Source organism: Mobula birostris, chromosome X, assembly GCF_030028105.1.
Source record: "Mobula birostris isolate sMobBir1 chromosome X, sMobBir1.hap1, whole genome shotgun sequence".
Taxonomy (NCBI): domain Eukaryota; kingdom Metazoa; phylum Chordata; class Chondrichthyes; order Myliobatiformes; family Myliobatidae; genus Mobula; species Mobula birostris.
In genome coordinates, this window is record NC_092402.1 from 36907730 (window position 1) to 37051908 (window position 144179).

Below are 144179 nucleotides of genomic sequence, written 5' to 3' on the forward strand. Positions count from 1 at the left end.
TGTTCTCCACTTCCCAGGGCATCACATGAATTGAATGGGTGAAAGGAATAATTGCAGTCTATTGTAGAATTTAAGAATTTCTAGTATGTTTTTCACTGAAATTGAATTAGATCACACCCAAAAACAGTGTCATGTTTCAACTTCTCAATTCTTTGTTCCTCTCCACAGATGCTATCCTATTTGTCGAATTATTTCTACCACTTTCTACATGCCTGGATGATAATTAAACTGTCTCATTTTGGGAATCTACTTCAGTCTGCAGTTGTAATATCATCAGCAAGAACAGTACAAGTTTACCGGGCTTTATAAACATTAAGAAGAGAAATTCAGCAATAGAAATGCAGAAATGAGTGCAACCAATGGTTACTACTTGTGCAAAAAAAAAGACGATCTGTTGTAGGAATTCAATGGGTCAAGTATCATCTGCAGGAGGGAGGGGGAGGAGAAAATATCAATATTTTGGATCAGGGTCAGGCCCTTATGTAGGACATCAACAGAACATCAACAGTTCCTTTTCCTCACGGATGCTGCTCAACCTGCTGAGTTTCTCCAGCAGATTTTTTTAATGCTCCGGATTCCAGCATCAGCAGTCTGAGTTTTCCTTAATAAATTATGAAGGTGGGATTGAAAGGATCAATAAAAGTATCCAACCAGAGAAAAATATGCAAATTTTATATTTCTATATAGATCTACAGTTTAGAAACATAGAAAACCTACAGCACAATACAGGCCCTTCGGCCCACAATGCTGTGCCGAACATGTACTTACTTAGAAATTACCTAGGGTTATCCATAGCCCTCTATTTTTCTAAGCTCCATGTAGCCATCCAGGAATCTCTTAAAAGACCCTATTGTATCTGCCTCCACCACTGTTGCCGGCAGTCCATTCCACGCACTCACCACTCTTTGCGTAAAAAACTTACCCCTGACATCTCCTCTGTACCTACTTCCAAGCACCTTAAAACTGCCCTCTTGTGTTAGTCATTTCAGCGCTGGGAAAAAGCCTCTGATTATCCACAGGATCAATGCCTCTCATCACCTTATACACCTCTTTCAGGTCACCTCCTATCATCTGCTGTTCCAAGGAGAAAAGGCCAAGTTTACTCAATCTTTTCTCATAAGGCATGCTCCCCAATCCAGGCAACATCCTTGTAAATCTCCTCTGCACCCTTTCTATAGTTTCCACATCCTTCTTGTACTGACATGACCAGACCTCAGCACAGTACTCCAAGTGGGCTCTGACCAGGGTCCTATATAGCTGTAACATTACCTCTTGGCTCTTAAACTCAATCCCACAGTTGATGAAGGCCAATGCACCATATGCCTTCTTAACCACAGAGTCAACCTGTGCAGCAGCTTTGAATGTCTGATGGACTCGGACCCCAAGATCCCTCGGATCCTCCACATTGTTATCATTAATACTATATTCTGCCATCATATTTGACCTACAAAATGAACCACCTCTCACTTATCTGGGTTGAACTCCATGTGCCACTTCTCAACCCAGTTTTGCACCCTTTCGATGTCTGGCTGTAACCCCTGACAGCCCGCCACACTATCCACAACACCCCCAACCTTTGTGTCATCAGCAAACTTACTAACCCATCCCTCCACTTCCTCATCCAGGTCATTTATAAAAATCATGAAGCAAAGGGGTCCCAGAACAGATCCCTGAGGCACACCACTGGTGACCGACCTCCATGCAGAATATGACCAGTCTACAACCACTCTTTGCCTTCTGTGAGCAAGCCAATTCTTGATCCACAAAGCAAAGTCCCCTTGGATCCCATGCCTCCTTGCTTTCTCAGTGAGCATTGCACGGGGTACCTTATCAAATGCCTTGCTGAAATCCATAAACACTACATCTACTGATCTACCTTCATCAATGTGTTTAGTCACATCCTCAAAAAATTCAATCAGGCTCGTAAGGCATGACCTGCCTTTCACAACTCCATGCTGACTATTCCTAATCATATTATGCCTCTCCAAATGTTCATAAATTCTGCCTCTCAGGATCTTCTCCATCAACTTACCAACCACTGTAGTAAGACTCATTGGTCTACAATTTCCTGGGCTATTTCTACGCTCTTTCTTGAATAAGGGAACAACATCCGCAACCCTCCAGTCCCCCAGAACCTCTCCCGTCCTCATTGATGATGCAAAGATCATTGCCAGAGGCTCAGCAATCTCCTCCCTCGCTTCCCACAGTAGCCTAGGGTAAAACTCATCTGGTCCCGGAGACTTAACCAACTTGATGCTTTCCAAAAGCTCCAGCACATCCTCTTTCTTAGCGTCTATATGCTGAAACTTTTCAATCCACTGTAAGTCATCCCTACAATCGCCAAGATCCTTTTCCGTAATGAATACTGAAGCAAAGTATTCATTAAGTACCTCTGCTATCTCCTCTGGTTCCATACACACTTTTCCACTGTCACACTTGATTGGTCCTATTCTCTCACATCTTATCCTCTTGCTCTTCACATACTTGTAGAATGCCCTGGGGTTTTCCTTAATCTTGCTTGCCAAGGCCTTCTTATGGCCCCTTCTGGCTGTCCTAATTTCATTCTTAAACTCCTTCTTGCTAGCCTTATAATCTTCTGGATCTCTATCATTATATAGTTTTTTGAACCTTTTGTAAGCTTTTATTTTCTTCTTGACTAGATTTCCAAAAGCCTTTGTACACCACGGTTCCAGTGCCCTACCATCCTTTCCCTGTCTCATTGGAATGTACCTATGCAGAATGCCACACAAATATCCCCTGAACATTTGCCACATTTCTTCTGTATGTTTCCCTGAGAACATCTGTTCCCAATTTATGCTTCCAAGTTCCTGCCTGATAGCTTCATATTTCCCCTTACTCCAATTAAACGCTTTCCTAACTTATCTGTTCCTATCCCTCTCCAATGCTATGGTAAAGGAGACAGAATTGTGATCACGAGCTCCAAAATGCTCTCCCACTGAGAGATCTGACACTTGACCAGGTAAATTTCCCAATACCAGATCAAGTACAGCCTCTCCTCTGATAGGTTTACCTACATATTGTTTCAAGATACCTTCCTGAACACACCTAACAAACTCTACCCCATCTAAACCCCTCAGTCTAGAGAGATGCCAATCAATATTTGGGAAATTAAAAGCTTCCACCATGACAACCCTGTTATTATTACACCTTTTAGGGTGTTGCAAATGTGATAAAAGGATTGAGTTATAGTTTGTGAATTTGAATGCTTTATCTTACATGCTATTTGCATTACAAAACTCCCTTCCTTAATTTCCCATCATTCACCTGAGGGTGACAATCAAAAACCAAAGGGGAAGTTGTTGCACCTGGACAGGATTGAAAAACAACTGGTGCTTTCTTTCCTAAAATGTTTATGTGTTTTTATTTGGATTCAAGTGAATGGTTCAGATGCAGGATGAATATTGAATGGGCAGAAGAATATGGAAAAGTATATTTCCATTATAAAGTAGTATAAAAAAGCATTTTTAAAACGCTATGATAAATATCAATTGCAATAACATGGAAAGATACACAACGTGGTAATTATTCAGAAAGAAAAACACACAGAATTCAAGCTCATTTCTAATTGTGAGTGCGAGGAAAAGTCCAGAGAAGTTTTCAGAAAGGAAATCATTCCTTCCCTGCTATGTGATGCAAGCAGCAATTTAGCAACTAATTAACATGTAATTTGTGATCAGAAGCAAAAGAGAGATCTACCACCCACCGTGTGACTGAATTGGTGTGCTGATGGTTGCCAGGGGATGGAAGAAGAAGAAGTCCTTCTTCCTACACAGTTAAAGTCAGCAGGCCACCCTATTCATATAATCAATCTGACAAACATATTGGGATTTATTTTTAATCAACGTATGCTTGCTCCCTACTGTGTTTGTACTCAGCATTTTTTCACTTTCAGTATCAATGCAATAGTAGGAGCCATTAGATAATTTGCAAAATGTTCATAGTTTATTCTGCATCAGTTCTCTTTTACAATTCATTTCTTTTCCTGTTTGAGATAAGGAGGTCTCTTGCTGCTTGTACTATTATTGTCATTTTTATTGCACTGTATAAATGAAACCACTCTCCACATATTTTTAACTCCCTAATGTATTTCCCCCAGAACATTTGATCTCTGTCCCAGGACCTTGAATATCTGCTAAGCGGAACTCATATCCCTCTGACAATACAGATGAAAGGGTTTGACTCAGGACATTGACTGCTCCTTTCCCTCCCCAGATGCTGCCTGACTCGCTGAGTTCCTCCAGCATTTTGTTTTTTTGCTCCAGATTCCAGCCATCTGCAGTCTCTTGTGATCTCCCACTGTGTATCTTAGCCAATCGTGATCTCGTAGACCTCCATCAAATACCCAGTCAGCTTTTTTTCCATCAAGAAGATTAACCCCAATTTCTGCATTTATAACCTGCAGCTCATTCCTGGAATCATTCTAGTAAATCTTTCCTGCACCTTCTCCACTGATTCTAATGTTCAATGACTAGAAGTATGCACAATAAACTAATTATGACCTGAAGATTCAACATAATGTCTGCTGCACCCTTCGCCCTGACTATCCCCAACACCTGAATGAATTTATGAATATCAGAAGTAAGAGCACAGTAGGGCCATTTAGCCTGCCCATGAGTAAGAGTCCTAGAGCAGTGCAGCATGGAAACAAACCCCTCAGCCCAACTCATCCATGCCAAACAAGATCCCTATCTAAGCTAGTCTCATTTGTCTGTATCCATCACTGATCTATTTTCCTGCACTAGCCCCTATTTCCATTTATATCCAAACAGCTTGAATGTATAACCTGTCAATCTTTTCCCTGAATACATGTTAGTTTCACTCTCTCAATATGTCCTACTAAAGATCTGTGTGCATTTACACACAAGTCACTCTCTTCCTGTGGTCACTTCAGAACTCAAGATGTGTGATGTCTCTGCACATAGTACAATATTTTCTGAGGTACATCGTATCTCATACAATGTATTTCAGATACATCTCTCCTTGAACTATCTTGTATTTGACAGCCATTTCTTCCTCCTTACACCTTATTTCCACTATTCTCACTACTATCCACCTAGTTTTGCTTCCTGCCTTACTGCTAGCTTATCTTGTTTCTTTGTCACTGCCCCTGCTTCGCTTTCATATTCGCTCTCACCATTTCTCTTCTGTAAAATTCCCATCTCACCACACCCCATTCAAAACCCTTGCAAGCTGCTGCTCCATTTCTTTTCGCTCATGTTCTTGAATATGTTGCCTTCAAAGTTCGTGCACATACTTAGAACACCACGACTAATCCCCTGTGGCCATATCTATACTATTGACATAGTACCATTATCAAGGTTTCCAGTATGATCATATGTAATTGTGAATTAATCGATCCATCCCTCTATCTTCTTCTCAACTGCTAGAAGCCTGGGTCATACATGTCCACACCATCCTCATACAACCACTATCATCTAGTTGAATGAAATTACATTCTTAATTATCACGAAGAATGTCACTGTACTCTTTAAGAGAGGAAGGCAAAAGAAAGGAAATTACAGACCAGTTTGCCTAACTTCAGTGGTTGGGAAAGTGTTAAAGTTTATTATTAAGGATGAGGTTTCGGGGTACTTGGAGACAAGTCAAAGTCAGCAAGGTTTCTGTAAAGGGAAATCTTGCCTGACAAATCTGTTAGTTCTTCGAGGAAGTAACAAGCAGGGTGGACAAAGGAGAGGCAGTGGATATCATTTACTTGGATTTTCAGAAGGCATTTGATAAGGTGCCACACATGAGGCTGCTTAACAAGATAAAATCCTATAGCGTTACAGGAAAGACACTGGCATGGATAGAGGAATGACTGACAGGCAGGAGGCAGCAAGTGAGAATAAAAGGGGCCCTTTCTGGTTGGTTGCCAGTGATTATTGTCAATGATTTGGATAATGGAATTGATGGCTTTGTGGCAAAGTTTCTGGATGATACGAAGATAGGTGAAGGGGTAGGTAGTGCTGAGGAAACAATGTGATTGCTGCAAGACTTAGACAAATTGGAAGAATGGGCAAAAAGGTGGCAGATAGAATACAGTGTTGGGAAATGTATGTTAATGCATTTTGGTAAAAGGAACAATAGTGAAAACTATTATCTAAATGGAGAGAAGGTTCAAATATCAGAGCTGCAGAGGGACTCAGTAGTCCTTGTGCAAGACTCCCAGAAGGTTAATTTACAGGTTGAGTCTGTGGTAAAGAAGGCAAATGCAATGTTGGCATTTATTTCAAAGGGGATAGAATATAAAAGCAAGGAGATAATGCTGAGCCTTTATAAGACACTAGTTAGGTGGCACTTGGAGTGTTATCAACAGTTTTGGACTCCATATCTCAGAAAGGATGTGTTGTCATTGGAGAGAGTCCAGAGAAGGTTCACGAGGATGATTCTGGGAATGAAGGGGTTAACATATGAGGAGCGTTTGGCAAGTTTGGGCCTGTACTCACTGGAATTTAGAAGAATGTGGGGGAATCTCATTGAACCTTACGGAATGTTGAAAGGACTAGATTGGATGGATGTGAAGAGGATGTTTCCTATGGTGGGGGTATCCAGAACTAGGGGGCACAGCCTTGAAATTGAGAGGTGACCTTTAAGAACAGAGGTAAGGAGGAGTTGTTTTAGCCAGAGAGTAGTGAATCTGTGGAATGCTCTACCATGGACCGCGGTGGAGGCCAATTCCGTCCGTATATTTAACGCAGAAGTTGTTTGTTTCCTGATCGGTCAGGGCATCAAAGGATATGGCGAGAAGACAGGTGTATGGGGTTGAGTGGGATCTGGGACCAACCATGATAGAATGGCCTAATTCTGCTCCTATATCTTATGGTCTTATGGTCTCTTCTCATAGACAAATATCAGCAATATCATGGTTCCCTGTATTTATACCATTACCACCATCTTTCCAAAGATCTACTCTAGGCTCCCTCTGCTGAGTGTTTCCCTGTAGTGATGTAATTGAAAATAAGACATCACTTCACAGGTGTGTAGATGGCACCCAGCTCCCACACACCATCACCTCCAGTGACCACTCTGCCATCCTTGAATGGTCTGATTACTCGTCACATGCTGTAAGTGCAGAAGTTTCACCGAACTGAACTTTGGGAAAACCATGTTTTTACATTCAGTACCCATCACAAACTCCGTTGGATGATAAAATCCTTGAATAAACACTGCATTAATTCTGTTGTTCTTCCTGAGAGCTGTCTGAAAAATTCATCTCACATTCAACTCCACGTGAACTTTAGACCTCATTCTTGTATTATTAAGATGGCTTATTTCTTTTCCATAAGATTGCACAGGTCTACCTTGCCTCAGCTTATCTGATGCACTCTTGAATGCATTAGTTATTTTTATATTATACAATTCCAACACAGTTTTGTAGGCCTCAATTGTACAGCATGCTGTAAACTTAAGAACTTCCAAAACTTTGGCACTTAAGTCGACTCAGTGTTTCAATCTGCACCAGCTCCAGAATAGGCAACAACACTGTTGAAATCTTCATTCTTGTTTTTAAGATTCATCATGGTCCCAATTCACTCATCTTATAAATGTTGGGAACTTCTGATTTTAGACAGTGATCTTTCTGAATGACTCCGCCATTGGCAGTCATGCTAGAAGCTCTGGCATTCCTTCATTAAACTTGTCATTCTACCTCTCTCACATTTCTTAAAAGCTTCCTTCCTTGACAAACCTTTTGATCAATTGCTCTGAGAAGTCCTGCAGTTTGGCAAAATGTCTCAGGTTCTTCAAAAATGCTATGATAAGAGTAGAATATAAATAATTGTTGAAGCTGTGAGGTAGTCGGTAATGCTGCTGACACACAGCTTCAGCGGCCACAGTTCAATCCTGACCGCCAGTGCCGAGTGCAGTCTGCACATTTCCCTCTGACTATTCCAGTTTCTGCCCACATCCCAAAACATGCTAGATGAAGGTTACTGTAAGCTACCTGTAATATAGGTGGGTGCTGGGAGGTTTGGGGGAGGGGACAATTGATGGATATGTGAGAGAGAATGGTTTACAGGAAAATGGGGGAATGGAATTGGTGAGATTTCTCTGAGAGATGGCATTAACTTGATGGGCTGAATAGTCTGTCAAAAGTCAAAGTCAAAAAAGAAAATTATTACCTAAGTACATATATGTCACCATATACTACCTTGAAGTTCATTTTCTTGCAGCTACTTACAGGAAAATAAAGAAATACAATCGAATTTATGGGAAAAAAACAAAAATATCAAAGCCTGACAAACAAGCATCAAATATGCCATTCAACCCACTGCATCCATGACAACCATCAATTACCCATTTTACTCTCCTTACATTTCCATCAACTCACCCCAGATTCATCACCCTACACACTAAGAGCAATGTACAGTGGCCAATTAACACACCAACCTGCACATTTTTTGGGAGATAAGGAAATGAGAAATTACATCTTGATTTGAATGCTCTAAAATTCATTTGATCATCATTCCAATTATACATGCAATAATGAGTATGTGTCTTTTTAAAGATTGTAGCCTGTGAACAACTGCTGTCCATAGATTGTGACAATTTTTAGGGAAATGGTTCCAGGATGTCTGTCTGTCTGTAGAGAAGCTGCCAGCTTGTCAGTGTACAGTCACATCTAATGAAGAAATAGGGCATATTTCTGTTCCAGCTTTCTTTTGATCAATAAAGCATTTTATTAGTTTAACTTAGCACCTCTTCTGCAACATCTGAGAGAGTAATAATAATTAAAATACTGATTACTTTCCACTGCAAATGCATTCACAGTATCAAAGATCAGAACAATTTCAGAAAAGTCTTGGGTATAAGTAGTTGGAATCAGAATCAGGTTTATTATCATTAACATATGCAGTGAAATTTGTTGTTTTGCAATGGCAGTTCAGTGCAATACATAAAGTATACTATACACACACACACACACACGGGGTGATTGATAAGTTTGTGGCCTAAGGTAGGAGGAGATGAGTTATACAGCTCTCGTTACATGCACATGTAGTTCAACTCTTTGAGTGATTATGCAGAAAGTTTGAAGTTAATAACTCATCTCCTTCTACCTCGGCCACAAACTTATCAATCACCCTGTGTGTGTGTGTGTGTGTGTGTGTGTGTGTGTGTAGATATATATATGGTGCAAAAAGAGAACAGAAATAGAGGTAGTGTTTATAGGTTCATTAACAATTCAGATATCTGATGGCAGAGGGGAATGCCCCTAAAACTGAGTGTGTGTCTTCAGGCTCTTGTACCTCATCCCTGATGGTAGTAATGGGAAGGGAGCACATCCTGGGTGGTGGGCATCCTTGATGACGGACACCACCTTTCTGAGATTGAATTGATACCAAAAAAGCCCTCAAAAATGCTAGAAGAGTTCAGCAGGTGAAAAAGCATCAAGGAAAGAGTCAACATTTCAGGTAAGTCTTTCATCAGAGGCTAAAAATCAACCACGACTGTTACTGAAAGGGATAAGTGAATGGGGTAGAAATTAAGATCCTGAATTATGCAAAATATTTGTGGAACTGATGGAGAGAGGGTGGTGAGGGCTCGTTAGCTACCATAATGAGGAAAGAGGAGAGAACAAACAAAATTGCAGTACTGTAGGTTAGAAAGTGTAGCAGTTATGAGATATTTGAAGTAATAGAGAATGCTGGAAATACTCAGCAGTGCACTTGGCATTAAAGGAAAAACTAATCACATGTTTCACGTTGATGACTTTTCTTCAGAAGTGGCCAGTTCTACCAAAAACTAGCAACACATCTCACCTGAAATGTTGAATTCAACACAAGTCCCAAGGACTGTGACGTATTTAGTTGGAAGATGTGCCTCAAGCTTCATTGAAAATGTATAAGAGGCCAAAGATATAAATCAGTGTGCGAGTGAAACAGAGAATTAAATGAGTCCAGATGAAATGTTGACTGTCCACTTCCCTCCATAGATATTTCCTGGAGGGTTTTTGTGTGTTGCTGGAGAATTCGTCGTCGTGGCTATCCCTCGAGGTCGAGGATGATGGTCTTCATTCTGAAGAACTGGCCCACAGAGCGAAGACACCTGTGCGTGTATTTATTTAATGTGTACTTGATGTTGCACTCCAAGAAGCACACGATACTTCACAAATCAACCAACTGATTCCAATGGCATGGAAACCATGACGATTGGAGCTGATGGATTTGTTGCAGCCTTCATCCGCCTTCACAGCCATTGAGTTCGAAGTAACTTCATTTGCCTGTTCCACTGTTGAGGTCTTGGTTGGATTGTTCTTTGTCAGGGACCTCATCCTTGACCTTACCACCATGGGTGACCCTACCAGGAGCATAGCTCCAGACGGCATTGCTCTCAGGATCACAGGACCACACAAGCTTCTCCACCACGACAAGGTGACAATCCACGGAGAAGGCTGGAGAATTAATTTGACAGGAAACTGAAACCCAGGACCGCTTTTGTAGCATGAATAGGTGTGTTCTGTAAGGTGGCTACTTGATCTGTACTTGATTTCTCCGGAGAAGGGGAGACTGCATTGTGACCACTGAATGCAGTGAACGAAATATGAAGAAGTGCAAGTGGATCACTGCTTTACCTGGAAGGAGCGTTTTGGTTTCTGAATGGTAGGAAGGGAAGACATACAAGGTGTTGCAGCTCCTGAAATTCCACAAAGAAGGTGTGGTGAGAAATGTATTACATCCTTTTGTTCTCTTGCACCCTCTCTGTTGCATCAAAATTGTCAAAGGTGATTTCCCTTTCTTAAAACCATGTGGACTGGCTTATTATTCTCTAGATGTTTTGCCATTATCGCAAATGTTAACCTAATCATAGCTTCCTGCTTTCACTCCTCTGCCCCATCTTTATAGAATAAAGTATTATATTTGTGTTTTCCAGTCTTCTAGTTTCCTTCAATAATTCAGATAATTTTCAAAGTTCAAAAAGTTCAAATTAAATTTATTATTGAAGTCTATACAGTATATGCTCTCTCCTTGTTGCTGCCATCGAGAAGGTGGTACCGGAGCCTTAGGTCCCACAGCATCAGGTTTGGGAACAGTTATTATTACTTTTCAACTATGAGGTTCCTACACCATTGTGGATAACTTTTCTCACCTCAACGCAGCACTGATTCCAGTCTATGGATACACTTCCAAGGACTCGACAGCTTATGTTTCTGGTATTATGTATTCACTAGTACGATTTGTGGTTTCTTTGTATTTACACAGTTTGTCTTCTTTTGTACGTTGGTTGTTTGTCATCTTTGTATGCAGATTTTTATTGATTCTATTGTATTTCTTTGTTCTACTGTGAATGCCTGCAAGAAAATGAATCTCAGGGTAATATATGGTGACATAAACATATTTTGACAATAAATTTACTTTTAAGTATATATGTCATTGAAATTTGTTTTCTTACAGGCATTTACAGGATAATGTCTGTGATGGACTGAAGTGTATCCATCATTTTTTTGGTCTTTTCTGTTCTTGGGCATTGGTGTTTCATTATTTCCTTGAAAGGGCAGAGGATGCAGACCAACAGCTCCAGAGGACTGGCTAGCCTTTGGTTCCATTACTTTGGCAAGCATTATGTTTTCTCTAGTGACTGAGGTTATTTTAAGTTCCTCCTTCTCTATAGCCCATTGTTTATTGATCTAACATTTAGAACATTGAATGCCATTTCTTTTTTAAATATGACAGTAAAGTAAAAGCAGATAATGAACTTTATACAAACTGTAGGAGACAAGATTATTGTGGCTGTCTTCATAGTAGAAAACATTATGCTCTAACGTTTCCTGCTGTGAAGACAGCCACAATAATCATGTCTCTTAGGGTATGTATGAAGTTTATCATCTGTTTTTACTTTACTGTCATATTTAAAAAAATATAAAGTGGGAGAACCTTAAGTAGTTCCAAAAATCTTTCATTCTTTGATGTATCACTAATCTTTGGAACATTAAATGCCTTTGCTTTCAATCTGATAACATCCTTTACTTAGTTGACCCTTGGTAGATCTACATGGATGGTGGTCCTTCAAGTAGAGCCTTTCTTAGAGGAAAGCAGAGAATGCAATGTGTCAGAGAAATTTACTATTGCTGATTAGATGTAAACAAAGACAGACCCTAGTATTCAGTTTAATTACTTTATTACGTGACCACTAAGATGCCCTGCTAAAGCGAGCACAAGCATGGTCTTTTATACCTTAAAATACATTCAGTTCACTGGTTTTCAGGGGTCAAGAGTTCCTGCTTAGACCTTATCAACAATGTTCAGGATGCTTCCATACCTTACACAAAATTAGACATGGGGTCCCACATACACAATCAGTTCCCCATTAATGAGAAGAAACTAAGCTGTTCGTTACATAGACTTGAAGGCTAGAGGTTCCTCCTTACACACAACATCTGTATGTTACCAGTTCTTCATTAACAACAGGGCATACTACATCTGTGCACTTCCAACAGGACTTATTGCTAATTAGTACAAGTAGGCTGACCCCATTTGCTTCTCACCCTGCTATTCTCATGATTTTGTTCACCCTTAATTCTCAGACTTAATTTTTTTCCCACAAAATGCAAATATAAAAATTGAGGAAGTTCCAAAAGACTATTTAATGTGCAAACTGGAAATTGAGAGAATCCGGATGACAACTGCTCACTCAGGTTCAAGGTTGGCAGCCATTGCGAAGAGTCACCAGGAGCTCAGTCTCAAGCCTTGAAGCAATCTACAAAGTACACACAGGTGCCACTTTATTAGGTACACCTGCTCATTACTGCAGATAACTAATCAGCCAGTCATATGTAGCAACCCAATGCAAAAAAAAAGCATGCAAATATGGTCAAGAGGTTCCCTTTTGGCTCTTCCCGCTTTCTTCAGACTAAGGGTGTAGCTATGGGAACTCGCATGGGCGCTAGCTATGCCTGCCTCTTCGTTGGTTATGTTGGACAGTCTGTGCTCCAAACCTATTCTGGTACTGCTCCCCAACTTTTCCTTCGGTACATTGACGACTACATTGGTGCTGCTTCCTGCACCCATGCTGAGCTCGTCAATTTCATCAACTTTACTTCTAACTTCTACCCAGCCCTCAAATTCACTTACTCTATCTCGGACACTTCCCTCCCCTTTCTCGATCTCTCAGTCTCCATCTCTAGAGACAGACTGTCCACTGACATCTTCTACAAGCCCACTGACTCTCATAACTACCTCAACTATACCTCTTCCCACCCCGCCACATGCAAAAATGCCATTCCCTATTCCCAGTTCCTCCGTCTCTGCCGCATCTTCTCCCAGGATGAGGTTTTCCGTTCCAGGACATCTCAAATGTCCTCTCTCTTTAAGGATCGTGGTTTCCCTTCTGCCGTCATCAATGATGCCCTCACCCGCATCTCCTCCATTTCCCGCACTTCAGCCCTCATCCCACCCTCCCGACACCACAACAGGGACAGAGTTCCCCTTGTCCTCACCTACCACCCCACCAGCTTCCGGATCCAGCACTTTATCCTCCGCAACTTCCGCCACCTTCAACAGGACCCCACCACTAAGCACATCTTTCCATCTCCACCCCTCTCCGCTTTCCGCAGGGATCGGTCCCTCCGCGACTCCCTGATCCACACGTCCCTCCCCATGGATCTCCCACCCGGCACTTATCCCTGTAAGCATAAGTGCTACACCTGTCCCTACACCTCCTCTCTTGCCACCATTCAGGGCCCCAAACAGTCCTTCCAGGTGAGGCAACACTTCACTTGTGAGTCTGTTGGGGTCATCTATTGCATCAGGTGCTCCCGGTGCAGCCTCCTCTACATCAGTGAAACCCGACGCAGATTGGGGGACCGCTTCGGCGAGCACCTCCACTCCGTCCGCCACAACAGACAGGATCTCCCGGTTGCCATCCACTTCAACTCTGCTTCACATTCCCATTCAGATAGACAGATAGGTAGATATACTTTATTAATCCCGAGGGAAATTGGGTTTCATTACAGCCGCACCAACCAAGAATAGAGCATAAATATAGCAATACAAAAAACCACAAACAATCAAACACCAAAATGCAAACTATGCCAGATGGAAAATAAGTCCAGGACCAGTCTATTGGCTCAGGGTGTCTGACCCTCCACGGGAGGAGCTGCAAGTTGGATGGCCACAGGCAGGAACAACCTCCCGTGACGCCCAGTGTTGTATCTCGGTGGAATGTGGCCGAAGTCCAACAGCAAAAAGTTCAATATCCGGTCTACAAACACGTTCCTTGATCGTAATATGACCCGAATTGCACCATCCGTTGTTAACCAGAACAGTAAGCATCCAACTCCTTTACGCTTACCGCTCTCAGTGCACTTCCGGTCAGCCCAAACGATCTGGAAGCCGTCCATGGAAAAGTTTTGGTCGGGTATGTCCTCGTGCAGCCCCGTTCCGGTAAAGCACATAACACTGCACTCTCGAAATGTTCTCTGATGCCTGGCTAGCACCGTGAACTTGTCCATTTTATTACCCACCGAACTCCTCTTCTCCATAAGTCTCTGTTGTCTCGATATGTCCATACACGGCCTCCTCTACTGCCATGATGAGGCTAAACTCAGGTTGGAGGAGCAACACCTCATATACCGTCTAGGTAGTCTCCAGCCCCTTGGAATGAACATAGAATTCTCCGACTTCCGGTAATTCCCTTCCCCTCCCTTCCCCTATCCCTATGTCACTCTGCCCCTCCCCCAGCTGCCTATCACCTCCCTCATGGTTCTGCCTCCTTCTACTACCCATTGTGTTTTCCCCTATTCCTTCTTCACCTTTCCTGCCTATCACTCCCCGCTTCCCTCCCCCACCCCTTTATCTTTCCCCTTACTGGTTTTTCACCTGGAACCTACCAGCCTTCTCCTTCCCACCCTCCCCCCACCTTCTTTATAGGGCCTCTGCCTCTTCCCTCTACAGTCCTGACTAAGGGTTCTGGCCCGAAACATTGATTGATCACTTCCACGGATGCTGCCCGACCTGCTGAGTTCCTCCAGCGTGTTGTGAGTGTTGGTCAAGAGGTTCAGTTGTTGGTCAGACCAAACACGAGAATTGGGAAGAAATGTGATCTAAGTGACTTTGGCCATGGAATGATTGTTGGTGCCAGATGGGTGGTTTGAGTATCTCAAAAACTGCTGATCTCCTGGGATTTTCACACACAACAGTCTAGAGTTTGCAAAGAATCGTGTGAAAAACAAAAAAAAAGTGAGCAGCAGTTCTGTGAGTGAAAATGCCTTGTTCATGAGGAGAATGGCCAGACTGATTCAAGCTGACAGGAAGGAGACAGTAACTCAAACGACCACACGTTACAACAGTGGTGCGCAGAAACGCATCTTTGAACACACATGTCGAACGTTAAAGTGGATGGGCTACAGCAGAAGACCACAAAATACACTCAGTGACCACTTCATTAGGTAGAGGAGGTATCTGATAAAGTGGTCACTGAGGGTATATCTGGCCAGGCTTTGTAGAAGGCACACCTAGTTGCACATAAAATACATTAACATAAAAGCAAAACTTAAGAGGTAGATGCAACTTTAAGTCAGATAAATAAGAAAATCTCATTTACTTTACAGTAACTGCAATTTTCAATGGCAGAAAAGTCTCAAGGGTCAAAATGACCAAATGCTGCTTCTATTGCTTCAAAGTTCACAACTTCTGTGGAGAAGACTAAGGAAATGGTTGTAGACTTTAGGAAGGTACAGATGAACTATCCCACTCTGCACATACATGGCTCCTCCATAGAAAGGGTTGGGCACCAAGTTCCTTGGGAGTTCGCCTCACAGATGACCTCACCTGGTCCCTCAGTATCACCTCCCTGAATAAGGCAGCACAGCAGCGCTTCCACTTTCTGAGGAGACTGATGTAAGTGAATCGACCTCCCCCCACCCCCATCTTAACTGAGTTTTACAGGAGCACCATCAAGAGCATGCTGACAAGCTGCATCTCCATCTGGTATGGGAGCAGCAGAGCATCAGACCAGAAGTCCTTACAAAGGACTGTAAGCGAGGCCAAGAGGACCACAGGGGTCTCCCTACCATCCATCAGGACATTTATCAGGAGCACTACGTACACAGACCTTAGCATTATTAAGGATCCCACCCATCCATCCAGCATCCTCTTTGACTTTCTACCATCAGGCAGGAGACTGATGCATAAAGACAAGAACGGTCAGGATGGGAAACAGCTTCTTCCCTCAGGCCTTCAGGCTTCTGAACCCCTTGCCACTTCACATTAAAAGTGTCATCAGATAATTTGTACTGTACCTTACTTTATTTAATTTCTGCACTTTACTTTGTTTATCTATGTGTAATTTATTTGGAGATTTCATTCTTACTTTCCTAAGTTATTGTGTGTTATTCAGTACGTGTGTTATGTGTATTACTGTGCTTTACACCCTGGTCCAGAGAAATGTCTCGTTTGATGGTATACATGTATATAGTTCAATGACAGTGCTTCTACTTCCTTGGGAGTCTGTGGAGATTCAGCATGTCATCAAAAACCTTGGCAAGCTTCTATACACGTGTGGTGGAAAGTGTGCTGACTGGCTTCATTACGGCCTGGTATGGGAACACCATTGCCTTTGCGTGGAAAATCCTACAAAAGGTAGTGGATTCAGCCCAGCACGTCAGGGGTAAAACCCTGCCAATCATTGAGCACATCTACATGAAACATTGCCATAGAAAAGCAGCATCCATTGTCAAAGATCCTCACCACCCAGGCAATGCTCTTTTCTTGCTGCTGATATCAGGTAGAAGGTACAAGTGCCTCAGGACTCGCACCACCAGGTTCAAGAATGGTTTCTACCCCTTAATCATCAGGCTCTTGAACAAAAGAGGATAACTATACTCATTTAAGGACTCTTTTATCTTGTTATTTATTTATATCTGCATTTGCATAGTTTGATGTCCATTGATCCTGTTTACAGTTACTGTTCTATAGATTTGCTAAGTACGCCCTCAGGAAAATAATCTCAGGGTTGTATGTGGTGACATGTATGGACTCTGATAATAAATTTTACTTTGAACATTGAACAATAAACTTCTGCATTTCAACAACTTACATAAACATTTTGTTAACTTTCTGTAGTACCATCTGGTGCCTTCTGGTGGCAGCAAAGACTTACTCAAAGAAGTCACTGCTCCCACCTGCTGGAAGCTACTTTTCTCCTGTTGAAGCCCATTATGAATTTTCAGTCAGGAGTTAATGCCTTTTAGAAAGTTCAACAAAATGATTCAAGACCCATGGACATTTGACCATCTGCTGACTAATAGTTGATTGAATATAGAGAAACACAAATTACACAGTGAAATTACCAACTCTTGCACAATATTGCTGAGCCATTGAGTGATAATTAAAGCTTGAAATCAAGTCCCAAAGTTTACCAACAGACATCAAAGTTGCTGGTGAACGCAGCAGACCAGGCAGCATCTCTAGGAAGAGGTACAGTCGACGTTTCAGGCCGAGACCCTTCATCAGGACTAACTGAAGGAAGAGTTAGTAAGAGATTTGAAAGTGGGAGGGGAGGGGGAGATCCAAAATGATAGGAGAAGACAGGAGGGGGAGGGATAGAGCCAAGAGCTGGAAGGCGATTGGCAAAGGGGATATGAGAGGATCATGGGACAGGAGGTCCGGGGAGAAAGGCAAGGGGAGGGGGGGAAAGCCCAGAGGATGGGCAAGGGGTATAGTCAGAGGGACAGAGGGAGAAAAAGGAGAGTGAGAGAAAGAATGTGTGTATAAAAATAAATAACGGATGGGGTACGAGGGGGAGGTGGGGCATTAGCGGAAGTTAGAGAAGTCAATGTTCATGCCATCAGGTTGGAGGCTACCCAGACGGAATATAAGGTGTTGTTCCTCCAACCTGAGTGTGGCTTCATCTTTACAGTAGAGGCCGGCTGGGGTGATATACTGCGTCCAGTGCTCCCAATGTGGCCTTCTATATATTGGTGAGACCCAACGCAGACTGGGAGACCGCTTTGCTGAACACCTATGTTCTGTCCGCCAGAGAAAGCAGGATCTCCCAGTGGCCACACATTTTAATTCCACATCCCATTCACATTCTGACATGTCAACCCATGGCCTCCTCTACTGTAAAGATGAAGCCACACTCAGGTTGGAGGAATAACGCCTTATATTCCATCTGGGTAGCCTCCAACCTGATGGCACGAACATTGACTTCTCAAACTTCCGCAAATGCCCTCACCTCCTCCTCGTACCCCATCCGTTATTTATTTATATACACACATTCTTTTCCTCTCTCCTTTTTCTCCCTCTGACTATCCCCCTTGCCCATCCTTGTGTTCCCCACCTCCCCCTTTGCCTCCTGTCCCATGATCCTCTCATATCCCTTTTGCCAATCACCTATCCAGCTCTTGGCTCCATCCCTCCCCCTCCCAATTTCAAATCTTTTACTAGCTCTTCTTTCAGTTAGTCCTGACGAAGGGTCTCGGCCCGAAACGTCGACTGTACCTCTTCCTAGAGATGCTGCGTTCACCAGCAACTTTTATGTGTGTTGCTCGGGATAGATTGGCTGGTTGAGCGGTACTGCAACAACAACTTTGCGCTCAACGTCAGTAAGATCAAGGAATTAATTGTGGACTTTAGGAAGGGGAAGTCAGGAGAACACACACCAATTTTCAATGAAAGGTTAGTGGTGGAAAGAGTGAACAGCTTTAAGTTCATGGGCGTCAACTTCAAGGATCTGTCCTGGGCCCAATGCATTGATGCAATCACCAGAAAAGGCACATCAGTGGCTCTACTTCGTTGGGAGTTTGAGGAGATTTGGTATGTAACCAAACACTCTTACGATTTTCCATAGATGTGTGGTGGGGAGCATTCTAACTGGTTGCATCACTGCCTGGTATGATAGTTCTAATGCACTGGATCACAGAGGCACCAGACCGTTGCAGACTCAGTCATCTCCATCACAGGCACAAGTCTCCCCATCATCAAAGACACCTTCAAAAGGGGCTGCCTCAAGTAGGTGGTATCCATCATTAAGGACCCTCACCATCTGGGACATGCTCTTTTTTTATTACTACCATCGGGGAGGGAGACCCTCACTTTTCAGTAACAGCTTCTTTCCTTCTGCCATCAGACTTTTGCATGGTGCATGGACACTACCTTGTTATTCCTTTTATTTTTGCACTATGTGCTTATTTTTGTGATTTATTGCAGTTGTATGTCTTTGCACTGTACAGCTGTTTCAAAAAAAAACTTCATGTCATATAAGGCAACGTTAATAAATCTGTTTCTGAGCCATACAACCAGCAACTAGGAACTTAGAAAACAACATACTCCTGTTATCTTCTATTTTATATCATCCTTTTATTCTAACATTTTAATTTAATGGAATATAATTACTTCCAAATGTACACATATTGTAAATGGCAACCTCTTATCTCATTTAACATCAGTATATCTGCAGATGAATCATTTAATCTGAAGGCCTAAGAGCTTAGTTTCGAAAGATGCGTGCCAGACTTTGGGATAACAAAGATAATCATTCCTTCCATAGAAATGTTCTTCACAAGCCTCCGGGGAGCTCAATTACCAAGCTAGTCTTGCACTGGTTTTCTAACTAGGCAAATTGAAAGGTAGTTCTGAGCTGCTATGTGATTCCCGACCTCACCATAGTGAAATTTTCCACTAAGGCATGGCATTGATTAGAAAACAGCAACGTTTAAATACATTAATATAGCTTTGTAATACAAGCTCATGCCAATATTATTTGGACCCCAGTACTTGCTATAGATTGAGATAAGAGGAACTGGAAAGTAATTCTTTATTTCAATTTAAACATTTTAAAATTTTGTAATCAATATCAATAGAAAAACATCTTTCAATATTACAATACCAGTGATTCTTTTATAACAGCTTTTTTGAAATTCTCTTGATTTTACTCCTATTTGGCATTAAATCGCTTTACAAGTATCACAATTGCAATGTACAAAAAGGTACAAGCAAAACAGTCAGTCTGAATCAAGAAAGCAACTTTGGTTATTTTTATTACATGCAAGAGCAGCAAATAAATTTTTTTGAGCAAAGAAAAATGCTTAAGCTCCCAAAAATACACACTTTCCATTACATTTTTTTTGCTGAAACAGAATAGGAAGCAAACACACAAGACATCTGTAAAATAGACTCAATATAGAATGGAAGTGTCTCCCTTATGTATGTTTTTGGGATCACTGTGGAAATTATGTCATCTCCAAAGGATCACTGATGCTTCTTTTGTGCAGGGTGATAAAATTGAAACCCAGATTACAAAACTAATTCCAGCCTCCTGTTAAGAGCATTACATCAGTTAGTCTCTTTCCCTTTGCACCTTCCACCATGAAAAAAGACATTGTACCCAACTCAGTCAGAAATTTTCAAAAATGACAAAAATCTGGGCAGGTCTTCACAATATTCCAAATTAAAATTATTTTTTTTTTTATGCAGTCCTTCACCTAGAAATTTGGTTTCACCTATTTAATGCTGTAAAATGCAGTTCAGTACAACCACCAAACCATGGCCCTTGCAAAAATAAATGCTGTGAACTGACTTTAAAGCACTGAAGTGGGACCCTGTGCATTTTCCAACAGGATCTCACTAAGTCTCATTGCAGACAATCTGCAGAGAGAGTCAGAGAAAGGCATCACCCACAAATAATGGCACATTCCCCATATCAGTGAGATTGCAGGGAAACATATTATGACTGTAGGTTTGAGGGACAGCTCTTACAATCACTCAAGAGAGGACATGCAAGTAATGGTTAACAAGCTACAAGCTATGAGAAAGGTCTTGACTACTGGAAGGCACGGAGACTCACCGAGCTCAGCAGAAGAGAAGCCTGGCAGGAGATGAAAAGCATGGAAATGAAATGATGGAAATGCTCTACAGCAGATTTTGTAGAGAGACAGAGTTAGCATTTCAGCCCCGCCATCTTTATTGGAATTGACAGGAGATGCTACCGTAATCTCCCCCCAAGGAGTGTGAATCTCCAAATAAAGAAAGGGAAAATAAATTTCATGACCTCACAAAGTTACATTCTGTTGATTTGCACATTGTTTATGCCTGCAGATGGGAGGGAGTTCTTTAGGCCAGGCTTCAGTAATCAGAACAAGACTGGAAGGAGGCATTGATGTACTCATTGTGTTAATTTCAGAGCAGTTGGAACTGCAAAGAAAGTTGCAAGAGGACTTTTGGGTATATCTAAGCTTCCCATCCGATTATTGGGGCACTATGTCAATGGTTTTGACTGACATTTGGAGAGGATGACTTTGCTTCCACCGGGGTCTTGGACTTTGCAAGTTAAGTACAAACGTCACATCAACAACTCTTCCCTTGTCTGGGTAAGTAAGGTTGTGCAGGCAGACTAAGCTCATCTCCCTGGTAGCTGCCTTCCTACACCAGCTCTGCTGCTCCATGCCAAGAACCATCAAGTTCTAGGTCTAATTGCTGTTCCTCCGACACATACTACTGACTGGAATTTTATAAAATGTACTACGTTTAACACATGAAGTCTCCATGTTTACTTAACCAGCACTGAAATGTGGCCCTAAACTGATGCAGGCAAAGACATCTCATCCTGAGAAGAGCAATGGCAATCACTATCATGATGCTGTTTGCATGGTTCTCATTGTAGCAACACCAGTGTGAATGGCCATGGAAGTAAAGGGTATCCCTTACACCCAACCATCTGTCCCTCCAGGCAGTATTGTTATTTAATTTTGACTTGTGGTCCTCCAAGGAGGTCATACCTGCTTCTCAGAAACATGGCATTCAGTATCAGGAATGAAAATCTGCTTATTAATGGAGTGGAAACCACTTCTGTCAATGTAAAGAACTAGGATCTGCTGGGTGGGGGGGGGGGCAATATGTTTAAGTGCAACCAATGGCCACCAACTCCTTTGGGAGGCTACAATGCCAGCAAATCCTAAGAGATGCCACCTAATCCTCAGTGAAATCAACAGGAAGGTAGATTAATTCATGTATGTGCGGCCTAGAGACCGAGACACAGTAGAGATCTGCTATGGTCACTTGGAAAGAGCCTATGGCTAGGAAGTTAAGAATCAACATGATTTAACTTCCATGATGAACAGTCCGGGCATAAAAGGGTCCGGGTCTTCTTGCAGAATGCCACACAACTCCGTGATGGCAGATTCAGAAAGACAGAGCCTGTGCTTAGCAAAATGATACAGAAAGGGTGTTGGTGTCTCTGCAGACGGTGGTGGTGGGGGGGGGGGGGAATGTGCTCTGTTTGCCCCTCCTCTGAAGCTCATTGACCCACCCAGTGACCAGTCATAGATATAGCTCTGCCTTCAGTAATGGACTGCAGTCAGTTGTGTTACCACAAAGCCACCCATGGAATGAACATCTCAGGAACTACATATTGGTGTAAATATCATCTTAATTAAGTGCACCGTACTTATACTGGAAGGTGTTTGAGCAACTAGAATCAGTCCTGGAACTGCCAAATCAGATCTCCCAATAAGAGAAGAGCATCTCTTTTAAAAGCAGAGGGAAAGTTGGACAATATGCTTTCACTTACGCTAAGAGTATTCCATGTCTATCACAGTGTGAAGTTTGAGCTCCAATTGCTGTTGGCATGTGGAGAGGGGTGGTAAATACACAACATCATCCTTTGGTGCATGACTGATCTTAGGAAGAGTTCAGGCCATGCAAATGCCTGGTCCAATTCTGGTCCAAATCCAAAAAATAAATTCTGAAATAGTAGTACTTGAGAAAACGTTACACAATCTATTTACTAGGCTAAAACACTTATTTTCAAAGCCTACAGCAACTAATTTATCCCAAATGCAATGAATACTTGTAATGATCTCTTGCAAAACACATCCACCCACCTACCCATCCACCAACAACATCAGGCCCTTCTTGAGAAGCATCAGCAATTATACTTCGCTCTTATTGAGAATACTGGGTAAAGTTGGCAGCAAAAAAGCAGAATGAGGTGGAGAACCAAAAGCAGGTCATGTTCAACTGTTCTATGCTAATGGATAAACAATTTTACCAATGTAAAATATGCATACATTCCAGAGAAACTATGAAAGCTATAATCCATTTCTTAAGCAAATGAACCTTGGATTTCTGATAGACATTTGTAGGATTGCAAAAATATATCCTTTGTAAAAGAGAAAAAAAATAGGCACATCTTTGCTATTAATAGACAGTTCCATTTTGAATTAGAAATAAAAAGTTTTCTTTTACATGCACAAGCTATCAATGTTTTCATTAATGTGCTTCAAAGTTTAAGCTATGCAATTAAATAAGATACCTCAAATTGTCCACCAGACCACCATTATGAATTAGCTTCTGAAGAAACTTTGTCTACATATAAAAATAAGAAATGCAAATGTTTGAAATAAAAAGATTGCTAGGACTAGTTACCATTTGCATGGTTCAATCTTTGGAGCCATTTCCCATATGGCTAAATTGGGGAAATTAATGGGCTTTGCTATTTGATAATGCATTGTCACTACATTTTAAATCACTAACAGTCAAGTGCTACTAATGCTCATCTTTGTTTAAAGTATTCTTTAAGAATAATCAGAGAAGGAAAAACTAAACCTGGAATTCCAACTATTTAATCTGTAGATATTTTTATTTTGTGTGGTTACTATACCAATATGCTGTATCTTGATTTGCACTGGTAGTTCCTCTAGTTAACTTAATAAAACTAATTTAAGGCTGGCAGTCAGACCTTTTCCACTAGTTCTATATGGCCTCAGCCAGTCTCACTGGGGCAGTAAAAATGCTGTCCCTACAGTAACTATGCACCATGGTGTCAACATCACATGTGTATGACTATACTTGGTCACAGGGTCTCCTCACTCAAGCTCATGTGTTAGCCACAATGCTATGGTCAGTTTGTAAATATTTCCACAGTGCAGCTAGCTCACAGAAAGAACTAGAGGTTACAAAAGTATTGGAGAGTTAGGTTAGATATCCAAGACACAGAACTGAAATGTAGCGCTGAGAATGAGACAAAGCAAATTTTACTGAGAAATAAAAAAGGGTGAATTTTTCTTACAGTGTTAGCCATCATATTAAAATTTTCAACATGTTAAGAAACCAGCTAACAAAGTCATGATAAACAATCAAAATCTACTTTAATGCACATTTGACAAGTATAATACCACCCCTTTATGCCAGGTAAAAATTAATTAGATTTTGTGTCTTCACTGCAGAAAATAAATTAATGAATCAATAATCAAAAGACTGAAGGTTTTAAACCAACTGCAGATTCAAACCAGAAGTTTGTCTACAGTAGTCAATAAACTAAATATACATCTTGGAGCTAAAGTATGCACCAGAGTATTTACAAGATATCTACATAATCCATTAGTAAAATGTGCAACTTTTGAAACAATTTAAGCTATTTTTTGGTGAAAATGCGCCCTCCTTTAGCTTGCTGGTGATGCAATAAATGAATGTCGTTTATCATGTTAGAAGGTGAACAATTTCCATCTAGTATTTTAAGTGGCAAATTTCTAATTTACTATTTTCTACAAACCAATCTCTCAATACAAGTTCAAAGATTAATTTTCTCATTATTTGTTACAGTAAATATAGTTATGCGAAAAGTTATCTCATCACATTGCTTATTATAGCCTACTAAGGAAAGCAGAGCAATACTACAGAGCTGGTGATAGAATATCCATTAAAAGTAGACAAATTATTTTTACCCCTGATTTTACTAAAGGAGGAACAGTTAGTGGTGTGGCTAGGCAAATGCATCCAACCCCAACAACTTAAGTACATTCAAACAAACATGAAAATGTTACAACTTTCCTTGTCATTATAAAAAAAGGTTGATATTTTAAGGATAACTTATTAAAATCTTAAAAGTAAAAGGGCAATTTAATTTATTCTTTCATCTGGGAAGTTCAGGTGAAGATTCCTGAATCATTTCAAAGGAGGCTTTTCTACTGCAGTTATGTGCAGTATGACACTGAACTCTGAATGAACTATTTCCCTGACACAGCAGAGACCTGTATGTTTAGGGTTTGAAAATAAATGTAATGAGTCAGTATTTAATTAAAACAATAAAATGCCTCAAATGGGGGATACTCTTCATATCAGGGATTCACTCCTCCCACAAAAATCCCAACAGTGGTGTCAAAGAAATTGAGTGGCCAGTTATTCTAAGTTTCTTTCCTCTCCCCTGTTTCGTGTGGTTATACCTGGAGTAAGGATTTGATTTGCTTTTGGAGGAGGAGAGGCAAATAACATGTTCTAAAAAGCTGACATTGGAAATTTGACTTCCCATCTGATAGTTTAGTAGCCAATGAGCTTGAATTCTATTTTCCAATAACATGGGGTTTAGAAATTTGTAAAATTCATCTTTTCCTCCCCTCCCTCATACTTGCTGTGCAACATGCACACAAGTACAAAGGGTTCCATCCTCTTTATTCCAGTGTGAGTGCATTTACACCATCTTCTCATTTTTACAAGTATTCTGGCTTCTTTTCATCACTGACATAATATGGATTCTCTTGCCCTTGACAGAGATAGGTGTAACGAGACTGCTGTTTTCCTTTAAAAGTCTTCAGGTCATCATTCTTCTCAGGCTAGAATAACAAAAGAATGCAAAACAAAGTTATAATCAAAAGACAAGATTTGATTTTATAAAAGACAAACAATGTACCCCTCAAAGACTTCAGAACTGATCATATTCAATGCAATTGCACAAAATGAATACAGCAAATCATTAACGTTCGTGAGGGAGCCATTCCAGAACTACCAGGAATCCCAAAAACAGAAAGTCATTCATATATAGGTATGAAAGTCAAAAAACCAGTATGTAAAATGCAACAGATAATTTAACACCATTAATAAACTCACCTTAATCTAGATTGATGGTATAACAATCACATATTGTGCTGGTAACTTTACAGTTTTCTACCTCAGTGTTGGTTGTGAGCTATCAGCTGCTCTGGATAGTGATGGAGCTAGTCATCCCCCCATTTTAAACAATAAGTTTGTTTAGTTTGTTTGGGGAAAAGGAAGCAGAGGAGACCAACAGTGATTAGCTGAAATATGGCAAATTGCTCCCTCTAGTAACTTCCTTGTATTACATTCCCCTGTTAGATTTCTCAAACTTGTTTTATCTATGGAGAGGCTTGTCCACAATATGTGGAACTGTGCAAGCCAGATAAAGCAAATGTGAACTGCTTTCTCTAGTGGCATTTTCTGCCTGAAATTTAAAAGTTTGAAGTTCAAAGTAAATTTATTATCAAGTTATTATACATTACCACGTACTACCTTGATAATAAATTTACTTTGAACTTCAAACTTTTAATCTGAAATATAAAATATGCATTCTTCAAAAGGGATAAGCTTTGGGAGCAGAGGTATATTACATTACCTAAGTCTTGCACAGGAATTACATTTAAAGTTCAAAGTAAATTTATTACATGTTACCATTTTCAGACAGATATTTACCGGAAAATGAAGAAATGCAAAAGAATTTTTCAAATAAACTATACATAAACAAAGACTGACAAACAACTAATGTGCAAAAGGCGGCAAACTGTGCAAATAAAAATAATACTGAGAACATGAGTTGTAAAGAGTCCTTGAAAGTGAGTCTGTGGGTCGTAGAATCAGTTCAGAGTAGTGGTGAGTGAAGTTATCCACATCAGATCATGGCTGATCCAAATCTTAACTCCAATTACTACCAGGTTTTATAAATGACCTTATACCCTTTATTAGCAATAATTCACCGTTCTCAGATTCAATATTTTAAATTGACCTCACCACATCAGTGTTTTGGGGGAGAGCGAGTCTATTGCCCAGTGTATGAAGACATGTCATAAACACGAGAGATTCTGCAGATGCTGGAAATCTTGAGCAATGCACACAAATGCTGGAGGAACTCAGCAAGTCAGGTAGCATCTATGGAAGAAAATAAACAGTCCACATTTCAGACTGAGCTGAAATGTCGACTCTTTTTTCCCCTCCATAGATACTGCTTGACTCGCTGAGTTCTTCCAACATTTTGTGCATGTTGGTGTGAAGGTATGTGCTTTGATATACAATCGCACGTTTCTTTCAGTGATAAGTGCTGAAAACAGACTACACCCAAGTGAAGTATGCTAATAATCACTTTCAGGCCATTCCCCTCACTCAAAATTCAACCATGTGCTTACTAGAGCGATTCACTTTAGTGATTTCTACATTAGTCATACATGAACGGATACTATTCCCCATTCCGAGCTTCCTTTTATATCACTGAGGGAATGTACGTTAAATTGTTCTGGAGAATCTGTCATCGGGCATCCCTGATACAACTGGATTTACCACTGTGCTGCTTTGCAACTTCTTAAAGTAGGCATTCTGGCCAAAAAGGAGAATAACCTTCCCCCTTCCACATTCTCAAATGGAGAAAACATTAGAATCTTTCTGGATTGAAGCTACATGGCTCTCCATCTTCAATTATCATTGGTCATATACTGAAATCTCCATTTTGGTTTCAAAGCATAATCACTTTAGGAAAATTGGGCAACAATTCCTGAGAAATGTGAAATTTGTACTTTACAAGAAATAACCGTAGTGCGGGAAGGGCTTGATCTCAGTGCCAACATTTTAAGTTGGTTTGGCTAATGAAGTAATAATATGAAGCTGATTCAAGGAGTCAGCAACGGAGAGCTGAAGCCCATTACTGTCTCCCTGGAGCACATATATCCTTTTAAGAAGAATGTACTTAAATGTACTTCACAAGAAACAAGAAACAAATGTACTTCACAAGAAACAACTTATTCAGAGTGCACGAGAAGAGGGAACCAAGGGACACTGGAGAAACATCTACCAAAAGTGCCATTCCAAGTCTGTTGGTGGGTTAATTCCAGGTTCTTGTGTGGAAACCTAGACAAGAATATTTTGCCATTTTGAGAGTCAGAGAAGAAAGTAAGTGTACAAAATGAAAAAGGGCAAAATTACTGTTGTTATTTTTCACCCTCAGCTTCCAATATATATTTTTAACTCCTCTCACCATTCTCCCTCCTTCCCGATGGATATCATTTAAACTGCTGGTGCTTCCGTTCTCCTGCATTTCAAGTTGATTGCCATCCCAGTGCATGGTGGCGCGAGGGATCTTCGGCATCTCGGATTTGGGCCACATTATATAATCATGTGAGCTGGATGAGGAGCTATAGGCGCCACTCCTTAACCTGCAAAAAAAGTTTTTAAAAAAATCGAAGTGCTGCTTAGTTGCAATTCAGTCCCACCATCCATTGGACCTTGAGTAATATAAATAATACACTTTGCAAGGACGCGTGAAGCTCCTTGAATATACAAGTATTAGTTCAAAATCTTTTGTACCTTAACATTTATCCACCAATGTGAACTGTCTATTTAAATTTTAGAAACAGCTTCATCCTTCTGCCATCAGATTTCTGAACGGTCCATGAATCCATGAATACTGCCTCACTATCTTACTTTTTTGTACTGCTTATTTATTTTATATATATTCTTATTGTAATTTATAGCAATTTTTATGTATTGCACTGTACTGCTGCCACAAGACAACAGATTTCACAACATATGTCAGTGATAATAAACCTGATTCTGATTCTGAAATTACTTCCTCTTGAATATCCCACCTTTCAAGGACCTTTCCAGAGCAGGTTCATGAGAATGATCCCAGGAATGACAGGGCTAACATGTGATGAGCATTTGATGGCTTTGGGCCTATGTTCACTGAAGATTACGGGGGGAGGCGGGGTGGAGAGAGTCACATTGAAACCTATCGAATATTCACAAACACGAGGAAATCTGCGGATACTGGAATTTCAAGCAATACACATAAAAGTTGCTGGTGAATGCAGCAGGCCAGGCAGCATCTCTAGGAAGAGGTACAGTCGAGGTCTCGGGCCGGGACCCTTCGTCAGGACTAACTGAAAGAAGAGATAGTAAGAGATTTAAAAGTGGGAGGAGGAAGGGGAGATCCAAAATGATAGGAGAAGACAGGAGGGGGAGGGATGGAGCCAAGAGGTGGACGGGTGATTGGCAAAAGGGACATGAGAGGATCATAGGACGGGAAGCCTAAGGAGAAAGAAAAGGGGAGGGGGGAAGCCCAGAGGATGGGCAAGGAGTATAGTGAGAGGGACAGAGGGAGAAAAAGGGAAGAGAGAAAAAAATTAATAATAATAATAAATCAATAACTGATGGGGTACAAAGGGGAGGTGGGGCATTAACATAAGTTAGAGAAGTCAATGTTCATGCCATCAGGTTGGAGGCTACCCAGACAGAATATAAGGTGTTGTTCCTCCAACCTGAGTGTGGCTTCATCTTGACAGTAGAGGAGGCCGTGGATAGACATATCAGAATGGGAATATTGAAAAGCTTAGATCGAGTGGATGTGGAGAAAATGTTCCCTATAGTGGGGGCAGGGAGGAGTCTAGGACAGGAGGGCACAGCCTTAAAAGAGGGATGTCTCTTTGGAACAGAGATGAGGAGGAATTTCTCTAGCCAGAGGGTGGTAAATCTGTGGAATTCATTGCCACAGACAGCTGTGGAGGCCAAGTCATTGTGTATTGTGATAAGTTCTTAAGTAGCGAGAGAGTCAAAGGTTATGGGGAGAAGGCAGGAGAATGGAGTTGAGTGGGAAATAGACCAATCATAATGGAATGGCAGAGCAGACTCAAATAAGGTCAAATAGCCTAAATCTACTCCTATGTCTTATGGTCTTTCCAATGTGCCTTGACTATCCAATGTAGACTTTACAAATACCCGCTATTTGTTCCTCCTTTCATCTTCCATGGATGAGTCACTTCAAACCAAGTTAGGCTCAATGCTTCTGTTTTGAGTCACCATTAACTTTAAGCACTTGTACTGAGGAAGGATTAACCAAAATAGCACCATATACCAAGGCAGTGAGGATAGTATCTGTTATATGGTGCAAATTACTTAGTGACAGATGGAAGGACAAGCGTCAACTGGACTTGTACGCTTCCAGCTCTGACAGAAAGCAGCAAGAGAAAGGGGGTTGGCCAGACAGTGCTACAAGTCTGATCCATTAAATTCACTAAATCACATTGGATTTTTCCGCATTATCTCCAGTCCGAGCAGCTATCTTACCTCTATATCACTAATTCCTTCCGCAAAAAGCACTTTGGTGGGTGGTTGGCAGGAAAGTAAACGCTGTGCAAAGTTGCTAAATGTGTTAAGGATAAGTACGTCTATCATATGCAGCAGTGATTTGAAATGGGGTGGTTCTCATACAGTATCAGGTGCACGTCTATATCTAAATTTTACTCTGCTAAGCCGGCAGTCAAGGAAAGATAGGCCAACAATATTCATATACTCAGGACCCAGCAATGTTGAGCTGTTATTTAAGTGTATGCCAAGGCTTTGAACACAACGGTGACATCAGTATAGGATGCTGGTCCCTGAGCAACCACTTGTGTACTGGCATTGTACCGTAGCAGGATCAATTGTGAGAACGTGGCAAGTACACATGCAGCCGATTGATCATACAGTCAATCAGCTGGGCCTCCTACACACAGAGGGCTCTCCTTTGGCACGGGGTTTCAAGTGCGTATGTTTTTCATCTTGGTGGGCCTGGCTCGTCACTCCCACATTTTAAGTTGCCCAATGTGCTCTGTTACTAACATGACTCAGTAAAAATGTTTGATGATATTACTCCATTGCCTTGCTTGCTTCGCGCATACAGTACATAACAGGTACGGGTGTCCCCCGCTTTTCAAACGCTCGCTTTACAAAACTTCGCTGTTACAAAAGACCTACATTAGTTACCTGTTTTTGCTAACAGAAGGTGTTTTCACTGTTACGAAAAAAAAGACAGCGCGCGATAAAAAGGCAGCGCGCGCCCTGAGCAGCCAAGCTCCTCCCCCGGAACTACATTCTAGCCGGCATTGCTTAAACACGTGCCTGTGAGCAACCGTTAGCAAGATGAGTTCTAAGGTATCAGAAAAGCCTAAAAGAGCTTGTAAGGGTGTTACACTTAGTGTAAAACTAGGCATAATTAAGCGTTTCGATCATGGTGAACGAAGTAAGGACAAAGTGAGTTTGGCTTGTGGAAGTTGACGAAGATGATGTTGAAGAGGTTTTGGCATCCCATGACCAAGAACTGATAGATGAAGAGCTGATGCAATTGGAAGAGGAAAGGATAACAATCGAAACTGAATGCCCTAGCGAACGGACCGAAAGTGAAGTCGTTCAGGAACTGAACGTGAAGCAACTGCATGAGATGATAGAAAAATGCGCGAGGCTAGCAGACAAGCATACTGTCGTTTTTCAAGCCTTCCACATCAGCCACAGCAGATGATGAACCTCGACCTTCGACATCGAGGCAGGCAGACATAGAGGAAGATTATCTGCCTGCCCTAATGGAAACAGACGACGATGAGATGACACCCCAGTGTCCCACCACCCCAATGCCGTGGACCGATACATTGCTGCGGAGAATGCAGCTGTAGCTGGGATGCACCCAGCACATCTTTAAGAAAAAAAGCTGAAATAAACAAGCTAATTAATTAGGTGCCGCCTGGCACATAAATGTCAGCCCAGATCAGAGGCGATTGCTGATTCTTCGTGGATCGGTATCAGTTCACTGCCCGGAGGGTGGGGCCACTGCACCACCCCAACCTCCGATGACTCAGCCTAACACACCATCATCAGTGTGTACTTCAGTGTGTTCACCATCATCGCTGTCTTCCAGATTCCCATAAGTGATACTACACTGTATATACATTATCTCTACTTTATATAGGCTGTGTATTTTTACGTGTTATTTGGTATGATTTGGCCGCTTCATAGTTTAAAGGTTACTGGAGAGTGTTTCTGCCGAGAGCGCTTGTGTGAGATTTTCGCTACGGAGAACAGTACGGCAATGATTGTAGAAAAGTATTTCTACTTTATATAGGCTGTGTATTTATCATATCATTCCTGCTTTTACTATATGTTACTGTTATTTTAGGTTTTATGTGTTATTTGGTATGATTTGGTAGGGTTATTTTTTGGGTCTGCGAACACTCACAATTTTTTCCTGTATAAATAAATGGTAATTGCTTCTTCACTTTACGACATTCCAGCTTACGAGCATTCATAGGAATGCTCTACCTTCGGATGGCGGGGGAAACCTGTATTGCTTCTTGCTATGCAAGGGAAGCTAAATCCTGCATGATTTAGTGATACGTTGGGTTGAAGTTAAAGGAAGAAGATATTTGATAAAATGTATAATTTTGTCTTTGGATTTTATTGCACAAGAAAAATAGTCAAGGTGAAGAATTCGTCCTTTGCCTCTGACGTTTAGCAACTCATTTGATAAACAATTAAGGCAATAAAGTGAAAACTTGACTACTGAACATTGCTATGTTAAGTAAAGATAGGCCAAGCTGGTAACCTTGTCCTCTCGCAGCATCTGACAGAAAGAACTCAATTAGTTTGTTCAGGTCACATCCTTACCTGAGACATATTCCCATTAAAGCCAACAGCAAGAGTAGGAGGATACCACCCAGGACACAGGACACCACAACAAGAGCCAATAAATATGCTGGGAACAGAAAGATGGAAAACATGTTAATATTCATCTGAATTAATGTAGATGGAAATGTATCACATGTCCCTTCAATAGGAATCTGAACACATTTAAGTACTGTACTCGATCATAAAGTAAACAAGTATTAAACATTAAAGGATTTTAAAAACGCGCAAATTATTAATTCAGAGAATAAAAAGAGATAAGATTCTTTTTTGTTCTGAGTCAAACTATAATGAACTAAATGCTGAAGACACACGCTCAACATTTTTTCCCCTCTGCCATCAAATTTCTGAATGGTCCATTAACACTATCCACTTACACAAAGTAAACTTGTTGTAATTTTCTTTTATGTTTTGCATTATACTGTTGCCACAAAACAACAAGTTTTATGATGTGTCAGTGATAATAAACCGGATTCTAATACGAAAGTAATGGGAGTAGGAACACGATGAAGGCAAGTACAGTGGATTCCGGTTAATTGGGACACCGCTCATCTGGGACAACTCAAAGAACAAAAATTATTTGAGAAAATAGACATTTTCTTATGTGAGACACTCTGTCACTTAATTGGAACAGGAGACTGTTGCCAAACAGTTTCTAACTAGCGTCAAACGCATGCGCTTGTGTGGCCATTAGACACGATATTTTACTTAGAGAGAACAGTTTATAATTAGCGTCAATTATGTTCAAAAAGCAGTGATTTTTGTCACTGATAGTTGGCGCGAAATAAGCAGCAAGACAATTTAGAACTGTTTTGCTCACTGCAGTTTCAAACATTCAGACTTGGAGATGCCAGCAACAGCCAGGAGTGAACATGAAATTATTTCACTACTTTAACAAGTTAGGAACTACGAAGAATTTGAAGGTATCGATAATTATTTTGAACTTTACAATAAAAATTAAGATTTGGAAGATGCAATCGTCGATAGCATTGTATAAAGGAGTTTATAACTGTTAGCTGTAAACGCCCCAACCAAGAGTAACATCGATCAGCTCCGTCAACCCCAGTAAGAACTTTGTGTTTTGATAAGATCACCTCTCATTTTTGTGAACTCACTTAAGGTTTCTAAAAAAAAAAAGACAAGCCCCTGCCTCCACCCCGATTCCAAGAATAACCTGGCAAAACAAATGTAGAAAATGCGCAGTAGATCATGCAGTATCTGGAAAGAGAAAGAGAGTTAACTTCTTAATCTTAAATGCAAGAGATTCTACAGATGCTGGAAACACAGAGTAAACACATACAAAATGCTTGAAGAACTCAGCAGGTCGGGCAACACCTTTGGAAAGGAATAAAGAGTTGATGTTTTGGGCCAAGTCCCTTCATCAGGACTGATGAATAATCTCAGCCCAAAATATTGACTGTTTATTCCTTTCCATAGATGCTGCCTGACCTGCTGAGTTCCTCCAGCATTTTGTGTGTGTTTACTTCTTAATGTGTTGATTTTTTGCTGCATTTCTTCTGTTGTTTGTGTGTTTGGTAGAGAGAAATGAGACCTGTACAAAATATTCCAGCTGCCTGTATGATTACAATAAAAAGTCTTATTTCTGGGTACAAATCCTTTTGCAAAAAGGGCCAACGTGCTACTTGTTTTTCTGAGGGTTGCCGTACCTGTGCGTTAATTTTCAGAGATTTGTTGCACACTTAAATAGAGCACCAGCAGAGAACACTGAACACTCTAGATTCGCAACTACATTGGCCCCTGTCATCATTCACTCCACCACTTGAATGGCTGCCTCTACCACAAAGGGAGAAAGCAGAGTTCAGATTTTCAGGAAGCACGTTTGGCAGAACACAAGTGGGCAAATCTCACAGTTGTGGATGCAGCTCAACTGCTGGGTGAGTTTGTCGGTTTTGTAGTTGCTCTTGGTGTTCTGAATCGTTCTGCTCAGAGGTTGAACGCTCTCCCATTGTCAAAAGGAGTGACAAATTAGAAGCTTAAAACAGAAAAGGTGGGAAAAGAATCAACGGAGAGCTGGCAGGCATGTGAGAGAATAACGCACACGGGTAATGAGAAGACGGGGACTGCACTGCCAGGACAGTGGTGGTGAACCTGAGAGATTAAATTATGACACAGTACACAGCCACAAACATTTACCCAAATGTCACGCCTAGAACTTAGATTCAGTGATAGTCTCTCCTCTCGGCCAAGGGCTTAAAATATCACTCAAGTTTAGCATTTAAGCACACATCTTTTAGCTGCAATAAAGCACTCACATTGCTAAAATAAATAGTGCAAAGCCAAAAATTGTTCTTGAAACAACCTGCACAATCCTAATCATTACCTCAGCGTAGGAACACTATGACCACCTTGCACTGCAATGGGCTTCGTTGTTTTGTTCTCATCATGTTTGTCCTTATGATTAATTTATGACTTTTCTTGTGAATATTGTGCATCTGATGCTATGGCCTGTGGTGCCGCCATTAGTCAGCCTTTCACTGCACCTGTGCATACGCTTGTATATATGACAATACACTCAATCTTGACTTTTGAAATGTGCATGAGGGCAACACAGTGCAGTTTCTGTTACCACTTTGCTCATGTTTTAAATACTTCTTGAAAACAACGAGCCTTCAAGTGGTTAGCTACAATTTACTTGCGATAGGCTGCAATCCTTGAGATGTCAATGGTCCTCAATCACGTTATCCACTGAAAGTCCATTCAGAGTGGTGCCCAGATCCTTATGCCAATGCATTAAAGAACACAGCAGCCCCAGAGCAAACAGCAGAAGGAATGCATCGTCTCCCAGTTTACCCCCTTGTATAGCAATTCCTACCCCACCGCAGCAAAATCCGCTTCGTCAGCTCACAAACTAGAGAGGTGTGAGACAATATGTCCTCCTTGTACGGAATGCACAGTAGTGCATCAATATGTATAAAGTATGTTTAATATTATAGCTCTCTATTTATTCCCACAATTTATAACACTATCTTCGGCTGATAGTATGCATGATTTGCACACAGTTTGAACTTTTTTTGGACCAGTTTGCAAGGGATCAGATGACAGCTACTTACATTTATCACAGTCAAATCCACTATAACCAAATGGACACCTGAAAGTAACAAACAAATGGTTTTTGCACCGATGGAAATACCACTGCAAGACAATGTTTAAAATTCAACCTCCATCATTCTCCCATCTACAAAAAACCTTTGGGTTAATGCTTTGGAAGTTTCATAGCTCTGATAGAAATACTTTTGATACCCATCTCCAATATTATGCTAAGCATGGCATTCGAACTGTAATTTTTCCAGATTAGATTTTGACAAAGTTTTAAATTTAATCTAATTTCATGGTTGGAGAAGCAATAAAGGTCGGGGCAGATTTCAGGTTCACAAGCATATAGTTTTCTATGTGAGAAGTCGGATTTCAGTAAAATTCATCTCAGCAAAAGGAGGAAAATGGATTACTCCTGCACTTAACCCATTCAAACCCACACACCTGGAGAAATGCAGAGGACTTCAAGTATGGGATATCATTCCTCACTTGGAGGCTGTAACCTCTTGGTAGAATAGAGAAAATTACACTGTGTACTATGATGTAAATAAATTATTATATTTGTAATAAGGACTCCAAAAAGCAGGATTAGAATAATTCTCCATTTCTACTCATGAGGGCAATTAGATTTAATTACATGATTGGTGATTGCAGAGCACTGACTCCAAATATTACCCTTTTATCCAATTATCAAGTCTCTTTTCTTGCTAAAAGTACAGTTCAGCGCACATGCTACGATTGGCTCCCAACTCAAGGAAAGGAAAGCATGATAATCACTTAACAAAATAAACAGAAGTTAAGGATAATGTTGAAGTCTCTTGGATCACAAAACTATCCAGAATTAAATATCAGATTGCCTCATCCTTGTGACTGGTGCGGATACTGTCAGAAAGGACTTCCTAAATAAGCATGAATCGTGCTCAACTTACTTTACACATGATCCATTCTGAAGTTTAAGTCCACTTGGACAAGCTGTTTTAAAAAGAAAAGTAAATACACTTATTGTGTCTTGAATTGATCTTCATCATTTCAACTGGTGACATGTTTATGCCAGCAGACAGCAATATTAAGTCCATAAAGACACCTGTATAAGCTGTGTGTACTTTTTTAAACCACCATTATGAAAATATTATCAACAATCCAGAAGGACAGGTTTATATCAACATTGTACAAAAGTACACACAGTAATCTACTTACGTTTGCTGAACATGTGCCCTTTGATGGTGACTTGAATGATTTCTTGCTCCACAAGGTAAAAGAGAAGTATTACTCAAAAGCTTAACAGAGCCTGGTGCTGTACCAATGGAGCTCAGGGACTTCTGGAGACAAGGCAATTAGTTCTCAATAGGCTCAAAGATGTTCAAAACTCTTTATGGGATCAAGCAGGTATAACACTGTACTGGAAGCCTGGCTGAAACAGTAGATCAATTACCTTAACCATCTCAAAATTCTTCATAACAGACCAAATGTAAAGACGTTAAAAATCAGAGTATTTGTTGAAAAGTTTTGGCCCCATGTCCAATCTAAATGTTTTCACAACTGGTGTCACATAGTTTCAGCTGCCAGGACATAAGAACTAGAATTTCTCCTTGCCATTCCCTTAATCTTTTCCTCTCTCACCTTCTGACATTGGTCCCAAAAGCTAGATCTTAGCAGAATGGCAAGAGATGCCTAAAATTAGGAAGGCCGATGGAAAGAATCTGCTTTAACAGCAGTTGAAGAATCTAGAACAAATATTAAACACAAGGTATTTAAAAGAGAAATGAGGAAGCTCATTTACAGAGTGAGACTGCAGGCATCATTCATGTTGAACTTGCAGCAAAAGCAAATTCAAAACTAAAGATTAGATTGGAGAGACAGATGGAAGGGGAGGGATTAAAAAGACAGAAAAGTAGCAGGCAGCTAACAGTTTCAGCATGACACTGATGGAAATAGGTCATCATTTTAGGAAACACAGGTGTGCAATCATTACTTAAAATTAAGGGAATAACAGCAACTGATCTGAAATAAGATATTCTGTGGTTAAAAGTATAATCTCATACTACAAAGTTCACAAAGCATGCCAAGCAGTTCACTCAGTCTGGCAATGTAAGTTATTTTCCCCCACAAGATCAAGAAGTCACTTCAAATATATTTGGTTCTCAATATATTTCAATGACATTTACTGGGTAGGGTCTGGTTGTTTTGTCTCAGTTAATGATCTGTGTCTAACACTGTTCTCCTGTGCTGCCTCTGAAGTCAGTGTTTATACCTTTACACTCAAGTGACATTGCTTCATACATGGCAAGTTGCAACAGGATCTAACAAAACAATTGTCAGATCTGGACTCAAAAGTAGGTGGATCATATTACGTAACTACGAAGAAGATTAGTAATTCATGCAACATACATTGTTTGCCTCTCTGCTACCAATCTACAATAGTGTGACAGTTTACAGGATTTCTGCTTCAGTTTTGGCCCCATATAAATCTAAATTTCTTCACAACTGCTGCCACATGGTTTCAGCTGTCTGGATCACAAGAAATGGAATTTCACCCTACCACTCCCTTAATCCTTTTGTCTCTCACCTTCACTGAGACTCTTACCAAAAACTGGATTTTAGATCAAGTTTTTGGTCACCTGGCCTAATCTCTGTCTTGGCTGAGTGTCAAATTTCCTTCACTAAAAGGTCTTGTGAAATTCAAGAGGCTTTACCATATTAAAGAGGCCCGCCATCGGTTAGGGTCAACCATGGATATTGCATCCTAGTTGTCTATGTTGCATACGCAAGCCAGGGCAGTGTGATATGGAGAGCAAGATGTTGCCCATGTAGCAAGCTCCCCCTCTCCATGCAGCTGATGATTCCAAAAGGAACGGCAGAGACTGATACAGTTTGGCACTAATGGCTTTTCAGGAGTTGCCAGTGTTGAATTCAATGTAGGACTGCCTTAGTAACTCCAGTTCTGAATTTTTCCTTGGGGGTTACTCCTAAAGCCTTCTCCATGGGTGGGTATAGCCACAAGGCAGTAATGGTTTGAGATCAGTTTTCCTTCTCCACCATATTAAAGCTGATATATGAAAACAAATTGTTTTGTGTTACAACATTGTCCTATCCAGACAGCTCCTTGTACAGCAATCTGGATGTTTCCCATCCTTCCCTGCCTATCACCTCCTTGCCTCCCCTCCCCCACCCCTTTATCTTTCCCCTTACAGGTTTTTCACCTGGAACCTACCAGCCTTCTCCTTCCCACCCTCCCCCCACCTTCTTTACAGGGCCTCTGCCCTTCCCTCTACAGTCCTGACGAAGGGTTCCGGCCCGAAACTTCGACCGATCTTTTCCACGGATGCTGCCCGACCTGCCGAGTTCCTCCAGCGTGTTGTGAGTGTTGGATGTTTCCCATTCCCCATAGGACAGCAGATTATTTGCTCCGAGGAGCCTACGCACATATTTTGAGAGCTATGTCCACTAGCCCAACAGGTAGCAAGCTCCAGATCATACCCACTCATTGTTAAAAAGAAGTCATGTCTCTTACTTAAGCACAGCAATACAATCATAACTTGCTTCAGCAAGAATATATCACATACCTTTGCAACTTCGATCGGAATCTGCAAACTTGTAGTAACCAGGCAGGCAGTTACACACAACAATCCCATTACTTGCTTTGCACTCAGAAGTGTTCGCATCACAAACATTTTGTTTGCAAATACTTTCAGCTTTAGTTTGTTAAAAAGAGGGGAGGTAGGGAAACAAGAAAACAAATAGGAAAAGTTACACCAGTTAAACTTACTTGCTTTCATTTTGTTTTAATTTCTTTAGAATTTGGAATTGTGCTTACTGTAGTAGTTTTCCCACTTTGCTTCAACTATTCCTTAGATACTAAGGCAAAACAGAAACCTCAGAACATGATCCCAATATTGACTCATCTGATTCACACACAGTTCTTCTTAACAGGCTGGATATAAGTTTGTGATGAGTGAATTGTGGTTAACATTGCATTGCTTCACCAAAGCAAAATTGCCCAATAACCAGCACTGAAAATGGTTTAAAAAGGCATTTCCTCCTCAAAAAAGCAGCAAGAGGGCTAATCAAGCTGCCAAATGGCATTTCCATACATCTTGGTTTGTTCTAAAACTGAAATGAAGTGGAAAACATTAGCACACTGGTGTTACAATTGTTTTAATGCTAATTCCAGTGTTGGTTTAGTGTAGAGGCAGTTTAATTTGTAATGGATACTTTCTGGTTTGGATAATCTATTCATGCAAGACTACATTAGCAAAAAAATAATTCATTCGTGTGTACCCCACCCACCCACCATAAAACTCAAATCAAATCCATGTGCTATAATAATGTTTGGAGTACAAAACAAGAACATTACATGGTTGTGTAGAGGTTTTTTCTTAGATCTTGACTTAATCTTAAAATAATTAAATCATCATCTTATTTTTTCAAATTAAATCCCAAATATCTGCTCAGGAAGTACCCATTTACCAGTCGTTATGTTTATTTTATTTGTCAAACAAGTTATGTATAATTTATGTTAATTTAAGTCTATGTTTGTAATCTACTATGCTGCAAAAAACTAACTTTCAATGCATTAATACCCTGGCCATATATGCCCATGACAATAAATTTTAACTTGACCTTGAAACTTGAGAGGGCAAAGTTCATTCTTCTGGTGAAAAATGACAGAATAGTTCATTCCCTGCCTTGTGTATCAACTGGCCGGGCAGCATCTGTGGAAAAGATCGGTTGACGTTTCCACGGGTGCTGCCCAGCCTGCTGAGTTCCTTCAGCGTGTTGTGAGTGTTGCTTTGACCCCAGCATCTGCAGATTATTTTGTGTTGTGTATCAACTGATTGAAATTGCAGTCCAGTGTTAAGAGCATTGTACACAGCAAGTCAAGCAACATGTTTCACTGCGAACATTACACATGTAGTTGAGCAAATTTTGTCCTTCAAAGACTCATCTCAATAATTATCTGACCTTAAAATAAGTGCTTGCTAACAAGGGCTACATGATGTTCTAGATTCTAATACCTGGCAGTATTCACAGCGTACATTGCAACTTCCATAATCTTTTAAGATGGCTGGGAAAGATGCATAATAAAACCTTATTTAAATGGTTCTAAGCTTGTGCCATAGGGGAATCATGCGTAAAATGCCAGTGTACCAGAGAGGCGAGTAACACAAAAATATTAGTAGGGATATGTTTCAAAAGTGCAATCAGTCACCCATCAAAAGATTTAATGCTCAACACAATGACACAGGAATTCCAGTATAGTATCCCTGCTGCCGCACTGTAACCTGACACCTCTAAGCAGCAGTTTGAAAGCTCTTAATACCTCTTTGTGCACCTGTGGTTCTGTCAATCTCTTCTCAGCATTGTTTATCAGAATCGTGTTCCTTATAGCACAGTCCATTTGTTGATCTTTGTCGTACAATAAAGAGTTAATGAGCTCAACGCACCCCAATGCTCTTATTGCATTCATAGATGGCATACATTTTGCATCTTATATGGTTGAAATGAAGACCAGTTTCAACTATACTCAAAGTTACATGTATATTGCATCAACCAGGACTAGTAAATCATCCACCCATTACATTTATCCCACAAGATCTCCGTAAAATGATAGATGTGCAAAAGCTGAAATTGTTTAGCATCTGTGGAAAAAGAAACAGTTAAAAATGTCAAATTCACGATCCCACATCAGAACTGGGCCCTGTAATGCTGAGCGCTTTCAGCATTTTCTATTTTCATTCCAGATATCTAGCATCTTTTTAAAAAAATTTAGGTATCCATCATTTTGCCTGCAATTCAGTGTAATGGTAAACTTTGAAGTTAAATTCCAAGCAGTTGTGAATATAAAAGAATACATTATTGGCACAGGACATGAATGTATCACCAGATTCAAAAGCTCTCAGGTTGTCACAACCAATTTCCCCAAAACAATGGAGCCTACTACCCAAGCACCTCTGCTCTATACATGATTTACCACATTGAAAGGCCTCTCTGCCAGTCTACACTGCAGAGGCAGCACTGCAGGAGTATCAGCCTGGCTCCTGTATAACATTTCTGTTTTATGAATGAATGAGAGTGGAAGCAACAAAAAGGACAAACAATTGACCACAGCACAGTGGCACAATGGCCTAGTCAAGTTAAAGAAAGTGAAATCAAATGTGGTAACAGCACATTCCTAGGGGAATTTGAGGTCATGAGCACGAGTTCTTAAGGCACGATTGCCTGTACGGTACCAGAGAGAAGGACAATTCTTTGGAACTAGAGAGGAAATTTAACAGGAAATATAAAAGGACTCCAAAGCTATAAGCTGTGCTAAAAGGAAAAGATTAAAAAGCTAAAGAAAGTCCCTCATGGACTGAGACAGGAAAGATTATATTGAGGTGTAAGAAAGTGGGAGAGGTATTAAATATCTTGCATCTGTCTAGGAAATGGAACACTATACATCTAGCAAGAATGAAGAGCTGAAAGAAATCAGTACTGGGGAAAATAATTGGTTAAAAAACTAATGAATCCTCATAATGTCATGACCAATATCTCAAAGTTTTGAAAGAAGGTGCTGTGGGGATAATAACTGGAGCATCCAACCTAAAATTCCAGATTCTAGTATGGCTACTTTTCAATTTGCAGAAGTAATATCCTGCCACTGTTTAAGGAAAGGGGGAAAACATAGGGAACAACCAATCAGCCCAACATCAGAAAGAAGGAATTGCTGGATTTCTTTTTTATATAGTAAGCTTCTGTCTCATTAAAAACTGATGCCATGGCATTACAAGGGGAAGCACTGTTCCCGAAACCTCACAGCTAAAGATACCAATCTTTAGGGGACTTTCCTAAAGCACTCTACGAACTTAATGCAATTGAAGAGGCAGTAAACATATTTAAGAGGCAATAACCACATTTTAGGCTAACTCAAAAGAACCAATGGACACTCAACTTACACGTATAATTGTCTGAATCTTTTATCACTGTGCAGTTTGAACAATTTTTGATGCCATCTTTGATATATTGGTTGACAGATTCCTCAGTTACATTGGAAGAAAGTGAAAAAATGTTGTCAACAGAGGCCAAAACACTCCCCTTTCTGAAAAGAGAGAAAAATAACGCAATTGAAAGTATGTGTAAAAACATACTACAGGTTCACTTACACAGGCAACACAATGCATATTATTTTCTACAGGTCAAGGATTCCACTTGCCAGCTATCTCAAACTTACATGCAAGTTCACCAGAGGTTTTAATTTGTTTTATATCAAAATTTCCAAATATTCTAGTTCCAAAATACAACTCACATTAATGTTAATTTTAATTCAAGATGATACAACTTTGGACAACTGGACAACCTCAGCCTCTCATTGTCAGAATGCATTAGAAAGATACATCTGATGTTACTCCAGGAATCAGCAATAGTGAAGCTTGGAAAATATACGAGTGGTACAGAAGGTCAAAAAACAGCTGAACTTAAACACTTAAAATGTAACTTCCTGTCTAGTGGGTCTTTTGTCAGTGGTGGGAAAACTATTGGTGAGGAAAATAAACAGGACTATTCAGCTGCTCAGGGGTGGGTGACACAACCACATCTCAAGGAGACTTGCTTGACCAAGTAATTTATCAGATTAATCCTTTTTGTTAGCCTACAACAGGAGTCCCCAACCTTTTTTGCACTGCAGACCAGTTTAATATTGACAATATTCTTGCGGACCGGCCGACCCCGGGGGCGGGGGGGGTTGGGTGTAGGGTTGCCAACGGACAAGAGTAGCAGTCAAATACGTTGTGTTAACCCCAAGAAAGACTACAATGACCATGAAGCCTTGCGCAGACACCAGTGTGTGCATGCGTGTACGTGCCGATTTCTTTCTCTACAAATCGCTTTTGGCGATTCTGTTCAGGTTGGGGGGGTTTAATCACGACCGGAATATTGGTGATAAGTGGCTAATACACTCAATTTCGTTTCTAAAAGTGTTTATCTAACGAATTTAATATTAAACACACAGCGCATATTTTCCTCGCATGAATATAGCGATAAGTCAATTATCAGGGGAGGACAGGGGAGCTTGAAGTAAGTGCTGAAGGAATTTCCAGTAGAAGTGGTAGAGGCAGGTTTGATTTTATCATTTAAAGAAAAATTGGATAGGTATATGGACAGGAAAGGAATGGAGGGTTATGGGCTGAGTGCAGGTCGGTGGGACTAGGTGAGAGTAAGCGCTCGGCACGGACTAGAAGGGCCGAGATCGCCTGTTTCCGTGCTGTAATTGTTATATGGTTATATAAGTCACTTATAAGTCAATAGCATCATAACATTTTAAGTAATGTTTGGATATTAAACACACAGCATATATTTTCCCCATATGAACGTTTAAAATCATTGCAATACACCAATATCGCTGAATCAGTGGGAGCCCTGGGCTTGTTTTCCTGCAACAAGACGGTGCCATCGAGGGGTGATGGGAGACAATGATACTCGAAGGGGGTTCCTTATGTCCAGTCTATTCTGCAATTTAGTTTTCGTTGCATTCATTGCAGAGATAAGTTGGAAATGGAAGCAACGTTTTCAGTACTTTCGTGGCTATCTCAGGATATTTAGCCTTGACTTTGATCCAGAATACCAGCAGAGATGTTACGTCAAACATATTTTTCAGCCCGCTGTCATTTGCAAGCTCGAGGAGTCGATCTCCTTCCCGCGCTGACGTGGATGACGCGTGCGTAATGACCACGCGTGCGTTCAAGCTCAACAGTGGGTGTGACAGGGAATGAGGAAATGTGCAGCTGACTCATATCACCAAATCATATTGTTTCCTCGCGGCCCGGTAGCACATGCTTTGCGGCCCGGTGGTTGGGGACCGCTGGCCTACAAGATTTGAAGCACTGGGGAAAAACATTCCATTAAGAGGCCTCGGATTTTCCAAAAAACCTTTGCAGTACAAAAAGGGACAAACAATGGGTCAATTCCCACAGTTGAATGCCCAGTGCATATAATGTCAAGTGGACAATTCTTCCAGTGGTAGGAAGTGAGCTCTTTAAACTGCTGAGTTCTCCAAGCAGCGCAGCCTTCTGTGGGCCAGTCTACCAGTTGGCAGTCTAAAATGTTGCCAACACTGAGCCCGAGGAGAGCAGCTGATGCAACCTGCAACCTGGTCATCTCTGAGGCTGAAGTACGCAGGTGTTTCCAATGAGTGGACAGTCGCAAGGCTGCAGGACTGGACGGCATCCCAGTGTGCGCGGCACAACTGGCAGGTGTGTTTACAGACATTTTTAATCTCTCCCTCTCCCACTGTAGAGTACCCACCACTGTTCCTGTACCTAAAGAGACCAAGGTAACATATCTGAACAACTGGCGTCCTGTCACACTCACTTCAATAATAAGCAAATGCTTGGAGAGGCTGGTCAAGGACTACATCTGCAGCATGCGACCACTCACATTGGACCCTCTGCAATTTGCCTACCAACACAACCGATCGACAAGTGACGCAATAGCCACAGCTCTACACACCGTCCTTACACATCTGGAGAAGAAGGATGCTTATGTGAAAATGCTGTTCTTAGACTACAGTTCAGCATTCAACACCATAATTCCCTCCAGGCTCGACAGGAAGCTCAGAGACCTCGGCCTTCACCCTGCCTTGTGTAGCTGGATCCTGGACTTCCTGTCAGATCACCGGCAGGTGGTAAGGGTGGGCTCCCTCATCTCTGCCCCTCTGACCCTCAACACAGGTGTCCCTCAGGGCTGTGTCCTAAGCCCCCTCCTTTACTCTCTGTGTACTCATGACTGTGTCACCACCCACAGATCCAATCTGCTAATTAAATTTGCTGATGACACTACACTGATTGGCCTAATCTCAAATAATAATGAGGCAGCCACAGAGAAGAAGTCATCACCCCAGCACAGTGGTATCAAGAAAACAACCTCTCCCTCAATGTCACAAAAACAAAGGAGCTGGTTGTGGACTACAGGAGGAATGGAGACAGGCTAACCCCTATTGACATCAATGGATCTGGGATTGAGAGGGTAAACAGCTTTAAGTTCCTCAGCATCCACATCACCGAGGATCTCACGTGGTCCGTACACACCAGCTGTGTGGTGAAAAAGGCATAACAGCATCTCTTTCACCTCAGACAGTTGAAGAAGTTTGGTATGGGTCCCCAAATCCTAAGAACTTTTTGCAGGGGCACAATTGAGAGCATCCTGACGGACTGCATCACTGCCTGGTATGGGAACCGTACCTCCCTCAATTGCAGGACTCTGCAGAGAGTGGTGCGGACAGCCCAGTGCGTCTGTAGATGTGAACTTCCCACTATTCAGGACATTTACAAAGACTGGTGTGTAAAAAGGGCCCGAAGGATCATTGGGGACCTGAGCCACCCCAACCACAAACTGTTCCAGCTGCTACCATCCGGAAAACGGTATCGCAGCATAAAAGCCAGGACCAACAGGCTCCAGGACAGCTTCTTCCACCAGGCCAACAGGCTGACTGATTAATTCACTCAGTACAATTGTATTTCTATGTTATATTGACTGTCCTGTTGTACATACCATTTATTATAAATTGCTATAAACTGCACATTGCACATTTAGATGGAGACGTAACGTAAAGATTTTTACTCCTCATGTATATGAAGGAGGTAAGAAATAAAGTCAATTCAATTCCATACAGGGTGGAGACCTTCATGTAGAGACAAGACAAATGCTTGGCAAACAGATGCAAATTTATATGCTGACTATGAGAGAGCTGGGTGAAACACAGCTGATCTGTCCATACAAGTCAAACTGTACAGTAGGTGGTGCCTGGGCCAAATTGCATTACAACATTGCACCATTCTTGTCCTATGAATTGAGAGGAAGAATCAGTTCAGAGTTACACAACATGTTATGGTTCTGGTTTAATACTGGGTACTTACTCAAGTTTCCAAACAATAGATCGGTAGTAGGAAGGGTCATTTTTGAAGAATTTTTTCATCTAACCACAATAAAATGGGGAGAAAAGAAAAGTTTCAGGAATCATCACAGCTTTTTTATTCTCTGCAATAGTATTTTCATATCCTAAGAAAATATCTTAAAATATTTGTTGTAAAGCAACACATGATTTGAATAATACAATGCTGCACACATGCAATTACAACTGGAATTGGTGGTGGGACAGGGATAAAGGGCCAGAAGCTTTACAATAATAAGGTGTGGTTGGGGATTTTTAATTTGGTTTTGCGAGGGGTGGTGAAGAATGATTAAAGTTAGTGAACTTTCCAGGATATCTTTGTGTTTTAAAAAATCTGCTTGTGCTTCAGCTGTGCACAGATCATATAAAACCGTGAAGATTTCAGGCATCAGTTCGCAGTCCTTCTGCTCCCATTCAGTTCAGTCACGTCAAGTAAGCTTCCACTTGATTAGATTCACTTGCATCACTAAGCAAATGTCACAGGATATCTGTATATCCCTTGGTGAAGTTTCACTGGCCTAGGGTGAAAAGCAGCAGCCTGAAGTACCAGATGTCATTTACGTGCTTTTCAAGTTCCTCATACTATCTGCAGTTATGGGGAAGATTTATGCCATTATGTATATTTAATCAGAGAAGAGCTCAAGGAGTATAGGGCAATCAGAGGGGCCAAAGATCCGATCATCCAATAACTTGGCTCAGTAAGCTCAAGGGGCTGTACTGCTGTTCCTCCTCATGTTTATCAGAATAATTATCATCTCATAAGCAAACTGCCAATAAAACCTGTGTTCAGGGATCTTCCTCGCTCCAAGTAAACTTAAAAATTTCTTCTTAGTAGATAAAAGGCAATCCTCAACTAAATTCCAGGAAAATTGGCTAAATGGGTGAACTGGTGGAACAGATACAGTATAGATAGAGTGGGCATGGAGAGGATGTTTTCTATAGTGGGAGAGTCTAGGGCCAAATGGCGCAGCCTCAGAATGCAAGGATGTCCCTTTAGAACAGAGATGAGGAGGGATTTCATTAGCCAGAGGATGGTGAATCTGTGGAATTCATTGCCACGGACGGCTATGGAGGCCAAGTCATTAAGTATACTTAAAGTGGAGGTTGACAAGTTCTTAATTAGTAAGGGTGTCAAAGGTTATGGGGAGAAGACAAGAGAATGGGGTTGAGGGGGATAATAAATCAGCCATGATTAGACATGGCCTAATCCTGTTCCAATGTCTTATGGTCTAGTGTGATGAAATACTGACTAGGTATGAAGAAACAGGATAAAAACAAGATGGTACCTTACCTCCTCCTCTATTCTTCTTGAAGTCTCTAAGAATACCTTTGATTGAACTTCATTCATGCCGGGAAGAAAATTTATTTTTAAATGCAAGGTTCCCGGGAAGGTTTTCACTGAAAGAGGAAAATGGAAATAACATGGGCTTTCTCATTTGAACAAGCAATTCGTAAAAAGATTTAATACAGAACAAATAAAAACCAAGGGCAAACAGATTGCCTTCCTGCACACTGGTTTGCATGCACAAGGGAAAATATATGGGCGACAAATTCCTGTTATTGTCATTTTCAAAGTTGCCAAGGAAAATAAGCCAAAAAATACACTGATAGAATGGAAAAAGATAATGTTCCACAAATAATGTTGATAGTTAAAAATACCTGCAACAAAAAAAATGTCAGCTCCAGCACTTTTAGCTCTGGTGTTTATGACTGAATATAAAAAGGCTATCGGCCACAATGTTTAAAGGGAATAGGCAAAATGTGTGCAGTTTAAGTGAAGATGGTAGAAATGGGTATCGGTTGCTTGCACTAGATATGCAACAGTGACTGTACATTGTTCTCTCCTTTGTAAAATCAGTTTGATTGAAGTCAAAAGAATTTGATTCCTGAAGTGGAATACAACGTACAGCTACAACCATAGTTTGGCACGAATGAGGAGTTTATAGCCTAGGGAATTATTTTAATAGTGTAGAGAGCTCTCTGATAAAATCAATACCTTAACTAGCACAGGAATATGCTTAAATTTTTTAAAGAAATTCTTTCTCTAGGCAGTTAATCAGAACAGAGGATAATTTACTTCAACATACGTTTGACAAGTTCTGAGGATGCCAGCGAGGTCAATGTGGGGACCATAGACTCTTCCACAGATGAGATACGTGGGGGCTGATTGATAAGTCTGTTAGGTGGTCTGCTCCTCTTGGTGATTACGCAAGGACTAGACTGCACCTGATGCATAGCCTTGAGGATCTCAATGCCAAGTGCTCCTTCTCCACTTTAAGCAGTCAGGAGCAAGAAGAGTCCCAGGAATTTATTTTATTTTTAGAGATACAGGCCCTTCGAGCCCAATGAGCCTGCACCGCCCAAGTACACCAATGTGACCCATATGTGTTTGGAATGTGGGAGAAAACCAGAGCACCAAGGAGAAACCACATGGTCATGGGGAAGACGCAAAACTCCTTATAGACAGCAGCGGAATTGACCCCAGGTCATTGGCACTGTAATAGTGTCATGCCAACCATGCCACCCCCATCAGTGACACGTCCCCAAGGAAAATTCTTCAATATATAATTTCTGCAGCGTGCTGATCTCTTTCCACTACAAAACTCAGAACAGTGTATTTCTACTTCCGAAGTCTGATGTTGGGCATGAGGCTGACATAACAATCTGCCGGAGGAAGTCAGTGGATGAGCAGCATACGTGTGAGGAAAGGATTTGTCAGCGTTTTGGATCAAAGCCTGATCCTGATGCAGGGTTTTAATCTGAAATGTCATTAAATCCTTTCCTTCCACATATGCTGCTTGAACTGCAGACTTGCTCCTGCCGATTCTTTCTTGCTCCAGATTCCAGCATCTTCGGCCTCTTGTGTCTCCCATGTGATCCACAATCAACTGAGAACCTACATGTCCCACTGTTTTGAGGTGCCTGCTATTGATCGTACTGCTTTCAGAAACACAAGAGGTCAGGCATCACTGCTGCCTGGTAGATCATGAGTGCCACGCCCAGGGTCAGGATTTTCAAATATCTTTTCACTAAATTGACCAAAGGCATGGTGGTGTATTAATGATGAAACTCACCACCATGCTCAGTGTTTGTTTCTGCGAATAGACGGCTTGCGATATATGTTAAGGATATCCAATTTTTCCATGGTCTCATCAAGAACCTTTATCAAGAGAAAGCAGTGTGATGGAACTGAAGCACATCAATGGAGTACCTCCATCTTCAGAAGTTCCATCCTTTTATAATCTAAAGCAGGGGTTCCTGACCCTTTATATGCCATAGAGCCTTACCATTAACTGGGGGGTCTGTGGACCCCAGAGTGGGAACTCCTGATCTAAACTGAAAGTGTCAATGATTTTATGTTTGTCCTTCACTCAGACGCAAGAATCATCTGTGTACAGCTGCTTGGCCACAGATATTTGGTTAAGTTTTGCTTTGTACTATAGCCAATGAAGGTTAGACAGCTCATCCTTCATTCTAGCACCATTCTCACAGGAGGTTGGTTGAAGGCGAGGGGCAAGATTACAGCAAGAAAAGTCTAAGAAAAATATTGGGGCAATAAGCACAGCCTGGTTTGATCGAGAGTAGGCTTTGTTGTGGGCCTGATGGTTAATATCATGGCTTGCATGATTTGGTGGACCGAGTGCAAGAAAGAGATTAATTTCTGTGAGCAGCCAAATTTGAGAACGGCGTCCCTCAATCCCTGAATGACAAGTGCCAAGAGAAGGTCAATTAAATCATGGAAAATGGATTCAGAATGACCTCCTTGTCAATCTGCTACATTTTATTTGTATTTAATATCTTCCTCTATCCACTTTGTCAACCATTGCTTACATGGGACAAGCTTGAGGAAAAAGTACTATTTGAAAGGCATTGGCCTGTTTAAAAAAAAAGGGACCAGATATGATGCACCCTACATTTTTCCTGCAGTGTGCTGAACAACACATCCTTTATGTGGATCAGGGCCATCGAATGACCTCCTCTGTTGTATGAGTATATGGCACAGGTGATCTGGGCAGCAGTTCTTCAGTCACTGTGAGGTTGTGATTGAGAAGCTTCCTGATTAAGACCTTCCCAAAGGAAGGCAGCAGGCTGACCCCCATGTGATAGCAAATGTTGGACTTGTCTCCCTTCTAAAAGGTGGTCATGACTATGACATCTGGAGGTCTCTGAAATATCCTTCACTTCCAAGTGGAAGACGAAGCTGTGGACATTTGACGGAAGCTTGTCACCAGTGAGCATTAGATTTCAGCGGGTATCTTGTCTACTATGAAGTTCTTGAGTCATGATATGGTTTTCTTGACTTCCTGTGGATCAGGAGTGACAGCAAGGTTGATACAGGCTGAATTCAAGATCAAGGAGGAGGTCCGTGATCATCTGAGAGACAATGGTTTGATTTTTGGTGGTGGGGCCATGATCCAGTGCGAGATACAAGGATGCATCTGAGAGCCTAAGTTTGGCTTCTGTGAGATGGGGTCAGTTACCAGGCAACAACAACGTTAACCTCATCTGCACGTTTGAAGATGACATTAGGGCTCATTCTTGCTGAGCACAGAGTCACAAAACCGATTGCCAACTAAGACACTCTGAATCCCATTTCCCTTCTTAGTACTCCTTCTCTTGCTGCTTGTCATTCTATCCCTAGCCAAGAGGCAGAGAATGACTAATTTTGGAATCTCTTCAATACCCACCAGTACAGACACGACCTACATACCATCACAGGATAGTCAGAAAACATAGGAATATGTAGCAGTGTATCAATCAACACCAATGATTCAAAATGTGCTATGCTGAGTACATCATAATATGAAGGACCAAACTTCATGTTGAGATTGAAGGTTTTTAAAAAAAAAAGCAGGAAATGAACACAGGATCTAATTACCAAAAAGCTCATTAAAGACCCTCACCATCTGGACATGCCCTCTACTCGTTACTACCGTCAGGGAGGAGGTACAGGAGCCTGAAGGCACACACTTGACATTTTAGGAACTGCTTCTTCCCGTCACAATCAGATTTCTGAACTGTCTGTGAACCCACGACCACTATGTCACTATATTGCTCTCTTTTTGCACAATTTACTTTTTATATATTTCTTACTGCAACTTTTTATTTATGTTTTGCACTGTACTGCTGCCGCAAAACAAAAAAAAAATTATGACATGTCAGTGATAATAAGCCTGATTCTGATCTGAACTCAGCAATTCTGCAAAGTTACTGGAAGATTAAGTCTACTCCTAAAGAGGTGAAATTTTAAGCTCTTTGCATCTTAAAGCTTTCTAGCTTACCTGCATCAAATCCTGGTAAGTTTGCGCATATTTGTAATGAATTGCTAGGAATGGCTTTCCATGCAATATTAGACTATAGAGCAAGACATTTGTGCTTGTTGTATTATAAATCGATAGCAATGAGTTTCAGTTTACCTGGTACACACTTATCTTCTTGCATAGATTGCCCAATGGTACAGCGGCAGGTATGTGACAGATAAAGATCCACACATTTACTGCCTGGAGGACAAGGCGAAGATTGGCATGCAACTGGAAACAAAGTAAATAGAATATCAACACATTACTTAGAACATATATTGCACAATGAACTACAGTCACAGACAAGGTATGTTTGAAATTCATGGGAGAGAGATAATCAAAAGCTTTGGATTAGAAAAAGTAACAGTTTATATTCTTGTATTAAAGGATTTGTTGGATGTAATTATAGAGTAGTTCAATATCTTTTGTGGGATTTTAACAATGGGTTTACCCATTTTCCAAACAAATTGTCAACTGTAGTTTAGAGCTGATTGCAAAATGAACAACGAAGTGGCCAGTAATCTTGTTCAAGGTTGCAGAAATTAGATGAATTGCAACTCTCTCATGATCTCACAAATTTAAAAAACGCTTTGTGCATTGCAGGATGATGACCCCAGCTCAACAAATACTGTTTTCTTGCTCAGGTCAAGCACTGCTGATTATAGAGGAGAGAGGTGGCTTATTTTCATAAAAAAATTAATAACACTTTTATTGTGAACCTATGTGAAGCTTTGACCATGTCCAGAACAAAATGGTCAGACCGCACTTGAAATACGGTGAGCAGTTTTGAGCCCCTTATCTAAGAAAGGATGTGCTGGCATTGAAGAGAGTCCAGAGAAGGTTCAAGAGAATGATTCCAGGAATGACAGGAGTTAATGTATGAGGAGTGTTTGGTTGCTCTGGGCCTGCACTCGCTGGAGTTCATAGGAGAATCCCATTGAAACTTATCGAATATCGACGAGCCTAGAGAGTGAATGTGGAGAGGACATTTCCTTTGGGTGGGGGGGGGGGAACCTAGGACCAGAGGGCACAGCCTCAGAATAGATTGATATCCCTTTAGAAGAAATGAGGAGGAATTTCCTTTGCCAGAAGGTGGTGAATCGCTGGAATTCATTGCCACAGATGGCTGTGGAGGCCAAGTCATTGAGTAAATTTAAAGTGGTGACTGATAGGTTCTTGATTAGTAAGGGTGTCAAAGGTTATGGGGAGAAGATGGGAGAATGGGGTTGAAGGTAATAGTAAATCAGCCATAACAGAATGTCAGAACAGACTCAATGGGCCAAATAGCCTAATTCTGTTCCTATGTTTTATGGTCTTACAAAAACTTTGGCTACAAAAATATGACTTTTGTATGCAATATTAGGCATACCTGATTGACTATTTGTCAACTGCAAAGAATGCCAAAAAGGATCAGAAGTTTATTATCAGTGGTCCCCCTTTACCCAATGGAAAGAGAAATTACTCAGCAGAACAAAATAAAATTGCATCAGTGAGTAATACGGAAAAGTGATGTGAATAAATCAGGTACCTACTTACCCAACAAGGGATTACACAACAGTAACCAATTTCCCATTTTCCACTGAGTCTCAAGAAAGATCACTTTGCAAATCAAAAATATTCATCGTTCTTCTCATTCATACATTGAATTTCTTAATATAGGCAGGGCATTCCAAAGATTAAATGTTAACAAGAAATCTTAACTACTCTTTTTCTTGTACTCGCTATTAAAATAGTTGCCTGCCATTCCTCATTTCTGTCAACGATACTGGAGTCATTCACGATTACTGCTGCTCCCACTCCATTCATATAACGCCTTTAACGTGCCTCATCTGAGACATCTTAAAGAAAAATTGATGCCAAGTCAAATGGGCTGAATGAATTGATGAGAGGCAAGTTTTAAAAGAGGCTCAAAAGAAGAAATTTAATAAAAAGCAGGGAAATGAAAAGGTTCAGGTAGGGAATTCCAGAGTTTAAATTTTTGATTTTGAAGGCATAAGCAACACAGTTTAGGCTCAGGGATAATAGAAATATAAGTGACAGGTATATAGGATGGAAAGAGGTGAGACTAGAAGTATTTGAAAATAAGGAGTTTTAAAATTATTGCTCATTAGAACGGGTCTACACATGATGTGTTGACGAGTGAACAGAACCTTGTGGGAGTTGAAATATGGGCAATACATCTTGAGAATAGACTTGTTGGAATCTACGGAAACGAAGTTGGAAAAGCATTATAGTTTTTTTTAAAAGCATTCCAGGTTGTTCTCTCTCTAATTTAGACCATTTCAAAACAGAATAACTTGAATCTGTGTTGAGATGATCATGAAATCTATCAAAGAAATGCATGGGTGAGGCAAGGGACATCTTAGAGGTGGAAAGAATCTTAGTGATGGCAGGATTATTTGTTTGTTGTTGAAAAAGGATCAAATATGACAACAGTACTGTAAACAACTTGATTCAGTTTCAATTTCCAGGAAGGGTGATGCATCTAAAGGTTGAGGGATCAAATATAATTAAGTGTTCCAATACTGAGCCAATTAGAGATGGGTCAAGAGTATGATGGGAGGGAGTATCATCAACATGAATGTGCAAACCAGCACCTTCATTCTAAATGACCCTGCCTGAACTGCTGAGTTCCTCCAGCATTTTGTATGTTGCTCTGCATTCCAAAGTGTTCTATGTGTTGGTTTCACCTGGTAAAATGCTAGTAATCACAGTAGTTATCAGTGAAGCCTGCACCATATAATTTCCACTCTGCATATAGTAAACAAAGTCATTACCGTCAAGAATGAAGGTCATGGGATGGTAAACATTTAACTTTGAGGGCACCAGCACCTGGTGCTGGTAAGTTATATTAACAATCAACTAAGGCCACGGAGAAATTTCTGTTCCTCTTCCTGAGGTTTATTTGCTAGGTACAGTCTTCAACCTTGTGATTCTCAATGTGGTTATAGAAATACAAGGCAAACATTTTGTAATGTTTAACAAAATAAAGAATACACATTAGATGGTAGGAGGATGAAAAAAAAATAGCAGAACAGAGAGATCTTTGAATGTAAGTACACAGATCTCCAGAAGGCAGAAGGCTGTTTGGAAGGTGCACTTGCCTTTGTTGGCTTTGGGAGAAAAATTACAAGGTAGAGAGGCCATGCTGGAACTGCAGAAATGCTCATTATAGCATACCTACTTTGAAACAGAGGTCTGGCTATCAGGAGAAAAGATAAAGAAGAGATTCAGAAAGATGTTGCCAGGGCTAGAGAATTTTACTTCAATTTTTAAAAAAATGGCTGGGTTTGATTTCTTTGGAACAAAAGGGACTCTAGGGGGACTTTATTAATGTTTACTTTCGAGATCTGGGCATCACGGGTAAATCCAGAATTTATTGGCCATCCTAATTACCCTCCGAAAGGTGGTGGCTTGCCAATCTATAGCAGATGCATTTAATAGTCACCCACATGTGGTGTGTCTGGAGTCAGGCATAGACCAGACCAGGTAAGTCTTGCAGATATCCTCCTCTGAGGTACATTATAAAATCACATGAATTTTTAGTACAGTCCAGTAGGTTGTTATGGTTATTGTTAGCAAGGTTAGTTATTGTGTTTCAAAGTTTCCAATTATAAATTAACTTTGAATACCACAGGCGGAATTTGAACTCGTGCCTCTGGATTATTACTCCAGCAATTTAATTTAATTAATGTCCTTTGACAGACCACAGCAAAAACTAGGCATACATTTAAGGTAGAAGGGTAGAGGACCGATGAGAATAAAAACAAAAAATAACTCAAACAGCCAAAGACCTTTCTACATTCCAAAATGGAAAACAGGATCAGCCTAAACAGTCCATTTTTCGTTGGGATGGTAACAAATTAGCTTGTGCTTTTATGAACAGTTTCACAAATTTTATAATACTTGTTGTTAGCTAACATTTACTAAAAATCAACCAGCCTGTTACACAGCCAACTGGGCAAAAATGACCAGAAGAATCTTACCCGTAGAGCTTGTTGTTGAAGTTTTTTGAGACTGTGTACTCCAGCTAGAATGGGGAACATCTGTACTGAGACCTGTTGTGTTCACCGGTACTGTTACGTTGACTGTCGCTGTCGTGGTTGGTCTGCTGCTTATTGTGGTGTTAGATGCATCTACTACAGTTGTCCCATTTGTTGTTGGCACAGTATATTCACTTGCAGTTGTCAAGTTGCTTGAGGCATTAAGTGTGGTAGCAATGGTTGTGGGTATGATCGTTGAACTCTGGGTGACATCATCTGTCACACTTGTAGGCAGAGTTGTGTTTATCGTTGAACTTCCCCCATTTACCAGCGTGGTTGTTTGGTTGACACTGAAGTTTGTAGTCCCAAATGTTGATTGCAAAGTAGAGGCCATTGCTTCAACTGTGCTTGAATTTGAAGCAGATGCTTCAGAGGTTAAAATAGTTGAGAGACTTGCATTGGATGCTGACATGGATGGCGTTAAAACCGTAGTGCCTGAACTGACGGCTGAGGTTGAGCTACCGCTTTCTGTGCTTGAACGGGAGTCTGGGGTTGTATTGCCAATTGTCATGCTTGATTGGTTAGTTGTCATAAAGGTTGATTCTCCTGGTGAAGTGGAATCCGATGATGATAACAAGGTTGAGCTGGTAAAAGATGATGTATTTGAAGAGGAACTCACAGTGGATATTACTGTGCTTTCTGAAAGAAGAAGAATTTCCATTTAAATACTACTTCAAAAAAAATGCATCCCAAGCACTTAACTGGAACATTGGTGAGGAGATTATTTAGAGTTCGTTCCCAAATAACTAATCAATGTGTTAGGTTTTCCGAAGTACTTTAAAGTAGTAAAGAGAGGTAGAGCCATCTTTTGCTTTGGGCAAGAAATACTAGCCCTTTGGAAGTAGATTACAGATCACTGTGCAATAATGTAACCAGAGCTTCATTAAACCCCATCAGAAAAAGATGTCAATACCATTAATCATCTATTTTCAATGTCCAGGTTGGTTAATCCCCACTAATGCCATTATTCTTTCAAATTAACATTTCTGCTCTTATAAAATAAATAATTGTATATTTACAGAGTGTCCTTATGGCAGCTATGGTTTTACACCGAACCATAATGCACTCGGAACAACTTGGCTAAAACCAGATCATTTGTTCCCAAGCCTCTTATTGATGGAGTATTGCAATGTTTGTCATTTGCAGGTTTTTGATGCGTAATTCAAGCTTAGACTGTGCTGGGTGATTGACTGTATACTTAGGATTGTGAATATCTTGACAATACTTCAGGAGATAAGAGAGAGAAAAAAAAGAATTATTAGGTAAAAATAGATTAGAGATAAATTTGAAATGAAAGGCTGAAGGTAGAAGTGGAACAATGAGAGAACAACTAGCAGAAACACCATCAAAAGTTTAGTTTGCAGCAAGGACATCTTTCTAAAACTATTATGACTTGGGATCTACTCAAAGAGTACCACAAGCTGTAAGAGCCAAATAATATAATCAGCATCGAAACAGTCTGAACAATAAATCTATTTAAGTTTCTAGAATAAATTTACAGCCTGTACAAGAATACTAAACATAGAAATTTTATGATTTTACTTTTTTAATACCTTTGAAAATTACACATGTTAAGTGAGCTCTTACAGAGAGGGGAATGGAGAACAATGCTAATCGATGGGAAGAAGCTAAGATGGAGCATGAGTGCCAGCGTGAAATTGTCTGGCTCTGTGCTTAATATCCTGCATAGAACATAGAACAGTACAGCACAGGAACAGACACTTCAGCTCACCTTGTCTGTGTCAACAATGATGCCACATTAAGTATGTGCACAAAACCCATATCTCTTCACTCCACTGTAAAACTTGCCCCACACATCTCCTTTAAACTTTTCCCCTCTCATCAGAAATGTATGCTACTATTCAACATTTCTACCCTGGAGAAAAGAGTCTGCCTCTCTCCTATGTGTACCTCTCACAGTTTTATAAACTTCTATCAGGTTCTCCCTTAGCCTGCTACCAATAATGCCGTGTATCAGTAAAACACAACATAGCTTAAATCTATAAAGGAAACACAATGCAAAATACCAAGCACTTCCCTCATCCTGTTATTTTTGTGATATTAATTACACCTCTATCATTAGATGGTTACAATGATCTCGTTAGCATTAGCTTTTCCCAACCTGCAATTAGTTCTTTTGTGCAGGGGAAAAAAAACACAATATGTCAGTATTTTAAAAAGTCTTGTCGTGAAAACTACAATTAAAATTTCAGCAGAGGTCTATATTTGTCATCTTTCTTCTCTGAACTCAGGGGCAGTATATAGAGGGGCACACTGATCTTAGCATGTACCCTTAATTAGCCAGAGAACTCAACATAACCTCTGAAAGCACAGAGGGATTATCCAGCATTCCTGAAATATTTCACAGCTGGTATCCTACAGCACACCAGTCAGAAGAATTGAGTAAGCTCTCCCTCTGAAGTAGAAAATGTTTTCTGACACTAGAGCTTCCGTTCCTCCTTTTCTGACTCAGTGATAAACACCAGCACCCAGCTTACAGCCAGAACGAACAATGTCACAGGTAAAAACTAAACACAGAACGCAACACAGTTGCAATGCCGGCAAATCTGCAATGATGTGGCTGTCAGTGTTTCGTGTAGCCTACACTACTTCAGCTCCTACAGAATCTATTACACCATACAAGCATTATTCTACAGAAACCCATCTCTCTCCATTTGTAATGGTGAAGAGACCAGTGCAAATGGCATGGAGCTCCCTCAATCCATTCTGCACGTTAGCACAAGCTAAACCAGGCAGTTTTTCACTTGAGAGGAGCTCGAGAAGTTGAAATAGCCTTTTATCATGCAAAATTCTGGGGTAGACGTCCTTTGCAAAATTAGCCACGGCTTTGAAATGCCAAGCTTTGCATTCTGAAAAAGGACTCGAAGCATGGAGTTGATTCGAACTGGTTTCAGCTGGCCGCACTCAAGCAGGCAGGCAGTTAAATGAGCTGCCCCGGCAGGTGTCTGGCATGGCCTGGCCAGGCTTCAGCAGTGAGTGGGCCTCAGAGAGTCAACTGGAGGCCCACCCTCAGATCAGGAAGCAACATTTGATAGGCTGGGGAGCCTCAAGTTTATCACAACACTGCAAAAGTAATATTCAATGATATTTGAAATCCATAACAGTTGCTAAAAGGAAATGAAAATAGCATTAAAAATAAAAGCTCATTTTAAAAAATCAAACCATTAAATAAAAAAAAAGATTACTTTCTTGGATAGGAATTGTACGAGTGAGGACACTGGAACTAGATATAACTGGCACCTCAGAGGCAAGATCACCAGTGTAATATTGATAATACAAGACAAGAGTGTCTCTCTGATCTAGAATGCTCAAACTCTGTAGCTGGACGTTCCACAGAGTCCACTGATGGACTGAAGTGACAAATGCAACTCCATCTATCAGCGAGCTAACCTGGATTTGAGCAAATCTGGGCAAATCTAGATTTTACCTGGAAGTCATTTCATTTGAAACCATCGGTCACAATGAGGCCAACAATATTTTGGCCATAACTCCAGATTTAATTTTACTTGGCTGTTGTGAATTGCCCTGCTGAGACTGAACATCAGATCAGTCCGCAGAGCTGCACAGGATTTGAAGGAGAAAAGCCAATTTCAGTCATTGTGACAACCCCTCTGGCTCACTTCATCCTTTAGGAAAGAAATTTGTTGTCCTTATTTGGTCTGCAATCATTTGCAACGTTGTTGACTCCTAAGTGCCCCACACACCCACACAGTTGAAGCCAATTAATGACCAAAGCAGTGACACCAATATCCTGAACACTAAAAAGAAACCAGACAGCCACTGCGCACAGTTGAAGGAGCACGTTGTCACAGTAATGGCTAGACCTGCAAGTTGTTCTCCATAAATGACCACTCTATCCAAAATCATTGGTTATATTTGTGATTCACAGGAGAGAAGTGGAGGTGGTGGAGGGAAAGAGACCCGGACAGATAGATGGATACCTGAATACCACAGAAAGTACTCAAGATAGCTGGCAATTCAGGTATTGTCTGTGGAGAAAGAAACAAGTTACCGTTCCAACGTTCAAAGTAGTTATTATCAAAGTACGTTTATGTCACCCTGAGATTCATTTTCTTGCAGGTATTCACAGCAAAACAAATAAAATACAATAGAGTCAATGAAGAACAACACACAAAGATAGAAAAACAAAATTTAAGATCAATGACTTTTCATCAGATAGTTAACTTTACTTCTCTCTCCATTGAGGTTGACTGACTTGTTGGGAAAGTGATTCCCAACTCCCTGTTCTGTGCTGTTAAGATCATCTTGACTATAGTCTCCTGTGTAAAATGACAGACGGTAGTGATTCCTACAGAATGTGTGCTATCCTGCATCATCAGGTGGAGAGAGAATCTGGCAGAAATACAAAATAAAAAGTACATTCTGTTGATGCGCTATAGTCACAAGACCATGACACCAATTTAAGTAAACAGAACGTGCCCTGCCTAAAATACTCCACAGGCCAGGTAGGATCAACCATCTTCAGGTCAAAAGCTCTTCAAGGTGAAATATTAAACTTTACTTTTCTCTCCAGAGCTGCTGCCTGACTTGCTGAGCATTATAAGCAAGGTGTGTTTTGTTGCAAAGATTCCAGCATCTGCAGAATTTTACTTTTGAAGGAGATTCAGGTGTGATCATGTACTCAGAAATACAAAAAAAAACACTTATGGAATGTATATGTTTTACCAAAGTGCAGTTCTCATTGTGGTGTCTGTGTGCTACTTGAGGAATTGAATACAACTTTGATACAATATTATACAGGACTCTGCAGTTGAGCTGATTATATAGCCTCTGATTATTTACTTATACAAACAGAAACATAAAGGATCCCGCAGACATTGCACTCAATATTAATTGGGCGGCCAACAATGTCACTAACTAAGCCTCTATGATATTAGAACCACAGTATTCCAGATTATCATGAGGATTGTATTGCTTGATTAGTTAAGTTAAATGTAAGGCAGCAGATGTATATGGAAACTATTAATATTCCAAAGGAGATTACATAACCAATGGGACCAAATAGGCCGGTTAAAGGGTGGATCTGCAAGTTGCAAGAGCTGAAGTGACATTATAAAACTTTACCCGTCAAAACTGAAGATGCCCAAAGATCCAGGTGATCCCTATTCATGTTCAGTTATGTTGGGGCATTCGCGGGCAGAACACAGCCAGTGGGACAGGATTATCACAAGACCAAAAGCTCAACTCACATACAAACATCAGACGCTACATCAAACCAAAACTCCCATTTAGGATAATTAAACAGCCTTAGATTTCAAATTTGATTATCACTTGTACATTAAAACATACAGGGAAATGCAACATTTACATTAACTACCAACACAACTTGTTGCCAACACAGCATACTCACTGTGCTCAGTAGGACAGAACACAACAAGTAACAAAGCAACAGCAAAGCTCAGCTGGAGTGATGCAGCTGGATATATTGTATCCAATTCTGGTTCCTAATTTCAAGAAAGTGGAAATACTGAAAAGGTGTGCGAAGGACTGGCCAAAATGGTTTCCAGAATGATGGACTCCAGCCACTGAGGAGAAACTGAGGCTGTTCTCAGTTGCGCAGAGATGGCTGAAAGGCCGTTTGACAAGTGTGTGACATCGGGACTAGCTTTGACAGGGTAAATAAAGGAAGGCTGTTCAAATTGAACTGCTATATAGTTGTTCTCAGTCTCAAAAAATGGGTGGGGAGTGGTTTGGAGAGTTGAACTGAAAGGTGGCCAGGATTTGGAACAAACTGCCTGCAAAGATGGGGCAAAGTGTGTACTGAAGCTTTCAAGAGGACAATGGATAGGAACTTGATGGAAACAACTTTCTGACTGACCAGATCACTCTGCTACAAACTGGCAGACAACTAATGTCCAAATGTCCACTTCCTGAGCCTTAACATTTCATTTGAAGTTCTGCACACTAAACAGATAAACCATGGATCTTCAATTAATGTTAAAGTATTCCATTGGCTCTGAGCTTCAAATATATGGTCCCCTCCAAAAGCAACATTTCGGATTCTCTCCAACTAGAACTGTATTAAAAGTGGTATCAACTGAGAAGAATTTTTTAATCTCCATTTCGCCTCTTTCTGTAACGTGAATGAAAGCACTCACAGTAGTTTACATTCCAATGAAACAATTATCACCACATTTAGGGATAGATTCACTTCTCCTCAAGTTTCAGCACTTCACTGCCAATATACAGAAATGCATTATAGCATTCTGGTTAACATTCCACCTGCAATTGCGCTAAATTCCTGTTGTCATGACCTTTACAATTAAGAGACGAATTTATAGCAGCTGACATTGTCCAAGCTCAACTACATTCACATTGGCAACTGACAGCGGTGAAAGCACAGCACTATTCTGTTACCAACCAGAGGATACATCAAGAAAGATTATTCCATTGGTAATACTCATTCCTCACTCACTTACCTCTGAATCGAAAGCTATAGGTGCATGGAACCGAGGACAAGGTCTCGGTTTGACACTTCAGCATAGTTCTAAGAGAAAACTGAAGTGCCAACTGTGCTTTTTAAAAAATGTGACATTAAAACAAGGCTCTCAAATGGACACAATAGATTTTGGGCCCTATTTGAAAGGGGGTGGGGAGGGGTATTGTGTTCTTGCCCATTATTCATTGCTCAATGAATATCACCTCACATTGTTTGTGAGAGTTTACAGGGAGCAATTGGCTACACAGTTTCTACGAACTGTTAATGCAGATCTCCATTACTTTTCACCAACTTCAAAATTTTTGCGAGAAAACTATTGCAGTCAGGACATGAAAGGTTACAGGGAGAAGGCAGGAGAATGGGATTGAGGGGAAAGTAGATCAGCCATGATCAAATGGTGGAGCAAACTCGATGGGCTGAATGGCCTAATTCTGCTTCAATGTCTCATGGTACATTGATTTTATAAGGCAGTAGTGAGAAAATAACCGATACATTTTGTGCAAAGACTATCTATTCTTCACTTCATCTTATTCTATCAGCACACTTACACCTCAAATATATTTGGATATTATGACTGGACCCATTAACTCAGCTGGCTTGAAACACACAAGCGCTGTATATTAGCAGAAAAAAGGCAGTGTTACTGTGACCATCTTCCTGGAGCATGAAAGTACACCAAGTACTGTGGCTATCTTGGAGCAGATGCAAAGTTTACAATGACTGATCATTCCCAGAAACTAAAACTATTACAGCATGTAACTATTCATGAAGATTAGACATTATGCCCAGAGCATTTTCTCAAAGCTTTTCTGTTTACATTGTTCCTTATGTAATGTTGCATAGTTTCCTGTCATGGGTACTGAAATTTGTTATTTCCTAGGATGTGCGAAAGTGCAGCGCAAAAGAGCAGTGCAAAAAAAATTAAAGGCCAAATGGCTCTCTCCTGCTCCCAAATATGTACATTCATTTCTATGCCTGTTATCATGAAGAACATTGCACTGAGGAGAACACTAGCAGCCACCATCTTGTACTCTGTTTTTACATGGCATATATTCCACTTTAAAAGAATGAATTGCAGAGGTTGTACAAGATGAGAGCCCAGAAGATATATGAAAATAACCTCGATATGAATGTGGGAGATACAATTAGCAAGTTCACAGCTAACACAAAATTTATTTTGTGATAACGAAAAGGACAGTCTTTGACTGCAAAATGATATTGGTCAGTTGCCAAGGTGGGAAAAGCAATGGCAGATAGGACACTAGGAATTCTGCAGATGCTGGAAATCCAAAGAAAAATACATAAAATGCTGGAGGAAAACAGCAGGTCAGGCAGCATCTATGAAGTGAATAAACAGTCAACATTTCGGGCCAAGACCCTTCTTCAGGACTGGAAAGAGGGAAGACATCAGAATAAAAAGGTGGGGGGGGGAGGGGAAGGAGAATAGCTAGAAGGTGAAAGGTGAAGCCAAGTGGGTGGGAAAGGTAAAGGGCTAGAGAGGAAGGAATCTGACAGAAGAAGAGAGTGGACCATAAAAGAATAGAAAGGAGCAGAGGCACCAGGGAAGGTGACAGCCAGGTGCGAAGAGGTAAGAGGGGGAGGGAAATTTTATTCACCATAAGGAGAAATCAAATTTCGTGTCACCAGGTTGGAGGCCATCCAGATAGAATATAAAGGTGTTGCTCCTCCACCCTCCACTGTGGCACAAGAGGAGACCACGGACCAACATGTCAGAATAGGAATGGGAATTGGAATTAAAGTGATTGGCCACTGGGAAGTTCTGCTTTTGGCAGATGGAGCGAAGGTTTAAGATGGTGCTGGTGAAGCACAGTGATGACTTGCTGGTAGCAAACAACACTATAAATTACTGTATTAAACACACTTTTTCCCAAATACAATCACTGTAATCAATAGCCTGTAACCTCCCTTATTGGAGTTGAGCTTTTGAATTGCCTGTATGACCTGGTATTTTTGCGGTGTGAAATGAAGTCTCAATAGTACAGGATGGTTACAGCATAGTGTGTCAGGTCGAATCGAGGTGGAAGGGCTTAGGCCATGCATGAGGAACAAGCCAATGTTTGCCCATTGCTGAAGCAGACTAGAAAGCAATTCAATGCAGCAGAACTGATATGCTGGATGTGGAAGCCTGCTGGGTGGTGGATAAGGACAAGAGGAACTCTATCACCGTTAAGGTGGCAGGAAGCTGGGGCGAGCACGGATGTCCAGGATATAGAGGAGATGCGGGTGAGGGCAGCATCAATGGTGGAAGAATGGCAGATAGGACTTAAGCCTGATTATGTGCAAGACTGATAATGAGGGTAGGATATACACCATGAATAGAAGGGCCAAATGGTGCATTGAAGGACAGAACTACCTTGGTGTACAAGTCCATCAATTGCTAAAGGTGGCAACACAGAGAGATAAAGTTGGTGAAGACGAATTATGGGGTGCTGGCCTTCATTAGTCAGAGCATAGAACATACAAGCATGGAGATCATGGTTTTGTTCCTACCCAGAGCGTAGTTACAATCTGGAACACATTCTCTGAGAAGGTAGCGGTCGCAGGTACAATCACAATATTAAAAAATTATCTGAACAAACACTTGAACTGCCAAGGAATTGAAAACTATTGACTAAGTTACCGCATGAGGAATGTCTGGCAGCTCTTGGACTGTATTCCCTGGAGTTCAGGAGAATGAGGGGGATCTCATAGAAACATTCCGAATGTTAAGAGGCTTGAACAGATTAGATCTGGCAAAGATTATTTCCCATGGTAGGGAGCCTAGGACAAGAGGACATGACTTCAGGATTGAAGGACGTCCATTTAGAACAGAGATGAGGAGAAATTACTTTTGTCAGAGGGTGGCCAATCTATGGAATTTGTTGCCTCGAGCAGCTGTGGAGGCCAAGTCATTGGGTGCATTTAAGGCAGAGATAGATAGGTTCTTGATTAGCCAGGGTTATGGGGAGAAGGCAGGGGAGTGGGGATGACTAGAAGAATTGGATCAGCCCATGATTGAATGGCGGAGCAGACTTGACGGGCCGAATGGCCTACTTCTGCTCCTATATCTTATGGTCTAGGTGCTGGTAAATGGGATGAGTATAGGAGGGTACTTGACATGGCATGAAGAAAATAAGCTGAAGGTCGGTTTCTGTTCTGTCCTATCACTTTAATAATCTCAATTTGACAAATTGTTGTTACATTATTTAAATAAAATAAACATATTTATGTTCTCTATTAAAAAAAATTGAACTTCATATCAAAAGCATCTATACTCTTTGAATTCTGGTCTCAAGCATCTTTGATTTTTACTGCACCGTCTTTTGGAACTATGGATTCAGCTACCAAGGTCCCTTCAGAAATTAATTAATTTCTTGCTTTCCTCCTTAAGCCTTGACCACACATCTGATATGTAGCTGAGTTATAAAATTCCCTTGAACATCTAATTACAAGAAGCTTCTATTTTTATTTTCACTTTAAGTAGGATGTTTTCTGCAAAACTCATTAAACAAAACTAATGGCAACATGAACTCATTATTGAAAATCATCTCACTCCTTCAAGTAAAGGTATGCCACTGATGCAGATGGAAATTTTTATGGTTTACAGTCAGCTGTTGTGTCTCTGGTACAAATTATTTGACCATCATATGAAAGAACTTAAATGGGCTGCATGTGGTGTTTATCTAATTATCTTGTTTGCTACGAAGCTGCATGTGAATGGTTACGCTGTAGGGAAATCCAAATGTCTATCTTCCTGATTCACAGTGGCACTAGCTGCATGGGCTGGAGTGCAGAGGTCAAGAAGGAAATAATCTAAAACTTACATTCTCATATTAAGAACCCTTTTCCGCATTGTAGTTCACAATTATCTCTGCTCATCACATCAAAAGTAAATTACAAACAGAAAGATAAATTGTAAATTGGAGAATATAATGATACCCTGCACACTGCAGAACATAAGGTATTTCAGCAATGCTCCCACGGCTCTTGGAATTCTGAATCTCAAATTGTTTCAAAGATTCATATCCTGAAATTCCCTGGATCCACTATTTGAACTTTGTTTCACTTGACTAATCTACTCAGGACAAGTATTTTTAGAAGTACTTACATATTCATAGAAATTGTTATGACCACAGGACATTCCAAAATGCATTCAACCAATGCATAACACCCCTGAAGTATAGTGACTACTACGATAAAGGATTTTTAAAAATGATATGCACTTAAAGTTTGACATAATTTCTTTATCCCACTCAAATTGTAAATATTATCCATTTGTGAAAACTTGGGTGTTTGAAATCAAGGACTTCATCTTTCTGTCCATATTAATCAATTTACTATACTGTATATGTTTTACATTAATTGCTTTAGTTCTATCACCCACAGGCCAAGGCAAGCTTATGACTGGAGATCATTGCTTTTTTAAGTTAACCACAAGATGCTTAAATCGTTACAACAGGCCATTTGGGAACCTTAAGATGGCGGCATCTGACTTCGTAATGCTTAGAATTATCAATGTAAAACCACCTGACCTCAAAGATCCCAGATCCTTGTTCAATCCTGATTTTATCACATATTTATGTCTTGACTACAAGGCAAGTATTGGATTAGTCAACTTCAGTGAGGTTTCCGGCGTCCATCAATTTAGCTGGCGTCAGTAAATGTGCCTCATTGATGGAACATGATAGGCATTCATGTAATTCTCAAGACACTTATGTGTATTGTAATTGTTATGATCAATCTATGTGTGTTTTGCAGGCAGAGAAACCAACTGCATAACATGGTGCTAGATGTGGTAGAATTACATAATTAAGTCATTTTAAAATCTTGTGCACCAAAGCCAATACAAATCATATACCCATCAAATTTTTAATTCAATTTTTACTCCTTGAAACTGTTAACACCGCCACAGAAACAAATCCTGATAACCATCCAGGCTCATTTTAACCAAGAAACTTTGAACATTGTGTGACATTCAATCCTAAAGAGAATTAGCAAATCTCTTGACTGTAATTGTCAAGAAACATTTAGTTATTTTGAAACTCGCTGATACCAGCAAGAGGCTGAAAATATGCTTTCACCCTAATTTCCTTTTTAAAGATCAAGGAAAGCAAGTTTTAAAAGAAAGTATTTGCTCAGGATGTGGTGATGTGCACAGATCAGACAGGTAGAGAAAATAATCTACCACCAGTTCAACCAGAACTAATGGCTCTCCTCCTCGCTAATTCTAATTTAAAACAAAGGTTATTTATATATACACAGTAAATAATATTTATTTATTTAGTCACTTACTTGGAGACACAGCACAGTTCCAGGCCCTTCCAGCCCAATGAGCCTGCACGCCCAATTACATCCATGTGACCAATTAACCCCCATGCTTTGGAATGTGAGGGGGTAACCGGAGCAAACCCATGCAGTTGCAGGGACAGCATATGACGTCCTCACAGACAGGGGCGGAATTGAACCTGGCACTGTATAGCATTACGCTAACTGCCAGGCTTGCCCAATAGATGCAAAACGTAAAGCATGCGCACATTTTTAACTGAAAGTAAGGTGTGCTTTATAATGTGGCAGCTAAAATCAGTTCCAGATTTTGTATCCAGCACAGTCTGAAATGACGCTTCTGAAGACCCCAGCCACGCCTTTTCTCCCCCCAAAGTGGCCTAGTTTTTAAGATGATCAACATTGATTTGAACCAGTTTCCATCTGATAGGCACTAAAGGTTCTATTTGCTTTTACATCTAGCTTTATTCTTGGTGTTCAGATTTAAATCTGTACATGGAAACAACATCTTTAAATAACTGCTAGAATTCCTGCCAATTTACCAAAATGTAATAGTGGCAATTTTAGTTCACTGTCATTTTAAGGCACACTTTTTATTACTTTTCCCTGCATGTCTGACTTTTCCATGGTTACAAGCAACATTGTTCTTTTAGAGGCAGCTGACACAGGCTGCAGAAGTGCATATATCATATTCCAGAAGTGGCTGCGTGACCTTGGCTTCACGAGAAGGGAGATCAAGTCACCCAGCAGGGCTGTAGCTGGGGCAGCAGAGAAAGGATCAGCATGGGTGTGGACGAAGTACGTACAGAGGGGCAGATAGTCAGATAGTGTATCCATCTTTTGCAAACCCTTCAGCAGTTGCATAGACACCCGAAGAGTAGATTATCTGTTGGATGGAAGCGACCAACATCTCTGATAGAGGCAGATGCCAAGATTTTAAGCTCACCAGTGGGAGGTGGTGCTTTAGCACTGCTGGCCCACCACCTCGAAGGAGTCTTGGTCATAAGCGGGCTGAAACTCCTGAAGACAGGTGGCAGATCAACTGATGATCCCGCTGGTGGTAGCACAGGACAGTTAACATCTTAGTCCACGTGTATTTTCAATTCTATTTTAGTCATCTAGTGAAGCTCTTTTATTATACTGTTTATGTTTTGTAACTTCAAAATGTAAAAACTAAATAAAAAGAAAAGACAAGGGGCCCAGGAGAACGGGTCTTAGTTTGTTTTTTTCATTTTAGCGAGACGTGCACATATCATGTGGTCGTGTCGCTACATATGCAATTCACCTATTTTTACATATATCCTGCAGTGAATTACTTAAACAAGAATGCTTAATCAGACAATATACATACAATATTACTCCACTACTGAAATATTAAATACACAACACTGGGGCTCTCTAACTGGGTGGCCACACCGATTACAAGCACAACTCTCAGGGAGGGGGAAAATGGAATATCCCGCTTCCTACAAAAGCAGCATTTGCTGGAAAACGACCTTCACTGTTGGCGCACTATAGAATCTGCAGTTTACAGACACCATTCTGATGAGACCAAACAGGTTAAACAAGTGAGGTAGGGACAGAGCAGACAGGGAGAAAAAAAGAAAAAGACCACCTAGACCTCAATTATGGAACTGGGAAAAAATTAAATCCTAATTTCCACAAGTCACCGATTAGCCTCTGGCCCAAACCTGGTACAGTACTGTGTTGTAGCAGAATGCAAAGTTACGGACAAGCTAAGTTGCAAGAGGAGGTCTTGGGAAACAACCCTTGCCGTCAGGTTGACTTACAGGAAAATCACAGTGGCTTCGGTGTGCAGGTTGCCAAGGGTCAAACTATGCCCCACCAGATATTGAAAAGGACCTTGCTGGTTTCAGTTGAGTGTCCTTCCTAGCTGCTCAAGAGGGATAGATTAGCATCAAATGCTAATAAAAACAGTGAATGACAGTAAAAAAGCAAGAGTTCTACTAAATTCTCATGGGCCATTTTAACCAAATGCCTGGTGATTTTTGCTGGCTGGACAGTTACAAACTAGTCTTCAAGCCACTTAACATGGGACTTACCTTTCCCAAAGAGTAAAATATAATAAAAAGTAGCGAGTGTTTGTGTAGGGCTTTATCATTGTGTCATGATAAAAGGGAAGAGGATTGTACATTCAAAATGTATCATTTTACTGCCAAACAATATATTATTGGCCTGGGGCTTAAAAACAAGAAGGTTGGTTTGGAAGATGTTAAAGCATTTTGTAATTGAAATGGCATTTTGAATAGAATTTGTATTATAATAATAAACTCCTTCCACATCCGTATAAGTTGTTGGTCTCTGTTAAGTAATCTGTTAAAAAAAACAGATGGCGGAAATTAAATGACAGGGTTCTTTCAATTGTCGGTATTTCATTTCTCTTTTAATAACAATGAAATCTGTACAACAGTTGAAGGAAAGGCTAACTTACATTTATATAGAACCTATCACAGCCATATCAGCTGCGACTAGCCTAAGAATTACCCTTCAAGGTAATAAAACAGAAAATGCTGGAAACACTTAACGTGTCAGGCAACATCTGTGGAAGAAGAAACAGAGTTAATGTTTCAGGTCAAAGATCTGGGACAACCAGAAAAGTGAAAAGGAATGTATTAAGCTGTCCAGAAGGGATGGAAAAGACATAGGATGCTCTCTCTCCTTGACTGTCTACATTAACACATTGACTAGAAGACCTCCCTTACACCTTATCCCTGAAGTAACGCTGGCCTCATCCTATCCATCCCTTCCCTAACTTCCCTGAAGCTTGACAGCACTCCCTGCAGTGGTATAGGAGCATTACAGTACCTGGATCGTGCACATGCTACAATAGAATTGGAAAAGAAAATTTCCAGTGACAAGTTCTTGTGTGTTAGCTTACAGGAATAAATGGAGACACAGGAGACTGGAGATGTTGGATACTGGAACAAGAAAGAAAATAAGCTTCTGGAGAAATTCAGTGGCAGCAGATTGTGAAGAGATACATACAATTGAGATTTCAGTCAAGACACTCCAAAAGTCCAATAATTAATCAGGCACCCTTACTTTGAACCTCAAAACCTGTAATTTTATATTGGGTCATCTTCAGCAGGAGTTATTGTGTGAAAATGGTGGATTTTTATAAATCAATTTGTAACATGATGAAGTCATTGTTTCACCATTCTTTAAACAGTTCTATGATAACAATCTTCAGAACAATTAAGCAGATTCATATTCCAGGATGGACTGTTTATTCTCAAGATAAATATCACTGCATTAACTCAGTAAGGATAATTTGAGCCTTCCATTAGACAGCTAAGTGACTTGGAAACCAATGATACTGTCAACAGAAAATACCAATTTGTACATCCAGAGGCATCAGATAGGAGCAAGCTACAGCAGCTGGCTTATCCTTCCTCTCTAAGTCATAGCAAACCTAAACATTGTTTGCCTTCTTAGACTCTCCACACTGAGCTTGAACTCTCAACACAAGCTTGAATTTAGGATTATCATGATCTACATGTCTCAGTATTACATAAATCTGTACAGTTAACTACTGGATCAAGTCAACAGTAATGAAAATGCTGAGAATTTTAAATTTATTTCGAGATACAGTCCAGAATGGGTCCTATTGGCCCTTTGAGCCGCACCGCCCAGCAACCCCCGATTTGACCCTAGCCTAATCACAGGACAATTTACAATGACCAATTAACCTACTAACCAATACGTGTTTGAACTGTGGGAGGAAACCAGAGCACCTGGAGGAAACCCAAGTGCACATGGGAAGGAACGTTCAAACTTGCTTACAGAGGACGTTGGAATTGAACTCTGAACTCTGACCCCCACCCCCCAAGCTGTAATAGCGGCGTACTAACTGATACACTACCATAATTTTACTCAACTTAACAGACAAGTTCCTTTCCATTTCAACAAGTGGAGGTCTGCTCAGGTTCCAAATTAAAACCCAACCTGGCCAAGGTTAATCTGCACTCAACCTGACCTGACATCACCATCACTACATACAATGTCAAAACTGGCTTGAGGCAACTTTTCAGATAATATTAATCGAGAGCAGAGAAGCTCTGCAGTAATATTATGCAAATGATCCCAATCTGCAAATGGTACTGAGCTAGTCTAGCATGGGCTGACCCAGGCTCACCCTGCACATTATCACAATACAGAGCTTCAGAGACTCAGACTTTGTGGAGTCTGCATACTCCTTTTCTGACCGCGTGAGTTTCCCACGGGTGCTCTTGTTTTCTCCTACATCCCAAAGACAAGTTTGTTGGTAGGTTAATTGGTTGCTGTAAATTAACTCTAATGATAGATTAAATTGCCTTTAATGATGGGAGAATCAGGGGGTAGTTAATGGGCATGTGACAGAGAACAGGTTACAGGGAAATCAATAGGGGAAAATAGGACTGTTGGGACTGCTCCAAGAACATCGACCCAATAGGCTAAGTGGCCTAAATCTATTTGTATGAAAATAATGAGAATAATAAACATCTGGCCCTGTGCCAAATGCATGGAGTCAGGTCCTAGGTCGTGTAGACAGGTTCCAACAAGCAGCACGGCATCCCTGCCAAGGATTGGGAATTCTACCCAGTAGGGTCACAGCAGCACAAACATGCACCACTGCCAAGTACTGTTTATGTAAACTGATTAAAGTTAATAGCACAGGCTGGCGAAGTATCAAGGTTCCCACCCAAATGAGAAACCAGAGGAAAGATAAAGAACAAGTACAAGTTCCTCGTTCAAAGATTTTAGAAACAATAGTTCATATGTTTACATTAACTGAATTCCAGAGATGAGACCTCCTTTGAAGTTCTACTTCAAGCACACTCAGAAGTTAAATAATCACTGTCCTTGCCTTAATATTTCAGACAGCAAACTTTCTCCTGTGCGTGAAATACCACTGAACTATGCCGCACTATTTTTTTTCTGTACTGGCTTGATTAACATTTTTACTGTGTACTCCTTAAAGAAACACCGCATCCTACCTCATCATAAATCATGAACAAATATCTTGCTTTTAGATAAATATTACCCATGACTTCAGGGCTTCCATTGTGATTTACAAGCAATTTGAAAGCACAAGAATACTACCAATGAAGTGAAACACAGCTGCTAGGCTTATGCACAGCTATTTAAAAAAAAACAGTGACAAATGGAGGCTCATTGGTGGCATTTTTCTCCTCTTGTGACTCAGATTGCCTTCCCAGCCAGGATTTGAACCCATGATTTAAGTTGCAGTTCAAAACAGTGCTCTGAGTGCTGCATCAACCCCTTTTGCCCTTGACCAAGCTGGCATTTATCCCTGTAAGCAGGACCACCAAAATGCACTATTCATTTCCATTGTTGTTGGATACTGCTATATACAAGTTACAACGGCACCTTAAATGCCTAGGGCACTGCTTAGGGCACTGTTTGTAGTCCAGGTCTTGCTACTCTACAACAGTGTGCTGGTGACACTGCCACTTGTGTTTTGACTGAGAGGTCGGAGTCCTCCCAGCCTCGTGTGGTGAGGCAGACAAGAGTTGTTGCAGCCTTTCCCGATGCGCTTGCCCATTTCTGCATCCAAGGAGAGGCCGTCACTAATGATGGACCCCAGGTATGTGAACTGATGAACAACATCCTGCTTGTAGTTATTAATGGTAATAACTGGTGGTGACCTCTACTCCAGATAAATGATATTCATTAAACAAATGCAGTTTTCACCTGGAGATTTGATAGCTATAAAAACAACGCTATGGAAAATCTTCATGGAATTTCTACAAATACCATAAATACATCCTTAAAAAAAACACACACACACACATTAAAAATCATGTCCCTTTGGAAAAATAAGTTAGCCATAGATGAGTAGTTACAGAAAAAAGTTCTGCAAACATATGGATTCATTTCGTGAATTAAGAAATCAGGCAGCAATGCTGATTGAAACATCTGCATCATGTATTCCCACAGGTGAAATAAAATATTAAAAGAATTAATAGAAGAAAATGTACCACTTGGACATTCCTTTTTGATTATTCTAGGGAAGGTTATGTTTGTGTTTAAAGTTATCGGTAATGTGATTGAATTCATATTCTTTTCATCCACTTATCAATATGTCTGTTGGCTCTGTAAGGCTTTGAAAAAAAACTAGAATTCATAGATTAATATTTGAGAATGTTAAGGCATTATCGCTGGTGTTCTGGCTGACATTTAACCAACACTGGAAGTTTAGCTCTGCTGCATACATCAGCCAAAATCATAACAGTTTTGGCACCAATGTATCCCCAGATGCTCCTTCCAAAATTGATCAGTAGCAGTACAAGCTTGAAATGATCCTACAGAGATTGATCTTCGGTAATTGTGAACAAAAGAAGCCATAGATTTTAGATCATGTCAAGTTTATTGTCATATTTTATTTATTTATTAAGATTCAGTGCGGAATAGGCCTTCCCGGCCTTTTGATCAGCTTTGGCCAGCAAACCCCAATTTAACTCTCACCTAATCACGGGACAATTTACAATGACCAATTAACTTACCAACCAGCGGAGGAAACCGGAGCCCCCAGAGGAAACCCATGCAGTCCCAGAGTTCATGGGGAGAACACACAAGCGGCGGGAAATGAACGCAGGTTGCTGACATTGCAAAGCACTGTGCTAACCACGAAGCTACTGTGCCACCGCATATGCACAAGTATAGTGAGGTACAGGTACAATGAGAAAGTTGCTTGGAACAGAACCACAAGTACAAAAAGCATATCATAGATATGACAGATATTGTCCTCTTTCTTTTTAATTCATAAGATCATGGCAAGTACGAACGGAATGAGGCCACACAGCCTTTGAAACTTGCCACCATTCAATTGGATCTCATGGCTGATATGATTTTGCTCAAGTCCACTTTCCCATTCTTTCACCACAACCTTCATTCAATTCACTTACTCATTACAGAAATCCATCTATCTATTTCAGCCCCAAACATACACAAGCTCTGTGCTTCCATAGCTCACGGCAGCAAAGAGTTCTAAGACTTTCAACCCTCAGAGAAGAAATTCCATTGGAGACATAAATAAATGTCCTCTTTTTCTGAGGTCACGTCTGCTCATTCTTTACTTTCCCACAAGAGGATATATTCCTTTCTTTGGATTGAGCCTTGAGAATTTATACATAGCAATAGGCTAGTATGCCATACAACTTGTAGTTGGTTGTGTTCTACACACCTGCAGCCCTTATCCTTCTAAACTAGAAGTTGCATGTCCAAAATGTTGGCCAGAAAGAACTACAGTCTACAAATCCATGAATTTGAATGAATCAAGGACAGTGGAAGTAGACAAACCAATTGTCTTTGTTCTTGCCATGAGGTCAAAGTAAGAGGCTGCCATTTTGTTAAACTGCTCTGTATTCTCCATTTTGTGAATTGGTTTGCTTGGATGAATCAATGATTTAAAGTAGATACAACGATGCTCCAGGTAATCTGCTGGACTAGAGGGAATTTCCAAATAAGAAGTTATTTGTGAGGTGTTCTTTGGTATGATATAACATGCAGGTTTGTGACTGGTGGGGTCTGTGTCTGCTCTGAGTGTTTCGAGCTGGTTACTGGTTTGGTAACTGATTTAGAACAAAGGGCCATAAATTACCAGTAATCTCTTGTGAAAGCGAGCAATAAATGGATGCCGGCTTGGATCAGAGCCAATTTAAAGATGACACAGGTCAGTGAGATGACCTACAGCTTAAGTGTTTAAAAGTAAGCAGCTTCAAATGCAAAGCAGCGAGACAAGTTTCTGGAGACCAACCATCGCGAACATGGAGGACCCCACATTGCAGTGTAGACTACTTTCCCAGGTATTACCTTCCTTCTTCTTTGACTGCTCATGGAGAGTCTGGGAAATTTAGTAAGTCTGCACGCAGGTATTCGGTTGCGTAAGTTCACAAACTCTTCAGCTAAGATAAAAGGTACTTGTCATAAACACAGATTCTTTCTGTGCCCAACTGATCATCATTACTAATGAGTAATCCGTGTAACAGAGAAGTGTTGTCAAATTGGCCTTGGCATGCCAGTAGCTCTACTCATTAAAAAATTTGCTATGTTGCCAAAGACTCTTGCAAGTTTCTACAGATCTACAGTGGAGAGCATTCTGACTAGTTGCATCACAGTCTGGCATAGAGCCTCCAATACAAAGGATCACAAGAGGCTGCAGACTCAGCCAGTTCCATCAAGAGAACATCAAGAACATCTTCAAAAGATGGTACCTCAAGAAGGCAGTGTCCATCATGAAGGACCCTCACCATACAGGACATGCCTTCTTCTCATTACTACCATCAGGGAGGAGATAGAGGGAGCTTTAATACCCACACTCAATGATTCAGAAACAGTTTCTTCCCCTCTGTCATCAGATTTCTGAACAGTCCATAAACACTACCTCATTACTCCTTATTTTTGCACTACTTATTTTGTAATTGCCACAAAACAACAAATTTCATGTCATACAAGACAGTGATAATAAACCTGGTTCTGATCAGTGTTTTGCATCAAACAGCAAAAATGTGTAACTTTTTGATGTTAACTTGAAGTTCAAACAATAGTGGGAACACATTTAGCAAGATGCACAATTTGGCTTTTTAAAAAAAAGTTGTTTTAGGAAGTGGGTAACAATGATCAAAACAGAAGTAAGAACTTGTTTAACATCTAAAAAAATTCCTCAAAGGAGAATTAAGGAAAATTTAAGTCACCAAGTTCCTACTGGTTTTAATTCTAAATATGTCCATTCAAAAACCAGATAGATTCAATAAACCACTGAAAGCCACAGATGAAACTCCCCCCCCCCCCCCACCAATTGGTCCCAGCTGTCTACACCCAGCCCATTTCCACCAATCAGATTCCTCGGAACTATCTCACTTTTCACATTAACCCTATGACCTCTAGTTCTAGCCTCACCCAAAAGTCTGCATGCATTTACCCTATCTATACCCCTCATAAAAATCTATAAATTACAAAAATAAATGCATAGTGCCAAAAGAAAACAAATGATGAGATAGTGTTCATGGGCCATTCAGAAATCTAATGTTAGATGGGAAGAAGATGTTACTAAATCATTAAGTTCGAGCCTTCAGGCTCCTAAACCTCCTCCCTGATGGCAGTAACGTGAAGAGGGCATGTCCCAGATGGTGAGGGTCCTTAATGATAGACATCGTCTTCTTGTGGCACCACCTCTTGAAAACATCCTCGGTGGTGGGGAGGGCTGTGCTTGTGATGGAGCTGTGTTTGGCTACATCCCTCTGCAGCCTCTTCTGATCCTATGCACTGGAGCCTCCATACCACGCTGTAATGCATTCTGTCAGAATGCGCTCCATTATACATCTGTAGAAATGTATAAGAGTTCTTGGTGATATACCAAATTTCCTCAAACTCATAACAAAGACATGCCAGCAACTCTATGTTTTTTTGGCTTCCTCCATCTTTTGGCTTGCTTGGAAACCTGCCCAACTGAGAAACGTCCCTTTTTATAACAAAATTACGTCATTTTTCCACTATACCGTTTGCAATGAAAGTCTGACTCACTAAGTCAAAAGGGATGTTGGTAGAGGGTGAGCCAAATATCACATGAAAAAAAATGTACAGTGGATTCCAGTTAATTGGGACACATCGGGACCAGTACATTTTGGCCTGATTAAGTGGCTGCCCCAATTTGCTGAAGTTTCCTGGAAATAGTTAAAAAGGTATAGAAAAGAAACTGAGTAACAAAATTATAAATTTAAATGAAATACAAAACAAATTAAAACACTACCAATACTACTGATGATGATGATGGCTGGTTCGTCGCTTGCGAAGATCAGGAGGGAAGAAGAGTCCTCCGGAGCAACAGTGTGAACGTTGAGGACTGTAGAGGCCAATTCTGGATCTGCCGACTCTGGAGCAGTAGGGACACAGAAGCAGCTGGGGTGCAGGCTACAATACTACTACAATACAATAAAACTGTGTTACGAGAAATACTAGTATTAGCAGTGGCAGTAGTATTAATTTCTAATATGTATCGCCAGAGGAATTCATCCATGTTACATTTTTTGACTGTAAATGAACAAAATCAGCACTGACACCTAGTGCAGATAATGCACTCCTTTCAAGCAATGCTGTTAACGATTGCATCCTCCAAATCTTCATTTTTCTTGTACCATTCGAAAGGATTATCAATACTTTCAAATTCTTTGTAGTTCCTAACTTGTTGAGGTAGAGAAACTGTTTCAAATTTACTCCTGTTTGTTTCTAGCATCTCCGGGCCCGAATGCTTGAAACCACAGAGATCAAAACAGTTCTAAATTATCTTACTGCTTATTTCTCACCAACTATCAGTGACAAAAATCACTGCTTTTTGAACACAGACACATACAACTGACACTATTTAAAACCTGTTTACTCGAAGCACGGTGTAGTGTCTAACGGCCACACAAGTGCATGTGACTGATGCTGGTTAGAAACTGTTCTACAACAGTCTCCTGTCCCAATTAAGTGGTAGAGTGTCCCAAATAAATAAAGGGAATCCCAGTTATTTTCTCAATTAGATTCTGTTCTTTAAGAATTGTCCCAAATAAGCAGCTGCCCTGATGGCCCAATTAACTGGAATCTACTGTATTTGTATTTCTTTATTTGACAGCTACTAAAACAACCAGAGAAACACATTGATATTCCTTACGTCAACCTCACTAATTCCAACTAATTCAAGTTGATTTTATTGTCATATGCAGAAGTATGGCGAGGTACGGGTACAAAGAAAAGCTTTCTTTCTGCAGCATCACAGGTACACAGGTTCAGACAACACACAAGGCATAAATTATACTGTCAGTTGAAGAGGAAAAAAAATACAGCTTTCAAATTCTTTTTGACCCATCAAGCTTCAAAAAATGCAAAACAAAACATTTCTCCAAGGACCAGTAGTTATAAGCATCAGAGCAAATCATCACATTTGCATTTAAAAGCACATTTCAAATCAGTTGGCTGCTTTCTGGCTCTGGAGTTGAGACACACTGGACCCCAATCCCACTTGAGACATGGACTCAAATCCCCAGTGGTAAGGGGAAGCTGTACTAGCCAGAATTGCCATTTTACAGATAGGACATTAATTCCAAGCCTCCTTTGTTCTTTCTGACTCAAAATATTCCAGGGCACCAACTTAAAGAACCAGGGAGGAGATGACCCAGTGTCCTAGTTAATATCTACTGCTGAAATCTACATATCTAAACAAATTCATCATCATATTGTTCCGTATTTGAGCTTGTGGCATGTTATGTTTGTTTCCTACATTACATTACTGGCCTCACTTCAAAGTTACTTCTGATTGCAGTGCTTCTGGACACTCTAAAGGGGATATGAAAAGACTGAACAGGAACGGAAGTCTCTCTTTAATGCTCAGAGATACACAGTGTCCTGAGTGACTGGGTTATAGTAACTGAACTGTCAATCTTCATTTCAGTATTTACAGTCTTATCTCAGATTTTTTTTAAAAACAGTATTGCCAATTTGTTTCATTTGTTTTTCTGTCTACACTATACAGTATAGATGAAGTTTAAAGGCTGTCAGTGAACTGTATTCATGGATTAAACAAGAGAAAGAAATCTTAACATTATAACAAATTGTTTCCCTCGATTCAAAATAAAGTTACTTTCTGAATCTGCTTTATTTTACTTTCATTTGGAGATAGAGTGGAACTGACTCTTCCAGTGCAACGAGCCGCAGAAACCCGCCTACTTAACCCCTGCCTAATCACAGGACAACTTACAATGACCAATTAATCTACCAACTGGAGCAAGCTGGGACAGTAACACCAACAAAATGGCACATAAAAATCACCAATAGAGGCTTCCAAATGCTGATCCTTCACTTGAATAAATTTCCACCCTATTATAAAAACAAATTCTCTGCATAGGTCTGCATAGTTACCAATTCTACATTAATGCCATTATTTTATCTCGCCATATTCTCATCAATTTCACCTAGATTCTACCACGCCTGTAAACTGTTCCCAGTGTGCAGGCGTGGTAGAATCTGGGTGAAATTGATGAGAATATGGGGAGATAAAATAATGGCATTAGTGTAGGATAGGTGTAAACAAGTGGTTGACAGTCAGCACAGACACAGCGGGCCAAGAGCCTGTTCCCCTGCTCCAAATTTCTTCGACTCTAGACTACCATGAACTAGAAGATACAGTGTGAACGTCACTTTCAAAATGCAAGCAGTCGGTATTCTTTCAGAATCAGGGTACAAACAGATAATATCTTGAATATTACATTTCCAGTGCTTGAATTGTTTTGTTTTAACTTCTAAGCTCTGATAAAACACCTTTGAAGGCCTATTTGGAGGACTTCTTCCACCCAACCCCTTCACTCCCCCTAACATGTTAACCATACGGAAGTTACATTTTTGCTTTTCAAAAATTACATGCAGCTATCAAAACATGGAAATGCATCTGGGTGCTGCATCATTGGATGAGTCAGAGCCAACAGAGCCACTGTGGGCAGGAGTGGGGGCTAATGACACAGGGATGTGCACTGTTGGATATTTAATATTTCAATAATATATAAGCAATATTGTAAACATATTGCTTGATTAAGCATTCTTTGTTGTTTACATACATAATGCATTGTGGGTTATATGTAAAGGTGCGTAAATGGCATGCATCATTAGGCCGCCATGTCATACGTATCCATCTCACTTAAAGTGAAAAACGAAGTTAGACTCTCATTCCCAGATCCCTTGTTTTCCTTTCAATTAGTTTTATGTTTGTAAGTTACAAAACATAACATGCACGGCAAAGCAAAGTTAGAAATGAGATTTCAGTGGAGTGGTTCAGGCTGAAGGACTTCACTCCAGAGGATGTGAGGCCCACCAGAAATTTTACGAGCCATCCCCTACATTTAACCCAGTAACTAGCCCTGGTGCTAAACAAAAATCACAACACTGTGGCCTTCTTCAGAGAATGGAATATTAAGAAAATGACCATGTTTCAACCTGCAGAGCAGGGAAAGCGATGAGAGAACACATCTGAAGGAAGGGTGGAGACTTGGAGATGATGAATGATACAGTCATGTTGATACAGGGAAAGAATGAAAGCCTGTTGATTGCAGTTATCCTGGCAAAAGGAAATGCAGATAGGGTGACACGAAGAGGGGCATATCCTGCGGAAACTGAGACAGAGAAAATAGTTGGTGGAAAGAAAATAAAAGGAGAATGTTCAGAAAGCCCAACTTTTGTGGCAGGAGGAAAACTAAAGTTGCATCAGAAATAGTCCAGGGATGGAAAAGGTAACACAAAAAAAGATATCTGCAGATGCTAGAAATGTGAAACAGAAACAAAAATTGCTGGAAACATTCCGCGGGCCAGGCAAGTTCAGTAGAGAGAACACCGGGCTCCTAATAGTTCATTATTTCGTTCAGATACCCATTTGGTCACTAAGTTAATGCATTCCCCAATTAAGAGCAGCCACCAAAAGCTCTTTTGAAGAATTCCATGGATTGTCACATCAGTGACTCAATCTCCCCCAACACAAGTGCCCAACAAATTTCCGCACAGTAGGAGCCAGGCAACATCTGTGAGGAAAGTTTCAAGTTTCATTCCCAAATTGTGGCACTTGCCTACAGGAGACCACTATCCATAATCACCATTGACCCAAAACATTAACTCTGATTCCACTTGGCTAATCTCCCCACCTCCCCCAGCTAGCTGATCATTTCCAACATTTTTGCTTTTTAGTTCAAATTTCCAGCAGCTGCTTTAATTTTGATCTTTTTTTAAAAAAAAATGTTTCTGATTAGACTGGATCTGCAAAAAAAGTGTCAGCATATTGTTCTCTGCCTCAAAATCATTCCGTGGATGTCAATGGGACTGAGTATTAGTGGCAGAGTACAATGTGCAGATGCTCTTATAAAGGGCTATTAACTAGCAATGAATTTCCAGGCTATAATCCCTTCACATATAACATAGAGATTTAACACAACCATAAATCTGCTCACTAAGTATGAGGTGGAAAACTTACATAATTAAACATTTTCCTATTTGGATTACAGGAATAAATATTTAAAGAAGAGCACTGGAAATTTGCAATGCAGTTGTCAAATAAACAACGTCCAAATCCGCACATGAATTGACATATGCACAGCACTGATCCAAACAATTCTGAATACATAACACCAACCTTTGTTTTGACCAAAACCAGTTCTGTCAATCTCATCCCTTTTCTGTGTGTCTATGCACACACAAATTAAGAAAAATAAACTCTCTCATGACTCTGCCAGCTCAGCGATTTTAACCAGGTAGCTACTAAACCAGGCATATTTAGAAAAAACTCCCAGCCTCAATGACTAATTAGTTGTTCTCAGCAGCTTAGTGCTAAGAGTTACCAAAATGGACCTTACCTGCTTTAGATCTGGTTTTCTACTAGTGATCAGAGGATGTTAAAAGGTCTTGCAGAACAACTGGCAAGACCTGAACAAAGCATGCCACATTCAAAACTACAGAATCCAAAAACCCTCGAAGTCTAGTGCTAAAAGTCTCCTGGAGACTGACTTCAGCTGATTTCCATTTTATGAAGTCCAATGTCACCAGCAAATCAGCCCACGACGAACACTAAAGCAACACGCACAAAATACTGGAGGATCTCAGCAAGTCAGGCAGCATCTATGGAGGGGAATATGAAGGGTTGTGGCCCGAACAGACTGTTTATTCCCCTCAATAGCTGCTGCCTTACTTGCTGAGTTCCTCCAGTATCTTGTGTGTGTTGCCCAAGATTTCCAGCATCTGCAGAATCTCTTGTATTTACAAATACTAAAGCTGTTTCTTTGGGGTACTTTAAATCGATATCTATTGAATTATTATCTATTAATCCCTGTGGAATTAATAAAGAAATAGCGTTTGCATTTTGGTCAGCTATCCCTTCATCTTTTGAGATAACTAGTTCATATTCAACTTCAAAACTCAAATATGTTCTATAAAATAGGAAGATTATGTAAGGAAGGATGAAGGGAAGGGTTACATTGATCTTGGAGAACGTTAAAAGGTCAGCACAACATCATGGGCTATACTGTGCTGTAATGTTCCATGTTCTATAAATGTTATAATTAACACCACCTTTAGATGATGAGTTGCTCGAGGAAGCGCCACATAATATATCCGCCCCAAACAAAAGGCGAGCAGAGTGTAGGGATTGGTGCTTAACACTTTAAGTGCCAGAAGACACAATGATGCATTATGGTCAGTTCCCAGAGAGCTTGTTTAACAAATATACACTGGTGGCTGTAACACCACCTTCCATCCAAAACTGAACCACCACTGCATTTTGTTCTGCAGTGCCGTGGTTATGTTAGTGGACAAATGTTCTAGGTTTCAATGTGCAGAGGCAACATCACTGAATGCAACACAGAGGGGCCTGGACTTATTACCCGAAAGTGGGGGTTGAAATCCCACCAGAAGGTTAAATTTATTTTTTTTACACCTGGAAACACAGTTGGTAATGGAAGATAACACAAACTGCTTCATTCCCTATCTGGTCTGTATGCGACTCCAGTTCTAAACCAACATAATTGATTTCTCCACTTGGAGGTCCAGCAATGTGGCCACAGTTAACAGCTAAACAGAATTGTCAAAACTGGCATTTCTCTTTGAATAGTGTAGCTCATCACCATCTTCCCAGGTCAACTACATGCCCAACTTAGAAACACAGAAAATAAGGATAAGACCATCAGCTCTTCAAACCTGCTCCACCATACACACAATCACAGTAAGCATTTACCTGAATATTACATTCCTGTTCATACACCCATGCTCCTGTATGCCTTTGATGCAAAGAAATTTATCTTTTTCTAAACAAACAGCCCAGGTTCAGCATTCTCTGAATGAAGATGTTTCTTCCCTCAGACCTCTTACCCCATAACATGAGACAAAGAACCTCCCTTCCAGCCACCTGTCAGGGGAAACATCCTCTCTGAATCCAGTCTGTCCATCACGGTCAGGATTTGCTAAGCTTTACTGAGATTCCACCCCACCCCACCCCACCCCCAGTCCCCCGGTTATTCTAAACTCTTAAATTGACTGAATTTGTGCTCACTAATCTTAACTCATAGGGCTGTCCCACTATCCCTGGCCAATCTTTCATTGCATTCAGTCTATGAAGTTTGCCTCCTTATCTGTGAAAGAATAAACTACACATCATCTATCACACTAAGCTTTGTAAAAATGTAATGGAGTTCTATGCAAAAGTCTTGGGCACATATATATAGCTAGGAAGTCTAAGACTTTTGCATAGTACTGTAATAATTTCTGTATTGCACTATACTGCTGCCACAAAAAAAAACAAATTTCATGATATATGTGAGTGATGATAAACCAGATTCTGATATGGGTCTCTATTATGGACTGAGAGTGGGAAGGGAGCAAGGTGAGGGGAATCATGGTGGGGAGAGGGGGAAGGGAGACGGGAGGGAGCAGGAAGCACCAGAGAGACATTCTGTAATAATCAATAAACCAATTGTTCAGAATCAAATGTCCTTGCCCAGTGTCTCAGGGCTCGGTGTGTCTGCACCTACGCAACCGCCTACCCCCCCGCATCTGGCACTCCTCCTCTGCCACCTATCCCACACCCCTTGCATAGCACTCCACCCTCACCATTTCCAACATCCTTTGCTCCCGCCAGATTTACAAGCTCTCTCTCCTCTCCATGTTGACAAATACAGTACTGTGCAAAAGTCTTGGGCACCCTAGCTATATATATGTGCCTAAGAGTTTTGCACAGTACTGTAGGACCATCCTTGCCCCTGTACTCAAATCCTCTTGCTATGAAGGCCAGCATACCATTGTCTCCTTAGCTACTTACTGGTTTCAGTGAAGGCTGTAAGCGAACAGCCAAGTCTCATTGGGAATGCTGACTGCAATTTAACATCACTTACATAATACGCCACATTTCCTACCAAAGTGAATACCTATACATTAGTACACCTGATAGTCATACACCTGCATCTGCCAGTTTTGCCACTTGCTCCATCTGTTCTCCCAGTGACACCTAAATATCAAAACTACATTAGAGAGGCAAAAAAAAGTCACCTTCCAGCCAAGCATGGTTGAACACACAAACAGTAACTATAGACACACACACACACACACACACACACACACACACACAGTGTTGGCAGAATTCAGCAGGTCAGGCAGCAATGATGGAGGGGAATAACAGTTGATGGTTTGGGCAGAGACCCTTCATTGCGAGCAGTAACTGAAGACACATACAATGCATATTTATAGGCCTTGTTTTTAAGGAAGGAGTCAGCAGCAGGAGGAAAATGGTTTGTCGCTATCATGTCTAAATCAGAAGGATATAATGTTCAAGTCTCACTCCAGAGATCTGAGTACACATTTGGAAAGAGGTTTCAGTGGTGCCATTTGGAAATGCTGCACTGATCAGTGGGGGTGGACGAGTAGTCAATTACCTTGAGACTTGTCTGTCCTCAAGGATAACATAAAGTACCCTATCCACCGATTAAAGTGTAAAATATTCACTCTCATGCCCGGGCCGGTATTTAATCACTTGGCCAACACTTCTCTAAGAAAAAAGATTATTCATTATCACATTGCCATTCGTGGAAGCTTGCTGTGTGTGAATTAACTACCACTTCAAAAGTACATTACTTGCTGTAAAACACTTGAGGGCCAACCTGAGGTCATGAAAAGCGGTGTACAAACACAAGCTGTTCCTTTATCTTCGTTGAATTTTGCAAGACCCCATTATTAGTTTGACTAAAACATACACCTGGCCAAACTTGGCTCCAATCAAACTTCCTTCGCCAAGCTCCTAAAACACTGGAGAGCAGAAATCAATGAGTGTAAACACAAAACAAGAGCACTGGGGTAATCCATTCAACTGCATCATTAAGACTTGAAGGTAGACCTTAACAGTTTTAATTACTTTCAGCAGAGATATAGTAAGGCTATTAAACATGTAACTGGGATTAACATTACAGTCCAGATGACTTAATTCCAATGTACAATTGCTCTTTATAGGTTCCAAACCTTCCCATTAGTTGTGTGTTAGTAAGTAAGGGCCCTTATAACCAAACCTTCTGTCACCTTCTTAATGTGGGTCTGATGTAATTCGTGACAGGAAGATTGCTCTCCTCTGTGACATTGATCAGTCCTTCAAATATTATGAGCAAAAAGTACTTTTAAGAAGGTCTTTGATGACTGTTACATCAGCAAAAACATGATCCCATTGGCAGTTCTGTTGAGCAAAATTTGTCCTCATTATTGCACAGAAATCAAGATTTGGAAAAGTTTAAGAAAAAATATGCATGCTCGAAACTGCTGACCACCACTAACACAAGAACATTAGAGCAGGAGTAGGACACTTGGTCTAAAGCCTGCCGTACCATTCAACACAAACATGGTTCATCTGCCCTAGGTTGCATCCACTCTTCCAAGACAAATCCCCTATCCCTCAGTGTGTGGATCCTTCATTACACCCAATCAACTGGCCTGCACACCCCCCCCCCCACCAAGGCAGAGAACTCCAGAGATTCTTCAGACATAAAGTAGGTGAAGTCATTTTCAAATTATTCATTTACTAATCAAAAACGGCAATAGTTGTGGTGGACTTGATGAATGCAACTGAGTCATCAGTTGAGTCACAGGAGATGATGAGGCAGAGTCAAGTGTTTGCTGTAAGAACAAATTTCTGAATATCACCTTTTGATGTGTTCATATGACTTAGCACACACATTACACACTTCTTCAATTGTGGTCCAACACTACTTCGATTTTGAAATCAAATTGCTTTTTGAAAAGTATTAGCTGATCATAAAACCATTTCCTATTGCCAAAGGGTGTTAAAGAAAAGAGAACAAGGCCTTTGAAGGAAACCTCCAGTCCTGGATGATGTCTCTGACTCCACTTATGTCTGTGAATGAGCCACTGATTTACTTCTGCTGATTGTTTGAATTAGGGCCCTTTTGGAATTCTAAACTAAACTTCCCGCACCTATCAATTTCACCATCAAATTCCACGGTTACCATGACAACACCTCTTCCTACCCTGTCACTTGCAAGGATGCTATTCTCTTCTCAGTTATTCTATCTCTATCCCATCTGTTCTCATGAGGTTGTTCTCAAGATGTCCCCGTCTCTTCAGAAACACGAGGGTTCTACTCCTCTGCTCTCAAAGCAGCCCTCACCCGCAACTCCTCCATTTCCACATGCCTGCTCTCCTCACCCAATAAGGGGATGGGGTTCCCTTTTCCTCACCTACAACTACACAAGCTTCTACATCCAACATAACTTTCTCTGCAACTTCTACCAAATCCAAAGGGATTCCATCACCAGGTATATCTTCCCATCCCCTCCTTCTGCATGGAATCGCTGTCCATGTGACTCTCATTTGTTCAGCCCTCCCAACTGATCTGCTTCCAAGCACTTATCCCTGCAACAGTCCATAATGTCACACCAGCCCCTACACTTCCTTCCTCACCATCACTCAGGATCCAAAACAGTTCTTCCAGGTGAGGCAGCACTTCACGTGTGAATCTATTGGTGTCATTTATTGTATCCTATACGACCTCCTCTACATTGGTAAAATGCAAAGCAGATTTGGGGATCACTCCATCCACCTAACAGCCAGGATCTTCCAGTGTCCAGCCATTTTAATTTCACTTCTCATTCCCACACTGACATGTCTCTCCATGGCCTCTTCTACTACCAAGCTGAGGCTAGACACAGATTAAAGAAACATCTCCTGGTAATCCCATCTGATGTGGTCTGCATCAATTTCTCTAAAATCCGGTAACCATCACCTTCCGTGCTTCTATCCTTGATTTCCCTCATCTTTCTAGCCCTTTTACTCCTTTTCTTTCACCTCCCCCACACTCATGACCTGCTTATCATCCATACCTTCCTCTTTCTTTCCAGTCCTAATGAAAGGTCTCAGCCCAAAACATCAACTGTTTATTCTCATCCCCCCATAGATGCCACCTGACCCACTGAGCTCCTCAAGCATTTTCTGTGTTGATCCAAATGAAATCCTTTGAAAGTTTTAATTCAGCAGAAGAGAGGAGACAGGGCGAGCTGCACCTTACATTTAATCCCTATCAAAACAGTAGTGTAGTGGTTAGCACAACGCTTAACAGTATAGATGACCAGGGTTCAATTCCCACCACTGCCTGTAAGGAGTTTGTGTGTTCTCTCCGTAACCGCGTGGGTTTCCTCTGTGTGTTCCGGTTTCCTCCCATCTTGGTAGGTTAGCTGGATATTATAAATTGTCTCGTGATTAGGCTAGGAGAAGTTGGGGGATTGCTGGGTGGCTCAGCTCAAAGGGCTGAAAAGGCCTATTCCTTGCTGTATCTCAATAAATAAATAATGTCACATGTAATCTGAATGGAATCCATGACAAAATAGTACCACCACTTAAAATAGAATTAAGATTATCCATCCTAATTTATACAATCACATCATGAAACTTTATACACTATGTATGAGATGTGACCTATAAAGGAAGTTACTATAATTTCCTTGAGTATACAGAGGTAGAACCCAATAACCATAAATAGCAATTATATGATACAACTAATTACAGAATGTCCCAACACTTGGGTTACATTGAGATTGTGATTTGGTGACGTGGTCTTATACTGTTGCATTTAAGTACTAATGTAAATCAAGAATCCAGCCCCAATGGAAGAAACTAGCAACTTTGCTGTGGTATGAAACTAGGGAGTAAACGCTTGTAAAAAAAAATATTTTGTAAAAAATCATAAAGCACACCAGATTTAAGATCATAACTCTCAATTAAAAAGATCAAGACCTTTATTTGATATTATGTTTGGTCTACTCCAAGTAATAACTCTACATACAGTATGTAAGGATAGTATAAAGTTGATCCTTGATAGGGTAAGTGCAGGGAAATCATTGCAGAAACAACACATTAAAGACTATTCTCCTCTAACATACGTATATCCTAGCATACTTCACTGAATAGCAATGGACAGCAGTCTTTCCCCTTCAACACAAACCTTGTGGTCTTAACAATACACACAAAATGCTGGAGGAACTCAGCAGGCCAGGTAGCATCCATGGAAAAAAAGCACAGTCGACGTTTCGGGCCGAGTTCTGCAGAAGGGTTTCAGCCCAAAACGCCAACTGTACTTTTTTTCCATAGCTGCTGCCTGGCTTGCTGAGTTCCTCTAGCACTTTGTGTGTGTTGCTCAGATTTCCAGCATCTGCAGATTTTCTCTTCCTTCATGTGGTTTAAGATCTGTTCTACTGATCCAAGTATGCTCTAGCCACGATTAGCTGTAACCAGAGTCTGAATAGTGATGGTGTTATAACTACCAGGCAACTGGTCATCAAGTTTCTTAAACAAAGAGCTTCTTTCTTTAAAATAAAACTTCAAAATGCAATCTCCTGTATCTAACTTGTTCCCCCTTTTTTATTCATTTGTCAATTCAAAGCACGTGGACTAACTGAGGAACCCTCTTCACACCAACGAAAATATACTTCATATTTCACACACCAGCCCACAGAAGAGCCTCCTGAACAACAGCCACAAACTACCTCAGCAACAGCTAGCAACCCAAATACCATCTAACAGAGTCAGGTAGTTTCATGCCTCAGCCGAATGCAAACCCAGGCCAAGATCAGATCAAGGCAAACCGCTAGGATAGCAACTGTTCTAATTCAAGCACAGTTAAATGCATGTCACTCACAGCATGTGTACCGGCATTGCAATCTCCATGGTTTTAGATAAATCATTACTGTACTGCTTGTCCCATTCGTGACCAGCAAGGATGGCAGCCTCCCGCAGGAATGCACTGCACTACCGCTCTTCTCACTGTTTCAGCATTGAAAGGTTGAGATCAATTCTAGAACGGGCTACAAATCTGTAAATGAAGGGTTTTCAGAAAACTGAATGGAACAAGATTACAGTACAATTAATATCGAACTAGACTACTTGCTAATCGAACTTCTATATTTTTAAGTTTCTGTTTTTTGCACTATTTAACTATTTGATCTACAGTTACTTACATATACTTACTGTAATTCAGTTTTTACCTATATTATCACGTATTGCGATGTACTGCAGCTGCTAGGTTAACAAATTTCGCGACAAATTGCCGGTGATATTAACCCCAATTCTGATGCGGATACATTTACAACACTGAGAGCGACATCAAGTTAAAAAGAATTCTATGCGGCTGAAATGGAACTTAATTATTCCCTTCCTCAAGTTGTTATAGGCAAAAGACAAAGTAAGTAAATGTAGTTAGCGCATTAGCTACAGCCAAATAATATATACCTATTAAGAGAAAATCCACCGATTTAGTGGGCCGGCAGCAAGAACCCGAGGGGCAATGATACTCATACGTTCAACACTGCCCGCTTGATAAAAACTCAACAAACTCGTTTGCGAGATTTTGATTTCCAACATCAAGGCGCTGTAAACCACTGGGTGATTACTAATGAACTAATTATTTATGGGAAATCGGATTAATGCAGAAAAATCGAATCGGACCAGGGGTTTCGAGAGGGCAATCCACTGTTGGCAGTGACCAAGAAAAACATAGTGCAAAGCCAGTGATTTACGAGGCGTCACTGTCATTTAATTGCGCAGATTTTTCCGTCTATATTGCGAACTTTGCTGAGATGATGTATATTTTTATAAAGTGACAGAAACAAAACTACATGGCACACAAGAGTTGGCAGGGATGTAGACATGTCAGAACTGGAGGAAGACGGCACGGTTGCGGAGTGCCCTGGGTGATTTGAGTCACTCCACAGTTGCTATGCGAACCGCAGTAATCACTGCAAGAAGATTAATGAAACTTTACGCCTGGCGGATTCCGTGCTCTTGAAAACAAAATATCTTGGTCGAAGTAAAATCAAAAACACAATTGGCAACATTAAAAATAAATAAACTTAAATAAAGTTTAGTATAACTCTTACTTCACCCTCCCCCCGCCCAACACGTTCTCTCCCTCACACGAATTACTCCCCATGCACATTTGACATGACCTACCCGTGGCCGTGCTGCTCTTGCAAAGAGCTGCCATGGAGCAGATAAAAATGAAAAGGCAACTCGATGTGGCGCCGCGCATCATCGTCGCCAGCTTCTTGTTAGACTGGAGGAGGAATAAAAATAATTTGAATTACAAAGCTATCTGTGTATCTAGCCGCCGCCACCACCGTCTGTTACAGACGCTGTTGTTTTATTCTGACCGCGATCTGAAGACACTCACGGCTTCGTGCCCAACGCCTACACACAGGTGCTGAACAAACTCGGTTCTGGTCACTTTCAACAGCTGTAGCAGTTACAGCGCGTCAGACTCCACCTCCTGCCGGTCTTAAAGGCACAGCGCTGGAGAGATAGCAGCTTCTGTCCCTCGGCATACGTGACTCCCATGCATGTTGTAGTTCCACGTTCTCCAAATACTTGGAGTCGACAATTCCTAATTGAGGCATTTTTTAAAAAAATAAGTCACTGGAATTTGGATGTCAGCAATGTTGCCAGTGTGGTACAAAAAGCTAGAAGTTTGTTTATATATACATATATATATAATATGACTCATATAAACTTTCAAAGTGAGTGGGGGAAGATTTGAAAGGGATCCGGGGGAGAAACTCCACTCAGAGGATGGAATGAGCTGCCAGAGCAAGCGGTCGAGCCAGAAAAGCTCTCAGAGAGGTAAATGGATGGGCTAGCTTGTTAGGACGTCTTTGTGGGCATAGACGAATTGGGCCGAAAGGCCTATTTCCATGGTGTATTACTTGAATGTCTCTATGCTGAAGGGTTAACATTTGTAAACTTTACTTCTCGATATTTAAACATTGTACTGTGTATAGATATGGAATAATTGCCTACAATAAAGGAGATACAATAAACTACTGGCAAAATATTAGATCAGTGGAGAAAGGCTACTGCTGATACTGCTGATGCAAATTAATGGCTTACAGTGTAATAAATTCACGTATGGTATAGAGGACAGGATTTCTCGTTTTCACCCAGGCAGGTTCAACTTCCAGTATGGGAATTACAGCTTTGGGGCACTGAGTACAAAAGTTGGGATGTTGTATTAGACATTAGCGAGGTTAAATATGGAGAATTGTGTGCGGCTGTGGTCACGTACCTACTGGAAAGATATCAATAAGCTTGAAAGAGTGCAGAGAAAGTTTGCAAAGATGTTGCCGGGATTTGTGGATCTGAGTCAAAGAAAAAGGTTGAACAGGTTAGGACTTTATTCGACAAAGCGCAAGAGAATGAGGGGAGATCTTACAGAGGTATATAAAATTATGAGGGGTGTAGGTAGGGGAAATGCATGCAGGCTTTTCCCCCCTCAGGTTGGGTAAGACTAGAACTAGAAGTCATAGGTTTCGGGTGAAAGGTGAAATACTGAAGAGGAACCCAAGGGGGGATCTTCTTCACTAAGAAGGCAGTTTGAGTGTGGAATGAGCTGCCAGCGGAAGTGGTAGATGTGGATTTAATTCTAACATTTAAGAGAAGTTTAAATACGTACATGGTTAGAAAGATATGGAGGGCTACGGTCTGAGTACAGATAGATGGGACTAGGAAGAAGACTGGGCTAGTATGGACAAGATGGGCCAAAAGGACATGTTTCTGTGCTGTAGTGCTTTATGACCAGAGGACTGAGAAGTTTTTAGAATTAAACAGAGGAAGACTAAAAAGTTCGTAAGGGAGAATATGAATTTGGAGAGAAAACTTGCATATAGCATAAACACAATGACATATAAATAGGAAAAGAATGGATAAGTTAAATGCGGGCCCTCTACAGAATGAAGACTGTGAACTAATTACAGCAAACACAGAAATAGCGGATGTATTGAATAAATTTTTGCATCAGTGCTCACTATGCAGGACATTGCTACTATCCCTAAGATACGGTAATGGCACAGTAGCATAACACTCTTACAGCACCAGCTACCCAGGTCCAATTCCTGCTGCTCTCTGTAAGGAGTTTGTACATTCTCCCCGTGACTGGAAAACAGAGACACCTCCTTCTCCCTTATTAGGGAGAGAGAGGGCCTGTGGTATGTTATATACCGGGTGAAACACAAAGTATTTCATTCTTTGGGGGACTCCTCTGTTTTCGTGGATGTTTGCGAAGAAAAAGCATTTCAGGATGTACAGTATATTGTATACATTTCTATGACATTAAATTGTACCTTTGAACCTTTGACTGTGTGGGTTTCCTCTTGGTGCTCCAGTTTCCTCCCACATTCCATAGATGTATGGGTTAGTAGATTAATTGGTCACATCGGTGTAATTGGGCACCTCGGTATGTTGGGCTGTAAGGGCCTGTTACGGTGCTGTTTCTCTTTAAAAAAAAACTCTCAGTCTAATTTCAAATAACATGGTAGAACTGATAAGATCCCAGTTTCAAGGAAGAGAGTATTGAGATACTGAAGTTCAAGTTTATTATTATTCACTCACACACACGTATATTGTCAAATGTGACGACGTTTCTCTGAATCAAGGTGCACAACACAGTACATATAATTTACACACATAACACATAATATTATCACAAATTTACAAATAATAACGTGCATATATGATGCAAGTTAAAAAGTAAACAGTATATACTTCTGGTGCTTCATTCGTGATGAGACCTGGGTTGTGGCAGGGAGTTCAGTAATTTTACAGTCTGGGTGAATAAGCTGTTTCTCATCTAAACTGTCCTTGTCCTATTGCAAAGGTACTTTCTGCCTGATGGTGGGGGGGGGGGGGGCGCGGGTGGCCAAAGAGATTGTTGGACGAATGGGATGGATCTTTGACAATGCTAAGGGGCGTGTGTATGCAGCGCTCCGAATAAATATTTCTAATTGGTGGAGGAGACACCCTGATGATTGTCTCAGCTGTCCTCACAATCCTTTGTATGGACTTGCAGTCAGATGCCTTTCAATTTCCATACCAGATGCCTCACAGTTGGTCAGGACACTTTTGATGGTGCTCCCGTAAATATTGGTTAAAATCAGGGTGGGAGAAGCCCCATTCGCCTCAATCTCCTCAGGAAGTGGAGATGCCATTGTGCTTTGTTGACCAAAGAGGTGGTGTTGATACACCAGGTGAGATCACTCATTATGTGCACTCCCGGAAACTTGGTGCTCTTAACTCTCTCCATGGTGGAGCCATTTATGTGCAGTGAGTGGCGGTCAGCCTGCACCTTCCTAAAGTCCACAATCACTCTTTGGTCTTGTCCACAATGAGACTTAAGTTGTTGTGCTCACACCATTCTTCTGGCCACCCTACCTCCTCTCTGTACACCACCTCATCGTTATTGTTGATGAGCCCAACCACTGTTGTAGCGTACATGGGTTCATTGTCCATTCAGAAATCTAATGGCAGAGGGAAAGAAGCTCAGGCTCCTGTACCTCCTCCTTGAGGGTAGCAGTAAGAAGAGGGCATGTCCTGGGTGTTGGGGTCCTTCATGATAGATGCTTTCTTCTTGAGCCAGCACCTCTTGTAGGTTTCCTTGATGCTGGGGAAGCTCATGCCCATGATGGAGTTGGCAGAGTTTACCACTTTCTGCAGCTTTTTCTGATCCTATGCAGTGGTCCCTCCATACCAGGCGGTGACGCAACCAGTTAGAATGCTGTCCAAAGTACATCTGTAGAAGTTTGTGAGTGTCTTTGGTGACATCAAACCCTTAATGAAATAGAGCTGCTGTCATGCCTTCTTTTTAATTGTATTAATATGTTGGGCCCAGGGTAGATCTTCAAAGATGTTTATGCCCAGGAACTTGAAACTGCTCATCCTTTCTATTGCTGATCCCTTGATGAGGACTGGAGATTTTCCCTCGATTTTCCCTTCCTGAAGTCCACAATCAATTCCTCCGTCTTACTGACATTGAATGCAAGGTTATTGTTGCAACATCACTCCACCAGCTGATCTATCTCGCTCCAGAATGCCCCCTCGTCACGATCTGAAATTCTTCCAATAATAGTTGTTTCATTGGCAAATTTATAGATGCCATTTAAGTTGTGCCTTGCCACACAGTTGTGGGTGTAGAGAGTGTTGAGCAGTGGGCTAAATGCGCAGCTTTGAGGTACGCCAGTGTTGATTGTCAGCGAGGAGATGTCATTTCCGATCCACACTAACTATGGTCTCCCAGTGAGGAAGTCAAGAATCAAGTGGTAAAGGAAAGTACAGAGGCCCAGGTATTCTTGCTTTTTGATTAGAACTGAGGGTATGATTGTGTTGATTGCTGAGCTATAATCAATAAACAGCAGCTGGTGTAGGTATTGCTGTTGTCCAGGTGATGCAAGGCCCAGTGGAGAGCCAGTGAGATTGCACCACTGTAGACCTATTGTGGCAATAGGCAAATTGCAGCAGGTCCAGGTCCTTGCTTGGGCAGGAGTTGAATCTCTCCATTACCAACCTCTCAAGGCACTTCATCACAGGAGATGAGAGTGCCACTGGGTGATCATCATTGAGGCAGCTCACTCCGCTCTTCTTGGGCACTGGTGTGATTGTTGCCCTTTTGAAGCAGGTGAGAACCTCTGACTGCAGCAGTGAGAGATTGAAGATGTCCTTGAACACTCCTACCAGTTGGTTGGCACAGGTCTTCAGAGCCGCACCAGGTACGCCATCATGGCCTGATGCCTTGAAAGATGCTCTGACATCAGCCTCCAAGAAATTCTCAATTAAGGCAATGACATCATGTATTATTCTTGCGTCACAAAGGGTAAGTTTTATATTGAGAAAGTGAATCTACTTTATATAATCTTCATTTGTCCCTTGCTTTTGCACTGGATTTTAGTTGATCCAAGAATTCCAGCAATAATATTTCAGAAACATTTTTCAGTGTATATGACAAGGCTGTTACCAGGCAAGTACAGGTTTGGTTCCAATTGTCTTGGTCCTCTCAGTATGTAATGTTAGGAAGGTATAGTGGTGACACAGATTGCAAAGCTGTATCCAGTAGAAAGATCTGCATTTGTACAGCACCTTACAAAGTATTTTCCAGCCAAAGTGCTCACTGTCGCAAATGTGAGTTTAGGTTTTACTAGGATCTGGAATTGCTTTGAGAGCCAGCATTGACTCAATGGGCTTAATGTCCTTCTTCTATGTTAGATTAAATATGGAAATTAATCTGTTAATAGTTACAGTTTGTCATACAGGATGTTCACTCAGATGAGGGTACAGAAGAACCACAGATGTCCATGGTACTATATCAAAGCTACACCTTGTGCTTTCAGCACATATAGGATAACCTGGAGAGAAATTTTTCCTTATGATCATTTATTCATCCTAGGACAAGAATAAGCATATTGCATCCCCGAATAGAATCTACACCTCAAAAATATTTATTTGACTTCCAAAACAAAAAAAATCATGATCTTTTGTTGCTCTGATGATCCTATAATCTACAAAACACTTAATCTACTGTGAAATTAATGACATCAAAAACAAACAAGACTTCCTTCCCTTTCTCCCATGATTTACTGTCCTCTCCTGTCAGATTCCTTCTCCTCCAGCCCTTTAATTTTTCCACCTATCACCTCCCAGTTCTTACTTCATCCCCCTTCTCCCCATCTACCTGTCTACCTGTCTTCGCTTATCACCTTCTGGTTTGCCATCCTTCCCCTCCCTCACCTTCTTATTCTGGCATCTTCCCCCTTCTGTTCCAATCCTGATGAAGGGTCTCAGCCCAAAATGTCGCCTGTTTATTCATTTCTGTAGATGCTGTCTGACCTGCTGAGTTCCTCCAGAATTTTGTGTGTCGCTTTGGATTTCCAGCATCTGCAGAATTTTGTGTTTACTAAAGAATTCCCACTTCCTTAAATTCAAGGATTATTATAATATTTGGAGTTACAAATGATACATGGTAGATTAATTGCTTGGAGGATCAGCATCCTTTTTATAGTTCTATTTCTGGTTTACTGTGACCCTCTTTAAATTTAACATTAACAGCCCATAAAGTTTATGCACCACGTCCTTCAAATTTTAACCCATCAGTATCTGTAGTCTTTTACTCTTGCCTACTTAGAGTCATCAATAAAGTATGCTCAGAATTTTAAATAGGCCCGTGGTCTTTTGAAACTTGTCGACACAATGTATGCTTCTAAATAAAATCCTTGATTTATCACTATTGTGTCCATTGTAAAACTTAGGCTTATAGCATCATGATGTAAATGCCCCATTTCCCTCAACAGTCTTACTATTTCTGTCTTGAGTGGGTGGACAAGGAAGTGTGTAGGTGTGTAGGAATAACTGAATAAATGAATGAATGAACGACTGGGTACACTATCTGTTCCTCTTCATCATCTAGAGTGCAAGTGTCTGGAAATCAAAGTTACCACTGATTTGAAGTCTAATTGTTTATACCTTGTCAAACTGGATTGGCAGGCAATTAGTGCACAATGGAGCACTCCTGGGGGATTTGTGCAGAGATTTCAAACTCCATATCAGCTGCATTTGAAAGGTATGAGAAAATAAACTCCAGAAGAGAGAAATGTTTTGAGAAAAATATGAGGTAAATGGGAGTCAGATTTACACATCATTGATGCATTTTTATTCATTCTGTCATTACTCGATTTGGAGACAAAACATTAGTACAAACAATAGCTCACTGAAATCACTTCGCTCCATCACTGACGACAAATACTACCAATTTTCCTTTTGGCCATTGGCTCTGGAGAGAATTCAGAACCATTTCTTTCACACAAACTACACTTGAATTGGGAAACTAAACAAAAAGCAGGAACATATAAAATCAATAAAATAGCATGTAAAAGAATATAAAATGATTGTACCAAACCCTTATGAACAAATATTACAGACTAATAGCTGCATAATATGGGGTTTCACTTTAACTCTGGATGATATGTTTATATGGACAGTCTAGACTTTGCTGCCCATTATACATACACAGTAGCTGACTTCAATTATAATCCATAAGCATATAACTAATACAATCAGTTTTACACTGTTGTGTCCAGAGTTAAAATTGCTTTCAATATGTCCTTTTTTTTGTTTACTGATTCTAAGATAATATACATGTGTGTTTCACTTCTGTAGGTTCCACAGTTCATGCTAATCTTTAAAGTTTTGAATGCTTGCATTGAGATTTATTAGATATAAAAAAGGATTCCAAAACCAACTGCAAGTATTGTGCATTGTTTTTTCCCAGACTAAAGGTGATGGTGGCCATCTTCATAGCATGGGTCATCCTTATGTACCTGACATGATTTTCACGCTGGTGGCACTTGGAATAGAATCATAGAGTTGCACAGCATGGAAACAAGCACTTTGGCCCAATTTGCCCATGCTGGCTAAAGCAGCTACCTAAACTGGTCCTATTTGCCTGCATTTCGTCCATATTCCTCCAAACCTTCCCTATCTTTGTCCTGCCTGAAAAGTTTGTAGATATTATAATTGCACCAATTCCTCTGGCAGATTCTATTCAGAGGGGCACAGCCTCAGGATAGAAGGATAACCCTTTAGAACAGAGTTGAGGAGGAATTTCTTGAGCTGGAGGGTGCTGAATCTGTGAAATTCATTGCTGTGTAAGCCAAGTCATTGGGTATATTTAAAGTGGAGGGTGATAGTTTTTGATTAGTAAGGGTGTCAAAGGTCATGGTGAGAAGGCTGGAGAATGGGGTTGAGAGGGAAAATGAATCAGCCATGATCGGATGGTGGAGCAGACTTGATGGGCTGAATAGCCAAATTCTGCTCTTATGTCTTATGGTCATATCTGTCCAGACACCCACTACCCTCCGTATTGAAAATGTTGCCTCTCAGATCTCATTGAAATCTTTCTCCTCTCACCTTAAGTCCACGCCTTCTGGTTTTATACTTCCCCAACCTGGGAAAAAGACTGTGATCATCCACTATATCAATGTCCCTTATCATTTTATCATTGCTTAGCCTCCTATGCTTCAGAGAAGAAAAAAAAGCCCCAGCCTGTCCAATTTCTTCTTACAACTCAAGCCCTCCAGTCCTGGTAATATCCTAATGAAGAAGAAAATAGGGCAACATATCTAGTCAGGAGTTGAGGGATTATGTGGCCCAGCTAACAAAAATATTAACAGACATTTTAACCTTTCTTTGCAATAGTCCACTGCTCCTGCAGGCTTCAAAGCAGTCACCATCATTCCAGTGCCCAAGAGAGCAGTGGCAACTGGCCTAAATGATTACTGCCCCGTGGCATTGACTTCCACAATCATGAAACGTTTTGAGTTGCTGGTAGTAGATCATATAAAATCCCGCCTTCCATCCACATCAGACCCTTTCCAGTTCACCTACCACTCAAACTAGTCCACTGATGATGCTACAACCACAGCCCTACACTCTGACTTGTCCCACCTAGAAAACAATGTCTCATATGTCAGGATGTTGTTTATCGACTTCAGCTAGGTGTTTAATATGATCATCCCTCAGAGGTTGGTGGGTAAACTGTTCTCGTTGGGACTCAAATCCCCTCTCTGTAACTGGATCTTGGACTTCTTGATGGAAAGACCCCAGTCAGTCCAAGTTGGCAGCAATATCTCAAGCTCTATCACGCTGAGCACTGGTTCCTCCAGGGCTGAGTGCCCAGCCCTGCTGACTCATGACTGCAAGCCAAACCAACAAGCTAACCTGGCTGCAAGTTCTGTCACAGGTGGGCCAGGAAGTGATTGACAAGGCAGAGAAGTAACTTGGGTAGATGTGTGTTTCTTCCGTTGTTTTCGCTGACATATGCCTGTTCCTGAGGAATGCATTTGAGGTTCCTGATGGCATCCATAATGTTCCTTTTCAATTCTAAGTGGTCATGGACCAGGGATTCCCATAAATCAGGGGATTTTTCTTCCCCAAACTGGTGCCCTAAAGAGATGGTGGGTGGAAAAAACGTGAAGTCCAGCAACTTGTGGGCATCTTCAAGAAACTGTGCATACTATTGAGGGATTTCCTTGCTGTCTGCCCTAGTGAAAGTCCTCAACACTCTCTTCCTAGTGGCTTAGAAAGTGTTTGAAGGTCACAGTGTGAATTCTGCCCATCTTGAAGCACAATCAATACTGTGCATCAACTTGAAGAAAATTGCGGGGAGCAGCAGCAACCACCATATTGACGTCAAAAATTCCACCACTCCCCTCTTTTCCTTCTGGTTAAGACCACTAGCTTTCCACAGAATCCAGATCTTTCCAGTAAATTACCACTACTCCACCATGGACCAAACTCTCCAGAACATTTCCCTTTTACTACAAGCCCAGATTTTGACAAAGGCTCTGACTCTTCCACAGAATGCCCACCCCGACCCAAAGCCCTAACTGGGCCTATGGACATAGGCATTGCATTTCTCCACTTTTGACAACCTGAATGCAGGCTCGGTCTTAAGTGGAGCATTTTCATTCCTGAAAACGTGTAACATACAATAGTCCTGATGAAGGGTCTCGGTCTGAAACGTCGACTGTTTATTCATTTCCATCGATGCTGCCTGAGCTGCTGAGTTCCTCCAGCATTTTGTGTGTGTTGCTTTGGATTTCCAGCATCTGCAGAATTTCTCGTGTTTATGATGAACTGAATTTTAAAGCTGGAAACCCATTTCTGATCGACCTCCAAGCTTTGATCTTTGGTATCTGTTGGAATATGAGCATTATAAAAATAAGTTAATACTAATTAGGATAACGGTAATATAGCAATTCTCCCGCTAGGGGAAGTTGTTTGTAAAGAAAGGCTGGTTCCGGGGTTGAGGGGGTTTTACTTCCGTTTTCTTGTCCGGTGTGCATGTGTATAGCTGCTTTGCCATGCAGACGGTTCAGTGAAAGCCTCTGTATGTAAACATCGGTTTTGCCATCCCAGATAAAGTTGTTTCCTTTGGGCATGAAGTGGTCAAGTAGTCCTTTTTCAAAGTAGAAGTTACCACATATTTCTGGCGACGAGGTGAACTGGTTTTTTGGACGTGTCATCCCGTGCCGAGGAGGAGCCGCGCTGGGACGAGAGGCAAAGGGCGCCCGTGTCCGAACAGGAGTTATGTGGGGACGAGGAGCCTCATGTTCAGATGGCTACGTTTAAGACTCTTGGTGAATTTGTGGAGGGGAATGAGGACTGGCCGGAGTATGAGGAAAAGTTGGGACACTTTTTCTGTGCTAATGGAATTATTGAGGAGGCTAAGGAGCACTCTATTCTCCTGAGTGTGTGTGGGGCAAAGCCTTACCAGCTAATAAGGAATTTAGCCGCACCGCGGAAACCGGGGGACATTCCATATGACGAACTGGTCAAGCTCGTGGGGATCCATTACAATCCGAAACCTTCTGTGATAGTCCAACGGTTTAAGTTTCACAACCATTTCAGGAAGCCAGGTCAGTCTGTGGCCAATTTCATGGCCGAGCTTCGGCAGCTGTTGGAGCATTGTGATTTCGGAGCGGTGTTGGATGACATGCTCCGTGACAGATTGGTATACGGCATTGATAATGACGAAATACAATGCCACCTGTTAGGGGAAACCCCACCGTTGATTTTCAAGAAAGCCTTAGAGATTGCCCAAGGCATGGAGATGGCTGCTAATAATGTCAAGGATATCCAGAAAGGACATGGGGGGTCGCAGTCGGCGGCAGTGCCCCAAGTCAGGAGGGAGACTGGTAAACAGGCAAAGCGGGTGGAATGTTTCCGGTGTGGAGGGACGCACTATGCAAACAAAGACACTGTCTGCCATGCTTGTAGCAAAAAGGGACATTTAGCTAAAAAGTGCAGGAGTTCAAAGGGTAAGATTAAGCCTGGGCAGGGGAAAGCTCAACAGGCTCAGGCAGCCACACACCACCTAGAAGAAGCAGATGAAGAGGCAGCGTGTGCCTACAACATGTTTGCAGTGGAAACAGATGAGGAACCACCTGAACCATATTATGCCACAGTCACTGCCAGGAGAAAGGACATTAAGTTTGAGATTGATTCAGGGGCTACTGCATCGGTCATTAGTGAGGAGACCTACAGGAGGACATGGGGGTCCAGCCTGCCTCCCATTAGACCGTCAAAGCTCAAACTCAGGACCTATATGGGGCAGCCCATACCTCATTTAGGGGTGTTATATGTGGACATTTCAGCCGGGGGTCAGAAGACTGAAGCCAGGCTAGTGATAGCTAAGGGCAGGGGGCCCAGTCTTTTGGGTCGCAATTTTTTTTCGCAAAATCCGGCTAAGCTGGCATGAAATTAAGTATGCACACACGACAGAGGACATTCTGCAGTGATACAGTGACGTTTTCAGGGACGAGCTGGGAACACTGAAGGGCGTGACAGTGAAACTCCATGTCAACCCTGAGGCTACAACACATTTTTTTAAGCCCAGGTCGGTGCTCTATGCCATGAAAGGCAAAGTCGAGGAGGAGCTGGAACGTTTACAGAGGCTGGGCATTACTGAGCCCGTCCAGTTTTCAAGGTGGGCGGCTCCCATTGTTCCAGTTTTGAAGGCAGACAAAACGGTGAGGATATGTGGGGATTATAAACTTACGGTGAATCAGGTTTCTAGGCTGGAGGAGCACCCATTGCCATGGGTGGGTGACCTGTTTGTGACCCTGTCAGGGGGTAAGCTGTTCACAAAGCTGGACGTGAGCCACGCCTACCAACAGCTGCTGCTCGACGAGGATTCAAAGGAATACTTCACAATTAATACGCCCAAGGGATTATTCAAGTACCATCACCTGGTGTTTGGAGTGGTGTCCAGCCCTGCCATTTTCCAAAGGACAATGGACACTTTGCTGCAGGGGATTCCGCACGTAGCAGTGTACCTTGATGATATTTTGATCACGGGGGCTACGGAGGTGGAGCATCTGGCTAATTTAGAACGGGTGCTGAAGAGGCTCTCAGACGCAGGGTTGCGGTTGAAACGCGGAAAATGTGTGTTCCTGGCATCGAGTGAGACTTACCTGGGACACAAGATCACAGCTGAGGGGCTTTGCCCATTGAAGGACAAAGTGAGAGCTATTAAGGAAGCCCCACGCCCTAAGACGTCATGGAACTCAGATCATTTTTGGGCATGGTGAATTATTATGGCAAGTTTCTTCCTGATCTCTCAAGGGTTTTGACCCCACTGTATAAGCTGCTTCACAATGACACTAAGTGGCAGTGGGGTGAAGAGCAGGAGAGAGCTTTCAAGGAAGTGAAAGAACTCCTCCACTCAGCGAAGCTGCTTGTTCATTATGACCCAGACAAGGAGGTCACCCAGGCATGCGATGCCTTGCCCTATGGAGTCGAGTCAGTTCTCTCACATGTAATGGAGGACCGTTCAGAGAAGCCTATTAGTTTTGCTTCACGTACCCTGACGGCTGCTGAGAAGGGATATTCACAGCTAGACAAAGAAGGTCTGGCCATTGTTTTTGCGGTCAAACACATTCATCAGTACCTTTATGGACGCGTATTTACAATTTATACGGACCATAAACCACTGATGAGCCTGTTCAGTGAGACTAGATACATCCCACTGCTAGCCTCAGCCAGGATACAGCACTGGGCTCTTACATTGTCAGCCTACCAGTACACTATAGTGTACAGAGCGGGTGGGGATAATGCCAACGCCGATGCACTGAGTCGACTACCTTTACCTGAGACACCTGTTACTACATATGTGCCTCCAGAGACTGTGTTTTCATTGGAGAGGCTGTCAGAGACACCTGTAAAGGCAACCCAGATCAGGCAGTGGACAGAGAGGGGCCCAGTCCTGTCCCAAGTCAAGACTTTTCTTTTACAAGGTTGGCCCAGAGTTGTGGAAGGAGAGGAACTCAGGCCTTATGCCAAACGCAAGACAGAACTCAGTCTGCAGGATGGCTGCATTTTCTGGGGGGCGAGGGTCATCGTGTCTCCCCCTGGCCGTTCACAGCTTGTGGAGGAAATTCATGAGACTCATCCAGGGGTGTCTCGAATGAAAAGCCTTGCAAGATCCTATGTCTAGTGGCCAGGATTTGGAGCAACCCACTGGTGGAAGGCTAGTGCAGTCATCAGGATATGGATTTGGCTGTTCCATAGCCCGCTGAGGTTACTGGCCGCCTCGAGTCTTGGAGCCACCCTGCATCTAGCTCCCTTCCTGTCCCTTGCCTCCATCGGGTAAGCCAGGCCGATTGCTGTTAATCTGCGGTTGGGTCTATCCCTCCCTGTCCTTGCCTCCGTGGGGTGGAGCCCCGTGTTCTACCCAGGAGTTGCCTTGAAGTACCCTTGCCCTGTCATGCCCTCGTCTAGTCTCCAAGAACCCGAGCCTTGAAGAACCCAAGCCTCACCACATCTTCGTCTGGTCTACAGGAACCCAAGCCTCACCACATCGTCGCCTGGTCTCCAGGAACCCGAGCCTTGTCACGTCTTTGCCTGTTCTCCAGGAACCCCAGCTTTGTCATGTCTTCGCCTGTTCTCCGGGAACCCGAGCCTCGCCACGTCTCCACCTGTTCTCCGGGAGCCCAAGCCTCTTCCAGTCCTGTAGCCATGTCATGTCCTTGCCTAGTTCTGGGGTCGAGCCTGAAGCAAGACCCAGGTTCTGGGTCCTTGTCCAGTCTCTGGCTTGGAGCCCAAGCCCAGGCTCCTAGTTCATAGTTCCTTGTCCAGTTTCCCTGTTTCTTGTCCATGTCCTAGCCCAGGTCCTGCATCCTAGTCCTGTCCCTAGTACTTCAGTGTCTGTGTCTTGCATTTGGGTCCATTCTCAATGCCCCCTTTTGTGACAGTTTCCTGTTTAAATACCGCCTCACGCCACAGACTACGCCTGCCCACACTCCAGCAGAGATGCTGATGGGGCGTAGGCCCAAGTCAAGATTGGACTTGCTGCGCCCAGACATGAAGGCAGAAGTGAAGAGAAAGCAGGAAAAGCAGAAGGAGGGACATGATCAACATGCGCGAGAGAGACAGTTAAAACCGGAGACAATGTCTATGTGAGAAACAATCAGCAATGGCTGCCTGGGGTTATTCTTAAGCAGAGTGGTTCCCTCTCCTATGTTGTTAAGCTGACTGATAGGCGTGTTTTCGGCAGATGTTAGGACCATGTGCGCCTGCGTCATGATACCGGCTCAGAGGCAGACAGTTCCATGGAGTTTCCATTTGTGAGACGGACTACAGTGGAAGCATGTCCACCAGTGACTTTGCCAGAGGGTGAGACGCTGGCAGAGGGGTCGGGGTCCCCTGAGGAGGATAGACATTCTCATGCAGACACACAGACCCCTCTCATGCCCCCAACACCAGATCCACCCAAAACACCCTCACCAGCGGTAGTGCGCAGATTACAGCGTGCTCGTAAACCTCCTGACAGACTGAATCTTTGACTGGACAGTTTTTTTGTGTTACACTGAATGTTGAATCTGCCACGTTTCTCAGGTGTTTTGTATTGGTAAGCTGTTGCTGAGACACTAGCATGAGTTTCAGCGGTACGCAAGCTAATGACACCACTGTTTTTTTGTTTCCCAGTTCTTTTTACATTTGGGGAATGTTGGAATTTAAAGGGGCAGAAGTGTTGTAATGTGAGCATTATAAAAATAAGTTAATACTAATTAGGATAATGGTAATATAGAAGTTGTTTATAAAGAGAGGCTGGTTCCAGGGTTGAGGGGGTTTTACTTCTGTTTTCTTGTCCGGTGAGCATGTGTATAGCTGCTCTGCCATGCAGATGGTTCAGTGAAAGCCTCTGTATGTAAATATCGGTTTTGTCATCCCAGATAAAGTTGTTTCCTTTGGGCATGAAGTGGTTGAGTGGTCCTTTCTCAAAATAGAAGTTACCATAATATTGGCCCCAGACTAGCCTATTTTGTGGGAAAGAGTGTTCAACGGTTCACAGTGAGCCTAATGAAAGAGCCTCAATTGCAACCTTATGAAGGATAATGTGTCTCCAATAGAAACAGAAACGCTGGAAGAACTCAGCCAGTCAAGCACCATCTGTGTCAATGGTTTGGTTCAGGGACCCTTCCTCAGAACCCCTTGCTCTATTCACTACCAAAGCATCACTATTTCAACAGCACAGCAATAATTTGGGCCTTCCCTCCACCCCTCTGCTCCTCCCTTTTCACCAAAGCTATTTGCTAGAATGGGTGAAAAATGTACCAAGGAGAGGCCAGCAGATCTAGAGTTTCAGGACAAAGCTGTTTAAATCTTCTATGAATGTTGATGAATTAGTGCTTGCTCTCCTCTGTAGCAAAATTGGAATCCCCAATTTTAAAATGTGGTATCAGGATTCTTGTGCTCAGGCGGAATGGACATCAATGAATTCCATGCCAGGAGCTCATCTGAGAGGCCAAGGGTAGAAAGTCCAGGAGGATGAAGCATGTGACCCTGTTGTCCTCCAGCAACACACACGCACACACAATGCTGCGTTGAATATCCAGCCACAAAGTTAATCCTGGCTCTGTTTGCAGCCCTTTAACACAGACACCCACTAACATCCCGCAGGAGTGCAGAGCACAGTGGACTTTTGGTGATACGACACCCCCCTACCATCGCGCCCCCACCCCCCCACCACCTTTCAAAAGGTTACATCTTCTCAGTGAATTTCTGAATAAGCTGCAGCTCAACAGTTGTCTGCACCCATTTGCGTGCAACCACCGCTGGACAAAGAACAGAAAAAGCTGCAACATTTTCTGATAGGCTTGGCACAGACTATACAAATTCCTGCCTGTGAGCTCTGAAAGACACCTCTCGTGCCTGCAGGTTTATTTCATGATTCCTTGCTGCTTCCAAACAGTGAAGCTGACAGAAAGTAGAGAATGACGGAAACGGGCTTCTACTCGTCCATTATGTGGTTTTCCTCTCAGTATGAACCATTATATGTGGAACTCATTGGGAAAAGAGTTAGTCATCATTTCCAACCATTGTCATGGAGAGGGTCCAACTACACAAGTCACATATTATTACACAATTACTTAAAGGCAGGATTATTAGCTCATGCTCTGTATCATGATGGGAGGTTACATTACTGAGCAACTTTATTAAAATAAACTCTGAATTTATAATAGAACAGCACATCTTTCTGTCAATTAAATAACAATCTTTTGTTTCTGAAGCTTATTGATACTGATCTTGCAACACTGTTACCTGGAAATCAGACCACAGACTACCAGGCTTTTCTAAGCCACACCGTTCGATTTCAATGTAAGGTAAAAATACAAAGACAAAACTAGGATTAATTGTGTGGATAGCAAAGTCTGCAATTTACTTTTCAGTCTGTGTGTCTGACATGTAAATGTGCAGAGGAAAACAGACACAGGCAGTGGCATTCAGTGTGTATATGGATGCCTCTTTCATGATCAAGGAGACACTTGTGACCTGCACAAGCACAGGTCTGTGCACAGTTTATATACACGCACACGTGCATGGACGCAAACACACACACACACACACACACAGAAAGTCTCACAATTTCAGTGGTTACAGCATGCATGAAAATCCCACTAATCTCATTGTATAACAGAATTTCTCAGATGCTTTGCAAAACTAGTCCATGAACCTTTTCTATCTCTGGGTAAAATTTCAAAGATTCAAAGAACATTGACTATCAAAGTATGTACAGTATGCAGCACACAACCCTGAGATTCACCTTCCCACTGACAGCCAGGAAACAAAGAAAAACCATGGAACCCATTCAAAGAAACAAAACATCAAACCCCCCAAAGCGCAAAAAAAGAACAAAGACACTAAAATTGTCAAAAGTGTCATTTTACATCAGTAGAACATTTACATCAGTACATCATTGAAAGCCCCGAACCACATAAGGAAGAATTATGTGTAAACATTTTAAAAGCAGTATTGCATTTTTCTATCACAAACCATTGCCTCCTCAAGACTTTCAGGTAAATAAAAAGAGCTGAAATTATTGTTACTACTCTTTTGTGACAGAAGATATAAATGTTTCTTAAAAACAAAGAGACAAGTTTAAGAGGGAGTTGTGGAGAGAAAAAGGAGACTGGGGGAAAAGAGGGGGGAGAGTGAGAGAAGTGGGAAGGGCAGACTGGTGAAACCAGGGCGGGCAGGAATGTTTCAGGAATCCTCACAAATCAAGTAACCCGTATCCAGACAATAAACAAACTCACTTTAAGCACTGCCATAGAAAAAACATTTTGTAAGAAGTGCCATCTCCTCCAATTTTGCACAAAAAATACCATAGAACAAGTGTTAACATAAAAATGTTAGGAATGCGAGGAAACACTCCGTTTTAGATTGATTGTTATGCTTCAGCTATAACCACTCTGTTAAGACACATTTCTATCATGATTACCAAGTTTATTTCAACCTTGCTTAAGTTTCATTGCCTAAATAATTCACATGCCTATATTTAGTTTAACTTTTCATCTGCCTTTTCATTGCTTTTGTGTAGAATGTAATAAGGAAAATAGAAGATATATATAAAATTGCCATAAAACTAAGGAACTAAAGAAGAACTTGGAGAAATAATTGATTTTGTGTCACCAATGTCCAACATTTTTCAGAGGCCTAAACCTGGATTAATTGCTAATCCTGGAACATTATTTTTAGCATCTCCAGCTATTCAGTGTCCCCAGCCTGTCATGGATGTGATGTTTTTGACATGGTGCACCTTGCCTTGATGCAGTCTTTATTTGTCAGGCCCACTCTAGTGTCGTTGTTCAATATTTTCTCCCACTTTGCAGTATTTTCTCAACTGATCAGTCTGCAATCAGCTGAAATCAGCACTTACTTGCGGCTTATTTGCTGATGATTTACAACAGGCTAGTCAGTGTTGACCCTGAACCCTATGACCCCAAGTACCTCGGTGCTGTTTGCATTTTCTTCCTTTTTGCAGACTTGTATTGGTTGAATCTTTAGCCACAGAGGTTTGAAAAAGTCTCTTCAAGCATTGTTATCTCTTTAGTGGATAAATAACTAAACTAGGGTAACAGATGGCACTCTGTCCCAAAGGCTTAATATCATGCACCTAGGCAGCATATTAAGGAAAATGAACCTTACATAGAAGGTATGCAGGTTTAATGTATTCCATGCTGAAAGCTGGTTTCAGACTGGGAATGGGCTCTGAAAGGAGCACGTGCCAAGATCGATTCAGTCCCTGGAGCCAAGCTATGCATCTTCTGACATTGAGCAACAATTATACTCATTTAAAGTTAGTCTATATTGGCCATGTCGCTGTCAGGGGGCAGTGAATTCCACGTGGTCGATTGCTTAATCGGATGGTAAATCAGAGGTCAAAACAGAAGGCTTTATTGTCGGGTCTGATTCCAGAAGCTTGTCCCTGTTGGTGGTTTCATTTCACACTCTCTTCAAAGCTGCTGTAGTTGTGTCTTACAAAACGTTTTAGAAGACCAAGCTGGAAGATTTCCTTAAGGTCTCCTAGAAGGTCTCTTAAAACCATTTTGGAAAGCGAGATTTGGATAGTCATTCATGAGGAAAATGCAATATCTGATGCATTATCATTCTGCAGATACTCAAAGACAATGACCTTACCATGGCTTCCGGTCCCGTCATCTACTTTCCAAAGTTTCACACAACAGATCCCTATGCCCTTGGTGTGGGAAAGCTTCAAAAGACTTTTTAATACTTCTCTCTCTAGATCAAGCAGCAAACAAAGCCAATGGCACATTCTACCCAACCGCTTCCATTCCTAGCCCTCTTCTTTATAATACTCACATAACCCAGCAACCTAAAGCCACTAGTACTACTAATCGATGGCACATTAAAAAAAATAAACCTTTGAGTTTTCTACAGTGATACTTTAATTGTGACAATGGAATATTGAATTCTAAAATTTTCCATTTTCTATTTAATTTTAATAGAAATATTCATTTGAAAATGCCCATAAAACTTAGGATTCCATCATTGTAAAATGTTGAATTTAGCATTAAATCCATTTACTAACAACACCGATGATTTAAAACTTTCCACTGAGGAACATTTTATTGCAGGTTTACAATAATAATTTTTGCCCGTCATACAGAATAAGTTACAATATAAAGATTCACTTCCCTGTCACCAGTTCAGTGAGAAGTTATTTCAGCTTTGACAGGGTGGCACAATGAGTTCGAACAAAGTGTTTTACACCTCTAATGCTACAGTTTGAAGTCACCCTAGACAGATGCAGTAGAAATCTCGTACAGTTTCCTGGATCTGTTCCCAGACACACTGGATATTGCAAAAAGCTATAGAATGTACACTCAGTGGCCACTTTACTTGGTACCTCCTGTACCTAATAAAGTAGCCACTGAGTCTATGTTCATGGTCTTCTGCTGATGTAGCCCATCCACCTCAATGTTCGATATACTGTGTGTTCAGAGATGCTCTTCTGCACTTCACTGTTGTAACATGTGGTTATTTGAGTTATTGTCACCTTCCTGTCAGCTTGAACCAGTCCGGTCATTCTCCTCTGACCTCTCTCTTTAACAAGATGTTTTCCTGCACAGATTTTTCTGCCACTCACCGGATTTTTTTTTTTGTTTATCACACCATTCTCTATAAGCTCCAGAGACTGTTGGGCATGAAAATCCCAAAAGATCAGCAATTTCTGAGATACTCAAACCACCCCAGCTGGTACCAACAATCATTCCACGGTCAGTCACTTAGATCACATTTCTTCACCACTCTGATGTTTGTTCTGAACAACAACTGAACTACATGACCATGTCTGCATGCGTTTATCCATGAGGTGCTTCCACATGATTGGCTGATTAGATATTTGCATTAACGAGCAGGTGTACAGGTGTCCCTACTAAAGTGGCCACTAAGTGTATCTAAAGGTTCTCTGAAAAAGGAAACACAAGTTAACTGGCCCAGGGCACGGGAGATCATACAGAAGCCATCCTTCTTAACCTGTATGTGCTCCAAAACAATTGCTTTTCAGGTGATTTCTTTGGCTTGCCAATCAAATCCCAGGATGCAGTTACACAGCAAATGGTCAGTGCAATCTGGTAACTACAGTGTGAGTATTGGGATTATCCAAAAAGGATTTACATTCCTTTTTAAACAATGCTTGCAATGGGTCTTATGTAGAATCAGCAATGGTGGGCATGAGGGGTGAATGTGGATTGCTGCAACCCCCCACCTCCCCATCCATTCTACCTTGGGCTCTAAAATTTAGGTCGGTGTCCCCCTTGCAACAGAATGAAGTCAAATAAATAATGGTTCTGTTTTGGTAACAATGGGCTCCAAGAGTAACTGGTTTATAATTGTCACATATACTGGGACACAGAGAAAAGCTTTTGCTTTCACGTCATTCAGACAGATTATTCTATACAGAAGTCCATAAAAGTAACATGATGGAAAAAAAAACAGAACGTGGTGTAACAGTTACAGAGAAAGTGTAGTTCAGGTTGACAAATAAGATGGAAGGGCCATGATAGTTGAGAAATCAAAAGTTCACCTTTAGCATATAAGCATTCAACAGCTGATAGTCATAGGAGAGGAGCAGTTCTTGAGCTTGGTGGTCCACACTTTCAAGCTTTCAAGGGGCAGAAGAGAGAATGACCATGGTGGGGGTGTCCTTGATTATGTAGGCTGATTTCCCCAGGCAGGGGGAAGTGTAGCTGAAGTCAGTGGCCGGGAGGATGTTTTTTGTGATGGACTGGGATGTGATTAGAACTCTGTAGTTTCTTGCCGTCTTAGATAGAGCAGTTGCCATATTGAGCTGTGATGGATCTGGATAAAATTTCTGCTACAGCTTAACCCAAGAAAGCAGCCCTGGTCCTGATTTTGCATTGATTCCGAGCCAACTTCAGATTTGGTTTAAGCATTCATCATAAAACTGATAGCATTTTGGCAAAAAAGGAGTATCAGGAGAACTGGTGCAGGAAGTGAAAAAAGTCACATCAGAATACGTGGAATTGCTCTGAGGCTGAATACATTGTTTAGACACAACAGCTAATGCTGAAGTTAAAGTTGTATATCTTTGTTTCACTATTGATAATACAGTTCCCTTGTAATTTTATTGTAATGGAGGATGATAACTTCCACATTTAAGCATAAGGTTTTCACCAATTAATTTGAAGGCCTGTTGTCAAAGAGTCAGAAGTTCTGATACATTTCTTTATGGAATGTAGTTGGTCAAAAATATCTTGGGATCTGTTAATAAATAAGAATTACAAAAAAGGAATGAGCAGGAATGTATGAATTTGCTGTTCCTAATTCTCCAGAAAAGAAGGTCTTTGTTGATCGACACACACAAAATGCTGGAGGATCTCAGCAGGCCATTGTTGATGATCACATAAGCAATTTATAGAGCTCTCTCTTCAGGTAGAAATGTTATTGCTGCAAATAATCTTTGTTCCAGACAGCATAATGTAATTGTCGCACAAAAATACAGTCTGGAAGGCAAGGGAAAAAATAGCCTCCTACTTGCTAGTGGAAATCTGTCTGGATAAAAGGTTAGTGATGCCATAGAATTTTTTTGGTAACTGTTATAAAATTTAGGAGCTACTAGCCCAGTTCTCCTTGGTCTGGTAATTTGGAAATTCTCTTAAGCTTATGATATGACTCATAATTGTTGAAATGTTAACTGACTTTAGTTTAACTTGCAATTGGTTGTACCACAGCTGTCTTTGTCTAATAGCTGTTCATTTCAGATCAAAGTAATTACAGCTTCCAATGTATGTCATGGAAATAACAATCTCTAACCAGTGATGGTATCCCATAAGCTTTGTTCAATTGAAACAATATGAGTTAGCTGTACTTCCAGTCAAATGTTCTTCATGTCTCTTAAACCAAAAATGTTTATTTTGGTTTTCTCACTCCTCTCCTGAAGGAAGACATCAACACACACAGTACAGTTTGAATGAAAGTTGATGAAAAACCGTGGCTTTTTTTGACCTTCCCTTTATTCTTGTTCAGATTCTGTTTGCTAGTTTGCTCCAATTTGATCCTTAATCAAGTTCTCCATGATACCCAGGTCTCTGCTCCCTCTGCTGGAGGCAAAGATAATTCCAGAGATGTGAAGGTGAAGGATACCCCTCTGTGTTACCAAATAACGTTTGGCCTGGACTGATATGTCTATTGGATTGATCACTGCATTGTAACTGAACCTAAAACCTGTACACATCAACATGACATGCTATTGGTTGCTGATCAAAAGCAGGATCATGGACAAATTTTATCCCTCCTTAGCCTTGTGTTTATAAACTCAGTTTGAGTATCCTGTTGTTACCCTTTCATCACAAGGTAAATTTATTCCAAGTATTAAACCTGGCATGATCCTCGCTTGTGTGAACCAATCACATTTCAGAAGACATCTCCTTCATCGTCATTGTCGAGTCCTGGGTTGATACTGAAGATCGAAGCCCAAAGGTCATTCAGAAGTCAATGTCAGAGCCCCGAGTAAGTCTCTGGGTGCACTGGAAAAATTGAAGGCCAAATGTCTACGGATCCATGAGTCTACTGGAAGCCAAAGACGGGGGTGGGGGGGGGGGGTGCGTGGTGGAGGAACAAAGCTTGTTTTGCTATCTTTGCTTTGTCACTTGGTATGTTCTGTTTTATTGTGTTTTGTGTGTTTTGCCAAACATTGAGGGCATGTCATATTGGCACCAGAATGTGCAGCGATACTTGCAGACTGCTCCAAACACATCCTTGGATATGTTGGTTCTTCATGCAAATAAAACATTACACTGTATGTTTTGATGTCCATGTCATAAACCTGAATCTGAACCTATCTATGAAAGTAACTATTATATCATCACATTTTTAAGGATAGGAGTACAATCACTTTCACAAGTTCACTCCACAGCTGGTGAGATGGTGGCCCAGAATTTGTTTCTGATTGGTTTGTGAGAAGAGGGTTGCACATCTTGTGAACTGCTTCATGGTTTCGAATTTTCTCCCTGGATTAATCAGCTCAAAATGTGTTTTATATGGAAGAGATTGTTGGAAGTACAGGCTGCAAATGACATTCCGAAGTGAAATTAGAATCTAGGATCATGATGAGTGATGGCAGCAACATTCTGAACTTGAATTACAAGAAAACTGCAGATGCTGTAACCTGAAGCGACACAAAGTGCTGGAGGAACATAGCAGGACAGGCGGCATCTGTGGAGGAAGTAGATAGTTGACATCTCAGATTGACCCTTCATCTGGACTGGAAAGAAAGAGCAGTGGTAGCCAGCGTAAAAAAACTGAAGGGAAGGGGAGGAACAAGAGCTAGCAGGCGATAGGTGGGTCAAGGTGAAGGGTATGATTTGCAGTTGAGGATGGGAATAATGTCAGAAGGTGAGAGGTAATAGGTGGAAGTGACAAAGGGCTGAAGAAGATGGAATCTAATAGAAGAGGTGGAGCATGGAAGTTGGTGGGGAGGGGAACTGGTGGGAGAAATGTGTGGATGAACAGGGTGGGGATGGGGGAGGGAAAGACATGGGGTGATAAGGACCAGTTGGATCAGAAGAGAGAAAATAGAAAAATGGGGAAAAAGAATTGGAGTTGGAATTGGAATTCATTTATTACTGTAATATGTACTGAGATACAGTGAAAGACTTGTTTTGCATACTGTTCATACAGGTCAGACCTTTGCATAGTGCATTAAGGTGGAATAATGTTAAACAATAACAGAATGCAGAATAAAGTGTAACAGCTACACAGAAAGTGCAGTGCAGGTAAACAATTATGTGCAAGATCATAACAAGGTAGATTGTGAGATCAAGAGTCGATCTTATACTAGGGAATCATTCAACAGTTTATAACAATGGGGTAAATGCTGTCCTTGAGCTCAGCATACATGCTTTCAGGCTTTCACATCTACTGACAAAGAGGGGAGAAGAGCGAAAATCAGTGGTGGATGGATGGTGAGCCATTACCAGAATTCGATGTTCCCCCTCTGCCCCTTTTCGCTATTTTTCTTTTTTTCTCTCACATCCTGGTTCACTGTAATTCAAGCCTCTCTGTTGCTTTGTAACAAGTTCATATCCACTTGGATCAAACAACCTTGTCTGCACCCCATCAAACGAGAGATAACCTGCTTGTAAATTACACCCATCTGGATATCTTGTGGAAATTGTAGCTTAAATTATGACACAGACTGCCATTAGTCCATTGTAGCTAATTATATTTGCAAAGATAATTCTTTAAACTGTTAATAATTAACTTGATTGCCAAACATTGAATGTTTACAGTATAGCCCTTGCCACGAAGCAGAGTTAATCATCCCAGAAGTTATTTTGCTTGCCCCGTCCAGATTTACTTTAGAAGATTAACAGGCTAAGAAATTCTTTCGTGCTGAGAAGGGTGCTTTGAACTGGCAATGCAAGTGTACATTGTAGTTTTTCCCAAGGCATGTGTCTAGATAGAACAGAGGCCTTACACATTAACAAACATAAGGGTCTTCTCTCTTCTCACTGCAGAATGAGGAGACGAACTTGGGGAAGTCATGGATGGTCGGGGACTGGTTGGGCATCATGGGAGGGGAGAGTCATAATGCACTGTGCAGAAATTAAGATGGTATTGGAGCTCGGATTTAATGCAAAGGGTAGGGGTTGCATGTAATGGAGATCCACAGCAAGCTGTATATTTGTACTATTAAAGGGGATCCACCTCTTCGGCCCAAAACATCAACTCTTTGTTCCTCTCCATAGATACTGCCTGACCGCCAGCATTTTGTGTTGCTCAGGATTATCTGTTCTTGGCTTCCAACACTCAAGTCATTAGATCAGCTCAGGAACGTTTAAAGAAAACTTTTGTGTATTTATATTTTAGTAATATGTGAGTAATCTTGTATATGCTGTAACACACATCAAAGTCACTGGTGAATGCAGCAGGCCAGGTAGCATCTCTAGGAAGAGGTGCAGTCGACGTTTCAGGCCGAGACCCTTCGAAGAGACCAGTCCTGACGAAGGGTCTCGGCCTGAAACGTCGACTGCACCTCTTCCTAGAGATGCTGCCTGGCCTGCTGCATTCACCAGCAACTTTGATGTGTGTTGCTTGGATTTCCAGCATCTGCAGAATTCCTGTTGTTTGTATATACTGTATATTGTTTGATTAAGCTTCTTGTCCATTTAAATAATTCATTACAGGTTATTTGTATAAATATGTGAATTACATACATCATCATGCTACCATATGATACGTATGTGCCTCGCTGAGAGTAAACTCAAATTTAGACCTGCATCTCAGACTCCCATGTCTTCCTTTGAATTAGCTTAATGTTTTAAAGGTACAAAACATAACATTGACCATGAGGTATTTTTAAAAATGAACTCGAGATGGCTTCTGTCCTGTTCAAGAGCAGCGAGAGATGGCTGAGTTACAAAAAACCCAGCCTAGCACGTGCAGAGACAATCGAGTTTTTTTTAAAGCAGTGCAGCACATGTTCTTTGGAAAGGAAGACACAATCAAACTTTTAAAAAAAAGTTAGAAAACAGAAGGATTTGAGGGTTCATAAACCGTGAGTACCTGGTGATAATAATCATAAAAAAAATCAGAAATGAACGGCTACATCAGAAAGTTTGACACACTTGCTTGCTCAATGGATAATTGGCTCATGTATACTGAGCTACTGGAACAATAGTCTGAAGCAAATAAAGTAGCCAATGTCAAACAAATACCAGCTTTGCTGAGTTCATTGGGTTTAAAGGCATACAGCTTGCTTCAAAGTTTAACTGCTCCTACCAAACCAGCAGAAATGAGCTTTGCTAATGTTGTAAATGTAATGCAGGAACATTTAGAACCAAAGCCAATGTTGATTGCAGAAAGCTTTAGGTTTCATAAGCAGAATCAAAAGAAAGGGGAGTCCATTTCAGCGTACGTGGCTGAATTGAAGAGATGGTCAAAAGTGATGAACGCAATGGCCTGACTATAACAGATTTTGTAGGCAACATATCTGAGAAAACTTCTGATATGTTAATCAAGCAGTTACTTGTGAAACGTGGCATGGTTTTAAATTGGATGAGAGTTCAAGGAGCTTCAGGAAAGTTGGAAGCATTCTGCTTTTGTGAGTATAAATAACCAGAATCTACACTGCAGGCACCGAGGTTATTGCATGAACTTCAAATGGGAGACAGAAATCTGCTTGTAAAAGTACGTTTGTAAATGCAAAGACCAAAGCCCAGTGGGATGAATGGAAGGCCAAAAGAAAAAGGATGTTGTGGGTGTGGAAACTAAATCAGATTGTAAAGGGAGCAATAGGAGGATCAATAACCTTCCCAAGATCAAGATGCACAAACTAGAAGAAGAATAAGGAAGGAAGAGATGAAGAGAAAGAATGTGAATGAGAAAGAGAATGGAGTGAAAGAGAGAAGGAATATGAAAAAAGAAAGGGATTGAAGTAGATTCAGAGAGAGAAAAAGAGAAGAAAGGTGTCCAAACCTGCCAGAACCACTCATTGCAGTCTCAGGGTCATCTCCTACAACCACCATGGAGGAGGTCCCAGAACCTGAGATTGTTTTCACAGCCAGAAGTCTCACCTGCCGAGCAGATGGATTCCCCTTGTCTGGAACGACGTTATCCCACAAGAATAAGAAGGCCTTCACAGTGATTCAATCTTTAGGCCTGAATGGGACAATTTAAAATTTACTATACTGTGGATGTCTATATAGGAGTGTCACGTGATCAGCAATAATGAATTATTAATTGAGGCAGGTTTCACAAAAACAAACAAACATTTATTAAACTCTGCTCAACAACAACGAAAAGTATTCAAACGACTAACTTAACCAGAAGTTAACCGCTATACGGCCACTCTGGAACAGTTCTTAAAAGAGTAAATGCGAAAACAGTTCTTAAAGTGGTAAATTCGAACCCAGTCTTAAAGTGGTAAATTCGAAAGTCCAAGTGATTTACACAGTCAATAAGGAGAGACTTCTCTGGAAACGGATTTCTTCGAAGACGTGACGTTACTGCTGATTCTGTCCAAAGGAGTCACGACGAAGGAAATAAAACAGCTTAAAGGAACTGACCTTTTCCTGGCGAGTGAACACTGCTCAAACTTCCCTGCTTTTGCGGGAGTTATCTCAGATACAGGTCACCACATTCTGAACGAATCCTCAATAAGGTTGATCCTTCATTAAACCACCGAACGACTCCAAATTTATTCCGATCCTTCAGGTTCCCGTCCTTTGATAAGGTCTTCACTCTCCAATACTACTGTAAAGGTAAATCAAAGATACACCAACAAATCTGGCAGCGATTGGTGGAACTGCCGGCACAACAATTTTACCTTACAATAGAAAGTAAAACCCCGTTTTAAAAAGAAACTGCATCATGAAACAAATACGCAGCATAACGGAGTAATTAATGAAGCAAACAACAACTCAACTGAAAACTAACTGCGTCACACCAGGTGTCTCTTTTATACCTGTTGAGAACAGGTCATCATGTGACCTCACACTGGTGGGAAAATTACATCATGTGACCTCCACAAGACCATTACATCATGCTCATAAGACAGTCACAAGATACCCACGGGGTATGTACCAGGAGTTATATTAGATAATATACTGTGTGTATACAGTAGCTGAGGTGCATTCTCTGAGTTGGGGTTTATAGCTAAGCAGGGAGGAGTGTTGTGTATTCAATATTTCAGTAATATTTGAGTAACTTTGTATATATATTGTTTGATTAAGCATTCTTGTTTGTTGAAATAATTCATTTCGAGTTATATGTATAACTACGCGAATTGCATATGTCATCACACTACCACATGATTTGTGCACAGCTCGCTGAAAGTTAACGCAAAGTTAGACCTGCATTTCAGACTCCCGTGTCTTCCTTTGAATTAGTTTAATGTTTTGAAGTTACAACACGTAACAAAGAACACTTTTAATTGCATTACAAGCTTAAAGTGATTTTTTTTTAGTCTCTGCAATTTGTTATATTATTATCTTCTATGTGTTTGTTTTTGTTTGTCTTTCCAACTATTCCTATTCAGGTGTGCACAGTGGTATGTAACGATATGCTTTGACCATTGGCTAATTTCCTATCCATTGCTCTGTCCTGGGGTTGGAGGTGTGTGTGTTTGTGAGCCTGTGCTTGTTCAATGAGAAGGCCCCCTTCTGCACGAAAAGTCTGTGCTGGCTGTAGACCAACTGCAATTCAGATTACGTTAAAACGCATGTACAGTGAAATGTGTTTACAACCAACTCAATCTAAGGATGTGCTGGGGCAGCCTGCAAGTGTTGCCACACATGCCAATGCCAACATAGCATGCCCACAATGTTCAGCAGGTCAACATAAGCTACAACAGCAACAAGAAGAGCAAAATAGCAATGAAGCAACAACAGCGAAACCAGCCCTGCCTACATACACACGCACACACACACACACACACACACACAATTCCTCCGTCTCCGCCGCATCTGCTCTCAGGATGAGGCTTTTCATTCCAGGCCATCCCCTTCTCGCAATTCCTCCGTCTCTGCCGCATCTGCTCTCAGGATGAGGCTTTTCATTCTAGGACGAGGGAGGTGTCCTCCTTTTTTAAAGAAAGGGGCTTCCCTTCCTCCACCATCAACTCTGCTCTCAAACGCATCTCCCCCATTTCATGTACAGCTGCTCTCACTCCATCCTCCCGCCACCCCACTAGGAATAGGGTTCCCCTGGTCCTCACCTACCACCCCACCAGCCTCCGGGTCCAACATATTATTCTCTGTAACTTCCGCCACCTCCAACGGGATCCCACCACTAAGCACATCTCTCCCTCCCCTCCCTTTCTGCTTTCCGCAGGGATTGCTCCTTACGCGACTCCCTTGTCCAATCATCCCCCCCCCCCATCCCTCCCCACTGATCTCCCTCCTGGCACTTATCCTTGTAAGCGGAACAAGTGCTACACATGCCCTTACACTTCCTCCATTACCACCATTCAGGGCCCCAGACGGTCCTTCCAGGTGAGGCGACACTTCACCTGTGAGTCGGCTGGGGTGATATACTGCGTCCGGTGCTCCCGATGTGGCCTTCTGTATATTGGCGAGACCCGACGCAGACTGGGAGACCGTTTTGCTGAACACCTATGCTCTGTCTGCCAGAGAAAGCAGGATCTCCCAGTGGCCACACATTTTAATTCCACATCCCATTCCCATTCTGACATGTCTATCCACGGCCTCCTCTACTGTAAAGATGAAGCCACACTCAGGTTGGAGGAACAACACCTTATATTCCGTCTGGGTAGCCTCCAACCTGATGGCATGAACATTGACTTCTCTAACTTCCGCTAATGCCCCAGCTCCCCCTCGTACCCCATCCGTTATTTATTTTTATACACACATTCTTTCTCTCACTCTCCTTTTTCTCCCTCTGTCCCTCTGACTATACCCCTTGCCCATCCTCTGGGTTTCCACCCCCCCCCACTTTTCCTTCTCCCTGGGCCTCCTATCCCATGATCCTCTCATATCCCTTTTGCCAATCACCTGTCCAGCTCCTGGCTCCATCCCTCCCCCTCCTGTCTTCTCCTATCATTTTGGATCTCCCACTTCCCCTCCCACTTTCAAATCTCTTACTAACTCTTCCTTCAGTTAGTCCTGACGAAGGGTCTTGGCCTGAAACGTTGACCGTACCTCTTCCTAGAGATGCTGGCTGGCCTGCTGCGTTCACCCGCAACTTTGATGTGTGTTGCTTGAATTTCCAGCATCTGCAGAATTCCTCGTGTTCACACACACTTCTCCACTTGTCTTTGGCCTTCAGCCTCCAACAGAATGGGACTTGCAGACATTGGGCCCTTGACTTTCCCAGCAGACTTGTAGATCAAAGGACTGAATTTAGCCAATGGTCAAAGCATGACATTATATACCACTGTGCACACCTGAATAGGAATGGTTGGTAAGACAAACAAAAACAAACACATAGAAGGTAATCGTATAGAGAATTGAAAAGGCTAAAAAAAACACATTATACTTACAAAACAATTGAAAGTGCTTACTTTTTCCCCTTGTGAAACATGATAGTGACCATTTTGCTTGTTGACATTTTACATCACTCTGGCTATTTGACCCAATACTTATTGTTGCAGGTCCTTCATCCCTGGCTGTTCTGATGCTACCACACCATCTCCCCCTACCCCCGTAATCTGCTGAGGTGTTCCACTTCTCCCAACCATTCAAACCCCTGAGGATTGGTGAAACAGGAGACCAATTTTAACATACTAAATTAACTGGGGTGTTAGTCATATAGTCCAAACACCCTGCCTGAATCCCTTCTCTGCCCCTTCCTCCTGAATCCTTGCCCGGCAACCAGTGTCTGAAGCCTTGCCTTGCCTTGCCTCGCCTCACCTTGTCGGGAGCCTCGGGCCTCACCTCGCCGGGAGCCTTGCCTGCAACCTTCACCTGCACTGCCGTCAAGTTCAACCGCTGGAGCAAGATAAGGAACTGTCTATCATTGTTTTGAACTGTCTCTGTGTCCTTGCCTTTGCTAGGTAGGTCCGGCTGTTTGCTGCTACCTAGTGTTGGGAACTGTCTCGTCGTGTTCAGCATTCTGTGTATGAGTCCCGTTCCCTACTCTTGTTCCCAAGGAGGGGTCCCGGCTCTGCGTTCCATGTCTCTGTGTTCCTGTCTCTCAAGTCCAATGCTCCATGTTCCCATGCTTGAACAAGGCTCTGTGTTCCTGTCCTCCCCAAGACCAAGGCTCTGTGTTCTGCGTTCCTGTCATCCCAAGTCCAAGTTTCCGAGGTTCCTGTCGTCCCAAGTCCAAGGCTCGGCTGTTCCTGAGTACTGTCAAGGCTTCATGTTCTTGTCCTGTCCATGTGCCCCGTCCTGTGCTGGAGTTCCCTCGTCTTGCCCAGGAGTCTCTCTTTCTGTCCTGTAGCCTTGCCTAGTCCTGTCTCCCAAGACCATGTCATGTCTTCGTCTAGTTCCGGAGTCCGAGCTTGAGTCAAGACCCAGGTTCTAGGTCCTTGTCCAGTCTCTGGCTCGGAGTCCGAACCCAAGCCTCGTCACGTCCTTGCCTCGAGGAACCCAAGCCTCGTCACGCCCTCACCTCGAGGAACCCAAGCCATGTCCAATCCTGTAGCCACGTCATGTCCTTGCCTAGTTCCGGGGTCTGAGCCTGAGTCAAGACCAAGGTTCTGGGTCCTTGTCCAGTCTCTGGCTCGGAGTTCAAGCCCAGGCTCCTAGTTCCCAGTTCCTTGTCCTGGTCCTGCTTGCCTAGCCAATGTCCTAGCCCAAGTCTGTGTTCTTATCCCCGCTCTCTAGTCAAATCCTGTTCCTAGTACTTCAGTATCTGTATCTTGCATTTGGGTCTGCCACCAGTGCCCCCATATGACAATTAGAGGACATCCCAGAACACTTTGCATCCAATTAAGTACTTTTCAAGATTAGTCATTGTTGTAAGGTAGAAAACATAGCAAACAGTTCTTTTTTCAGCAAGATTCCACAGTATAATCATCACTTTTTTAAACAATATTCATTTTGGAATAAATATTGATCAGGATAGTAAGACTAATTAGGCTGTTTTTTAATTGATAAATTGGTATGTTGTTTTATTATTGTCTCATGTACCAAGGTACAGTAAAACTTTGTTTTGCAAGCCATCCATACAGATCATTTCATCAAACAGTGCATTTGGTAATACAAGGAGAAACAATAACAGAATGCAGAATAAATTATTACAGTTGCAGAGCGAAAGTGCAGTGCAGGCAGACAATAAAGTGCAAGGCCATAATGAGGTAGATTATGAGATCAAAGGTACATCTTACTTTACTAAGGGACCATTCAAAAAGTCTTATAAAAGTTATAAGCTCCCTTTGAGCATGGTGTTCTGTGCATGTTTCAACAAAGTAGAGCAATGGGATCCTTTACTACTATTTCGAAGGGCTGAGGGGAATTAGTTCAACATCTCAGTTGCAGAACTAACAACAAAGGAGCATTACATAAGCCTCAGCGTAGACTTTCATGTCCAAATGTCAGAGCCAGGATTTGAACTTGACACTTTCTTACTCAGAAGTGGTAGTCATTCATCCCTACTCTTTGTTTTCTGGCTGCAAACCAACTTTTGGCATATGTATATTTGCCAATTCCTAGTCCTCTAAGTTTATTGACCAATCTCCTGTATGGGACCTTATTGAAAACCTTTTGAAAATCCAAATAAACTGCATCTATTGATTCCCCGTGGTTTACTCTACTAGGCACATCCTGAAAGTTCAAAGTAAATTTATTATCAGAGTACATATGTATCACTAATTGTGTTAAGCCGATTACTCAGGGAGTGGCACACCAGCTCACTGATGTCTTCATTGACATCTTCAACACTTCACTCATCCAGGCTGCTGTCTCCACATGCTTCAAATCAGCCACCATCATCCCTGTACCAAAGAACTCTACACCTTCAGAGCTAAACAACTACCGGCCGGTGGCACTGACACCAATCATTATGAAGTGCTTTGAATGGCTGGTAATGGCATACATCAGCAACTCCATTCCTACCACACTGGACACTCACCAATATGCTTACTGACAGAACTGCTCTACGACAGACATCACAGCATCTGTCGTGCACCTGGCCCTGAAACACCAAGAAAACAAGAACACTTGTGACAGAATGCTGTTTCTGGATTTTAGTTCAGCAATCAACACTGTTGTCCCACAGACCTTGGTGAACAAACTCTTACTCCTCGCTCTAAATACACCCCTGTGTAACTGGGTGTTGTACTCTCTAACAAACAGACCTCAGATAGGATGCACATCCACTCCTTCCTCCCCATCATCCTCAACACAGGAGCCCCCTCCCACCCCACCCCCAGGGCTGAGCGCTGAGCCCAATGCTGTACACTCTGCTCACGCATGACTGCCCTGCCAAACACCCGAGTAATCACATTGTCAAGTTCACCGATGACACGACAATGCTGGGGCTCATCACCAACAATGATGAGATGGCCAACGGAGAGGAGGTGGAAGAGTTCAAGGCTTGGTCCTGGGCAAACAACCTCTTCCTCAATGTCAACAAGATAAAGGAGGTGGTTATCGACTTCAGGAGGATTTGCACCACTCACACCCCCCTTTACATTGGCGATGTCATATCAGTTTTAAACTCCTGCGAGTACACATCTCACACAACCTTTCGTGGTCCCGAAATACATTCTACACAATCAGGAAAGCTCACCAATGCCTCTACTTTCTGAGGAGGCTGAAGAGAGTTGGACTACGTACATCTACACTCACATCATTCTACAGATGTGCAGTAGAGAGCATCTTAACAAGCTGCATCACTGCAGGGTACAGAAACTGCACTGCGGTGGACTGGAAGGCTCTACAATAGATTGCCAAAACTATTCAATGCATTACTGGCACCAGCCTACGTGCCATCAATGACATATATACAGAAATATGTCAGTTGAGGGCCAGTAACATCATGAAGGATCACATACAATCTGCTCATGGACTGTTTGTCCCATTCCCATCAGGGACGAGGCTACACAGTATCCATTCCAGGACCACCAAACTCACAGTTACTTTCCCCAAGCAGTAAGGCTGAGCAACACCTCCACCCACTAATCAACCCCATCCACACCCCTGACCATCACTACTTTATCATTTCCTGTCAGTCACCTCAGGTACAGACATTTTTGTGCCCAGCGTCACTTTATGGACATGAATCAATCTATGTACATAGGCTCCCTTATGTACGTTGAGCAACACACACAAAATGCTGGAGAAACTCAGCAGATCAGGCAGCATCTACGGAAATGAAGAAACAGTTGACGTTTCAGGCTGAGACCTGCTTCAGGACTGAGAAGGAAGGGGGAAGATGTCAGAATAAAAAGGTGGGGGGAGGTGAAGGAGGAAGATGAGAGGTGAAGCCAGCTGAGTTGGAAAGGTAAAAAGGCTGGAGAAGAAAGAATCTGATAGGAGAGGAGAGTGGATCGTGGGGGAAAGGGAAGAAGGAGGGGCACCGGGGGAGGTGACAGGCAGGTGAGGAGAAGAGCTAAGAAGCCAAAGTGGGGAATAAAAAAGGAAACAAGGAGGAGGAAAAAATTACCGAAAGGAGAAATCAATGTCAATGCCATCAGGCTGGAGGCTACCTAGACGGAATGTGAGATGTTGCTCCTCCACCCTGAGAGTGGCCTCATCGTGGCAGAAGAGGAGGCCATGGACCGACATGCCAGAATGGGAATGGGGTTAGGAATTCAAAATGGTTGGCCTTTGGGAAATACTGCTTTTGGCGGAAGGAATGGAGATGCTTGATAGTGCGGTCCCCCAATCTATGTCGGGACACACCAATGTAGACAACTCCAACAGTTTCGTAGATGTAGCGTTGCCTCATCTGGAAGGATTGTTTGGGGCGCTGAACTGAGGTAAAAGGGGAAGTGAATAGACAGGGGTAATATTTCTGTCGCTTGCAGAGATATGGGGCAGATGGGAAATTGGTGAGGAGGGAATGATCCCTGTAGATGGCAGAAAGAAATATTATGTATTTATATTTATTGTGTTTTTGTTATTATTGTGTTCTTTAGATGATTGTGTTTCTTGTGCTGCTTTGGCTGCATCGTCTCCGGAGAAACAATTATTTTGTCGTCCTTCACACTTGTGCACTGGAAATGACATTAAACAGTCTTAATATACTACCCTGAGATTCATTTTCTTGCAGGAATTCTCAGTAAGTACAACGAAACACAACAGAATCAATGGAAAACCGCACACAACAAAGATGGACAAACAACCAATATGCAAAAGACAACAAACTGCAAATGCAAAAAACAAAAAAAAACAAAATGATAAGAAATAAATAAGCGATAAATATTGAGAACATGTGATGAAGACTCATTGAAAGTGAGTCCATAGGTTGCAGGAACAGTTCAGTGATGGGGCGAGTGAAGTTATCCCCTCTGATTCAAGAGCCTGACAGTTGAGGGGTAATAAAATTTTTTCAGTCTTATAGTTTTTTATATTCTGTGATTTTACCCAATTTTCTCATTTTTTTGTGCAGGGAGGGGGATTTGGAGGTCCAAATGCAGGCTCCATTCTGTTCGTTAGTTTTGTGCGGGAGAAGGGATTTGAGGGGTTCATGTGCCTGTTCTGTTTTTGTTCTTTTTTTGTGCAGGGAGGGGACTTGGGGGGGTTGATGATTGTGCTGCCTTTCTTTTCTTTCTTGGTTTCGTGGCTACCCAGAGAAGAAGAATTTCAGAGTTGTATACTTTGATAATAAATGAACCTTTGAACTTTTGAACCGTTCCTGAACCTGATTGTGTGGAACCCGAGGCTCCTGTACCTCCTTCCTGATTGCAGCAGTAAGAACAGAACATGGCCTGGATAGTGGGAGTCCTTGATGGGTGCTGCTTTCCTGAAATGGCACTCCATGTAGATGTGGTCAATGGCGGGGAGGGCTTTACCTGTACTGCACTGGGCTGTATCCATTATGTTTTGTAGGCTTTTCCATTCAAGGACATTGGCATTTCCATACTAAGCCATGATGCAACCAGTCAATATACTCTCCAAGAAAAACAGTTAAGTTCCATGTAGCTTCATCTAAATCAAAGTTGCTGATCTAGTTGGCAGCATTGACATATGGTCATGTGATATGATTTATACATTTTTATTTGGTGACAATAAGCTTCAGGCAGTTGTGCCAAAATCTGAAGCACCTTTTCATATGTTGGAAATTAAATGCAATGAACTGGACACAACACGTAGTTCTCTACAAAACTTAATACATTGTTGGAGATAAAAATAGTTCTCCTCAGTTCTTTTATTTATAAGTTTTTTTTATCAATTTAAATTAAATTAAATACAACTCCATAAAGATAGAAAGAAAAAGAAGGCACGTCCAATGGAACAAAAGAAGTGGAAACAGTCAATGATTCTCCACCATTCAATAAAATCACGAATGATCTTTTACCTCAGTGTCACTTCCTTCCACTAACTCTGCATGGATTGTTTGCCTTTAACCTAAAATAATGTTGATATCTGTCCTGAGTGCACTCAGTGATTGAGTCTCTCGACCTTTTTGGGGAGTGATTTCCAAACATTCATGAAACTCTTTTCTCACCCCTGTCCTGAATAAGATCATGGTACTGGTTCTAGATGGCCAATCCAGGAGAACAGAAACTCCAGAACAATTCTGAAAAGCCTCAAATGAACGTTCAATATTTCAATGAGATTACCTTACATTCTTCTAAATTCAAGAGAATTTAGGCATAATCTGTTTACTAGTCTTTCAAGCAACAGGCCCATCACTCCTCAATCAACCTGATTCTTCTACCGCAAATATATCTTTCCATGTTTCAAAGAAACCTTACCAAGGCTGCATATAATTGGAGAAAGATACCTCAGTTGTACTGAAATCCTTCTGCAAAAAAAAACATGCTTACTATACATGCCTGTACAAATGTAGTAATTTTGTGAATAAGGACAATGAGCTCTCTCTGAACAACAGCACCTTTCAATTTTTCATTATTTAAGGAACATTCTGTTTTTCTAACCCTTCCATTAATTCAGATGACCTCACACTTTTCCATCTTAAATTTCATTGTTCATATCCTTGCTCATTCACTTTATCTGTTAATGTCTCATTGAAGCCTCTCTGCTTCCTTTTCCCTGTCCATACTACTACAGCAAACATTTAATCCCCTGAAAAAAATACTTGATATGGAGGAATAAATGGGTCTTTTACATTGGAAGATTGTGTCTAGTGAGGTGGCATAAAGAACACGTCATGTCATCTGAATGTTTCAACATATTTCTTTTTAAATCTAGTCCCTATCGTGATCTAGACACAGTATTGGATGAGTTTAGAATTTAGAAAATCTGCTAGTATTTTGAAACTAAGCATAGAGATGAATGGCTAATTTTAAATAATTACCTGAATTACCACCAACATATATATTTTTCCCCAACAGTGGAATAAAGCAAAGCCTTGGGCTAGTCATTGCTATTCAATATGAAGGTATAAGATTCACACAAAAGGAAAATGATCAATAACTTTTATAGGTCATGTCAAAATGGCCACTCAGAAAGGATCAGAAAAGCATACACATTTCAGGATTTGTATCAGAATAAATAATTTCTGCTAACATTGTCCGTGTTTGTCCATAAATAATGGACACATTTTAAATGCCACATGCCAAAAGACATTCAAGCAACAAATCCTATCTTTAGACAAAAAAAGTAGCCAAAATTCATAGTTGAAACATGGTTCTTATTGTGCGTCCAGAATAGAACTGTTGAGACATTTTTCTTAAGCTAGCTTTATGCAGCTGTCCTTTGGTCTGAAATGGCTGGTAACCTTCATAAAATGCAGACAGAACCAGTAAAGTTTTGAAAGGAACTATTACAGCCATTGAATATATTATATTTGAGGAGACACTGTAGTTAGTAATGAACAGTTCTCCACTCCACAAAATTGCCCTTGAATTCACTGCAATTAATACTCATTCAGAGGTCACAATGATGGACAACACAAGCAATTAGCAGGTCACATTTCCACAGTTAGGGGTTGAGTTTGAAATGCACTGATAATATAATGTAAGGGTCTCTGTACTTTGCTGATGTAATACTTCACCTGATGCTCTGTCTCCTGAAGAGTAATCCATTATCTTGAGATTCGCCAAAAGGTCAGGCTTTCTCGAACCATTAACTCTGGGGTGGAAATTTTCTGCTTTAACAGACTGCATGTTTAAATGCTTAGCATTCACCAAATACTTCTACTTACAGAAATTCATTTTTATGGGTATATTTTTGTTAAATATCAACTTTATGCAAACATCAACAATATTTTAAATACTATGAATGACATTAGAAACAATTGGAATTTTCCTTAAATATGTGGAACCTTGTTGTGCAAACATCAGTTCTTGTGTTTACTTACATTAAAACAATGGTCATGCTTTGTTTTCTGGGAAACATATCCCGAGGTTGTAAAAGGTGTGAAATAAATGTGCTTACTCTAATTTTGATCAGGACAGGTTAAAAACAACCCTGTAAATTGCAGCTATTTACAATTCATGAGACTTTTCTTTTCAAAACTGGAGGATTTGGGTGTTAATGGTGATAAGTAACAATCACTTGTGTGCTTGTCTTTCTCAAGTCTTCAGATTTCCTGGCAAACATACTTTTGTTTTATAAACAAACCATGGGCAATTTTTAACCAGATTCAGAGAAACTTGTGCTGGAGCCCTCTGGTAGTGTTAACTTTACTGGTCATGACTACTGCTTACTCACAGTTACTTTTTCAACTTGGTAAACAGCAGTAATTGCAGCCCTCTACATAAATTGACGCAATATTTATGCTGAGATTAGAATGATTCTGATTGTTCTCCATATTTATTTAAATCCTTACAAGTACTGAACGTCCTTTGCTGCTTTCATAATGTGTACTCTTTCATTTACATTCTAAATTATCATGCTATTTAACTCAGGAGCTGAATGTCTCCACCTGTGTACTATATCTCTAGCAAGGCCCTGCAAACTCATTCTCACTACATCAAAGATCAGTTTTGCTTATCTTGGTGATCTGTTGGGTCTGTTTTCTCCATTTTGAAGTACTGAGGGACAGAAGTATCCGTAACTGTGGTTTTGAAATTATGTCTCCTTGATGTCTTGAATACATGGTATTCCAATGTGTGTCCGTCACACAAGTAAGATTTCTCCTCCTCCTTTCCAGTCCTGATGAAAGGTCTCAGCCCAAAATGTCCACTCTTTTCATAGATGCTGCCTGACCTGCTGAGTTCCTCCAACAGTTGCTTTGGATTCCTAGCGTCTGCAGATTTTCTCGTGTTTGCGGTGCAAATAAGATTTCTCAATATCCGTGATCTTTAAAGTGATAACGCTCCTATTGAATAGTCATTGTACAACAACACGTTTGGGTGACATTGTAGCGTAGCAGTTAGCACAACATGACTACAACACCAGCGAGCGGGTTTCAATTCCTGCTGCTATCTGTAAGGAGTTTGTACATTCTCTCTGATTTCCTCCCACAATCCAAAGATGTAAAAGTTAATTGGGCACATGGGTGCAATTGGGCGGTACAGGCCTGTTGGGTTGGAAGGGCCTGTTACCATGCTGTATCTCTAAATAAAAGAAAACAACGAGCATCAGCTCCCAAGCTGTTGTGTTAGATGACCCAATATTACCATATCATTTCAAATTCCCACATTCATTAGTCCAGTTAAGAGTTACTTTCATTAGAATCAATAAATCATAGAGGCTTATGGAATGGATGGAGGCTATTCCTCCCACTGTGCCCATGGCGATTGTGACTAATTCTGTTTTCAATTTTCTGGTCTAGAGCCATGCAAGTTACAGGTATTCTTCATGATGTCGTGATGTCATGAAGGTCTCCGTCTTTACCACCCTTTTTACAACTCCACCCATCCTGGATGTTCAGTCTTCTCCCCTTTTCCATTTGGAGAAGACAGCATTGGTATATATTCTCCATCCCTTATTGGCTTGGAATTTAAGGGGCAATCAGGAGTTAACTACTTTGCAGAACTGGTCCTAATTGTGTTGGAAAAAATAGTGAAAATTGGTAAGTCAGCTGGTTTTAGTTTTATCAGAAAACTAAATAAATGTTAGCATGAACAAAAGGTAGCAAGGCTTTGTTACAGTACACCTGAAGGCCAAATCTATTATTCATCTTGTTCCCATATTATCTGTAATTCATCAACACTGAGCCAATCTACATTCAGTTCTTCAGTCATATTGTTACAGCTATAAAAGACAGCTCCTATTTCATTAATACCAGGAGCCATTTTTATTTCCAGGTTCTGCTGGCACAATAAAATTTACTTTATGACCTCATTGTTTTTTCTACCTTGTAAATCCAATATGGTCTCTCATAAAAAAGGGTTTTAGTTTATCATTGGGTTCTTCATTCATGAAAATATAAGAATAGGTTAAAATGGGAGCACGAGTAGACAACAAGTCCTTTCAGGTCTTCCCTGTTTGTTTTTTTTAAATTTTTAACTGAAGGAATGACACAATACAGAATACATAATGGATTACATTTTCCTCTAATTTGTTTTTATATCTTACCCCTAAACAAACCACCCCTCACCCACCCTCCCCGACCATATCATGGCAGCTAATGTATTTACAATACAACAATTCACAAATACAAGTACGGACATTTCACAGCCATCCCTCCACACTACTTCAAGACGAAGGCCCACACACATCCACAACATGTCAGATGATCCAAAATACACTCATATTTACAATTCATCAACCACCCTGTGAGGTAAATTGTAAGCGTGTTAAGAGGGAGGCAACTTCCCAAGTACAATCAAATGCCCTTAACTAGTAGGTAATTCCTTAAGACTTCCAAAATATGACAAGAAAGGTCCCCATTTCGAATAGAACTTTTTCACAGACCCCCTCAAAGTGAATTTAATCTTTTCTAATTTCAGAAAAAACATTACATCTTCTAACCAAGCAGCAGCAGTTGGGAGAGTGGCAGATTTCCAAACCAGCAAAATTCTCCTACTGGCCAATAGTGAGGTAAATGCAATGATATCCGACTGGTTTGCATTTAAACCCAAAACATCATCTGCCACACCAAATACAGGTATAAGTGGGCAAGGTCTCAGTGTCACCCCCAAAACCTCACTGATAATTTTAAAAACCAGTGCCCAATAGCCATGAAGCCGAGGGCAAGACCAAAATGCATGCACTAAACCAGCTGGAGAGAAGGAACACCTGTCAGAGCCAACGTCTGTCCCGGGATATATATCAGCAAGCCTGGCTTTACTTAAATGTACCCTGTGTAAAATTTTAATTGTATGAGCCCCAGTCTAGCACATGATGACAAGGAATGAACCCTATTCAATGCTTTTGCCCAATATTCCTCAGCCAGATCCATACCAAGGTCATCCTCCCACCTAGTCTTAGTCTTGTTTAGATCTTGAACTCCCAAAGACACCAGCTGAGTGTATAGTACAGAGATCAACCCTTTATTATTAAAGCTAAGAGTGAGTTTTTCCCACAACATAGCAGGTGGTAGATCAGGAAAAGAGGGAAATGTTTCGTTGACAAAGTGGCGAATCTGCAGATATTTAAAAAAAATGATTATGCGGAAGACCATACTTACCGCACAGGTTATCAAAACTATCAAATATGTTATCAGTGTACAAATCCTTAATGCGCATAAGACCGTTCAAACCCCATTGTCTGAAAGCTGAATCAAGTGTAGAGGGGGGAAATAAATGGTTTTTATGAATGGGGCCCAAAACTGAAGCTGATATGAACTTATAGTGGCAGCAAAATTGATTAAAAATTTTGAGGGTGGAGAGCAGGACTGGGTTAGATGTGAATTGAGAGGAATTCAATGGTAAGGAAGAATACACTAAAGCTGGGAGAGACAGGAAGTGGCAAGACTGTGTCTCAAGCAGGCACCAGTTTATATCTGGCCGGTGGAGCCAAAATAATACCTTTTGAATGTTCGATGCCCAGTAATAATGAATAAAGCTAGGAAGGCCCATTCCACCTTCATCACGACCTCTTTGGAGAGTGCTCTTATTAACCCCTGGGACCTTATTTTCCCAAATAAAGGAGGTTATAGCTTGGTTGACTGATTTGAAAAATAACTTGGATAAGAAAACTGGCAAGCAATGGAACAAATAAAGAAATGTGGGAAGTATAGTCATTTTCACTGATTGAATTCTCCCAGCTATAGTAAGGGGTAAACTGCACCATCTCTCAAAATCAGCCTTCATTTGGCTAACCTGAGGCCTGTAGTTAGCTTCAAACAGAGATGTAAAAGAGCGAGTAATGTGTATTCCTAGGTATACAAAACCATCTTGAGATAAAGGAAAAGGCAAAGATTCCTGTCAGATCTGTAGGGCCAAGTTATTAATGGAAAAGCATTTGTTTTTTTGAAAGTTCAGTTTATAGCCAGGGAAGGCTCCAAATTGACCTAACAATGACACAATAGCAGGACTACTACCTACAGGGTCACTAACATAAAGTAAGAGGTCATCAGCATATAGGGAAACACGGTATTCCATGTCCCCTCTTCTAACACCTTGAAATAATGTAGTTGACAAGTGCAATAGAAAGAGGCTCAATTGCAATTGCAAAAAGAGGGGACAATGGGCAGGCTTGGCGAGTGCCACATGTTAATGGGAAATAGTCAGATCGAAAGTAATTTGTCTGCATACACGCTAAAGGCGAGTGATATAATAGTTTAACCCAGGCTACAAATATTCTGCCAAATCCAAATTTCTCCAAAACACTAAACAAGTATACCCACTCCACTCTATCAAACGCCTTCTCTGCGTCCAAGGAGATAACAACCTCTGGACTCGGAGAATCACTGGGTAAATAAACCACATCAGTCAGTCGACGGATATTAAAAAAAGAATGGCGATTTTTAATAAAACCTGTTTGATCATCTGAAATTATCTTGGGAACAGGGTGTTCTAATTAAATCCACATTCAAAAGTGAGACGGGGTGATATGATCCACATTGAGTCGGGTCCTTGTCCTTTTTAAGAAGAAGTGAAATAGATGCCTGTGAAAGAGTAGCGGGTAAGGAATCATTCTCCAAAGATTCCTGAAACACTTCTAGAAGGACCAGTATGAGCTTATCCTTAAATTTCTTATAAAATTCTATCGGATAACCATCAGGACCTGGGGACTTGCCATTCTGCATAGCCATAATGGCATTATTAATCTCTTCCTGCCCAAGAGCCCGATCTAAATTCTCCACCTCCTCTGGTTCAAAAGTTGGTATTTCCAAATTATCTAAAAAACATTCCATATTTGTTATATCTGAGGGAAACTCTGAGGTATACAGAGGGGAGTAAAAAGTTGCAAAGATGTTATTAATCTTTTTTGGATTGCTTGTCAAGTTTTGGTGCATGTCCTATATCTGGGGAATAAGTCATGATGCAGCTTGACGCTTCAACTGATGAGCCATAAGCTGGCTTGCCTTGTCACCATATTCATAACAGAGGCCACGTATCTTAAGAATTAATTGTTCTGATAGGTTTGTAGATAGAAGATTAAACATCGCTTGCAAATCAGCCCGGTTTTTATATAATGCCGCAGTGGGTGCCTCAGAATATTGCCTATCCAGGTCCAAAATAGATTGCAATAACACTTGCATTTCCTTCCTATGCTCTTTATTGGCATGTGAAGTATAAGATATTATTTGACCCCACAAGTAAGCTTTTAAAGTTTCCCAAAGTAAAGAGTATGATACTGGCTCAGTTTTGTTAGTCTTGAAGAATGCGTCAAGGGTAGCCGATATATAGCTACAAAAATTCTCATTAGAAAGCAAAAGGGGGTTAAGTCTCCACAGAGGCCATTCCCTAACGTTTAAAGGAAAACATAGGTCCAGTTTCACGGGCGAGTGATCAGATATAACTATAGCAGTGTATTCAATTTGTCTAATTATTGGTATCAAGGAGTTATCTATAAAGAACTAGTCTAGCCTGGAATAGGAGTGGTGAACATGAGAAAAGAAAGAAAATTGCCAAACTGATGGATTCAAAAATCTCCAAGGATCCATATAACCATTTTGTTGCATAAACATCGAGAAGGCCTTTGTCATACCAGAAAATGTTCCCCTAGGGCAAGACCTATCAAGCAGTGGGTCAAATCTCCTGAAAAGATTTGCTGGTGTGTATTCAGGTTAGGTATTAATGACAAAACCTTATTTGCAAAGTGGATGTCGTCCCAATTAGGGGCATAAACATTTACCAAAATGACAGGTATCTGAAAGAGAGATCCAGAGACTATAATAAAGCAACCATTAGGGTCACTGATTACATCAGATGGTGTAAACTGCATTCTTTTGGTGATTAATATCGCCACCCCTCTGGACCTACTATTAAATCTGGAATGAAAAACCTGACTGATCCATGCTTTACAAAGCCTATTATGGTCTTCCACTCTTAAATGTGTCTCTTGTAGAAATAGTATATCTGCTTTTAATTGTTTCGGGTGATAGAAAATTTTAGCTCTTTTAACAGGACCATTGAGCCCCTTTACATTCCAAGAAACAAACCTCACAGGGTGGCCTCCATCAGCTGCACTCACGTTAACCATATCAAAAGACACACAGGGCCTACAATCCAAAACAGTGCAAGGGTATAAGTTGCACACAATAATGTACAATGAAAAGAAAGTCTGGCCAATCCGTAACACACAAAATAATAAGCTGCCATGGTAATCCCCCAAAACACTCCCCCCAGCCCTTTACACAAACAACAAAAAAACCCAATTAACACCCAAAACCTAGATCTACCTCCGCAACTGAGGATGATCGCAGGCATTACCAAACAAAAAACTTCCAAAACGTTCCCCATACAACCAAACTTTCAATCTAATCTAGAGTGGCTCCCCTCCTTAAAATTTATACCATCACTTATTCTACCTTTAGTATAATATATAGACTAAAGATAACACAGGTCAAGTTAAGAATTAAAAACAAAAAAAAAACACGAGGAAACTAAACGCCTGAGATACAAATCCCAAATATTTACATTTTGCTGGTTGAAAGTTTTTGTTAATCAGTTTCTGCAGCACAGCAGTTTGACCCAATCACGTTCCACAAATTAAATTGGAAAAAATGAACAAAGATGTGGATTGCAAAAATTAACAGTTTGCCTCAGCAGGAGGCCCCTTCAATGCTGCATGAATAACTTAAAAAAAAGTCATTACTCTTCTTATTCTTCTTCTCCCCAGTGCGAATGGTAAAACTCTTTGGCCGCCTCTGGTGTATCGAAATAATGCTTTTTACCTTCATGCATGACCCAGAGCCGGGCAGGATACAAGAGGCCGAACCTGACCCCTTTCCTGTAAAGCAGGGATTTCACCTCCTTGAAAGCTGCTCGTTTTTTTCCCCAGCTCCGCACTAAAACCTTCATGAAAAAACATGTGATGTCCGCGGAAATACAGCTCCTGCTTCCGTCTATTGGTGATGCATTGCTTATCTTGAAAGAAGTGAAAGAGAACCAGGAAAGTTCTTGGTCTCGTTTGCTTGGCTCCAGGGACACCGGATGGTTTACGTCCGACTCGGTGAGCACGCGAAAGTACGAGAGGCCTTGGGAAAAAAATACTTGTCCCCAGCACTTTGTCAAAAAACTGGGTAATAAATTTAACAGGGTCCGAACCTTCCAAATTTTCAGGAATGCTGACCACTCTCAAATTGGATCTCCGTGACTGATTTTCGAGGTCATCTAGCTTTCCCTTCAGAAATGCGTTTTCACTCTGCAACACTGCAATGGTAGCTTCAGCGCTCACCAGTCGGTCACTGTAATCTTTCAGGCCGTCTTCAACCTCACGTATGCGTTCGTCGTGCGACTCGTAAGAAGACATAATTTGTTCCATGGTATCATTCACTGGTGACAAAGCATCTTCAAGTTCCCGTTTTAGGGCAGAATGCACCGCTTGCGTCATGTCAGTAATAAGTACTAAACAAAGCCTCTCCAAGTCATCGGGTAGCACAGGTCCAGGTTCAGCAGCGTGCAACGGCGCCATTACTGTAACATCAGCTTTCTTGCTCGAGGCTTCGCTATCTTTTTCCCCAATTTTACTTTGAAGGTACATTTTATTTGCCATTTCAGTGTCCAGCAACATCCCGGGTTCTTCACAATGTTAAATATTCAGATATCTCGAGCACATGCCAAAGATAAACAGGTAGATTTTCAATAAAAATCGGGAGCCACACTCACTCGCACTCACTCATGCCATGCTCAACCTGGAAGTCCCCTTCCCTGTTACTCAATATGATTATGATGGATCAATTATGGCCTCAGCTCTTTTTCTGTGGCATTTGCTACTGTATTGTCTCTTTAGGTGAGACATGCAAAACTATGCATGCCATTCCAGGTATACAACACGCAATACATTTGTAACAAAACCTCATTTTTCCTCAGCACCAACCTCTTCACAAAAAAGGCCAAAATGCCACTTACCATCTTAGTTACTTGTTAGATCAGTCTCAAACAACAGAAAATCTGCAGATGCTGGAAACCCAAGCAACACATACAAAATACTGGAGGAACTTAGCGGGCCAGGCAGCGTTTATGGAAAAGAGTACAGTCGACGTTTCGGGCTGAAACCCTCTAGCAGGACCCAAGTACCTCAGGACTCAAATCCCTCTGATTGGGTCCAGCTGAAGGGTCTCGGCCCGAAACGTTGACTGTACTCCTATCCACAGATGCTGCCTGGCCTGCTGAATTCCTCCAGCACTTTGTGTGTGTTTGTTGGATCTGTCTGCTGTGACTCTTGCACGAGAACACCAGGATCACTTTAGTCATTTACAGCTTCTCTCCATTTAGGTAATAATCCACCTTGTGATTCCTCTTACTGAAGGGCCTGACTTCCCAGCATTCAATTGTATTTACCAGATTTTTGCGCACTCTTTCTATTTATATTACACCGCAGAATGTCCTCATCAAAACACGTCCTTCTACCTAGTTTCAAATCAGCAAACTTGGAAACCTTACGTTTATTCCTCCTCTAGGTTATTAATATAAATACTTAAAAATTGAGAGCCAAAGACTGATCACGGGCTATTTCACAAATTATATCCCTCCAGCTTGGAAAGGACTTTTCAGCATAATTGTATAAGGGCTAAGAGAGTTGTAAAGGAGCGCCTGAAGGCTTTGTGTGTCAATGCAAGGAGCATTCGTAATAAGGTGGATGAATTGAAAGTGCAGATTGTTATTAATGATTATGATATAGTTGGGATCACAGAGACATGGCTCCAGGGTGACCAAGGATGGGAGCTCAGCATTCAGGGGTATTCAATATTCAGGAGGGATAGACATGTAAGAAAAGGAGGTGGGGTGGCGTTGCTGGTTAAAGAAGAGATTAACGCAATAGAAAGGAAGGACATAAGCCGGGGAGATGTGGAATCGATATGGGTAGAGCTGCATAACACTAAGGGGCAGAAAATGCTGGTGGGAGTTGTGTACAGGCCACCTAACAGTGAGGTCGGAGATGGTATTAAACAGGAAATTAGAAATGTGTGCAATAAAGGAACAGCAGTTATAATGGGTGACTTCAATCTACATGTAGATTGGGTGAACCAAATTGGTAAAGGTGCTGAGGAAGAGGATTTCTTGGAATGTATGCGGGATGGTTTTTTGAACCAACATGTCGAGGAACCAACTAGAGAGCAGGCTATTCTAGACTGGGTTTTGAGCAATGAGGAAGGGTTAATTAGCAATCTTGTCGTGAGAGGCCCCTTGGGTAAGAGTGACCATAATATGGTGGAATTCTTCATTAAGATGGAGAGTGACATAGTTAATTCAGAAACAAAGGTTCTGAACTTAAAGAGGGGTAACTTTGAAGGTATGAGTCGTGAATTAGCTAAGATAGTCTGGCAAATGACACTTAAAGGATTGACGGTGGATATGCAATGGCAAGCATTTAAAGGTTGCATGGATGAACTACAACAATTGTTCATTCCAGTTTGGCAAAAGAATAAATCAAGGAAGTGCACCCGTGGTTGACAAGAGAAATTAGGGATAGTATCAATTCCAAAGAAGAAGCATACAAATTAGCCAGAAAAAGTGGCTCACCTGAGGACTGGGAGAAATTCAGAGTTCAGCAGAGGAGGACAAAGGACTTAATTAGGAAGGGGAGAAAAGATTATGAGAGAAAACTGGCAGGGAACATAAAAACTGACTGTAAAAGCTTTTATAGATATATAAAAAGGAAAAGACTGGTAAAGACAAATGTAGGTCCCCTACAGACAGAAACAGGTGAATTGATTATGGGGAGCAAGGACATGGCAGACCAATTGAATAATTACTTTGGTTCTGTCTTCACTAAGGAGGACATAAATAATCTTCCAGAAATAGTAGGGGGCAGAGGGTCCAGTGAGATGGAGGAACTGAGCGAAATACATGTTAGTAGGGAAGTGGTGTTAGGTAAATTGAAGGGATTAAAGGCAGATAAATCCCCAGGGCCAGATGGTCTGCATCCCAGAGTGCTTAAGGAAGTAGCCCAAGAAATAGTGGATGCATTAGTGATAATTTTTCAAAACTCGTTAGATTCTGGACTAGTTCCTGAGGATTGGAGGGTGGCTAATGTAACCCCACTTTTTAAAAAAGGAGGGAGAGAGAAACTGGGGAATTATAGACCGGTTAGCCTAACGTCGGTGGTGGGGAAACTGCTGGAGTCAGTTATCAAAGATGTGATAACAGCACATTTGGAAAGCAGTGAAATCATTGGACAAAGTCAGCATGGATTTGTGAAAGGAAAATCATGTCTGACGAATCTCATAGAATTTTTTGAGGATGTAACTAGTAGAGTGGATAAGGGAGAACCAGTGGATGTGGTATATTTGGATTTTCAAAAGGCTTTTGACAAGGTCCCACACAGGAGATTAGTGTGCAAACTTAAAGCACACGGTATTGGGGGTAAGGTATTGATGTGGATAGAGAATTGGTTAGCAGACAGGAAGCAAAGAGCGGGAATAAACGGGACCTTTTCAGAATGGCAGGCAGTGACTAGTGGGGTACTGCAAGGCTCAGTGCTGGGACCCCAGTTGTTTACAATATATATTAATGACTTGGATGAGGGAATTAAATGCAGCATCTCCAAGTTTGCGGATGACACGAAGCTGGGTGGCAGTGTTAGCTGTGAGGAGGATGCTAAGAGGATGCAGGGTGACTTGGATAGGTTGGGTGAGTGGGCAAATTCATGACAGATGCAATTTAATGTGGATAAATGTGAAGTTATCCACTTTGGTGGCAAAAATAGGAAAACAGATTATTATCTGAATGGTGGCCGATTGGGAAAAGGGGAGGTGCAATGAGACCTGGGTGTCATTATACACCAGTCATTGAAAGTGGGCATGCAGGTACAGCAGGCGGTGAAAAAGGCGAATGGTATGCTGGCATTTATAGCGAGAGGATTCGAGTACAGGAGCAGGGAGGTACTATTGCAGTTGTACAAGGCCTTGGTGAGACCACACCTGGAGTATTGTGTGCAGTTTTGGTCCCCTAATCTGAGGAAAGACATCCTTGCCATAGAGGGAGTACAAAGAAGGTTCACCAGATTGATTCCTGGGATGGCAGGACTTTCATATGAAGAAAGACTGGATGAACTAGGCTTGTACTCGTTGGAATTTAGAAGATTGAGGGGGGATCTGATTGAAACGTATAAAATCCTAAAGGGATTGGACAGGCTAGATGCAGGAAGATTGTTCCCAATGTTGGGGAAGTCCAGAACGAGGGGTCATAGTTTGAGGATAAGGGGGAAGCCATTTAGGACCGAGATTAGGAAAAACTTCTTCACACAGAGAGTGGTGAATCTGTGGAATTCTCTGCCACAGGAAACAGTTGAGGCCAGTTCATTGGCTATATTTAAGAGGGAGTTAGATATGGCCCTTGTGGCTACGGGGATCAGGGGGTATGGAGGGAAGGCTGGTGCAGGGTTCTGAGTTGGATGATCAGCCATGATCATAATAAATGGCGGTGCAGGCTCGAAGGGCCGAATGGCCTACTCCTGCACCTATTTTCTATGTTTCTATGTTTCTATGACTCATTTATTTCAACTCTCGGATTTCCACATGATCAACAGTTTTCAATCTATGCTAACAGCTCCTCCAATACATTGGGCTGTTATACACAGCCTCTTATGTGGCACCTTGTCAAATTCTTTTGGAAATCTAAATACACTACATCTATAGGTCCTCCACTATCAACTCTCCTTGTCACATCCTCAAATAATCTGCATAAATTTGTTGAACATGTTGATTACATTTGATTATATTCAGCTTTCTGAAATAATTAATCATTTCATCTTGTGAATAATTCAAGCTGAAATGTTGACTGTTTATTCATTTCCATAGATGCTGTTTGACCTGCTGAGTTCCTCTAGTATTCTGTGTGTGTTGCTTTGGATTAAAGATATCTTTATTAATTCACCAGCCTTGTCCTTTAGAAGCCCCACACTCACCTTACCTATCTTCTTTCTATTTATACATCCATAGAAACTCCTGCTCTTTGTTTTGATATTACATACAAGTTTCTACTCAAAATACCTTTTCTCCCTCCTTATGAGTTTCTTTTAGTCTTTTACTACTGCATTATAAAACCTTACCAGTCCTCTGGCCTACCACCAGCCTGAATTTCAATGTAACATTATCCTTCACCTACTTTGTTAACCACAGACTGTATCACTTTCTCATGCAGTCCTTCCTTCTACTTAGGGATATATTCTTGATGAGTGTAAGACCATAACAGTATAAGATATAGGAGCGGAATTAGACCCTTCGGACCAACAAGTCTGCTCTGCCATTCCATCATGGCTGATTTATTATCCCTTTCAACCTCATTCTCCTGCCTTCTCTCCATAACCTTTGATGCCCTGACTAACCAAGAACCCATCAACCTCTCCTTTAAATATAAATCACTTGGCTTCCATAACTGTACGTGGGAACGAATTCCACAGATTCACCACCATCTGACTAAAGAAATTCCTCCTTATCTCTGTTCTAAATGGATGTCCCTCTATTCTGAGGCCGTGCCCTCTGGTCCTTGGCTCACCCCCTATTGGAAATATCCTCTCCACATCCACTCTGTCTGGGCCGTACAATATTTGAGACGTCTCAATGAGATCCTCTCTCATTCTTCTAAACTTCAGTGTGAACAGGCCCAGAGCCATCAAACGCCCCCCCATTTCATTCCCAGAGTCATTCTTGTGAACTTCCTCTGAATCCTTCTCAATGCCCGCACATCCAATACTCCAAATGCAATCTGACCAATGCCTTAAAAAGCCTCAGAATCGCATCAATGCTCTTGTATTCTTCTCCTCTGAAAATGAATGCTAATATGGCATTTGCCTTCCTTACCACTGACTCAACCTGCAAGTTAACCTTTAGGGAATCCTGCACAAGGACTCCCAAGTCCCTTTCCACCTCTGATTTTTGAAATTCCTCCCCATTTAGAAAATAGTCTACGCCATTATTCTTTCTACCAGTGCATGGCCATACACTTCCCTACTCTATATTCCATCTGTCACTTCTTAGCCCATTCTCCCAATCTGTCCAAGTCCTTCTGCAGACTCCCTGCATCCTGAACACTTCCTGCTCCTCTATCTTTGTATCATCTGCAAATTGGCCACAAAGCCATCAGTTCCGTCATCCAAATTGTTTACAAACAGTGTAATGTAAAAAGGAGTGATCCCAATATCGACCCCTGCGGAACACCACTTTTCACTAGCAGCCAACCAGAATAGGCCCCCTTTTTTCCAACTTTTTGCCTCCTGCCAATTTTCTATCCATGCTACTATCTTTCCTGTAATACCATGTGCTCTTATCTTGTTAAGCAGCCTCATTTGCGGAATCCTACCAATGGCCTTCTGAAAATCCAAATAAACAGCATCCATTGCCTCTTCTTTATCTATCCTGTCTGTTACTTCCTCAAAGAATTCCAACAGATTTGTCAGGCAAGATTTCCTCTTAAGGAAACCAAGCTGAGCTTGGCTCATTTTGTTATCTGCCTCCAAGTACCCTGAAACCTCATCCTTAATAATTGACTCCAACATCTTCCCAACCAGTGAAGTCAGGCAAACTGGTATATAATTTCCTTTCCTCTGTTCCCTTCCTTCTTAAAGAGTGGAGTGGCGATTGCAATTTTTCAGTCCCCCAGAACCATTCCAGAATCTAGTGATTCTTGAAAGATCTTTACTGATGCCTCCACAATCTCTTCACCTACTTCTTTCAGAATTCTTGGGTGTAGTCCATCTAGTCCAGTCGACTTATCTAATTTCAGCCCTTACAGCCTCCCAAGCAGCTTCTCCTTAGTAATAACAACCACATTCACTTCCGTCCCCTGACATCAAATTTCTGGCATACTTCTAGTGTCTTCTACAGTGGAGACTGATACAAAATATTTATTAAGTTCATCCACTATTTCTTTGTCGCCCAGTACTACCTCTCCAGCATCATTTTCCAGCAGTCCAATATGTCAGACATGGTTGCCTCATCCTCCCTTTAGAATACTTCTTCATCTTTGTGATGCATCTATTGAATTGCTCCCTGAAAATCCAGCCACTGCTGTTCTGCTGTCATCCCTGTTAGTGTCCCCTTCTTATTACCTTTGTAATTCCACTTAATCCACCGTATGTCAAAAGGGGGTGGCTGGAAACGGACCCAAGTGCAAGACACAGACACTGAAGTACTAGGGACAGGACTAGGATACAGGGTGAGGGGTAGGACATGGACATGAAAACCGGGAACCCGGAACAGGACTGGACAAGAGAGCTAGGAGCCCGGGCTTGGACTCCGAGCCAGAGACTGGATAAGGACCAAGAAACTGGGTCTTGCCTCTTACTTGGACCCCAGAAATAGGCAAGGACGTGACTTGGCTGGCAGGCAGGACAAGGCTGGAGTCTCCAGGCTTGAGACGAGGCTGGAGACCAGAGACTTGAGGTGAGGCTGGAGACCAGAGACTTGAGGCGAGGCTGGAGACCAGAGACTAGAGCCTTGAGGCTTGGGGTCTTGAAGCTCCTCCTGGGCGGTGCGCGGTACTCCTGGGCAGGGCGCAGTACTCCACCCAATGGAGGCAAGGGACAGGAAGGGACAGAACCAACCACAGGGTAATGGCAATACGGCCTGGCTTACCCAACGGAGGCAAGGGACAGAACCAACCGCAGGTAACGGCAAGACGACCTGGCTTACCTGATGGAGGCAAGGGACAGAAGGGACAGAACCAACCGCAGGGTAACGGCAAGACGGCCTGACTTACCCAGTGGAGGCAAGGGACAGGAAGGGAGCTAGGTACAGGGTGGCTCCAAGACAAGACTTCAGGCGAGACAAGGCGAGAGTTACCAGCAAGAAAAGGCAAGGCTTCAGGCAATGCAAGGCGAGACAAGAACTCCAGGTGAGGCGAGAGTTACCGGCAAGACAAGGCAAGGCTTCAGGTAAGGAAACAGAAGGCAGGGGAGGGGATACAAGGAGTAAGGACAAGAACAATTCAGCAGCCACACCCTGGTCTCTGGAGGTATTTATGCAGCCAGCCCCAATGAGAATCAGCTGCCTCAATTAGTGCTCAACAGGAACAGAAACAGGGTAGACAGGAAAACCTGGAGCAAGGGTCGATGGACCGGACCATGACACCGTAATACTAATATGTCTGACATTATCTTCTCCCTTTCAAACTGCAGGGTGAATTCTATTATATTATGATTACTACCTCGCAAGTGTTCCTTCACCTTAAGCTCCCTAATCAAGTCTGGATAATGACACAACGCCCAATCCAGAATTGCCTTTTCCCAAGTGGGCTGAACCACAAGCTGTTCTAAAAAGCCATCTTGTAGGCATTGTACAAATTCCTTCTCTTGGGACCCAGTTCCAATCTGATTTTCCCAATCTACCTGCATATTGAAATCCCCATGACTATTCTAACATTGCCTTTTTTACATGCCTTTTCTATTTCCCACATCCTGGCTACTGTTCAGGGCCTCCTAACTGGGTCTTTTTTACCCTTGCTATTTCTTAACTCTACCCACAAGGAATCTACATCTTCCAACCCTATATTACATCTTTCTAAGGATTTGATTTACTTTTATACCAACAGAGCCACCCTACCCTCTCTGGCTACCTGCCTGTCCTTTCAATTCAATTTGTAACCTTAGATGTTGAGCTCCTAACTATGATCTCCTTTCAGCCACGACTCAGTGATGCCCACAATGTCATACCTGCTCATCTCTAACTGGGCTACAAGATCATCTACCTTATTCCGTATACTGCATGCATTCAAATATAACACCTTTAGTCCTGTATTCATCACCATTTTTGATTTTGCCTCTAAGTTGCACTTCAGCTCATCCCACTGACTGCAATTTTGCCCTATTATCTGCCTGTCCTTCCTCACAGTCACACTGCACAATGCATCCATTTGTATACCAACTGCCCCATCCTGAGCCCTGCACTCTGGTTCCCATC

The 144179-nt window shown here is 41.4% G+C and overlaps 1 protein-coding gene across 1 annotated transcript; it reads right to left on the reverse strand.

Annotated features, from left to right (window-relative positions):
• Nucleotides 1-20383: 20383 nt before the first annotated feature.
• Nucleotides 20384-90832, reverse strand: LOC140191596 (protein HEG-like). Its single transcript, XM_072249135.1, has 13 exons — nt 90769-90832; nt 90549-90651; nt 55706-56401; nt 51837-51950; nt 47711-47817; nt 46385-46443; nt 42431-42573; nt 39059-39187; nt 36425-36467; nt 35513-35550; nt 32424-32511; nt 27988-28165; nt 20384-25564 (listed from the first exon to the last, which is right to left on the reverse strand). The coding sequence occupies exons 2-13, from the start codon at nt 90628-90630 to the stop codon at nt 25442-25444; spliced, it is 1800 nt and encodes a 599-aa protein (XP_072105236.1). The 5' UTR covers nt 90631-90651; nt 90769-90832; the 3' UTR covers nt 20384-25441.
• Nucleotides 90833-144179: the final 53347 nt, after the last annotated feature.

Coding starts and splice junctions, on each gene's coding strand:
- LOC140191596 (XM_072249135.1), bottom strand. CDS start 90,630: ATGATGCGCGGCGCCACATCGAGTTGCCTTTTCATTTTTATCTGCTCC. Junction 51,951..55,705: donor TTCAACAACAAGCTCTACGG/GTAAGATTCTTC, acceptor CTTTGTTTCCAG/TTGCATGCCAATCTTCGCCT. Junction 39,188..42,430: donor AGATTCAGACAATTATACGT/GTAAGTTGAGTG, acceptor AACAAACTAAAG/CTGAAAGTATTTGCAAACAA.